General features: G+C 40.4%; 3 protein-coding genes across 4 annotated transcripts; 1 reads left to right on the top strand and 2 right to left on the bottom strand.

The window, feature by feature from the left end:
• Window positions 1–39,345: 39,345 nt before the first annotated feature.
• Window positions 39,346–56,098, bottom strand: LOC137601593 (transmembrane protein 26). The gene is made up of 5 exons (XM_068323854.1): window positions 56,017–56,098; window positions 49,143–49,350; window positions 47,026–47,170; window positions 45,932–46,470; window positions 39,346–39,511 (listed from the first exon to the last, which is right to left on the bottom strand). Exons 2-5 carry the CDS (start codon window positions 49,334–49,336, stop codon window positions 39,346–39,348), a joined length of 1,044 nt encoding a protein of 347 aa, XP_068179955.1. The 5' UTR covers window positions 49,337–49,350; window positions 56,017–56,098.
• gabrd (gamma-aminobutyric acid type A receptor subunit delta) lies at window positions 56,082–79,425 on the bottom strand. Of its 2 annotated transcripts, XM_068306437.1 has the most exons (9): window positions 79,235–79,425; window positions 64,775–64,890; window positions 63,249–63,316; window positions 61,624–61,844; window positions 60,433–60,515; window positions 60,103–60,240; window positions 59,587–59,742; window positions 58,124–58,335; window positions 56,082–57,098 (listed from the first exon to the last, which is right to left on the bottom strand). In XM_068306437.1, the coding sequence occupies exons 1-9, from the start codon at window positions 79,300–79,302 to the stop codon at window positions 56,775–56,777; spliced, it is 1,386 nt and encodes a 461-aa protein (XP_068162538.1). In that variant the 5' UTR covers window positions 79,303–79,425; the 3' UTR covers window positions 56,082–56,774. The 2 variants fall into 2 exon arrangements, with proteins under 2 accessions (XP_068162538.1, XP_068162549.1); XM_068306448.1 differs by lacking the exon at window positions 64,775–64,890 and having other exon boundaries at window positions 56,085–57,098; window positions 79,235–79,332.
• A 2,396-nt stretch (window positions 79,426–81,821) lies between these two features.
• cfap74 (cilia and flagella associated protein 74) lies at window positions 81,822–141,165 on the top strand. The gene is made up of 39 exons (XM_068340011.1): window positions 81,822–81,906; window positions 87,683–87,775; window positions 87,941–88,019; window positions 88,295–88,471; window positions 90,889–90,987; window positions 91,101–91,205; window positions 95,805–95,978; window positions 96,165–96,275; window positions 96,747–96,849; window positions 98,194–98,351; window positions 98,921–99,134; window positions 99,226–99,378; window positions 105,519–105,680; window positions 105,877–105,995; window positions 112,580–112,646; window positions 112,963–113,052; window positions 113,413–113,598; window positions 113,778–113,901; window positions 114,672–114,769; window positions 115,907–116,029; window positions 116,172–116,293; window positions 120,526–120,654; window positions 126,491–126,578; window positions 128,347–128,520; window positions 129,406–129,539; window positions 129,722–129,998; window positions 130,896–131,030; window positions 131,209–131,342; window positions 131,665–131,799; window positions 134,236–134,345; window positions 135,976–136,031; window positions 136,346–136,465; window positions 136,660–136,815; window positions 136,996–137,134; window positions 138,130–138,284; window positions 138,507–138,639; window positions 139,666–139,802; window positions 140,231–140,365; window positions 140,492–141,165. The coding sequence occupies exons 2-39, from the start codon at window positions 87,694–87,696 to the stop codon at window positions 140,594–140,596; spliced, it is 4,998 nt and encodes a 1,665-aa protein (XP_068196112.1). The 5' UTR covers window positions 81,822–81,906; window positions 87,683–87,693; the 3' UTR covers window positions 140,597–141,165.
• The last annotated feature ends 3,014 nt before the right edge of the window (window positions 141,166–144,179 follow it).

The following is a 144,179-nucleotide window of genomic DNA, read 5'->3' as shown; positions in this document are numbered from 1 at the left end:
GGGCTGCTCCAGATGTAGCAGTGCCTGATGTTGCCTGCTGTTGTTTTGCCATTGCCTTGCCATCGTCCTTCACAGAGCCGTGCCAGGGTGATGTTATAGTGGCTGAGCTCTTGGGACAGCAGAATGGCAACTCCAGGGCGAAGGAGTGTCTGGACGTTTCATGTGGCGACATAGGTCCTACGATGAAGGTTGATCCGTTATCTTGTTGGTCAGTCCAGCTTATTTTTTCTGGTCAGTCCAGCTTCTTTTTCTGGTTAGTCCAGTTTCTTTTCCTGGTTGGTGGGGGCAGGCTGGGGTCAGTAATCGTGTTGGTCAGTCCAGCTTCTTTTTCTGGACCTTCACAAAAGTCCAGTCAGGATATCTACAAGTCTTCAGTACCCCTTTCAGGTGTTGGTGTACTTTTACCTGGTCTTGGGTACTGGTTGTCAGCTTGTCATCCCTGTTTTGCAGGGTCCTGATGATGCCAGGCGTGTGCTCCAGTGGGTGGTGAGAGTCAAAAAGCAGGTACTGGTCTGTGTGTGTTGGTCTCCTGTATACCCAACATTCAGACTCATATTTTATGCAGACCTCACAATCCAAAAAGGGAAGACAGTTGTCCTTTACATCCTCACTGGTGAACTTGATGTTGCTGTCCACCGAGTTGATGTGTTCAGTGAAAGGTTGCACTTCGTGGATTTTGATCTTGACCCATGTGTCGTCCACATACTTGAACCAGTGGCTTGGTGTTGTTTCGATGAACGAGGTCAGGGCCCTGTGTTCCACTTCTTCCATGTACAAATTGGCCACAATAGGACAATAAGCTGGGACAAGACCAGCCACTTCAGAACTGAAGAAGCCTCTTGGATGAGAGGCAAAACGTCTTCAAGAAACTTTCTTAAAGTCAAGTGGTTTGACTTAAACAGCTTTGGATAACCATGACCTGGATAACTGAGAACCTACACAGACATTTTGTTTCACAACTAACATGTTTTGTCACAATCAGAAACTCACTGAGGTGCAAAAGAATTTTTAAAAACTAAATATCTGCATTTTATTTAGCTGCTTTAGTGTCAGGAATCAGTTAGTTTTATGTTGTCATTGTTACAGCATAGTGGGACACCTAAACGGAGAAAAGTCATTATTGATGAGACTAGGACGATGTGATTTTCCTTCTACAGCTACAACAAACTGTTTTATTGGGATGCCACTGTTTTCAGCTCATTAAAACTACAGTATTTTCCACACTATAAGGTGCACTGGACTATAAAGCGCACCCATAATAATTTGTTTGTTTTATAATGTATTTCATATATAAGGTGCACCGGATTATAAGGCTCACACAATAAAAATAAATAATATTTATTTGATAAACTGCAGCGGCTGTAGTTGTGCAATCCGTCCACTAGATAGAGCCGCGCTGCTCAGGCAGTCATGATTGCATTCATGACTTCCTGACTACCGCCCAGAGCTATCAACTACATTTGTAAATCAATTACAGCACACCCATTGGCACGTTTGTCTAGCAGTGACTCTGCTCTTGAAATTTCAGAAAAGGCTGGAAGTTCAGCTATGAAGGTCTTTCATTCACCTTTATACCAGTTTCTCCGTGTGTTTCCACAGACTAATAGAATTGATCATCACTAGATTCCAGATGACAGCACAATGGCATTTTTAAGACCAATTAAGTTTAAAGTGGGTTATTTCCGATGCCAAATAGTTAGGAAATACTGAGATCAGTCAGTCAGTCAAACTTTATTAATAGAACTGTTGAAAGTTCCTTATGTTTTGCTACGTAATCACTGGTGCTCCTACAGTCTGCTCTACCGTCTGAGAGCAGCTCAGTCAGAGCTGGGACTTCGGTGATGCCCCTTGACTACCGTTGTTAGGGGACGTAGGCCCGAGTGCCTTGTGAGGGTGCTCCTCTGGTGGCGGAGTGCGGCATGACTGGCGGTCAGACTGCTGGCTTTTGTTCAACGATCATGTTTTTAACCAATATTGATATGAATATTAATCCGTATATAAAACTCACTAGATTATAAGGCACACTACGGGTTTATGAGAAAATTTTAGGCTTTTAGGTGCGCCTTATAGTGCGGAAAATACTGTACTCACTAAATTGAACCATCTTACAATTGAATGTTGAAAATGTTGAAAAATTAAATGCATCCCCCGTTAATCAGCATAAATATTCATTTGTCAAAGTCACTCTGCCCTCATCATTGAACCTCTCTCTGGTAGAAGATTCAATCATCCAACACCCATAATGACGCAGTTGCTAAGGTACACCAAACATTGAAGATAACCAATAAATCAATGTTTTTGAAAGTCTAGCCTTGTAGCCCAATTATCTGTTTGGCATTACTTAATGACAACAAATTCATCTGTTCATTTTTTTCAAAGAACTGCTGACTAGTTTCTCAACCTGAAAAAGAAGAAAATCTAAAAGAAAGTGTCATACATTTATACTATACCATGTGATCTTGTTCTGATTGCTATCGTCATATCTTTCCAGATTCTGCCAGCCACTATGAGACAACGTTCAATAAACCAATGCAGACGTTGGTCATCTGGAGGACGGATTGCTGGTTACATGTGAAAAGCAGGATACAGCCCAGCTTATTGCACATGGAAGATATATAACCATTCACGCTTACACTCACACTAACAGGCAATTTAAAGTAACCAATTTTACCTAAATTGCATATTTGTTTGTTTTTTGGTGGTGATTTTAAAATGATTGGCGGCTCATTGTAAGCTGGTGGAGTTGTTCATGTTTAAGGACAAACATCGCAACCAAGAGAAATATCCTTTAGTGGATAGTAGAAGGTACTAAGAGCCTGAGGAAATATTGTTTCAAAGTTTGAAACAGAATAAAGCCTATCTTTGGGTCTCACCCGTGCCATCCTTTTTCTGTTCAAACCCTCTCCGTTTTTTATCAACAGAACTTCCGGCTTTCAACAAGAGTAGATGTCTTTCTTCTGTCTCTTGTTGTAACTATCTCTCGCTATCTCTCTCTAGCTCATACTCAGACTGAATCTCACTGATTCTCTGCAAAATGACGAGAGGAAGAGAGAAATTGGAGGAGTATGACAATAAAAATATGAAAGAAACTAGACCGGGTGGTCTCTTCTGTGGATGAGTTAAGGAGCGACTTTAAAGGGACAGTAAAGTTAATTTTAAGTGAAATATACAGTATGTTATTCATCATTAAGAAAAATAGAAGAAAAAATACATTTTATATATGTAGCATCATCCCTTTGGTCAGAAAACCTTAAAATCTGTGCCGCAGCAGCTTCCGCATTCAGTGGTCACATGGGTGTCATACTGGTGCCCAACATAGCTTGGCAGCCATAAGAAACAATGCAATCCACGTCGCGATTAACTCCAAAAATATCATGGTTACCTGCGAGGTGAACGGTTGCGTCAACAGAACATCAAAAAAACACAAACACAAGGGCCTATCCTTCCTTAGAATATTAATTCCACGCAGTCCAACAGTAACGAATGGCGGCTAGCTCAATGCTAACATAATATGGAAAATCCCATTGAGGGGCTAGCGCGTTAGCATCGGTACCACAATTAACTTTTCCATACACACATTAAACCATCAGGTGTCTTCATCTGAATCACATTCTGACAGAGATATCCAACTAGTTATAATGTCCTGTATTGGTTTACTCTGTGTATGGAAAAGTTAATCGCGTTACCGATGCTAACACACTAGCCTGTCAATGGGATTTTCTCATGGCAAAAATGTCTACTGATGTGAATGGATTTGATATGAAACTAATCAAGGACAAACTGGAAGTAACACTAGCCCCACTGACACACATACGTAATCTGTCTTTTCAAACTGGGGAGTTTCCTAACATAATGAAAATTGCCAAAGTTATACAAATATTTAAGAACAGTGATTCGAAAGATTTTACAAATTATATACATGTTTCAATACTACCATAGTTTTCAAAAATTCTAGAGAAGTTGTTTAATAACAGACCGGGTAAATTCATAACAAAGCATAATCTTCTTAATAGCAGTCAGTATGGCTTCAGGGAGAATCATTCCACTGTGTAGCACTAACAGAAACAACTGAAGTCATCACTGATGCCATAGATCAAAAGATGTACTCTATGGCAGCAGTCTCCAACGTTTTTTGCCCCACGGACCGGTTTCATCTAAGACACTATTTTCACGGTCTTCATTTGCTCAATAATCGTTAATGACGCTAGGACAGCTGTAGTCTAATAATAAATCGTCTGCAGTGGTTTTATGTAAAATGTAGACATCAACAGACAATTAACAAACTTTTTTTCATAAATTGATAATCAACATCTCTATTTCGTCTCTGTAAATGAAATAATTATAAGAAATAATTACATTAAAAACTCGATTCAAGTGACTGCACTGATGAGGTCTTTTTTTTAATTTTGCGACTTACAATCAGTGCGTTCAATGCAGGAGAAATACTGATCATTTCCAATAGAAAGGTGAACAAGTCAATCAAATAATAGTATTTACAATAATGATAATTAGTGGATGGGGACCGTTGATCTAGGTGTAACGGGAGACAATGACACCTGAAGTGTGTACCATATGTCTGGTCTACTCCGCAGTTCGGTTTGGTTTTCGGTCACAGCAGAAAATCGCTTCACAAAGACAGGAGGTTGGAAATGGAAGCAGAGTTTTCAATACTTTTTCGATACTTACTTTATCTCAGGATAATCTGCCTTGACTTTAATCCAGAACACAATGGGCGCTTCATTGTGTGTGTGTTGATAACCTGTCACGTGACCGAGACCTGTCAAGCGGGACAGACACATGAATTTGTCAGTGCATCATTCCACACAGACATCACTTTTCAAATTTAATGTCTTTCAGACTCTGAAATAAATAAAATGGAAGTAATGTAAATAAGTTCTTCTTTCTGAGCGGCCCGGTACCAAATGACCCACAGACCGGTACCGGTCCGCGCCCTGGGGGTTGGGGACCACTGCTCTATGGGAATCTTTATTGATTTCAAAAGAGTTTATATACACAAGCTAGCTATTATACACAATTGACCATGAAATTCTAGTTGAGAAATTGGAACGATTTGGATTTAGGGGTACATTACTACATTGGATAAAAAGCTACTTACATAAGAGATCAAAATATGTCATATTAGGAGGGAGGATATCATGAACACTGAACATCGTTTGTTGGGTACCACAAGTGTCATGTCAGTATTAGGTCCAAAATTGCTTATACTTTACATAAATGACTTGTGTAAAGTTTCAAAAGTCCTCAAAATTATACTTTTCACAGATGATATAACTATCCTATACGAAAGAGAATATATACATAAATTTGCCCAGACAGTAAATGAGGAATTGGCCAAATTGCAATTATGGTTTGATATAAAAAAATTATCAATGACTCCTCCGAGAGCTGCCACCTTATCGTGGTGGGGGCATTTGAGTGCCTGAATGGTCCCAGGAGCTATATTGCCAGGGGCTTTATGCTCCTGTTAGGGTCTCCCTTGGCAAACAGGTCCTGAGTGACGGGCCGGATGAAGAGCAGCACAAAAACCCTATGATGACAAAAAATCAAGGACCGTGACGTTGCCCAGTATGGTGCAACCGGGGCCCCACCCTGGAGCCAGGCCCAGGGTTGGGGCTCGTATGCGATTGTCTGGTGGCCGGGCCTCTGCCCACGGGGTCCGGCCGGGCTCAGCTCGAAAGGACGACGTGGGCCCAACCTCTGGAGTCCCTGGGAGGAGTACTGAAAAGTGCTCCGACTGGGGACTCCATTGTTCTCCTTGGGGACTTCAACGCTCACATGGGCAATGACAGTCAGACCTGGAAAGGGGTGATTGGGATGAACTGCCTCCCTGATCTGAACATGATGTTCTGTTATTGGACTTCTGTGCTTGTCACAGTTTGTCCTTAACGAACAGCTTGTTCAACCACAGGGATGTCCATACAGTGCACATGGCACCAGGACACCCTAGGCCAGAGGTCGATGATCAACTTTGTTGTCATGTCATCAGACCTCCGACCGCGTGTGTTGGAGACTCAGGTGAAGAGAGGGGCAGAGCTGTCAACCGATCACCACCTGGTGGTGTGTTAGATCCGTTTGCAGAGCAGGGAGGTTGAGGACATTGAGTCAGATTGGACCATGTTCTCCGCCTCCATTGTCGAAGCGGCTGCTCGGAGCTGTGCTCGCAAGGTCTCTGGTGCCTGTCGCGGTGGTAACCCCGAACCTGGTGGTGGACACAGGAAGTAAGGGATGCCATTAAGCTGAAGAAGTCCTATCAAATCTTGTTGAAATGTAGGACCCCGGAGGCAGCTGACAGGTACAGGCAGGCCAGGCGTACTGCAAGCTCGAGTACTTGCAGAGGCAAAAACTCTGGTCTGGGAAGAGTTCAGGGAGGCCATGGAGGAAACTTATCAGTCAGCCTCGAAGAAATTCTGGCAAACAATTCGGCGCCTCAGGAGGGGAAATCGGTGCACAGCCAACACTGTTTACAGTAGAGGCGAAGAGCTGCTGACCTCAACTGAGGATATTGTCGGGAGGTGGAAAGAATACTTTGAGGATCCCCTCAATCCCGCTGCCATGTCTTACACAGAGGAAGTAGAGGTTGAGGTCTCAGAGGTGGAGTCGTCCATCACCGAAGCTGAAGTCACCGAGGTCGTTGCCAAACTCCTCAGTGGCAAAGCACCGGGGGTGGATGAGATTTGCCCTGAGTACCTCAAGTCTATGGATTTGCAGGGACTGTCATGGTTGACACGTCTCTAACATCGCATGGCAGTCAGGGGCAGTACCTCTGGATTGCAGACCGGGGCGGTGGTCCCTCTTTTCAAAAGGGGGACCGGAGGGTGTGTTCCAACTATAGGGGGATCACACTCCTCAGCCTCCCGGGGAAAGTCTATTCCAGGGTATTGGAGAGGAGGATTAGACCTATAGTCGAACCACGGATTCAGGAGGAAAAATGCTGTTTTTTTCCCGGTCGTGAAACACTGGACCAGTTCTACACTCTCCATCGAGTGCTCAAGGGTTCATGGGTCTGGCGAAGGCATTCAGTCTCGTCCCTCGTGGTATCTTGTGGGGAGTGCTTTGGGAGTATGGGGTCCAGGGCCCTTTATTGAGGGCTGTCCGGTCCCTGTATGTCCGAAGCCAGAGCTTGGTTCGCATTGCCGGCAGTAAGTCAGACCTGTTGCAGGTGCATGTTGGACTCCGACAGGTCTGCCGTCTATCACCGGTTCTGTTCATAATCTTTATGGACAGAATTTCTTGGCGCAGCCAGGATCCGGAGGGAGTCCGGTTTGGGGACCAAAGGATTTCATCTCTGCTTTTTGCAGACGATGTTGTCCTGTTGATCTCATCAAACCTGGACCTTCAGCGTGCACTGGGATGGTGCAGCTTCTGCAGTGATGCAGTTGCTGTATAGGTCTGTCCTGGTGAAGAAGGAGCTGAGTCGCAAGACAAAGCTCTCGACTTACCGGTCTCTCACCTATGGTAATGAGCTTTGGGTCATGACCGAAAGGACAAGATCTCGGATACAAGCCGCTGAATTGAGTTTCCTCCTCGATGCCTCCCTGGGGAGCTGTTCCGGGCATGTCCTACTGGGAGAAGACCTCGAGGAAGACCTAGGACACGCTGGAGAGACTATGTCTCTCGGATGGCCTGGGAATGCCTCGGGCTCCCCCTAGGGGAGCTGGAGGAGGTGTCTGGGGAGAGGGAAGTATGGGCATCCCTCCTGAGACTGTTTCCCCCCGCGACCCGGCCCCAGATAAGCGGTAGATGATGGATGGATGGATGGATGGATGGATGGATGGATGGATGGATGGATGGATGGATGGATGGATGGATGGATGGATGGACGGATGGAAATTATCACTGAATCTAACAAAAACTAAATATATGTTATTTGGGAAAAAAAGTTGCAAACACAATATTAATATCACAGTGAATGTAGTAAATATTGAGCAGGTTGCTGAATACAAAATTCAAGGGGTGATCATAGATGAGAAGCTAAATTGGAAATCTCATGTAAGACAATTGCAAAAGAAACTAGCCAGAAATGGGTCCATACTGTGGAAAACTCAAAAACTATTAAATCAGAAGGTGCTTTATATAATTTATTGTGCACCAGCTCTGCCCTATCTGAACTACTGTGCTGTGGGGAAACACATATAAAAGTAGTTTACAACCTCTCTTTTTGACCCAGAAAAGAGCCATAAGAATGATCCACAATGCTCATTACAGAGCTCACACAAATTAATTATCATTAAATTTAAACTGCTGATAATACATGACGTCATAAGCTATAGAACTGTTCAACTCATGTATAAAGCAACCAGTAATTGTTTACCACAAAATATATTAGCACAAATTCAGAGTAATGAATCAAGTTATCAACTGAGAGGAAACACAGCATTTTAACAGAAGAAAGCAAGAACTACATTAAAAACATTTCATTATCTTTTACTGGTGTCAAACTTTGGAAAAAACTGGCCAACAAAGTTAGGAGTCTACAAACTCTGCCTTTAAAAAAGCTTTTAAAAACTTGACTTTGCAAGGTTATACTTCTGAAGTAAATGTTGGTTAATATCTCAGATTGTAATGGTTTATTAAACTACATGTGCTATACCTGTGAAAAATGTGACTGTGAAATGTGACATTTAATGTATGAATTTGCTTGATAACGTGTTGTAATGAGAGAGACGTTGTTGATTTTGGGGACGGCAATTTTAAAAGCCAAATGCCTTCTCCCCATCGACCCTTTTTTTACTTTTTTGGATGTTGTTAATGTTGTAAAAGTGATGAAGGTGAAGTCTGCTGTAATAACATGTCTCGAAAGAAAGATATAAACTGAATAAATAAAAAAATTAAAAGATCAAGATCGAATCATATTATGTGTAGTTGTGCACAGCTCTAACAAGGCTATAAAGGCATGCAGGTGACTTGATTGTAATAATATCACTGCAAATTATGATTAAACCAGCAGTATTAATACAGTTGTGAGCAGTTCACAAAGTCTATTTAATCCCCGAATTAATATTAAAGTATAATGCATAGATATATTCCATTTTATAAATTTGTGCTTGTCCCAAATCTGAACCTGGTATAACAAGAATCCTCTTTGACATCTTAAAGGGTAGCGTTCGATTTTCTCAAATGTATATTAAGACATTCATCATGCCATATTGTAAGATCTGCATCCATCAAGGTTGAAATCACACTGCAATAACAAGGACAAGGGTGACAGTAGACCCCAACGGGTTCCCTAAAGGAGGATACACCAGCATTAAAACAGCAACACTATGTGCCAAAATCAATTCACTCTAAAAGAATTGCAATGAGTTTGTGCCATTGACCAACAGACAGTGGTAGTGTTGACCTCTAAGGGAATGGAGAGTCCAAAATAGAGGAGGATGTCGTTCCCTATTAGCTGTGTTGCACTATTCTCTTTTACATGACCCCCTGTGTTATGGAATCAGCTGCTGGAGATGACAGCTGTGAGGCAGGATTTGATGGCACAAATACATCTTGTATAAAGTCTGAGCTCCTGTGACGATGGAGATGTTTGTTTCATTTTTTTAATTAAAGTGAAATAAATCTAATTAAATAAAGCCGTTTGCAAAGGGCTGAGCAATACAAAGGACAAAATGTAAGAATGTAGGAAAACTAGGACTACTGGCGAGGATCAGCATGTTCCAGATGGACAGGCATTCCCAGGACCACCTCAACATCAGGAGAGGTTCTCCATCTAACCTGCTGTTACTCCAGCAGGCTTCTAGAAATAAACATATTGTGAGCATTACATATTCATTTCAGTTCCAAATTGTAGGGCAAGGCTCCCCTCTGTTTTGTTGCTGATGCTAAGTTGATATTGTAACACCTCCATCACCCTGATGGATAACATATTTTTATAGCTAAAAAAGGCCTTTGTAAGAAATATGAAACAACCATTATTTCACTGATGGTTAAAATCTGTACTGTACTGTACTGTACTGTACTGTATTGTTTTGGATACAGCTGCAGGAGGTTGGTTTGACACATCCAGTGTGAAGCCTTGACATATTACCATCACAGCACAAGCAGGTCTGGCCTCCTACCGTACCTGATGCCATCAGAAAAGTCTGGGGTGTCTCAAGTTTTAGGAAGGCTGAAGTATCCTGAACTGATTGCTGCAGGGCTCAGTGTTGCTCAGCCGATGGTAGCGAGGGACATCATAATTCTCTCACTGTTGGATGACTCAGTTCATCCCTCTAAATGTGTTTGAGTCATAAAAAATAATGGATATAACATACAGTCTTCGGTGGTGTTCAATTTCATTTGCTCGAGGGCACAATATGTTGTAGAATTGCTGACTTCTCCCTGCACCGTTTTGTTTTGTTCATCCTCAGAGCAATCACAGTAGTTCCATAATTTCACCACATCTGTTCCTTGTGCTGCAAAACAACATGAAGGAGCTCTGGAAGGAGATCACTGTGGTGTGAAGTCTTAAAGGATTCCAGAAGTATTAGAAGCCCATTGACAAAATGACCCTGCAAAGATAAAGGTTGTTCTATCACAATGTGTTTGCTGGAGATTATAGAAAAGTATGCTTTCAAAAAACAGAAAAATATAATGCCAGGAGTGACACAACTTTTTCCGTCATGGAGGAATTGGCTATTAGACAAATATGGGCTGAAATACATACTCCTTTTCTGACAGAGGGCATGCAGATGATGAGTTCATATTAAATGACGGTCGTGTCCCTCGGCCACAAAAAAAAAATCATTTGAATTGCAAACAAAAGTAGTACAACAACAGTTGTTTCATCAAGAGGAGGAATCTACTTACAATCTCCTGAATGACAAAAAAAATAGATATCTGAAATTCACGAAAACAGCAATCCCAGACTTTTTAGGCATAGTCATATCAAGATCAAGAAAGTCACATTAGTATTCAAACTTTCATAAAGGTTAGTGTTTAAATATAAAAATTAATTAACAAATAAGTTTGATATTCAAAGTTATACAGCGGCTGAACTTTTGAACTGGAAAAAGAACAAGTAGACAATTTATTTATTTTGGTTTATAGTGAACAAATCCACCCCTATAATTACTTCTACAATGTCTTTGGATTAAAAGAAGAGCTGAACAGTGTTTAGCAAATAATATCAAATAACATACATAGTGTGTATTTATAGACAAAATTATAAAACAGTAATACTAACTAAAACTAAAACCAAAACCACTAAAGGATGAAGAATAAAACAGAGCCCAGCAATTATTCTTTTGAGAAGTATCTATAAAAAAATTGACATTTCCAAAATGAATGACGGTTTAGACATTTACTCATTTTAACACTTTGTCTTCAAAATTTACCTGTCCACTTTTGCCTGGCAGGACATTACAAGTGATGTGTGGGGCCCATTAAAGGCCCCAAGGTCCCTGACATACCAACTATTAACTGAGTGTCTTGGTTGTAGAGATGACCACCGAGTACAACGGCCTTTCATTCCAGAGGATAATGGTTTGTCACTCCTGCTTTCATAATTTGGGTTTAAAGTTATATGTTACAGAATGTTTTGGGGGTGTCATCTCCCAAGCGAAATGATAGCGTCCTCCTCTCTGACTTGCCTTTCCATCCCTGAAAGAGTAGGGGCCCATGACGAGTTGAATGTGTTGGTCTTGTCTACCTGAGTCATTGATCGTCCATCTGACTGATGTCTGTGTAATGTAGAATCTATGGACCTGGCCATATGGCTGACATATCAGTAGACAAACTGGGCTGCATATTGATAAATCCATGGCGCCGTCTTTCATCCTGAAGTAATAGGAACACTTGTCACTGTGCCTTTCTCTCTCAGTCTGTCAGTTTCTTCTTGGATCTATACTGTACTCTAAACTATGTGTTATAAATGCTAAATTCTTTCCTACTGTATATTGCATCCTGTTCTCTGTAGGGTAATGTCACCATCATGATCAAAGTGACAAGTAGCAGTTTGCATTTCTAGAATATTTCTATGACAACTCAGGAGCATGTGTGCTGCTAAAAATACATCCCCAGACCAAGCCACCTCTAAAAAAGAATGTTTTTAAGCAAGACAAATCAACATCATGTACAGTAGTTGCTAGAGACTACCAGCACACCGCCAACACATGTTAACATTTATAAACTAATTACATGTAATTATATGACTCATAATCGGCCACAAAGACATTTTATTAATTTGAATGACTACTCATTTATGTTAATTAAGGCAATCACCAGACATTGTATAGGGCTCTAAGCCGGCTTAAGAACACATTGATGAATCAAACTAATAACAATGGAGGAGCAGATGAAAAGTATAATAACATGTAAGGTATTCATGTTTAACTATTAAGGAGTCATTCATAAGGATGGAATTAAAGTGATTAAACCTCATTACCGTTAAAAGTAATCACTGAGGGTCTGACGAATTCCGTTGCAATTAATCATCCGTGTTGCTACTATCTCCGCGTCACAATCGTCATGTGAACTGAGCAGAAACTCACGCATCAGCTGCTAGGAGACCACAGCCTACAAATTAAAGGATGGGAAGCACACCATGCAGCAAAACCGTCACAGAAATTAAATAGATTATTATTTCATATATATGGAAGGAAGATTCTCATTAAAAAAAAAAAAAAATTAAAGAGCGGAACGGTGCTGTGGTTTGGTTTCTCTGTTGCCAGGCAACTACAGAATAGCTGACGGTCTACTGACAGCCACAAGGCCAGCTGCTGTTTATTGTGCTCAGTTGGTGCAATTTGGCCACAATAGTCTATAAAATTGGAGAATGGTTGCAAAACAGCTTTTATTTACTTCCAAGCTGCTGTGGTTTCCCCAGAAGTCCCATATCTTGATTAATACAACCGGTGAACAGGGACAAGAAAAACAAAAACAATGAGCTGAATTAATTTCAAGTTGGGCTGCTCAAGGCAAATGTTCAAACGCAAGCTACGTAAAGCAGTGAAGTGCATGAATCCCAGCTAGGAGCCTTCGATGGGTTTATAATGCCTAATGCAAATATATATGACACCCTCACCCCGATGCCCTCCTGCACCTCACCACACACACGTGTCGATTGGAAGTTTTAACAAACCTCTACTCTGCTGCAAAGTTTCTATATGAAAATATATATTTATTAATTTGTTTATTATAGACATATACACTGTCATGATCTGCATCTGGTGTACAGCATGTTTACCTTTAACAATACAATTTGACTGACTCATCACAGTTGAAAAAGGATTTTCTATCATTTTCCATATCCAAAAGCACTAATATAGCTTCACTACAAGAACATTGGTCTTAACCATTGATGTAAAACAATGTTAACTTTTATCACTGCCGGAACTGAAAACTTAATAAGATGAACTTTGTGAAATCAAGCAGCATGCACAAGTAGCATTCAGGTCTTGTTTCAAACTTATTTTGCCTTTGAAAACCTCAAATAAGATATTCTAACCATTTTTTGTAGATCTGGACTTAGTTTATTGACTGATAAGTATAAAACAACTTTGCCAAAGTGAGAATGCCTTACTTTATCCTATTCATTCATCACACATTGAGGACACAATTCTGTTTATGTGTGCTTCAACAAGGGTTCTGATAAGATTTAATAAATAGATGCGGTAGATTTTGCTTTTATTATTTGCTTTTATTATGTTTTTTGCAGAACATAAGAAAAAGTCTGGGGGGAAAGGGTTGGTGTGAGGCAAAGGGCTGAAAGCAGGAATTCGACATGAAGTCTCCCTACATTGGAGTTTGTATCTTTTTACAATATGCTATTTTTTAGAGTGAGCTTAAAATGAGCTCAATCTGACCAACACACTCGTTGGTTTACATCTCCAGTTTTAATTGTTTGCCTACTTAATATGATCAATTCTGTTTATTCAAGAGAAATAATAAGGACTCAAGCTGCAGTCATCTCACTTATTAGCTGTGGTTTTAGGATCTTTACATTTAATTTACAAAATAAACTCACCGTGAAAAAAGAATTAACAAGCTGATTTTGAGTTTAACTGAAGTATTTAGAAGGCTGCTTAAAGTTCATATCTGAAAGATAAATTCAAATATCTGAAGACTGCATTTTCTCAAAGAAATAACATTTATGTCTTATACTTAAATTGCAGTACTTCTTCATTTTATACCAATGTGCTTCTTCTACATTGATAGCCTTGTTGTTGTCAGTCAGAATAGTTGGTCTTTCCACAAACACTCTTCCAGAGCAGCTGTTTCAACGTCTGGACTGATATGAGCCGCTGTGTTAATATTCACTTTTCAGAAGACTGCACTGAGGTTGATGACCCTCCTGTTTGATCAACACAAAAGCCTGAACAGAAACGTTTCGGTCATATATTCTCATGTTTGAATAACTGCAGCAGTATCTGATGTTACTGACTTCCATTAAATATTCAATTGATAAGAAAGTGTCACTTGTAGGGATCAATCAATAGAGCACCCTTCAAATCTGTAGCACATTTATACATCAGCTCGTTTTGATTTGTTTTAGGGCCATTACTGGTTTGGTTCCCTTTTCATCAGCAGCAGAAAGATTTTCACAGAACAAACTTCTGATTAATCAATTATAACTATTATACCCAGCCTCAGCAGACAGACTAAACTAATAAAACTGATCTTTACTCAAGGAGAAGGAGAACAAAACGCACTTAAAGAAAAGCAAATATTGGAGTTACATTGATCAATGCTCAAACATTTGACTCCAACTGAATGCTAATGCACCTCTGTGTCTGCTGGCTGTGTAAATAGGAAACATTCACAGCTATGTTAATACGCCTAAAGTTGACCAACAAAAATCTACTAGATAGGGAAGCGTCTGATGACACTGCAGTTTGAATGCTAATGTTGGAGAAAATGAATGAGAATGTAATTTAGTCACAGTCTCATTCCCAAGGCGTAGAAAAAGTCGGTCCTTATCCAGACAAACACTGTGAGGATGTTTTTACAGCAATAGTTCTTTTAAAAGTTTAAAGTTTTCTCTGTGCTCAAGTTCAAATGTGATTTTCTGGGGCAGGCCTTTGAGCATGATTTGTGACATTAGAGGTTGTTTGGAACAGAATTCATTCATTTTCCTGAGCGCTTCATCTGCCTGCGCATGTCACGAGGAGCTGGAGCCTATCCCAGCTGGCATAGGGCGTGACGCGGGGCAAACTCTGGGCGCGACACCAGTGCGTAACGGAGCTACACAGAACAAACATACACACACACACACACACTCACTCCTGCGGGCAATTTGGAACAGCCAATTAACCTGAACTGCATGTTTTTGGAGGGGGGAGGAAGCCGGAGAACCCAGAGAGAACCCACGCAGACACGGGGAGAACATGCAAACTCTGCACAGAGCAAGACTGAAACCTGAAACCGCTTTGCTGTGCGGCGACAGCGCTACACATTGCGCCACCGTGCCGCCCTGGAACAGAATTGTGGCCTAGTATTCAAATTTGACATCACTTTGCAGTTACTGAGAACTGACTTACGAGTGAACTGGAGTGTCTTCTACTGAAAGGAAAAAATATTTCCCATATTGTTATATGTAAGTATTTTAATGAGACAGATGGAAGAGGTGCACTTTTAAAGATTTAAATATGGTTATTACCTCTGCTGAGTTTTGTTCACAGCAATGCAAACTGGTTGGCTGGTTTGTCAGCAGGATTACACAGAAACTAGAGCAAGGATTCCCACGAAACTTGGTAGAAAGCTGGGGCCTGGGCCAGTAAAGGACCCATTAAATTATGGTAATGATCTGAATAAACAGATGGGAACAGACTTTTTTTCTTTTCTTTGACATTGCTACATAGACAGCTTTGGACATTTTTCATAATTCTGCAAAAAACTAAACGATTCCTAAGCTTTTCAGACTTCCGTTTTATTTACACATCTTTACTTGATAAAACAGTTAATATATGCTTTAATACATGTGTGTGGAGCATCCAAGTCTTCTTTTACCTCAGTTATGTAATCACCACAAAACAATTCAGTAAATACATATTATGAACTGACCCTGAAAATATCAACCTGGTCGTCTGAATTACATTTTTTACAGAGCCTTTTATGTGAGCTCCAGTAAATTACCCTTTTATTTTGCCTGTGAGTCATTCACATGATAAACCAAAGCAAGGTACATTTCACTTTTTTGCAGCTTGTGTCCCATACTATCCAAGCTGATGAACTGCACGCACATATGAAGTGATTTCAGTAAATTAAAAGGCTCTGGACTGTTAGCAACCAAAAAGGGATTAGTGTCATGGTACAGTTGTCTATATGTAACTCAGCCTGGGGAGACGTTGACCTTAGTTCCCAAATTCAGCTATAATGCACCACACTGTACGCTTTCACATTAAGCCATTAAAGTGATTATGAAAATGCACAGGGGCTATGGAGGCGTATGTTTGCTGCGTCTCATATGAAACAAGCTTATCACCCACAAACTTGTGAAAAGATTGCTGTATTTTGGATGTTCTATTAGCCAAAGTGAGTTTATCTGGAGGAAAAATGATTTATTCCACCATGTCAAAGTGAGCTCAAAATCATGATAAATGAAAGAGGCTCCTGAAATGATATTACTACCCTGTAGGAGTTGTTTTCTCGCTCAAATTGTTCTCCATTTTACTCTGGTTTAAGCCAAGGTTGTCAGCAGAAAACTGCTGGAATATATCTGCTTTAGATATTGGCAAATGAATAATTAAAAACAGGAGCTTCACAAGTCAAGAGAGGCTGGTGTGTGCATCACTTTGAACGAGCTGTGGAGGAAATGAATAAATACATAAATTCTATGTGTGTGTGTGTGTGTGTGTGTGTGTGTGTGTGTGTGTGTGTGTGTGTGTGTGTGTGTGTGTGTGTGTGTGTGTGTGTGTGTGTGTGTGTGTGTGTGTGTGTCTGCAAACATGTAGACCAACAATCCACAAAATTGAGATAAGATATTGGAGATGCCAGGAAGCAGTAATTTTAACATAAAGCGCAAACTGACGACGATGCTTTTGAACAGTTTAACAGTGGCAGTCTGCTGGGGAGGAGTGTTTGTGACAAGTCAGATCCATCTTAACAGAGAAAATCACACAAATCATTTCTTAAGTTGGCTCATTTGTTTTGACAGCTTCACAGCATTTCACTTACAACACCTCACTTGCGTTTGATGGCATGTTAAGACCCAGAATAACATTAAAAATTGTTCACTTCGGCAGAGGTGAGCACATGTGATTGATTTGACATGATTTTTGTTTCATAGAAACACCGTCACACTCTAGAGGGTAATTAGGAGGCAGAGGAGTCAGGTGTTGAAACTCTGGACCTACATTAACCTTTTTCATCAACATGATGTAAATGAAATATGTTCAGCGACAGTAGTGTAGTTCACACATACTGATGGTACTGCACTGTATTTAGCTAGAGGTAAATGTGGTTTAACGAATGAAGCTGTTGGGCATCTTCCTTCCTCTTTTTCTTGTTTTTCTTATGTTTTCACCCTCGTGTCTCATTTGGGACACGAGGGTGACATAAATGGGAGAAGAAGAGTTTTGCTGTCTGATTTTTCAATGCTGGTTGTTTCTTTTGACTTTGGTCTCTTGAGTCCCAGCATTCAGCTTCATCCTGTTTCCACCTCTGTCCACTTGATTGGAGCTATAAGAATCTGCTGCCTTGTCCCGTCTGGGTCTGATCCATGTGCTTTCTCCAGCTGCCTGTCTTTCACTTTTCGTTTTTTCCCCAGCTACAGTATATACTGTATTGTTCTGAGTTGTCCCTTGTTGCTTGTTTTGACAGAGACATTACAGATATTACCTTATTTGAATTATTTCTGTTTTTTCTTAGTTTTGCTTTAAATTAAAATTCAGTCAGCTGAACAGAGGCAGCTCTTGTAAAAACAAGCTGAAGTCATTTAATTTTTCATCGATAATTGGTCTTGTGTTTATTTTTGTATTGAAGACAATCTGTTCTCTCTGTGTGCAGGTCAGCATTTACTGTGTAATAACACTTGTTTGTTTGTTTTAGGAACAAAAAGACATTTAACTGTTGTGGATTCCCCTCTGAATTTCCATAAACTTAATCAGAAAAATGACAACACTATTAATCCAAAGCAGCGGCAAGGGGATTATTATGCTCTATGATTGTTTTAATTATACCATTTATTAAGTCAAATTCACTTTATTCAACACACATCCATAGCAATTTGACTCTTTATCCATGAAAACTTCCTCCTTGGTTTTGGAATTATTTTGGTATAATTATGATCACTAATGATGTTTTCCATCAGGATCTACTGTAGATCAGATTCAGGATACCTTTAAGTCATTTCGTTAGTACACAAACAAAAAGTAAAGATTGCAGTATAGTTAAAAAAAAGACAGATATATAAATAAAAATTTATTAATTACAACACGGAATTTAGACCCAAAAACAACAACATTCAAACACAAACAATCAATCACAAGAAAGGAGCTGAACATTCAGACACACCTCTGGCAGCTAAGCTCACAGTCGAGCAGTGTACAAGCACTGCATTCAGTCCTGAAGAGGTTTCACTTTAACAGATGAGCGTGTGTGTGTGTGTGTGTGTGTGTGTGTGTGTGTGTGTGTGTGTGTGTGTGTGTGTGTGTGTGTCTGTGTAGTGAACCGTGGACCTGCCCTCCTTCAAAATTGCAGTCAGGTCGTCAGCCAGGTGAACCCCCAGACACTGCTGGCCCACTCCGCGGCAGTTCCATCAATACATAGCAGTGTTTTCACCAGTCCTCCTGAAGTCACCATCTACCTTCTCTTGTCAACACTGAAGGCAGCTTTGTGCAATCTGCACCACATTGTCATCAGCTCCACCTCCAACGGTAAATGCCCATATATGGCATATAAATTCAGTATCTGCTTTTGGTGGCTGAAATTGACGATTTAACATTTGCTGATTGTCTATTCAAGCTACGTCATATTAATGGTTGGAAAATAAATAATTTTCCAATCAACTTCTCTTTTGTGTAACCATTTAATTTCGGTTTTTGAAAAACACAGTTTTTTATATCAAACACTGAAAGTCAGACTGTTTAGTAGCTAAATGCTTTATACCACATATTGGCTGCTAGTCGCTGTCTGTGTGGATTACAGCAAGCTTTTAGAGCTTTAATAAGAATGTAATTGATAGCCATGTTTCATTAAAGGTAATGAACATGGAAATCCTTCCATCCCACATAACATAAATACAGTATCACTAGTTACAAGAAGTGCTTGAGGCTCAACCAAAATAAAAATGCAAATGACAGAATAAGGGGACTTCAGGGGCCAATCAAATTTCATCGGGGAAGAGTGCCCCTCTTACCCCACCCCTGGATCCGCCCATGACAAAAAAAGTGTTCCGCGCTAAATAGACTAAGAATTAAGTGTGATATAAATGAAGAGAGCTTCAGATAACAATAGAGTTGTATCAGTATGAACTCCTTTCATCATGATGCATTGCTATTACATAATACTGCTTACAAGTCCTATAAAATAGTACAGTTTAAAATGTTTCTGTCCCCCAAGATCAGGTTAGGATGGATGCTACACAGGTTTATCTCGGCTCTTTTACAACTCCCTTTAGATTTGTTTCATGTAATCTACTGTTTGACCCACTTTTAGTAATCTTAATGCTGACAACAAAAAAGAGGAACATGACACCTCGTATACAGCAGTTCTATCCAACAAAGAAACTGATACTTGATTCATTCAGATTCTACCTTGTTTGAGCAGACATCTGGTGTACAACAAAGTCAAGGCCGGGGGACTTTCTCTAACAATGGAACAGTCCTGTCACTCACCGCATCTGCAAGGTTTCTCTCCCCAAAGGGCCCAACTTCCTACCATTAAGCTGAATAAATGAGATGTCAATAAGGCAATTGAGGTCTTGACTCCACACAAAGCACAATAAGTGTCTCTGTCTACTATCTGGTTATGGAAAAAAGACATCGGCAATCACTTCACACCTAATGCATTGTGTAGCAAGCAGAAGAACTCACACTCTTTGCAGATGGAAATTTGGGGGTCTGTTCCAGGGTGAGAGTAACAAATGTGAGAAAGACAGAAACCAGCACAGTAAATTATAATCAGAATTAGTCAACTTTAATTGAATATTAGCTTTCTTGGCAAAACTGATAGATTTTGTATCAGCTGACTGTAATAACAGTAACAGCTTAATAGCTCAGTACAACAGGTAGTACATATATTAGGTCAAAATATATCACAAAATGTTAGTTTTACTGACTACAGTAACTACAGTTTCAGAATGATTTAAACCCTTCATGACAAACATCTCTGGTATGTTGTATGTCAAAATTAATTGAATGGATTTTTTAGCTGCTACATCTTGCTACAAATGATGATGATGCCAAGACAGACCCCACCTTCCGGCAGTGGCGGTTACTGAGGTATCTTAGCCCACTCTTGATAGAAAAGGTCTCCAGCTGTGGAACATTGAGCGAGTATACTGTACTCCAGCAAATACCTTCTTCACCCCAGATTCTCTATGGAATGCAAGTGAATCCCTTGTGTTGGACTTCCACGGCAATCAAGCCTCAGTGGACTTTGAAGTCTGCCTAGGCTTATTGTAACTCTTGAAACAGCCAATGATTCACAGGCTTAGTCATCCAAACATGGTGAGATGTTCTCCTGTAGGATTTTCCAATGTTTGATGGAAGCTGTGTTACCCTCTATGGGCTGCAGGTTTTGAGTGATCAAGGAAGCAAAGAAGCTTCAGAGCTTCACTGAGCCACCACCATGCTTCCCTGTAGGTAGGATGGTCTTTGTAGAATCAGCTTTTTCCTTCCTCCTCCAAGCATACCGCTGTTCCACAAGAACCAAGACTTACTTGGTATCACTGTTCCACAGAACAGCATTGTAAAACTTCTGTCTCCTGGAGTGCATTTGGTTCAGTAGGGTGAATGTTAGGAGCCCTTATTTAAATTTAGCTTAGGCGTTATAAAAAAGTGTCTCTCTGTATAGTCTATGAATGCTGGCACAGAGTTTTAATAACATTTGATTTACAAGAGTTTGCTTTTATGAGGGATGGTAATTAGGAAAGTGAAACTTTAAGACTGCAGTAGTCAGTAAAACATTCTGTATTGAGCTATTTAAATTGTTCTGGTATGATCTGGTTGGTGTAAACAATGAACTATGAACTATATTTTCATCTACACTGATGGTTGAATAATATTCAAAATGTTAACCTCCATCACAAAGTTGACATCGGTGCTCAATATTGAGCACGAATGATGACTTTGTGTTTCACTCTGGTTATCTTTTCCATCTAAAAGGACATGAGAATTAAACTATTCTTTTTTTGTGTGTGTGTGTGGTTTACTTAAGAAAGAAATGTAATGTTTAGGATTGTGCCGGCAGTGAACCAGATGGCATCTGCACCACTTCACATATGCAGCTTTTTTGTCTGCAACTTCTCCGTGAGGTCACACTGAAGTGCAGAATTCTTGAAAGACTAATTCCATGTCTTTTGGTTTTATTTTGTTCTGACTAATAAAGCAAAGGTTCCACCTTGTCTAATAACTTGAATTTCACTTTTTTTTTTAACAAACTGAATATGCACATGGCAAAGTTTAAACTCCCTAAAGTGACAGATAATACAATAATGAAGCTTAAAAAAAGAAGAGCAACAAAATGCTAAAGTGCATGGATTCCTCTCAAAAGATGACAGGAACCCAAACATAGAATATGGCTTCAGTTTGACTCCTCTCTTTGTTATAAAAACATTGAATCCCAGTAAAAATTCCTGCAAGTAGACTAATGACCTAAATTCAGAGGGCACATATCATGAGGAATGGTAAGATAATGTCCTTGTCATACCTGCAAGACAGACCTTCATATCAACGTGACAGGGGGAAATCATCCAAGGAAGTTTGATACCCTGTCATCTGGCCTCTGGTCTGCTTGGGTCTTATTTCATGAAAAGCCCTGCTGAGCTCTTCCCTTCTACAAGTGCCTGAGAGTGCACGCCGAGTTACAAGAGCAACAATGATTAATGTGGTTATAAAACCAGTCGGCCGACTTTCAAGTGTTACACTAGATCTAGTGCGGGAGCTCCACCATGTGCACTGAAGCGACACAAAAGTTGGAGCTGAGAGAAGTGCATTGGAAACAAATCTCTCATCAAACTTTGATGTACTTCCACTTGACACAAGAAAAACCTTCCTCTGTAATCTTACCCAGCACTGAAATCCTTATTGCTTATGAAGTGTCAAGCTACTGAGGTAATATTTGCTGTTCATTATACAGTGACTCTGTTCTTCTACTACTTTCATATGAGACAATTAATTGGGATGTTCTTTTTAGAGCAGCCACAAGCTTGAATTTTACTGTCTCATGACGCCAGATATCTCTAATATATTTGTGTCAAATATATAAAGTTTTGGCTCATTGTCTCCCAATGGTGCTGAGAGCCACTCTTTCTCTATCACATACTTAGTGCGCATGCGCAAGCAGGCTGCAGCGTTCCTCTGCCCTGAGTAAGTTTTTTGTGCTTAGCTTTGCGTTATTTTGTCTTTATATGTGTGTTATTTTAACTTAACTTTAATAAAGACAATGGATAGCACTAGTCTACTGTACTCCAGGGAGGAATTGATGTCTATGAGGGTCAAAGGAGATCCAGCAACACACGACCTTATCCCTGCTGAGCTCCAACGGCAATATGGCGTCTGCTAGGCTAACAGCTAGAGTCACTAGCCGGAGGCGAGTTAAGCCCTCCGTCATCAAGGGGAACGTGAACTTGCTACCAAACAAGTTGGATGAACCGACGGCGCTGTGCAGGACTGAATACCGGGAGACCAACTTGTTTGTTTTCTCCAAGACGTGGCTAACTGGCAACGTGCCAGACACTAACATCGGACTGACCGGCTTCTCCTCCGTACAAGCGGACTGAGACACAAACACCGCCGGTCAGAAGAATGGAGGCGGATTAATTATCTATACCAACGATAGATGGTGCCATCCGGGACATGTGACGGTGAAATCCTCGCTGTGTAACCGCGATCTGGAGCTAACAGCTGTTACCATCAAGCCCTACTGCCTGGCGTGTAAATTTTCACACGTCTTTGTCCTTGCCGTCTACGACCTTCCATGTGTGGACCCAGAGATTGCGGGTGAGACCATCTGTGCGGCCACCTCTGCTCTTCGGACCTGGCACCAGGAGGCACTCGTCATTATTACCGGTGACTTTAACCACGTCACCTTGGACTCATCTCTCCCCACAATGGTCCAGTGTGTAGACTGTCCCACACGGAAGAACAGAAACAATCGATCTGTTTTACAGTAATGCCAAGGAGGCATACACAGCCACCCCCTCCCCCCACTAGGTAAATCTGACCATAAACTAGAGCACCAAACAGCCCACCTACATCCCGCTGGTGAAACGGCTGCCAGCAACAACACGGCAGGTCAGGAGGTGGTCCCCGGAAGCGGAAGAGAAGCTGAAGGACTGTTTCCAGACCACCTACTGGGATGCTATTATGGGCTCACACGGGGAGAACATTCAGGGGGCAGATCAGTGTTTTACAGATTACATGAACTTCCGCGTAGACACCGTGGCCCCTGTCAGGTGTTACCCCAACAAGAAACAATGGGTAACCAAGGAAGTCAAGGTTGTCCTGAACAGGAAGAATCTGAGAATAAACGATGACACTTCAATGAACCGGACATCCCTCCGGTCTGGCCGGACGGACGAGAGGACTGGTCCTGACAGGCCTGACATGGCTAAAATGAAATGTGAGGTGGACTCGCATAGACCTTAGGAGCTTCAGCTGGACTGTGACCAAATTAACGACTTTGGCGATGGGAAATGGACTGACGAACCTGGGAGCGAGTTTCCTGGAGTCCATCCTAAGAGGTAAGTTCTTCGTAGATAACCAGACCTTCTGGCCATGTCTGTTTCGTCATCAGGATGGGCGACATGAAAATCCCGGATGAGGGAGGGGTCCATGATGAACCGGGACGGGATCCAGGAGCGTTCCTCAGGACCATAGCCCTCCAAATTGACCAAGTACTGAACCCCCCAGCCCCGACGGCGAGCAGACAGGAGTCGACGTATGGTGAACACTGGATCGCCATCAATGACTCTTCATCCTCATCAATGCCCTCCTCACTTCATCCTGACTGATCTTTGCTACTTCCTGGTCCACAACAGCCACCTCTTCTAGTCTTTTTTGTCTCTCATTTTCCTCGTCTGTTTATTCTTTTTTGTCAGCTCTTCAAAGTACTCTTTCCGTCTTCCCATCACACTACTGGCACCTGTTAGTAGACTTCCATCCCTATCCTTAATCACCATAACCTGCTGCACGTCCTTCCTATCTCTGTCTCTCTGTCTTGCCAACCTGTATAGATCAGTGTCTCCCCCCTTACTGTCCAACAATGCTGACCCTTACTGGATGGGACAATTTGGCTTCACCCAACAGGGTTAGGGATATAAGGTTAACATTTTGGTTTCCATAATCAGTCCTTCCGCATTCTTTAGCTGTGCAGTTTGTCTTTCCTCTAGCTTCAACCTTGTGCTTGATGTGACTATACAGTATATCTATAGTCTATATCCCCTGGTGTTAAATGCTGCTGTCTACACAGTATAAGTTACCGTGATAAGTATTTATAGAGTGGCAGTGTTACAAAAGTCAGGAAAACTCTGACAATGTGAAAGTGCCAAGCTCGTAATGAATTATCTGACTTTTCACTACCTCTAAAAGTAATATTCACTTGATATGTTAACATGTATTATATAACTGCTCCACAATTTGTCATTTTCCAAATGAATTAACATCTTGACTCATAGCTTATAGATGCGAAAATGAGGATATCATCTTCATTATGGCAGTATGGTGTTTTCTTTGTATTTTGCTGCCACCAAGCGACAAATAAGTTCTAAGCTAAGACATTCAAACATCAGCCACAATTTAGCCCATATTTGTCCCTTACTGGGGAAAATTTACAAAAACAATTAAGCTCACAATAATTTATTTCCATGTACATATTAGTATCTATCTAACCTAAGAGCAGTACATATTCTTGGGCAGTCCAGGAGGTAGGTAGTAATCAGCTGGACACGGTTCCCTGCAAATACACGGTTTTACTGTAATACAGATTCTGTATATGTCTACGTAATTTCAAGAACCCCTGAACCCCTAAAAAATTACTCCCGGGGCAACATTACATGGTTGCCCATCACTCCATCAATCGATTGCATGTGTATAGGCCCTCTGTGTGTATTCGGGCCCAAATGTGAGAAAAACGAATTATATTTGTGAGAATGTGTGTGCTGAAATTGTAAGAACTTACTGATTCACAGAAATGTTCTTCTTCTTCCAAAATATATACCTTAGTATATATCTTGTTTATTACCAGACTGAGCTTCGTTCTGCTTCGTAGCATACAGACCTTGAGAACTGGGAAAAAACTGTCTTAGTTTTTTTTCCAGCAAACTAGATACTTAATACTGTAGTACTCTAACCATGAAGTAAAACCACTGACTTCCTGCTTTTATTTATGGGTGTTTATATCCACATATGATGAAATGCATTGAAGCTATTGCTTTATAACAAAGGAGGCCTACAACGTATACTCATCAGATGTAAAGTCCTTACAGTGAAGGTCCCAACTTTAAATCAATGTCATTGTTTCACTTTAAATCTAATGCGCTGAGCTACAACAACGAAAGACGTAATGTATCACCATCCACATGGCCTGCACTCTGGAAATAGATGGTTCGAAGTGGTCTCACATAACAACAGGGTTTCTGGTTAGATGGTAATTTAATTAATGAAAATGTTACCACTTGTCCCTATTAGTCTGCTTTTGCTGCAGGAAAAAGTAGCATTGATGCATATGCCATATTGTTTTATAACAACAGTTATATTAATGAAGTCCTCCCACCCTCTATCCTCATCTTTCTTTCTTACCTCTATCTCTGATGAATGCATAGACAACTAAAATAATTTGTTCAAAAACAAAGGGTCAGCATAAAGGCTTCTGTTATGGATTAAGCAATTTTTCAGTTCTAGTTATCTGTGATTCAGATATAACAGTATGGTATATGAGGAAACAATTCACTTTGTAAGCAAAACTCTGATACTGCTTTCCTGCTTCTCATTCATGCTGTTTGTATTCTCCTGAATTCATTACACTGTGCAGCTTTATTGTCTGTCTAAAGAAGCAGTAACACAATGGCGGCGTAAACATGAACACAGAGCCTCCTGCTTGTTATCCAATGCCAACAAATCTGTTTGGACAAAGTCTGTCATTGCTGTACATATTGGATTCACAGAGGCCAGTCTTGACAGTGACATATGAGGCATGGCTGTGTGTGTGTGTGTGTGTGTGTGTGTGTGTGTGTGTGTGCGTGCGTGCGTGCGTGCGTGCGTGCGTGCGTGCGTGTGTGTGTGTTGAATGGGGATGAATGGGAGGTGAGCCACATTAGACTATACTTGATGCCATTCCATTCCTGGCAAGAACACTGAGGGGATGTTAGAGAACCAGTCTTCAAAGTGATTTTTTTTATTTGCATGTACCTACTCCTCAAAATCGTAATTTAAGAAACAGATATTTATGTTTATTAGCTAGTACAAAAGATTACACCTCCAGTCAGCAAGCATTGGATCTGTGTACAACTTCTACTAATGTCATGTCAAAGAAATATGGGCTTCCAACATGAGCCCCCCACCTCCATTCCTTTGTCAAATAGTTTTTTACTGGCTATGTTTTTGCTTTTATCCTTGTGTGTCGCACAGTAAAAGTAAGCTGAGGCTGTTATCGTGCAGTGGAAATGGAAATCAGTTCTTCGCCCACAGTGCAACTGCATATGAGGCTGTTTGAGTAGGGCATAAAAAAGAACACTCTTTATCAATAGTAAGTGGGTTTCAAGGACAAATCCAATAACACTTGAGCAGCACATTAAGAATGCTATGACTAATTAATGCAGACGGGTTTTTATCACTTTTCTATTTAAACTCACTTCAAGTAATTTTTACTGGCATATTCTGAAATAATTTTGTGCTATCAGGTATCAGGCAATTATCAGGTAAAGCATAACTGTACAGTTTTTATTTGAATATGAGGAATGCACTGGAGTTTGGACATATTTGGTATAATGTAGGTTCAACTGTCACCCTGTTACTGAACATTGCATCAAGGTTGGGAATATCTTCAATTGAATTAAGGGAATCTGGAATTCTTCAGCACCACAGATCTTGATTATGTAGATCTCAAGGACTTCTCACAGCGTTGGCATCTACCTACCACTGAGTGATTATTCAGTCATTATGGTCATTTCCTGTTTTATTGTGGAAGCGGATTACTCCATTTTATGTTTAGTATTTTTCACTTCCTGTAGTCTTTTCTTGCCATTTGTTTTGTCCCTTTGGTTCCTCTGTTTCTGTTTTAGTTTATGCTTTCAGTTCTGATGGATCAAGCTCCTTCTGTGCTCTTTTATTTCTTGACAGTTATTTTGTCATCTTTCTTGTATCATCCTCTAAATGCTTTCCATCTCCATTCTTGCCTCTACTGCGAGTGTTTGATTATTTCCACCTGCCTCCCATTGTCTCCTCTTCTCTAAATCACCTGCTGGTCATTGTCTTATCACTTTGTTCAGACTAGTTGCCTATATCTGATTTTTAGCCCATCCGCCTATCTTATTTGTAGTCTGAACAGTCCCATACCACATGAAATCTGATTTTTGCGGGATGGATTGAAATTACATTCGGGAAGAAGTTCCGTGTGGGACTGGAACAGAGGCGTCTTCAGTCTAAACAGCTCCAAACACTCCGATCACATATGACAGACCGTGACATCATATCCACGACGCAAGATCAAGGCGCAAGAAGGAAGAACGTCGTGCATTATGGAGTAGTAAAGAACAGAAGAAGAAATTGCAAATGTCTGGTGTGTATGATTTTCTCCACCTCTACCAGACAGTGATACCGCCAACGTTCAACTTTTTTTTAATCAGTGGTTTTAGTTTAAATATTTTATTCTCCTGTTTAATTGACTTTTTCATTTAATTGCTCTTTACTGATATTTTATTGTCTTGTTTTAATCCCCTTTTATCTTTACAGTGTTTTTGTGTTTTGTTGCCTTTGTAAAGCACTTTAAATTGCCTGTGTATGAATTGTGCTATACAAATAAACTTGCCTTGCCTTGCCTTCACGGGCGGCCACAGCGAATTAGTTGCATCCATCTAACCCTGTCCTCTGCATCCTCTTCTCTCACACCAACTCCTTTCATGTCTTCTTTCACTACATCCATATACCACCTCTTTTGTCTTCCTCTAGGAATCCTGCCTGGCAGTTCAAAACTCAGCATCCTACAAATATATTCACTATCTCTACTCTGGACATGTGTAAACCATCTCAGTCTGGCCTCTCTGACTTTATCTCCAAAACCTCTAATACGTGCTGTACTTCTGATGTACTCATTCCTGATCCTATCCATCCTGGTCACTCCCAAAGAGAACCTCAGCCTCTTCACCTCTGCTACCTCCAGCTCTGTCTCCTGTCTTTTCTCAGTGACACTGTCTCTAGACCAAACAACATCGCTTGTCTCACCACAGTTTCGTACACCTTTCCTTTCATTTTGGCTGAAACTCTTCTATCACACATCACACCTGACACTTTTCTCCACCCGTTCCATCCTGCCTGTACACGCATCTCCACCTCTTTTCCACACTCTCCATTGCTCTGGACTGTTGACCCTAAATACTTAAAATCCTCCACCTTCTTGATCTCTTCTCCCTGTAACCTCACTCTTCCACTTGGGTCCTTCTCATTCACACACATGTACTTTGTCTTACTGCGGCTAACCTTCATTTCTCTCCTTTCCAGGACAAACCTCCACCTCTTTAGCTTCTCCTCCACCTGTTCCCTGCTCTCACTGCAGATCACAATGTTATCTGCAAACATCATAGTCCATGGAGATTCCTGTCTAACCTCGTCTGTCAGCCTGTCCATCACCATAGCAAACAAGAAGGGGCTCAGAGCTGATCCCTGATGCAGTCCCACCTCCACCTTGAACTCCTCTGTCACACCCACAGCACACCTCACCACTGTCGTACAGTCCTCATACTTGTCCTGCACCGTTCTAACATACTTCTCTGTCACTCCAGACTTTCTCATACAATACCACAGTTCCTCTCTGGGCACCCTGTCATAAGCTTTCTCCAGATCTACAAAAACACAATGCAGCTCCGTCTGGCCTTCTCTGTACTTCTCTATCAACATCCTCAAAGCAAATACTGCATCTGTAGTACTCTTTTTTGGCATGAAACCATACTGCTGCTCACAAATGCTCACTTCTGCCCTTAGTCTAGCAGGGCTCAAAATTGCGCCCATTTTGGCCGCATATGCGCCCAAATTTTTATCAGGGCAACTATTAAATATATTTGGGAGCACCGGTGCGGCTAGGGGAAAAAATCTGGTGCGCCTTTTTTGTGAGACCGCTCTCCTGCGGTCCTGCCAGGAAACAATGAGAGCACAACTGCAGCTGCTCTCCTGGGTGAGGGAGAGAGGCGCGCGGAACGGAGATGGACGGAGCGGTCTCTATCACTCCGTCACTACCTTGCTTTTGGGTAGGTGCTCCTAAAGTCTTTGTTGGTGCTACTAACTGCTAAATTTGGGAGCACCAGTGCTACAAAGAAAAAGATTTAATTTCGAGCCCTGTCTAGTTTCAACTACTCTTTCCCATAACTTCATTGTATGGCTTATCAGCTTTATTCCTCTGTAGTTGCCACAACTCTGCATATCTGCCTTGTTCTTAAAATTGGGCACCAGCACACTTCTCCTCCATTCCTCAGGCATCTTCTAACTATCTAAGATCCTTTTGAACAACCCAGTCAGAAACTCTACTGGCAACCAACTCCCTATCTTTTCCTGTCATAGTTACAACATTCAACATCCCTACTGTAAGTCCTATACTCTTGGCGTTCCTCTTCTCTCTCTTCCTACAAACACACTCTCCTTCTCTCCTTCTTCGACCAACAGTAGTCCAATTTCCACCAGCACCCAGTAGGTGAACAGCACCGATGGCGGTCATTGTCAGGGGTGGACAGTAATGGAGTAAATTTACTTAAGTACTGTACTTAAGTACAGATTCTGAGCATTTTTACTTTACTTACTAGAATTCTTTCATACTTATTACTCTTACTCGAATACATTTCCAAGGCAAAGATTTTTACTCTTACTCGAGTTAATTTCTGAGGAGGCTCATGAATACTCGTTACTTTTAGGTTTGCCTGTTGTTGTTGTTTTTGTCCCCCCCCGCCCTCCTTAAAATGCAATTGGCCACACGCAGTGTTCGTCAAAGAAGAAAACCTATCACATTACACATTCTCAACTGGGATTTACGTAAAAGCGGAAATATGTCACCCCCTACCCAATCAGCTCAAAACAAGACCGCAGTGGCAATGGCGACTGCCGAAGAATCTGATGAACATAATGAGCCGGAGTTTTATGAGGCGGAGGAAGAAAACCCATGGCCTCATCTGAAAGATATGTTCGAGTTTGTAGAAGTGAAAAAGGACAACGCAGATTCAGACAAGAAAAAGTACATTTTCAAATGCTTATTGTGTTTGCCAAAGAAAAACTGACTAAAGTCACACTTAGAGACCTCTTGTCACTTAATTTTACAGTACTACAGTCTGACAGAGACTGGCAGACACAGGGCCATAGAGACACACAGACTGGGGGGCAGGGGGAGACACACAGATTGGGGGGGGGGGGCAGACAGACAAACAGGTGGGGGGAGACAGACAGTCTAGGGGAGACAAATATTGTGGTACTGGGATATGTCCTTCCTGTAAACATTGAATTGTTGAAAGCAGAGATTTAGTTTGTTGTAAAGCAGTGGTTCTCAACCAGTAGTCCACCAGTGTGTCCTTTAGAGGTTCCAGTTGGTCCCCAGTTAAACGAGTTGAATGGGCCTGTATGGCTCCATTTGGTCTTGTGTGTGTATGGAAGGGGGGAATTGTTTAATAAAATGTGAAAATGACATAATTGTCCTCTTTGATGATTCCATTAATTTTATTTCCATTTTTATAGATGTTGGGGAAGGCTTGGTACAGTATAACAATGGTTCTACAGGCAAGCACATCAGTGCAGGTGGTTTCAAAGAGTTTTATCTGAAACAAGAGATACGAGGCACTGTATATAAAATTGTAAAATGATACTAATTCAGTCAGGTCCATTCTCATCAAAGATTTAAAAAAATAGGAATTTACTCTTATTCTTACTTTTACTTTAAGTACATTTAAAAGCATTTACTCTTAAACACTTAAGTACATTTAAAAGCAAGTACTTTTTTACTCTTACTCAAGTAATGTATGGACTGGGCTACTCTTAATTGTAGTGGAGTAAATTTTGACCAGAAGTATTTGTACTCTTACTCAAGTACTGGGGTCAAGTACTCTGTCCATCTCTGGTCATTGTTAACTTGGGCCTCGACCGATCCCTTATGGAAGTCATAGGTTTGAGTCGCATGTTTGATTTGGCAAAAGTTTGAATTCGGATGCCCTTCCTGACACAACCCTCTGTATTTATCCGGGCTTGGGACCGGCAAACTAAGACACTGGCTTGTGTCCTCTTGTGGCTACATTTTCTATTACCTTGGTTGATCAGCTTAATTATAAACTTTGACCATTTTTATTCATGGATAATGTTAAATTGAACCCATTTTTAAATTACTGAACTATACATCCCTTCGCTTATCTGTCATCCGAAGCTGTTTAAATCAATCCACTGGGCTTGAAGAAAGTTTCTTGAAGACGTTTCACCTCTCATCCAAGAGACTTCTTCAGTTCTTAAAGCCTCTTGGGTGAGAGGCAAAACGTCTTCAAGAAACTTTCTCAAAGTCCAGTGGATTGATTTAAACAGCTTTGGATAATCATGATCTGGATAACTGAGAACCTACACAGACTTCTCTTATCCGTGTCTGATGATTAGTAATCCTAGATCTTGACATGAGGGAGTCATTTTTTCAAGATCCTTGCCATGATACTGAAATTCTTCCTCTCAGTTCTCAGCAGGGATGTTAGCCCAAACTGTTTTTCTCCTCCTCTTTTGGATACTGCTCTCCATTTGATTGCTCCCATTGCTTGGACCATTTCCCTCTGTTGAAGCATACCCTGAGGATTCCATGCAGTTATTGGAGAAGAAGTTAAGCCAGGTCTTGTAGAACATTCTAGAAAAGTGTCTGTCTGTGGTTGAGGGTCTGTGTTGGTTCTGTGAAGGCAAAATAAGGGCATCATATTGCTCAAGTTCAATTTCTCTGTTTGGGTCGCTGAAGGTGTTTTGAAGCTGTTGGTTATTGATTGTCTATTCTTTTGTGTAGGATACCTCACAATTAATTTTCTTACAAAGCTGCTGTCTGCAGCTGAACTGAAAGGGATTGCCGATTCGCACCAAGAAGGAGCTGCCTGCCACTCTGCCTGCCACTCTCAGTAGCTAGAGTGTGCGTTCTTAATTGCCCTTCGGGGATCAAACCAGTATATAAAATTAAAAATTAAAATAAAGATAACTGTTTTTTTCACACAGCTCTTCCTTTCTCGACCTCCTACATTGCTCCACTCCCCCCAGGGTGATGAGTCTTTTGGTCAGTATCACATGCTGCTCCTCCAACAGAGCCTCAAACTACTGTTTGCCTATTTGTGCTGTGGCTTGAAGCACTCGTTTCCTTTCTGAATATATAGATTTTCTTTGCCCTACCGCGTTTGACAGCTGTTTGGCCTGTTTCCCTCTCACAGTGAAAAACTATTAGTGCAGCCAAAGTCATGGTCACTGTTGTCTGGTCTCCTCACATCAACTTTGACCGCTGAAGTTGTTAGTCCTCAACAAACCTTTGTCACTCTGTTGTCCAACTGGCTTCGGCCATCTATTCTGTTCAGTCTGAGATGGGGTGCTAGTACGCACAGCTTTCATCACACACACACTCTGGGCCTCTGCCTCACCAGAATGATAATCGGCACTTTGGGGTGGTCTCTATTACAATTTACATTTCATCCTCGACTGTTGGATTTTCAAGCTTTGCTGATCTTTGCACATTTTACAGCAGATGCACTTTGTACTCATTATTTGACCATCTGACTGAGCTGATGGCCTAATGTCCATCTGTCTGGGACATAAAGCTAAAGCTGAAGTTTGCTCAGATTGACTTTTTAAAATATATCTAATACCACAGCAACACATCTGAATTGTTAGAAAATTACTTTCTGCTGTCTTATATCTGTATTTAGAGCACTCAAGCCGTTAGGTACACTTGTCCACTTCCCCATCACTGCCCCAGTCTCACTGGCTTTTCAAGTCATCAGCCAGATATTTTCAATCGTCATGGGCCACCACCGCCACCTGTGAACTTCATGACAGATGGATCATGCCACGATAAAAAAAAATCTTCTGAGGAGACTTGGCTTCAGTATTTTTATCAAAATTTAAATTTAAATGTACTTCAGTCACTCTTGATTAATTCAGCTTAATTTCAATCAGGTAGCAATATTGAAATGCAATAATACATCAGGATATATAATCTATAATGTAATGTGTCAGTAATGTGGCATCACTTTTCAATAATTATTTGTTTTTGTTCTTTTCTTTGTCTTCACAATTCAACATATTGTTTTATTGTGTATGTGTGTGTGGCTGAGAGAGAAATAGAGAGAAAAATATGATGAGTATATTTTTATTCTAGCTTTATTTTCTATTCAAATAATCTGATGCTGTAAAGCTAGTTGGGTGATTTATGAAGAGAAAAAGTAGCATTGTAGTCATGTTTTCCCATGACACATGAAGAAATTTTACTGGACTACAGGTAGTGAGGTGTCAAACCACTAGAAGAAAACCAAGTGACTTCAAGCTATTATTTTTAACTGTACCATCAAAGTTCTCCAAGTAATTGTGGAGGAAAGAAATTCTCCAAACTGCTGTACAAGACCAATGAAAGAACAGCATTTGGTGTACAGGAAGAGAAATGAACAGGTAATGTGTGTGTGTGTGTGTGTGTGTGTGTGTGTGTGTGTGTGTGTGTGTGTGTGTGTGTGTGTGTGTGTGTGTGTGTGTGTGTGTGTGTGTGTGTGTGTGTGTGTGTGTGTGTGTGTGTGTGTGTGTGTGTGTGTGTGTGTTTTGATAGGACACAAAGTATTCTCCACACAGCGCCCGCCTTCTATCCCAGAATGATGCTGGCCATCAGAGGATTTTCCTTCATCTTGAGTTGGCACACTTTCCTCTGTTGATACAGTATTTGTGCTCGTTAAAAGTTCATTATCTGCGCTGGATACTCGTCTCAACTGAAGCATCTACTGGTGCTGGCAATGGGGTAACCTATTTTTCTCGTGTTTTATGCAAATACTCTTTGTTTTGATAAACAGAAGAAAAATGTGTACCATACAATAAAAAATCATACCATGCATCTATGTAAAAATGTTTGAAGGTATGTTTTAAAGAAAAAATTAAAAGCTATAGTTTGTCTGTGTGAGCAGGATTTGAAGTGAATTCCTCACAGTGCTTGGATTGGCATCTCGGTCATCTGTATTGAGCTGAGACTGCTCTAACTGCAGCCACACAGGACATTCAACTCAAAATGCATGACTCAGAATGCACAGATCTTAAAAACGTGATCTTTATGAGCCAGAAACAGGATTGGTACACAGGGGAGTAAGGTATATAGCAGAATACAAAACTAAGCAATAGAACCAAGACACTAACAACCTGGCAGAGAAGGGGAAGAAATGAATATTTTAGGAGGAGGTGAAATGGAGGGGGGGGGGGTCATATAGAAGTCTGAAAGAGAAAGCAGGTGAGTGACAAAATCAAACAAAAGAAATGAAGAATAAATTTAGCACTAATTTAGGAAGGTTGACATGATGAATCACAGCCAAGATGGCAGAGTAGATCTTCCTGCCTTATCTGGTTCATTGAATCAAAATAATAGAGCTAATATTAGAGAAAACAAGTAAACCAGAAAATCGTATCTCTCTATGCTCCCAAACTATCCTCCGTGAGTCTCCGTTTGATCCATGTCATTTAAATTACAGAAACATACAGAGCATTCATGTAAAAACTTCTTAGTTGTGACTGGTTTATTGCTCCGTCTACAGGGGCACCAGAGGCTCCGTGGGGCAATAACAAATATCCTGATTTGTAAAGTATATGTTCATTCTCTGAATCAAGCTTCTTCCCCTCACCACTAACCCACTTCCTGAAATAGATCTGCTCCATTCATTCTCTGAAGTCTTCCAATGAGAAAAAGCGCTTCTGGCTGCCCATGTCCTACATAATGTAATTATGTAAACCAAACCAACAGAAAGGACTCGCACGCCACATAATCTACTACACAATCAATGTCAGATAATCATTGAGAGAGCTATATATGCATTGGAATGTATCAAAGCGTGCCACAGCCACAACTAAATATGATGCCTCTGCACTCATCCCAACTATGCATATTCTCTGGAAAGAAATTACCAAGAGTTTTATTAACATTTTAAATGTTTTTATTTTGTAATGCATTCAAGAGAACTATAAGTACCTGGAGCAGCATATAGAGCCCTTCAGTGTGTCTTCTCTGATACACGACTGCTTTCTTGAAACCAAAATGAAGATGACTGTTTTCTACCCATTCAACAGACAATTTGGTGTTTCAATCTTCACAAAATAGTCCCTGAAAACTCTGCTCATCCCTCTGTGATAGGCAATACGCTGCTGCCATGGGACTCTCTGTCACACATTCACACACACAGTCAATCACAATCTTCATGCATTCCCCTGATATTTAGTTGAACATTTTTCACCATGTTTCATATAATAAAGGTGCCAGAGGATCTGAAAAGGAGAGACCTCAGGTAGGAAATGAGAAGCCATAACAGTGGTTTATGGTGAAAGCGGAGTTCTGTATGTCTCTTCTGTATTGCAGCATGTCTGTAACACAGCTCATTGCTTGAGCTATTAAAAGGAGCAGTCTATCGTCTCTCATAACTGTGATGCTTCCATTGATTATATTTCCTTACTTGTAGGGCTGCTTGTGCCATTACTGCAACCAATCTTAATTTGCTTTCCTTGTTTCTCCTTTTTTAAATATTGTGTTAGACACAAACACACACTTAGAACCCCAACATCATCAATGCCATCACAGCCAGGAGCATTTTTCTCTCCCTAACTTGTTGGGTCACTGAACCGACAGGTTAAATCGACATGCTACTAGTGAGCTCAGACATAAATGATTGTGTCTGAGCATCATCACCTTTACAATTACACTGTGCAATTGCTTTTTGGATATGTTATGTGTTTTTATGCCAGTGTGAAGAAGGGATCCAAATTAAATAACATACTGTATATATGCTCTTTTACATGTAGTGATGCTCAATCAGTGCTTTGTCCAAGAAAACTGATTGAATCTACAAAGAATGCTCCCTATGTCTCTCTTTAAACTATGAATTACGAGTCTGAGTAAGAAGAACTTAAATCCTTGTGCATCGACTTTTAGAGGATTCTTTCTTTTCAGGTCGCCAGTTATCCAGCTATATTCATGAATCACACTATTGCTCAGGGCTGTTCTCAATAGGAAAAACAGTTAACCAAAAGCTGGTATGACCCTGAACCTTACAGCCTTGAGCAATAGATGGATATGGTTAAGAAAATATTTGAAATGGAAATGATTACTTTCTCAATGAGATCTCTTGGAACAGGAAAATGGACTGTCTGCAATACAGAGGAAGAGAATGTTACCTTCCTGGAAGTTTCTTTGGATGATAATGAACGTCTGATGTAATCTACTCTCGTTCTACTTGTTTTTCGGTTGGCCAATTCTTTTTGTTCTCTTCTTGTTTATAATTTAAATATTTTAAAGTTGAAATAAAAAGTTTTTGAAGAATTGCAGAAAAACAAGTAGTAATTCACATGGAGGCTTGCAAAGATTGCTTTCCATGAGATTTTTTGTCAGTTCTGAATCTTAGCTCATCAATTTCAGAAGTAATTCCCAATCTAAAATCAATTCAGTCATGAGCAAGCAGTGTACCTTGTTCCAAAACATTCACTCATGTTTATAGTCTGTAGAAATGGGAGTATTTATCACAACTAAAGGCTTTATGGCACGTTATGCCCACATAAGTGATGGAATTTATTCTGTGCAATTGTCTTCTCGGGGTTTGGGTTGTATTTGAACTGTTTGACTGACATCCCACCACTATCTACTGTTCACTCTACAATCAACAGAGTAAATCTACAGATGTGTAATAAGCCACAAAAACTGAAAATGAAAGTACCTCAAAACAAGTGCTCAAGAAACAGAGTTATCTTTAACCTAATCAGAATATTTTCACTCTGAATTTATTAATAAATTGCACCCATCAATGACAACCTAATGCAAAGGTCATCTATTAAAGGACTGTGGGCCAAACCCCGACAGTAAGTGGTTTCTATCTGGAGTGTGAAACCTTTTGGTGTAAACTAAAGATAATAATAATGTATTTTTAGACACAAGGGCTGAAGTATTTGCACAGGATGCACAGTCACTGCTTGATGCTGCCGCAGCTCAATACCTGGCCATAAAAGTCCTGCTATCACAGAGAGGAAAAATGTTGTTTTCATCACTCCTGATGCTGTGACCCCTTGATCGAAAAAGGAGCACTGACTTGAATGAAAGAAGACAACCTAGACCTCTCCTCATACCACAGTGTGATCCTTCACTGGTCTACGCTCCAACCTTGCTGAAGCATATCCTGAGCTTAAACTGCAATGAAGCTTATCAGCTTCCTCAGGACAGCCTCATCCCATCAGCGTCACTAACTGGAGCCTTTTTCCCACTGAATTTTGTAAAAAGAGACACTTCGTGTAGTTGACCATTTGGTGATATTCTACTCTTAAGTGGGTTGTGCTGCTCTCTTAAAGCGATTGTTAATCTCTGTGTAGCCTAAAAAGCAGCTTATGTCTTATGTCTTTCTTTCTTTTTTGAGGATGTTCTGTTTTGATGAAATGAAAAGAATGTTTTTACGGTGCAAAATTCAAGATTTTTAATGTACAGTAGTTATTTTCATGTGCTTTTTTCCACTAAATATAGGAGGCAAATTAAGCTTTTTCAGTCCAGTCGGTATCTAACAGCATGGGACCAGGATTCACTTACCAGACCTCCTGCAAGTCTAAATAAATACTGAATAGCCTGATCTATGGTATGCATGCTGTTCACTGAGTGGCTCCTGCACTGTGTTGTTTTTGGTTTCCATTATTTTCATTCCATCAATGCAGCTTTAACAACAATCCAAAACAAATATTTTCATGGAATCTGTTTTCATGTACATTACAGAATTCAGTACATTTGCCACACTCCACATAATAACAAGAAAACTTTTCACATAAGGGCTTAAGAGTCTTTGACCAACAGGTCTCTCAGTCATTCATGTTTTATTTCCTCTTTGTACACAAATTGTATGTATTCTTTATAAATTAACCAGAATCCTACAGAAACCATCAAAAGTACCACATATTTAAAATACATTTTACTTGTTTCACTTGTCCCTTTCTTACTTTTTTCCTTACATTTTTAGTAAATGGCAGTGGCAGGATTTCAACTTATATGTTGTTGTTCTGTATTCCTCCATTAACCTTTTAACCTTTTCAACATCATCTCAGCCACACCAAACACAAAACAAGAAATTCAATCAGCACTGAAACCACAAAATTGCCCAGAAACATCACTCGCAAGGCACTACAAAAAGAACATTAACAAAATTGGACTCTTGTCAAGAACTGACAAAGACGTGTGCAAAGATACACGCCTATTGGACTGAATGGACGATTTAAAACAACAATGCACCAAAATAAAATAATTAAAATGTGACATGCAATGTATGAATTTGGTTGACAATGTGTTGCAATGAGAGAGATGTTGTTGATTTAGGGGACGGGAACTTTACAAGCCAATGGTTTCTACCTGTCAATCTTTTTTTTTTTTTTTTTCAGATGTTGTTGTTGATGTTCAACCACTGATGAAAGTCAAGTCTGCTGTAATAACATCTCTGGAAAGAAAAAATAAATAAACTGAATAAATAAATCTCACATATAGCCACAGCTTTGTGTTATGCTCTTTGGATTTGGCATGCACAATTAATTTTAAATGGTGGTACTAGTCTCTCACCAGTAAAAATGACTTGGTAAAAGACAGTGAAAATTAGTCTAGAGTAGCCATTACTCTTTTATAGAGGACAGAATTGGGGCATCAACATCATACTGTGTGGACATCAAAAGGCGTATGGCTAAAACAAAAAAAAAATTTTCATCGAGTGCATTCATCCATCCTAATTATGTCATCCACTCAGACAGTGGACTGTACTTCCTCATTAGAACTGCTGTCCTGACGTGGCCTTGGCCTCAATGACTAGAGGCCATGTTGTAGATTGAAAGTGGGTGAAATGGCTTTACTCCCAGTTAAGAAAAACTGGGTGATGGCAACGGATGCAACAATTAATATTTTAACAGCATATCCTCTGTGGCCTGAGATTGACTGACTAAACTGTGAATTGTCAGAGCTGTTCTCTCCAAAACTGCCATATGGGTAGAAATTCATAATGCTCTTTTCATAATAGGATTTTATTTAATTGCTCACTTTTTTATTCTCTGTAACATGTTGGTAGATGACAGTGGACAATAACAAACTAAAAATAAGTGAGAAAGTTATCAAATTCTTTATCAGGTAACAAGCTGATTCAGATAACAACTTATCTTTCACTTTAGACTCAATGCCATATTACCTCTTAATTTTTTACAAGTTGCCACCTAATAAAGTTGAAGAAAAAAGATAAGATTCATCTTAACTTACAGACTGTACTATGGCCCCCAAAAAGCCCATTGAAGCATCTTAAAGTAGAATTCAATGTTGAGCAAAGCATAACCACTGATTGACAACTGTCAATTCTCATGTTCTCAAGCAAGCAGCCTTAGTTACCTAGGTTTCATACTGTAATTAGACTGAAAATAGTCTTAACTAATCATGGACAATGGTGATGTACTGTATACATAACGCAACCTTAAACAATTTTATCCTTTGGTTTGGGCGATTGGATGTAACTAACAACTCTTTACCTAACAAAAGTTTTGAATTCTCGACAGTCTCAACATTTGCACATAAATATATTTTGTGTTTGTTCACATCTCAGAAGTTTGCAGAGGTGATGATGAAAGAAGGACAGATGCAGGTGATACAACAGAAGGAAAGAAGAAAGGGCCACATGAAGTCATCATCAGAGCAAACTGTTTATATAGCAAAAATTATAGACTGTTGTTTCTTTCTTTCTTTCTTTTAGCAAATGGCACCCTAAATATGATTATTGCATTGCCAAATTATGCAGGACTCCAAGTACAATACATGAAGCTCCAAGATGTTGTTGCTCCTGTTTATTCACATCCTAACCTCTGTATTAGAGCCACTGCCCCTGCAGATGAGTGTGATGACATTGGTATGAAGTCCAAACCCTGTCAAATAGTTGGGGAACCAAAGATGTTTAGTTAATAGTGTGCTTAAAACCATGGTACCTCCACATTTCCAGTTTTCTGGTGAAAAATCCCATTATTTTGAGGAAGCAAATACACCAAACACACCCTCTATGCAGGGTATCTAAGTTTACAGGACACATCAGGAGTTCACAGACCTTTAAGATCAGCTATCTGGGAGCAGGGGGGGTAATAAGTTGTCAGAGGGGAAAGTGAGCGTTTGTCATATGGGGAAGAAGAAATCACAATATTCATGCCTTCATTTTCTTGAGGACGAGACAATCGTAATCATCTTATCCAAAGCACGAGTCACAGGTTTGACTGGAATCTATCCCAGCTGGCTATGGGCGAGAGGCGAGGTTCTCCCTGGATGAGACAGACAACCATTCACATTGATACTCATACCTCTGCATAATTTACAGCAAGCAATTCACCTAAATTGCATGTTTTCGGTGGTGGCAGGAAGCCAGAGAGCACGACAAGAACCCACACAGACAACTTACAAACTGCATAGAAATACTCCAAGTGGAATCAAACTTAGGACCTTATTGATGTGAGGCAACAGTGCTATCAACTGCGGCACCCACAACATTATATTGTCATGACAGACTAAATAATTCTCACAATAGTGGTATTAATGGCACCCGTGTATTGACACTTTTGTCTCTATCATAAAAGCCAGGAGATGACAGCCGTATAAGATTGTTGATTCACAAGCAGCAAAGTAATGCTCATTATTTTGCCATCCAAGATGTTCCATGAGGCAGTGTGTTGGACCTGGATACTGTCAGAAAGTTGTGGGGCTCATTTCAAGTTTGCCTTTGTTTTCACTCTTCTTGTCTTGTGCTAACACTCCAATGGCATGCTGACGTTTTATCTGTTGAGGCTGATGAGGCACACCTCCATGCTTTTAGACTTCCTGATTAGTTGACACAAAATAGGAAGCTTGTGGCATGTTGGGAAAACACTACATACTGTGATGAAAAATGCACCTGCACAGGAAAGGTTTGAACAATCATTTGTGCAGTCCTTGTCAGCATTTGACTTTTTGTCATGTTTTGTGAAATGATGCATTTTCTGTATACAGTAATCCCTCACTTATTCGCACGTCAAGATGCCCGGCTTCACTACATCATTGATTTTAGTAGTTAGTCACGTGATACCGTACGCGCATGCTATTGGCTGACAGCATCCATGTACACACTGCGAGACTCAAAGTTCCTCCTGCAACTTTTCTCTAATACAAAAGTGTTTTAAACAGTCTATAAGAGTGTGGGAAAAGGTAAAGACATAAGATGGTTTAATATCAGTATTGAAAGGGTTCATAAATGTTTAAATTACCATAAATAACAAAATAATTATTTGGTCGCTATGCTACGGAATTTCTTTTTTTGTGGTTGGTCTTGGAACGCATTAACCACAATTAATAAGGAATTACTGCACCACATTCAACAAATACTAAATTTCAAAACTGGTTTTCATTTGTTTATTTTTCATTTTATTATAGTTGGTCCATAAAATGTGAATACATCCAAAATAAATTTGTTTTGTCTTTCTTCTAATTTCTTTTGTTTTCTTGTTGGCCACATCATAAGTGCACAAAAGCAAACCTGGTTGAGGTCTTACTCGAGCTGTTTAACCCAAAATGTATGACCACAAAAAAATCAAAGAGATTTAAATTTTTACTTTGTTGTTATTCAGTACCATCTATCCATCCATCCATCATCAACCACATATCCGGGGCCGGGTCGCGGGGGAACAGTCTCAGCAGGGATGCCCATACTTTCCTCTCCCCAGACACCTCCAGCTCCTCCAGGGGGAGCGCGAGGCGTTCCCAGGCCAGCCGAGAGACATAGTCTCTCCAGCGTGTCCTAGGTCTTCCTCGAGGTCTCCTCCCGGTAGGACATGCCCAGAACACCTCTCCAGGGAGGCGTCCAGGAGGCATCCTGAACAGATGCCTGAGCCACCTCAGCTGGCTCCACTCGAGGCAGAGGAGCAGCGGCTCTACTCTGAGCTCCTCCCTGGTGACTGAGCTCCTCACCCTATCTCTAAGGGTGCGCCCAGCCACTCTACGGAGGAAACTCATTTCAGCCGCTTGTATCCGGGATCTTGTCCTTTCGGTCATTACTCAAAGCTCATGACCATAGGTGGGAGTAGGAACGTAGAATGACCGGTAAATCAAGAGCTTCATCTTACGACTCAGCTCCTTCTTCACCACGGCAGACCTATACAGCGACTGCATCACTGCAGGAGCTGCACCGATCCATCTGTCAATCTCACGTTCCATCCTTCCCTCACTCGTGAACAAGACCCCAAGATACTTAAACTCCTCCACTTCGGGCAAAGACTCTCCACCAACCTGAAGAGGGCACACCACCCTTTTCCGGTCGAGAACCATGGCCTCGGATTTAGTAGTGTTGTTCCTCATCCCACTCATGTCACACTCGGCTGCAAACCGTCCCAGTGCACGCTGAAGGTCCAGGTTTGATGAGGCCAACAGGACAACATCGTGTGCAAAAAGCAGAGATGAAATCCTTTGGTCCCCAAACCGGACTCCCTCCGGACCCTGGCTGCGCCTAGAAATTATGTCCATAAATATTATGAACAGAACCGGTGATAGAGAACAGCCCTGCCGGAGTCCAACGTGCACCTGGTACAGGTCTGACTTACTGCCGGCAATGCGAACCAAGCTCTGGCTTCGGTCATACTGGGACTGGACAGCCCTCAGCAAAGGGCCCCGGACCCCATACTCCCGAAGCACTCCCCACAAGATATCACATGGGACACGATCGAATGCCTTCTCCATGTCCACAAAACACATGTGGACTGGTTGGGCAAACTCATGAACCCTCGAGCACTCGAAGGAGAGTGTAGAGCTGGTCCAGTGTTTCACGAGTGGGACAATATTCACTAGCAAATACTGTATATTTAAATGTGCAACAACTTGCTTCTTTGACGTCCACGTGTCTGGCAGGGTGTGACTCACACAATTATCGATTGAGGGAGTCCAGCCACCAGACTGTAACCAAGAACAGTTTCTTAGTACCACTGCGATGACTAATAGTCATATTAGTCCAAGCACTCCAAGTCATTGATCAGTCATACTCAGCAAAACAATATCAACAGCAGTAGCACTCCTTTCATTGCGAACAGATATTTTTTTATTGGAGGATATCATTGCACTGTATGAGTAGCAGGCTTTGAGTTTCCATGTTCTCTTCCTTTCTCTATCTATGTAGGGCAGCCAGTGGATCAGCTGACATCCCCATCCTCCCACATGCCCACACAATCTTGTTAAAGCATGCAGTTAATCTTTAGAGAAAAATGACTCTCTTCACAAGCAAGCAGCTCTTTCATCACCTATTGTATTGCCCACATCACATTGTCACACTAATATAGGATTCTACCAAAACTCAGGTGCTTAGAAGTTGCTCCCTGTTATTCCCTCCACGCGGTGTCGTTTGCCTCGGAGTCACTTTGTAAATTTATTATATTATCTAGCACTAAAGGAGCACAGACAGCATTATGTTTCTGGAAAAATGAACCTTTCAGTGGGAATTCTCCATTAAATGTTCTCCTCTTTCTTTTAAAAGTTGGTTTCACCATCAATAATTTACTGTGAAGTGCCGCCACAAGATGAAACAGGAGAAACAAAACAGTTCTCTCCAACAAATCCTCTGGAGGTCGTCAATTTAGGAAATCTTGGCTCATATTCTATGCATTTTTATAATCAAGCACGCAAAACACAGGCAGGAAAACACTCAACTGGTCTGTTTCTCTCTTCTCTGGCTCTTTATGATTTTCTCTCTCTTTCATTGAGTGCTTATTGAAAACAAAGAGTTACCCCCTCCTTCTTCATTCACAGCTTCGCCTGCTATTTTCATCTTGCAGGCCAGTCAGAGTGCAGCTATTTGATGGACACAGATACAGCGCAGCGGGAGAGGGGTTTTTGATTCAATTGCCACTTGCTGCTGTTGCAGATCTTCATCCCACTCTGCCCAATGGTGAGAGAGACACAGAGTGAGAAGGTCAGCCACAAGAGCAGGGGGGTGACATCCCAGCATTTGTTTGACAAGTGAGATATTGTCTGGGCTGAAGGATGGAGGATGCTTCAGCTGTTTATCTCCACTGAGAAGCAGCTTGAAATCCTGGGTTTCAGCTAAAGCTTTTTTGTCCTCACTGGTTCTCAAACACTGTCTTACTTTTATAGATGGTGAAGGAATGTATTTCAAAAACCTTCATCTTTAAAAATAGAGAAAGATAGAGCAAATCATGCCGAACTTGAACGACTCCCACATAATCACGAGTGTGCATTTTCAGACATAATAAAAATGCACTGAGCTCTCAAACAGGCATCCATGGGCTGATTGTTCTCAAGAGGAAAATGCACTTTGAAAAATGAAGCAAACCTCTTCACTCCCCTCCTACTTGTTCTGCTTTATGAGGTGTCTCTGGATTGACTACATCAGACTCAACCAACACATAGGCACTGGCTGAAGCTCACTACATCTCTCATGCATCACATGCCTGATCTTCCTCATTGTATCGTCGAATCACACAAAAACACTAGCACAGGAGATTTCCTTAGCAAATACCAATAAATATTTAACTTTGACTCGACACTACAAGTGCGATACTGTGTCACTGTCTCACAGTACTTTCTCTTTTCTATGTACATAATAGGTCGACATATTTAAGTCAAGTAAACACTCAACAGTGCATTAGTGTGACGTTTTAGTGGACTTGGCAACGCTGCCATCTCATGGTGATCAGAGAAAAAAACTTCATTGTTTTTCTGAAGTGTCTTTATTAGAAGAGGTTCCGTAATTATGCAAAGCATCCATTTTCTCAGCCATGCTAATTCAATTCACACTAATCATCATTATCAGCATCATTTTATTCAAAATGCACATGCATATCAATCGTGACCATGCTGTTGATGTGATTCTCGTTCATCTTGATCTTGTTAATTCTGTTACATAATGAAGAGGCTGACCACAGGTTAAAATGTGTTAAGCTGATTTTCTGATCAGAAACCTTCATCTGATGGAAGCACATTGTTTTTTTAAGTAGCATGAAAGAGCTGCATACATTAATCTCTGTTCTTTTCAGTGGGGTCTCATTCTCTATGGCTGTGGTCTATTTCTAGTCGCTGAACCTCAAGAGAGCCGAGACTGTCTGTGCGAGGTTGAGATGCAAGAGATGGCAGATGGTTTTGACTTTTCTCTCGGTGTGTGAAAGCCATTCCTCCCCTTGAGGGAAAAAATCGTGCCACACACTATTGTAAGCTTTCTTATACCTGGACAGGTCTACGATCTTGCTCCCTTTCTATGTCCCTTTCTCTGTCTGTATGAAGATTCTACTCTTCAATATCTTCTCTACTAGTTTCCTCCCCTTCCTCTCCATTACTCTTGATTTTACACACAAACCACAAAGCAGCACACTCTCCTGATTCGCCTCCATGCTCCTTGCACTGCACCACAAATATTCGATAAAGCTCTAAGAGGACAATGAGAATGTTTTTGCAGGTGAAGAAGATCATCAGCTGGTTGAGTACCTGCTCTTGGACCATGAGGTAGAGCCGGTAAAGTAGGAAAGGGCCATCTTGAAGTCCCACTGTGAGCAACAAGCTCCACACTTCACTGAAGCAGCAGGAGGTGAATGCTGATGAAGCACCTGAGCAGCAGGAGAATCCATTTATGCCCCTCTTTGGAAACTCACCCTTTCTGGGCTGTGTCTGAGTAAGCACCAGAGGAAACTGCATGAGTGCCCAGGAGAAGAGAGAGAGGCCAACAATGACAATTGTTCGGTTGGTTTTGACCTCAGGTTCCTTGAAGGTGTCAAAGATGTCCAGGATGTCAGCACCCAGTCCCACATAGACCATGAGGAGCTGGGAGAGCTGGTCGCGAGACATGTCCCCCTTGGGCATAAGCCATCGACCCAGAACCAGCACTATGAGCATAGTCTGCTCCAGGCCAGCCACCCAATTCTCTGGGTCCAGCTCCATGATGCCCTGGATGATGGAAAGAGCACAATCTAGTTACATCAGAACGGTTTGACAAATTTGACTGTGAATTTTCAGTCAATAATTTAATTTTCTTTCATTTAATTTCTCTTGGGCTTACCCTGATGTTTCAATCAGTTAAATCATGGAGATACTATATTGCAAAGTTTCACCATGGTACATGACAACATTAAATGCTCTCAAGTTCTGAGACTTGTGACTTCTTTGACTTTATCCTGACAACACCCATTGACACCGCACAACAGCAACACAAAGTGTTTAAGTTTTTAAAGCTGCCACCCAGCCTCAAGCATAGCTCAGGGGCAAAAAAGCTCCCAAATCCTGCATGAAAAAAGCCAGAGTAAAACCACCCCAAGATGGAGAGATTTGAAAACTTTTCAAGCAATCCAAGAGCCTATTTGGACTGCATCTCAAGTTGTAATTATTCTACAACTAATAGCTTAACCACTCTCTTCCTAGATTTAAAGCCAATCTGGTTTCAGGAGTGGCTTTAATGCTTTGCTTGTTACGAAGGGTGAGGCAGTTTTGAGTTGGGACACCTACCGCTGTGATCGGGATGTGAACCAGCAAATGAATCTCAGGGCCTGAGGAATTGTTGACAAGCAGTTTGGACTGCAGCAGGCTCAGCTCTAGAAACCAAATGGAAGGGATGACAGTACTGAGGTAGAGGAAAACCATGGGAGAGAACCTAAAAGAAGGCCACCAAAGGAGAGGGAGAGAGGGGGTAAGTTATTTTTAGTGAAATGCTTACTTAGTCACTCGTTAAAGAAGAAAGAGTCCCTTTTTTCCAAAAGGAGCATCAAATTTCAGATAGGCAGTTACTCTCATCATATATGCAAATCCCACTTGACAGTGCAAAGCCTGCTCTATAAGGAGAAAACTTCAAAGCCTCAGTGAAAAAGAGAGGGACCTGCAGAAAGCTTGCAAATATAACACACTGCATTTTGAATGACATGGAACTCTTTGTTGAAGAAGGTGTGACACAATAGCTCATTGTCTTTGGTGAGCAACAATAAAGGTTGATGTCCGTTTGCTCAAGTAAAAAAATGGATTTCACCAGACCATGACTAGATCAGTTAGCTTGTGACATAGACATAATAGCAAGCTCTGGACATCATCTCAAAGAAAGACAAAGCAATAACATAGCAGACATACAGCTTTTTTCTTGATCAACAGTGAAAGAGAGAAACAGCTGCAGAGGATATCAGAGAATATGATCACAAAGAGTATTACAGGTCTTATACAAGTTGTCTGTCTCGGCCCTTAGCAGATGGCTTGTAAAGACTTGAGGCAGTTACAAGTTTGCAAATTATTTACCCTCCACAAAAAGCATATTCACTGAGACTGGCTACAACACATCTACCCTTGTGTCACCCCTAAAGCACAGGTGGTTTGTACATGCAAATTGATGTACATTTGTGTATCAGTACTGATAACCCCATCTACTAAATTAAGGTCGTTATTGGTGTCTAAATGTTTAAAACTCACTGCCACAATTTCATATCTCGATCATGAATGAATTCTAGTGCGGGACCAGAGGGGCACTGACCTCATCTGTAATCTGTTTGGACCCTGAATTGCCATGTTCCATATCTTTTGTTTTTTTGTTTTTGTTTTTGTCTTTTCCAAAGTGATTCATTTGTCAGGTGTTCAAGTGTTCTAGCTTGACACAGCATTATATATTTTATGTAAGGATTTGGAAATAAAGTCATAAGCAGGATTGTTCCTTGTTAATAAATACAAGCTACGCCAACTGTTCTTTACAGATGTTGTTCTTTAGAAATCTACTTACTGTAGCCCCTCTGTGTGAAATGTGGCCCCTTTGTGGCCCCTGAATTTAAAAAAGTTAGAAATCTGCCTGGGGATTTGACAACTACCACTTTAGGGAAAAGCAATATCAAACGCCTCATCAATATGGCTATACTATAGCTTTAGTCAGGAGGAAGAGAAAGTATGATTCTGAGGATCATTCCTACAACTACGGTAAAAAAAAAAACAAAGGTCTGTCTGTCTTCCTGTCTGTCTGTCAGACAAAAAACAATACAGACAGGATCTGATGGTCAAGGAGGGAAGAAAGTCAAGCTGCTATGAGACAATTACTTTTATGTATAATGAAATAACAGAGAAACTAAGCTGTCTTCACAAAGGCTTGAAATTCGGGGGTTTTCCATATTTTGACAAATAATTTATTTTTGGAGATTGTAATGATTTTACAATTTTTTAGTTTCTTGTTATTTTTGAAATGTTCACTTATCATTTAGAGATCCCAATTTAATAGTTGGGGAAAGTTTGTCGTTAATTTTGAAATAGTAAGTCATTGTTTGTTTTGTTGAATGCTAACACAAAGACTCATTATAGTGTACAGTATTATGCTAGTTTTTATTGGGCTTTGTTTTGTCAGTATGTCAGTCGGTGGGTCCATTTTTACTTCACATTGAAATGTCTCAACAACAGCTGGACGAGTGTCCGTTACATTTGTACAGAAATTTCTACTCATAGTGTGAAGCCTTATTGTTTTTCTAGCTATTTAATGTCAAACTAATGTGCTCCATACTTAACTTAAGATCCCTTCTATAAACTTAGCATCAAAAAATCCAGTTCTCCTGTTATTAACTACTGTAAATGTAAATGTTTAACATGGTGAATATGTGTTATGTTACCATTTCCACTCAGCATTTCGGGTACACTTCAGAGTGACAGACATTTCCACGCCCAGTAGAGCCACACCTGTCAGGAGCAGCCAATAGAGTGGCTCCTCCTTGACAGCCACCACACGCCACACTGTCACTACGCCGTGGACTGCAAACAGGAAGCGGCTCAGCAAGGCCAGCAGGACATTCAGAAGTCGACACATGATGCCCCAAGGATCTGCGTAGACAATAACTTCATTATGTACCATAAGATTTGAGTAGACTTAATGTATATTACTGTAAATGATGGAAACTTTTTGTAGACGGGTTGAGCAACCAGGATGTCTCTGGACCATCAGCTTTCCCTCACATACTGTAGAAAATCATTGCTAGATATTTCTGTTTTGTTGTAAAGTCACTGATCCAATTCTTTATGATTTATAGTCTAACAGACTATAATATAATAATGATAATAAATAATAATAATAATGTGATATTCAATGCCTATGAGCAAAATCTTATCTGCCTGCTGTGTTTGTTTTTCAGCAGATTCTTCTGCCACAGCTGATGAAAGTCAAGGCTGATTCAGCAAAACAAAACAAAAAGAATGTCTACAAAGGAATGGCAAAGAAAGATTGTTAAAAAGAAAAAAGATGAGTGACACTGATCATAAAAATGAAAGTCATCATGACATTTTCAGGAAAGAACAAGAGACCTATTTATAAAAGAGTTAGTTTAAATGTCTGTAGTGTTGAACTTTATTTTTTAAGTATGTTTGTTAGTGTATCACAGCAGTAAACCACAGGGCTAGCAGTGAAGACTAGCAGTGAATTGAATGTATTAAAGACCTGCTCAGTTTTATTGTATTTGCAATAAATTTAAGGAATAAATATCTAAAATGGTCAGATTGTCAGATATGCAGCCAGGCTTGGCAAATTACTGAAATTAAGCTGCACTGAGTCATTACATATCAAACTAATCGTTCAGCTTTCCTTATCAATAACTACAGCACATTCATAATTCTGCAGAAATTCCTCACAGTCAATTAATCAGTAGGATAAACACTTTAAGGGAATTCAAAGCAGTGATTAAAAAGAATTACAGAAACTGCCTCAAACTCAGTTTCACATTATGTCTGGAGGCCTTGAATGAGTTGGTGTGAATCTGGTCTCTGTGTATATTCGATCTGATGATCATCGGATAACTTAAAGACATCCTGGTTGTCTGTTGCTTAAGATGTTGCCACAAAATCTCACTCAATTGGAGAGAGGGACTTGCATTGATATATCCCTCTCTCTTTCCCATGATCCTGTTTGTATCTAAAATTTCACTTTGAAAGAAAGACCAATATTGAGCACCATAATCTAAGGTGCCCAATATTAAATTACATTTAATTTAATATTGGGCACCTTAGAATATTAAATTATTATGTACATATAATAACAATCCAAGGTTTCTCACATTGTAATCTACTGAAATCAGAAAGTAATCATCAACAGAGTTTTACAAGACTCTATCAGGCATGCAGTTGTAGATCTGTCTAATAAAATTGTTTGTGAGTTTAAAGAGCTAAAATTAAATACATGTTACCCTTCAAATAACCGTCTTCTTATTTTACTCAAACTCAAGTCTCATCTTCTGCTATTTTATGTTTCAAGAATGATGAGAATGTTGTTTTCAGTTAATGCGAAGCCTTTGTGAACTGAATTCATGTAATGTGTATGGTGTGATGGTGTGCGGTACAAACCTCCAGAGAGTATTTGAGACCAATGTCTTCAATGTATTTCCCAAAAATTCTCTGATGTGCAGCAGACAATGACCTAAACAGTCACAGCGATGGGTTTGAATCTGTCTAACTTTAACTTTTAAGTGATAGACATCCACCAGACTCTGGAATGTTAGGTGTGTATTTTCCTGCTTCTATATAGGGGAGTGACTGTTGTTCAAGTCCAATGATGTAGCATATCAGTGAAAGGTAGTGTGTCCCACAAGTGTTTACGTGTGTCTCAATCCCCTCGGTGCCACTGCAGGAGATAATGTTTCCTGCCCTTTACACCCACATCTTCATCACCATCTGTCATGATGTCATCTCTCCTGGCCCAGAACAAAGTTATCTCCTTGGGAGAAGCCAATCTACTGTGCTCCCTCTTCGCTGAGCGACAAGCATTGCCCTGCTAACACCCATGGCTGCTCTGCCTCTACACTGCTTGCCCTGATAACAGCCTCACTATCTGGCTTCTGCACAAAACAACAAGAATGCAACAAGAGGGAAGGGAGATGCTGGACTGACTGAGTTACGACCAAAGTTGTGTTGAGGATATTTCATGGATTGATTCTACTCAGGAATGTCTATACACTAAACAACAGAGGAACAAAGACGAGTCATGTTTCACATTGTTTTATCTGTGCGCAAGCAATGCTTTATCTGTGCTTGTAAGCAATGATCTAAAATCCAATAGAAATTGTAGCTGACAATCAATGAGGCATTAAACATAAAGAAGCATGTTTTTGTTTCACTTGGGACTCACTCAGCTTTTAAGTGAGCTGACAGTGGGAGGTGGCAGCTGCCCACTACTCTACCTCCCCCTGCATGCCTACAGGCCCCCTTGTGTGTGTTTGTGTGTGGTATATATTACCATATATGCATGTGTTTGTTCAAAACTAGAGTGTGCTCTTAATTTCCCTTCGGGGATTACTAAAGTATACAAAATTTGAAAAAAGAAGAAAAACAAGTGCACTCATGTAAGATCAATCAGCGTCCAGCAGAGATGAAGTAGCATTAGCATGTTTAAATGTGTTTCTGACCAATGGTCAACCTCTTGGTAGCTATATAAGTGTCACAATGTAAACCCTTAGAATAATAGCAAATAATATCTCATAATATTGCTAATAATGTATCAATACCTGCTAAGTGTGCAGTCCTCTTAGGCAGGTATTTTACAGGATTCATCAGGCTCCTGTGTGCTGAGAAGGCAGAGAAGCCTTGCTGGAACTTGCTGAGACAGTTATGAGGATGAACCAAAAATGAACTTGTGACCAAAAATACTCCTTCAGAAAAGCCAAACCAGAAAAATATTTGTGGCCTCAAAATCAATTGTCACATCAGATTTAAACAGGGCTTTGAACCAGAATTTTTTGCAAATCGGAAACGGAATTATAACGTTTCCGGTTTTGTGTTCCACCCATAAACTGACGTTCCTGAACCGGTTAGAACGAAAAAATAAAGTTCCTGAACCGGTTAATAATGTTCCTTGTAAATATAACTATGTAGGTGCCATATTTTGCGCACCATAAGACACGCTAATACGTCTTAGAAGCCTTAAAATTTCTCAAAAATCAACGCTGCACCTTTTAATATTAAGCGTCTTATGTGTACACCGAGTTCCAAAATCTGTAAAAATGTTTTTGTGTGATTTTAGTCAGCGATCCACCAGATGGGCCATTGTCCACCGACAAAGGACGTATTACGTCAGTACGTACACCAGCAGCGATGAACCAATTAGAGAACATGATGCGAGGCTACGTCCGGCACACCTCCGGTAGGTACCGGTACAGGGTGTATGCTGGCACTGTACCACAGGTATGCTGTTAACCACATGTGTTTGGCTAAAGACCCCCGACAATGACGTCAGCGAAGAGACACGCTCACGACGCAACATGTAAACTCCAGGCTATCAGTTCCGGTTGTTCTGGTTCACGTAAAGAGACCGGGGGGTTTTTTTCACGCTTCGCCATCTCTCTTGATCTGTGACTCCATGCACCCCCACACCACCGCTTCTGTCAAAAAACACATCAAGCGGCTGAATTCGGAGCTTGTCTTCATCCTGGAGGATTAACGAAAGAACTCCAACCGCTGGACACCGGTGTAAACAGAGACTTTGAAGTTAAGCTGGGGCGTCGTAAAGAGATGGATGAGACGGTTAACACACGTTTACCAGGTCGAGGCAGTGCCGAGCGAGTTACACCACAATATATGCATGGATTGTGGATCCTGGACTAACATGTCTGCTTCGACTTTTGTCCGATGTTTCTCTAAAGCCGGCATCATTACAGGACAGCCATTTGGAAATGTGACGGTCAGCGACAGTGAAACTACCGAGCCATTCAATGCAGACCGAACATGAGGACTTCGAAGGATTTAGCACAGATTTATCAAAAAATAAAGAAATAAAAACATACCGTATTTATTCGAGTATAACGCGCACACGTGTATAACGCGCATCCCTAATTTTCGATTAAAAATCGGTATAAAATTTTGTTTCACTTTTTCTCGGCTCAGACAAAGCATTGTAAGTGCCAAACATTGTTAAACACGTGCATCCATGATAAAAATCATTTATTGACAACGTAAACTATGAACACAATACCGAAATAAAATTAACAATATTTACCGGTATTTAAAATCCTTCAAAGTCCGATTCATCATCAGATACACCAGCAATGCTTACCGGTAACTCACGTTTCAGTGTGGCCGAGGCGAGGAAAGGAAATGAAGAGACAAGGCGTAGCTAATAAAATGCTAATCAATAATCAAATATCATACGTCACAGCGGATAATAAGAATTCTCGGAAATGACACCATCCGACAAGGTCTGCTGATGAGGCATTTGATTATTGAATACTGTTTCCTTAGATGCGCCTCGCCTCTGCAGGAGTGATGCGCATGAGCCATCATGAATTACCGGTATTTATTTTAGATCGCCCACGCAAATCATTTGGATACTGTTACTAAAAATCGACCATGGACGTTTTGTGGGTCGAGAGATGTGGTTGCATTCAATGTTTTGCGATTGTGGTCAGCGATATCTTCGACAAATAAGTCATTGCGCAAATAATACTGTATACTAATACATCTAAGCGTGTCACCCCAGTCCTCGTTTATAACGCGCACCCAAACTTTGAGTTCTTTTTTAGGTAGAAAATTTTGCGCATTATACTCGAATAAATACGGTATCTAAAAAATAATATCGGTGTATTTTTTGAAATTTAAATATGTAGTACAACACAGTTCAACCACAGTCACTTTTTTGCTTCCGTTAGCAACCATGCACCGATAATGTCCGTTATTTAGACTGCGCCTCTTTGTACAATGAGCTGAATGGTGCGCAATATACGGTAACTTAAGGACTTTTAAATTGGCAACTAAGGCAATTAGTTTATATACTATAGACTATATAGATATGCCCTACCCCACAGTAAACAGTACTACACCACTGCTTTATGACAGTTATATCACTGTGGTTAAGGCTTATGCCTCCTACTTAGACACTACATGAAATAAGACAAGAATAACTTCCACCATGTCATTTATTGCTGAACAACAGATCTTCATTGTTCTTCTCCCGTAGCTCAATATTGCTACAAAGCGCTGGCAGATGACTGCAGCCAATGAGTTAATGTCTAAATCATACATTTTTAAGATTGACACACTGCAGTGTTTACCTGTTATGATTAGATTGTGACTAGGAGTCCTCCCTTTTCTTAACTGCTGCTGATCGCCGCTACTTCTCTCTGCTCTTATCCCGCGTTCAGTGAATGACAGGAAGTGAAACATGAGGTCTTTTTTTTTTTTCAAGAACAAAAAAAAAACCCGGTATTAACCGGTTTACAATTATTTTCTGTTCCGATTCTGTTCCGGAACATTAAAAAATATAAAGTTTTCGGTTTCGTTTTCGTTCCTGCCAAAATACCAAAAGTTTCCGGTTTTCGTTTTTGTTCCATGAACTGGTTCAAAGCCCTGGTTTTAAAACCCCATGAATGCAAAATGCTGTGTACCTTCATGATCACAAAGACTTTTATTGGGGCCCCTTCCGGCTATACTGAAAATAGGAATAGTTATGAAATCAGTTTTAAATGCCAATTTCCATTTTTATCTTGATTCATTCAGTTAACTATAATATAAGATGCTCACCTCATAAGCAAAATCGGGAACAAAGTTTCATCGACATTTTAATTTCCCAAAGACCAAAGGCTTTCCATACACTTTATTCAAGAAAGAGTGATGTGTATGTTTAAAAGATCTCACTCAAAATGAACAATAAGATCTTTTGAAGGGAAGATTCCTAACCTTATTTAGAATCAATTTATAAAATATTTCCACATTTATTTATTTAATTGAAGTATAATTTTTTTTAAAAATCATCCTTTTCTTAATGATACAATTGTTTTTTTTGTGGAAAAAGTCACCTAGTGATGAGACAGAGTGGGGATGATGGATGTGAAGATTGTGTGTTCGAATCAGGACCTGTTCATATAGAAAATATTTTTTTTTGTTTGGAGCAAATAGGCAGGGATTGCTAAAAGAGTTACTCTCTTTTAGGCATTATGAATATTCATGGTAAGTGTAAATCCCATTTAAACAGAACAGATTATATTCAAATTAAGAATGCCATGAAAGTTCCAATCATGGTCCTCAGAGGATGAATTCTCTAGATTGTGAATGGTATTAGACTTCCTCTGGTGCCGTGTTATGTTAGCCATATTTGTTGTGAAGTTGCTAAAATTACAAAACACTATTTTTGTTGTCTTAAATTTTCAGACTTGAAGAAAAATATTGCACCTGTAATGCTTCATTATATTCTGATCGAGATCTGGATCACAGAAGACACCAGAGAATGCAGATACTTGAGAGACAATGTTGTAATGATGAATATAATCTGAAAATTGTAATTTTGGCAGCTCAATTTTTGCTTTTTCATCTCTCTCTTCCCTGAAATCAATTTTCATGTTCAGACAAAGGACACATAAGTGTCTGTCAGTTATTGACAATCTCTCGCATGAGAGCCTTTTGAAGTTGTTCTGTTGACTCTTATTTAAATAATATTCATTTAACTTCAAATTTTTTTGTGGAGATGTCATTGCATCTGCCAAAAAAGATCTCAGCATTATTTACTCTTAATCTCACCCAGCAACCTCTTGGATTCTTTATCTTTATCAGCCAGAGAGAGAAAACACTGGTAGTGGAAGAAGTCCTTTAATGGTGAGGAAACAGACAGATGTGGCAGAAATAGATAAGACACACCAGCCGGTGTCCTAAGTGAAACAAGAAAGAGAAGAGAAAAAAAAAGTGTTTAGGACCAAAGGGGAGTGGAACAGGAAGGGTGGCAACAGCAGGGAGGAGGGTGAGTGACTTATCAGCCATGCAGAACAGCAGTACTCCACATCCAGTTCTCTGTTTTCGGTAGTGCTTTTTCTCGGTGATAACAGTTCACTCCAGACCGCTTTCAGACTGTTTACTTCTGGTTGCAAGTTGTGAGCATGTGGTCAGTTCTGCAGATATGGAAGCATGATGTTTTGTAAGGGTCCTGTGTCGAACTCGTGTGAAAGGATGGCATGTTGATTAAGCCATAACCAGTGTCTAATTGATCCTCCAACAGTCAAAATACACTTATGTCTTTACACAATACATTTCTGTATTTGTATGTAAGAAGACATGTAAGCACTTTTTCACATTTGAGACTCATAACTGCTTCCTTTAATACCGTATTTTCATATTAACAAGCTGTAACACTTTCTTGGGAAGTTTCCTCTGATTTTTTTTAACCGAGGTTTGCTGTATAATTCAGCTGCACCAGTCTCCCAGCATTAACGTGGCCCAGTTCCAGCAGTTTCTTATATACAGTCCTGGATGGAAGCCATGAGCACAGACTAGCTGCCTCTTTCTCACATGGTGTATGCCACCCAATAAATCACGTTCACAACAGCAAAGGTGAAAGGAAACACTGCCCGAGCATAGATATCGATGGTATCTGCATCGATGGGTTTGCAGACACATTTGGAACAGCACTTCTTCTCCTCCTTGGTTTCCTCCACCTGCCTGGACCTTCTTCTCCTCAGCTCCACCTCCTCATTGCCACCTTCTCCAGGGATTTCGCTGCTGGTGTGCTGGGCACGCTCATGGCGGTTTGAAATCATCACGCTCTGATTCATGCCGGTAACAGAGAGGGAAAATAGAACCATGGCCTGTTTGCCATTCTTCACAATGGACTGAAATGAGACAAAGAGATGAGGTTAAGCACTTTCTTAAGGTTAACCTGTCATTTCAAATCACACAGTCAACTAATCAAAACAAAGTGAGAGCTAACCCATCTGCCACGTACTTGTGTAGAAAACAAAAATAAAATACCCAACTACATTGATTGTATCACAGATAAGTGGCTATAAAAGTCCGGCCGCAGTGATCATTTGCTTTGTGGATTACAGTTTCGGGCTTGTTGCTGTTGCCATATTGTCTTATGAAGCAACAAGTGACCGTAATCGGACAAACTGTAGGGCTGAGGAGATGCACGTCCATTCTGATGGAATCAAAGAAGCCACACCCCAAAGCATGCTAAGTTTTATCACCTACAGTATTTACCTCAACGTATCATATTTTACAAAATGAACATAATGATGTTTAAATATGATTTAATATTTTATATTGAGGAAATAAATGCAGAATTGTTTGCATTTTCTCTGTTTTTAAAGAGGGCTGGCTTGTTCTTTGTCCTTTTCTTTTACAGTCAATACATTTAACTGTGGTCACATTGGCACAGTTATTTAGGATATTTTAATATAATTTTAAAATTATATTTAAATATCATATTATTTAACATATCTTGGCTTTCAGTTAATATTTTTAAATACTGAAACATTACAGTCCAGTGCAGCATTAGAGCTAGGCCCTAAAACACAGCAGATTATTAAATCCTCATGTCATTTTTTTAATTTGTAATTTTAAAATCTGGAGCTGCATCGACTCAGCATATGGGCATATATTTTATGATTCAGTTACATCTAAAGAAAACAGACAGTATGATAAGAATCACAAATACTGACAGAACATGTCCTAGTTGCTGTCTTTCTATGTTGGAGATTCATCCTTTTGCTGAAGGTCAGTGAAGGGATGCTTGTTAACACCAGGGTTTGAAGTCTGGTCCGTTTGTGAAAGGTGGGCTCATTACTCACACACTCCCCACAGCTCTATATTGTTGTCTACTGATGTGAAAACATGATGGAAATGCTTTCCTCACCTCTGAGTTAAGCTTGTTAGCCTTCACCTTGGCCTTCTCTTTCAGTCTGTAGTCAGCATTGTAGTGAGCAAAGGCGTATTCGATTAGTGCTGCAAACACAAACACGTAGCAGATCCAGAAGTAGACGTCTAACGCCTTGATGGCTGATGCCCGAGGCAGAGAGGAGCGGGCACTAACCATCAACGTTGTCATGGTTAGAACAGTTGTGATCCCTGGTGAAGGCACACAAACATACAGTATGGATCATTATGTTATATATATATATATATTCTTGTAAAACTACAAATGGCAATGTCAGTCTGTCAGTGTATTTCTAAACAGCTGGTGATGCGTTTCAAGACAAGTACAACGAGGTCAAAGCTGTCACTTATGTTGTGAAGTATTTCAACATCTCCTATATGAATTCCAATGTACAGATATTCATGCTTCCCAAAGGATGAATCATAACGACCAGCTGATGATTGAATTTTCCTTCAGCACCACCATGAGGATCACAGTGAGAGTAAAAGGTCTCTCAAACTTTACAAAGAACTTTGCTGGACATTGATCTGTCCCTCAGGGTCAAATGTAAGCACTAATAAGAAAATTTCTTTTGCTGGAACACCGTCATCATTTTAGCTAATGGTTCTTTTTGTAGGGACATGTTTGTAATAGATGTCATCAACACGACCAAACGTCAAACCCAAACTTCTACTTCTAAACCTTAAATATAAATGTCTGCTGGGCGTGCAGGAATCTGAATCAGGTTTATTGTCACTTCTATAACACTTCTATAACATACTATAATATATTATATTCCATAATATACTCCAGCTTACAGGGAGATAAATGTCAGAGATCAAGACAAAACAGACACATCTATTTAAACCTTTCAAATACAGTGCGTATCTAGAGGAACAGATTAACACAGCTTAAAAAGGTCCTGGTGCTTTTATGTACACTGTATTGTTAACTCACTGGTATAAAATTGACAGGTGAATAAGTAAAGAAAAGTACTCATTGTGCATACTGTAAGACGATCTACTGTGATAGGTGGAGAGGGTTGTATTCAGAGTCTGATACTGTAATAGTGCTCATAAAATTCCATCAGCATCTAGAATGAATAGAAACTCTGGTGGTGTTGCTCAGCAATACCAACACTTTTCCATTTTGAACAATAATGAGCTTTCTTCTAGTGCCAACCTTTAGGACAAATTTTTCACCTTGGTAGACATTTCATTAGGTAATTGCCCTGAAATCCAAAACTATAAGCTCTTAGACTTTGTCTCTCCTTGGGTTGCACTGTCAGCAACTTTACTTTGCAGCACCAATAGTACTTTCTAACTATATCACTTACAAAATTGTCACCGTGGTTTGGAATGCGTAATTTTGACTTGTCCCACTAATTTCACTTTCATTGATCCCTTGCTGTTTAAAACTATTACTCTGAAACTTAAAACAGACCTCGCCATATTAATACTTGCCTAAGGACACACGAGCAGGGACTGCTGATTGGCTGATCCAAAAGGACACCCACGACATGGCAACCAGTAAAATTGAAGGCATGTATGATTGGATGATGTAGACGCCTCGATTACGTCTCAGCTGGAAGCGGAGACTGAGCCGTGGAAATCGTCCCGCTAGGAAGCAGAAAAAAGAGACTGTGTTTAATTGCTTTGCAAAAGAAGCTAATTATCCATTGTGAAAATAGCTCAGAGACACTGATATCATTGTATGTCTTTCTGCTCATATAGTAACTAGTCTTTCACTAGTAAGACACAAAACAGGATTGCAGGGTACAATCTCCCTGGAGCACATCTTATCATCTTCAAAACCTCCTGGCTCATGAGCTGGCATGAGTTGATATATTCCTTCAGTTCATAAAATAATACCCCGAAGAAAAAAGAATCCAACCAATCCCGAAAATCAACATAATGCATGATACACTATAAATATGGGAGGGGTTTTCGAGCTGGCTAAGAATCAAGACAGATACTCACCAGATTTGAAGTTCATCATCTCAGTGACAAAGCGATAGTCTGTGATGGTGAACTGGGAGAGCTCCAGTTTATCAAGGCCGTGGATGTGTCTCTGGCTGTCGGACCAATGATAAACAATATCCTCCGAGGAGTAGCCATCTAAATTAAGATGCGTTTTATCAGACCATCATGGAGTATCAAGGTTACACATGTGCTAAGATTTTATTCTTAACACAGAAATGAAGGATCGTCAAATCATCTCCTTCCAGAAATGTAATTGTAACTCAGAATGAGCAAACAGAAATCAAAATGTATTTTGTGTAAAAAAAATTTAAAAAAATCCTGACTCACAGCTTTCCAGGTCCAGCATACATTCCTGTTCATCCATGGGATACTTGGTCAGATCCATGTCACATGCCACGGTTGATGTGATTCTGGGAACGAAAGAATAAATCAAAAGTACAGTAGTGTACACCTATTGTGCTTTTTTTTCTTTTCTGTTATTTATTCTTGTAAACTGCTAACATCCACAGCATATTTCCAGACAGACATCAGCATTTGCTACCTACAATTTTATCACCTGACGAACGAGAGGAGTACAAGACTTTAATAGAAGCAGATGTGAAAAGACCTTAAACTGTTGACTTGCATCATTCATCTGCATGAAATAGAAAAATAAACCATGTACATACTAAAATTTTACCTCATTAAGTTAAAATCCAACATTTTTATCCATATTTCTACACGTCCGGTAGAAACATTGTGTTAGTCAACTGACTGTCTACCTGCTAATTTCCACTCTTTCCTCATCTCATTATTTGTCCTCCACCAACCCTGATCCAGACTACGTTACAGGTAGAAGGTTGAGTTTGGATGGAATGTACTCATCTTTGTTCACACAGACCACTGTGACCATATCACTGTTCCATTCTCTAAGGATGGCCAACCCACTCATTATGTTATTTGGTTTTGACCCAGACTGTTAGTAGTAGTAGTTTGTTTCATTGCCTAAATTCAATCCCACCTTCATCCTTACAGGCTGACTAAAAAATGCATTCTCATACATTTTTGCAACAGTTTGGGAAGGCACAGATAAATTATTCTGTCCTGCCCACAGAGGCAACAAATAAATAACACCTTATAGATTGTCAGGAGAGACAAACAAGAAACATTACTTGTCATATAGCTTCTTTTTTTTTTTCCAATATCATGGTTATACCTAGTCGGCTTTCCATACTAGTCCCTTATCTCTTTGCCCCAATCAGATACAAGTGTATCAGACCATGCGATTACTTCAAAAGCAGTTAACTTCAAATCGTGGTGTAGATCTAGAGGGATTTTCGCAAAGAAAAGATATCTTTTTGAGATTTCTCAAGGCACATGTTATTTTCTGTTTTTTCTAAAAAAACAGACAATAAAAAAGTAGCCAAAACTTTTTCATATAGAAGTAAAAGGCCAACATGAGAGTACTCAGATTCAAACTATAGAGGAGTCTGACTGTCTTACTCTGACAAGTGAATGCAATAATCTTTTTTCTCATACCGACTGCTGTAAAGAATAACTCCATTGGGCTGCAGGCGAATCAACTTATTCTCCACTGTGACATCGTGGAACCAAGCAGATTTGGCATTGACTATGAAAGTGTCAGGCAACCACAGCTTGTCCACAAACCGACTGTCCAACCCCAGCGTCTTGTTGGTGTGATTGTAGGACAGGCGGTCATCATGCCAGCTCTGTCGCAGGAACACCGTCATGGTGTATTCCTGGCAGGAAGCACACACACAGTCACAAGCAAGATGACTGAGTCACTGGTAGTCATGACAAAACAAACTTCACTGAGAAAAAACAAACAGCACCTCGTTTTACTAAGAGGAAAAATGTTTTTCTCACTAAAACACACTTTATGTAAATTTGTGTGGTTTGAGATCAAATAGACTGCACCTCAGAAATACTGCTCATCCTGTGAAAACATTTGAAAACAGTTGAATAATGCATTGTGGCTCTTGAGGGAATGTCTTTGTGTGTGTAAATAATCTGACCTTGCCTTGCTATTAGTTGAAAGAGTGCAAAACCAAATTACTGGAGCATTACTGAGGAATATAGTGCAATGTGTACTGTGTGTTGTTATGTTGGTTATATGTTCCCCTGAATGCCCAAGACAAAGTTGAAAAGGGAGACAATAAAGACATACCTGCTTCTTTCATTTTTCTTTCTCAACTCATGTATTTATTCTCATCTTGTCTCATGTTATTTCATCTATCTTTTTTCATGTTTTTTTTCATCTAGGTTATCTCATATATCTTTTCTCAATTCATTTCATCTCATCTACTTTATCTCATCTCATCAATCATATCCTTTATTTCATTTCAACGCATTTCATCTCATCATATCTATCCAATCTCATCCATCTTGCCTTATCTCATTTACCTTATCGTGTGTGATCTCATCTTATCTTACTTTGTCTAATCTTACCGTCTACAATTAGTATAACTGTACTTAATGTATTATGTATTATAGATGTCTGTTATACATACTTTTGAGTGGATTCACGGAAAATTATTAAAGCTTGAAAAAGGGTGATGTTTTATTCAGTCATGTATTCATTATGCAATTTTTTATTTTGCTTTTTTTATGTAATTATTTTATCTCATGAAAGGGCGAAGAGCCACTGCTACATGTGGAACTGCAGAAGATTTTTGATCACTAAAATCTCAAATCAATCAGATATTCTTTAGATGAGGACAAATAACAAAATGTTGCTCCAAAAGGAAGGCTTTATTATCAGTATGATTCATAAATACTGAATCTGGCAATGCATCCGTATATTTGTAACCATTCTGATTTCCTGTTTGTGACATAACTGTTTTTCAGCTTTATAACATGCTTTATGTCAATGCTTCTTTGTAGATATTGTGAAAAAAATAGTCATTTTTGTTAGGAAAAGAATTTACATACATAATGTAAATCTACTTACAGCACTAAATCCATGAAAAATTATCTAACAACTTAGCCAGTATGTCACATGTATTCATACTGAGAACATTCAAACCCTCGAGTGGGATAAATCAGGATTAGGCAAATAGCAAATCTTTGATCTTTGTCATAATAGTGAAGTTTAGGGGTTGATAAAGAATGTCACTATATGAAGGAGAAAATATTTACTTTACCATGTTGGCTTCGGAGATGTGATCAATGCTGGCGACTTCAATTGCCATGGCCACGTTCACTGGAGGACCTGTGGGCAGAGAAATAAGAAAAGAAAGCAAAAGTACCCCTTCCCACTTTAAACATACGCACACACACACCTACTCATTCAGAATCCATCAAGCCCTCCCATCCTCAGTCCATCATCCATCTGTTTCCCTCCCCACCCGCCATCCTCCCACATCTCAAACACTCCTACAGTGCATAAAGATTAAGTATCATCCACTTTAACCATGCTAAGTGGCACATCATACTGTAGGAATTCACAAACAGCACTAAGCTTTTACAAAGTGAGCTTTTGCCAACATTCTCACACACACACACATACACTCATACACTTAACATTTTCACTCAATGGCTTGCCATATGATTATTATGGAGTGTGCCTCTGTGATGAGATGCTGGAAGGCAGAAACTGCAGGGGAGCTCACTGATGCAGAACAGAGAGGTTATTCAAAATGAACATTAAGGAATCATATTTTGACATTCCCCACCATTCAACACCTTCCCCTCATAGTTTATACAAAATCATACTTAAATGGCCACACACTGGATGTGAGGTGATTTACAATGGCCTGTGTTTTGTATGGCAAGGTCAGCGAGAGAAAGTTTTGAGAACGTCATCTGATGCAATAACAAGCATCGTCCAGCGGTGGTTCACAGATTAATGGTATATACTGAAGAGATATAAGACAAATATACAGTATATGAGAAATATATATGCCTTCTGTACTGTTGGAAAATATTCTGTACTTTCAAAATCACTTTCTACCATACACTGCAGCTGATGTGGAATTCCTTGGATTCACAGTAAGATTGTCTTACTTTTTTAAGTTCTTATCAGCCTGTTTTCAACTTATTCCATTTGTAAATTTATTTGACACTTAATGACACAGACGTAAGTCCATACTAAATTAAATGAATGTTGAATGAAGGGAATGGCTCCAAATGGCAGATTCCTCAGCGGTCATTCTAGCGTTACATCAAAAAGGAATGTCTTCACCACAGGATGCTCTTATTATGATGATCTGTGTTGGCATGTCCTGCACAAGGCAGTGTGAGTGTATGTGGTGAGTTATTCCTGCTCCACATTTTCACCTTTGCTTAGCTGAGTTAAGCTGTGAGATTGAGAAATCTATCGCTGTGGTCATTGGATGATTCACATCTTGCAGCCATTCTTAGCAAAGTCTCCAGAGTTGTGTTCATTGTTTGCTCTGCCTGCGTTCCACTTGTTCAGGGTGGGTAAAGTCCTTGGTAATACTTTCAGCAAAGCTACTCTCCATCTACATGTTTTTGCTTCGCTTCACTGAAAAGTCAAATCGGTTGTGGTACAGCTTTGTGGACAATGAAAACATCCCTCAGGATAATTGGCAAAGGAAATCCAAACATCCATGTCGCTGCAACATTGAGTGGGTGATGCTAAGGATGGCTGTAAATGTGAGGGGGTGAAATGCAACCCAACACCACGAGCAGTAGATCTCATACTCACCTCCTATCCCAGGGCGAAAATTTCTGGCATAGCCTTTCATTAAATCATCCAGATTAGGTAACCAGGATATTTCAATGTCTGTACCTACATAGTCCCCAATGTCACTCAGCATGGCCCTAAAAGAGACAAACAGCAAACACAGCAGCCTTCAGCGGTCATCCAGCTAAGCCATGTGTCCACAGAGCAGCCTGGCAGTGTCTCAAATACAGCAAGTAATTTAAATAGTGAGGTAAGCTGGCTGTAAGGTCTGCAGTAATGCTGGGTGACAGGGAACAAGCAGAAAAAGCAGGCATTTTTAGGTAGGAAAAATGTCAAAAATCTAAATTCATTTCAAGCTGCATTATTGTATTATCATAGTTTTCTTTTTTTTCCCACAATGAACAGAAGAAGCAGCTATTCACCCAACGGCATTGCAGCAATTTTGCCTTTTAAAGTTGTTATGGCAACAAGTTCATCACTACCAACAGATGCAAAACAACATGAGTCTTCATTTGAAGTCAAGTCTAAATTTTTCACAAGTCCTGGATTATTTCTCCTTTTGGTTTGAGGGAATCCAACCAACTCCTGAAAATGTCTTCAGTCGCTGCAGCTGTTCACTACCTAATAGTGAACAATGGATTTCTCACAGATGTTTCACTGAGGACAGCTGCTGTTACTGCTAGTGAAGAGGCTGGTGGTGTTTATGAGCTAATAGACACCAAAATACTGCAGAACCGACGGAGCCTTGACGCTGGTGACATTTCTCAACGGTTTTATGACTTTCAGCAACCAATCATTAACATTACAGATTCATTTAAACTATTGTTAAGATGGTGTTTTAGATTACAAGCTCATTAAATTTTAGTGTGGCATAATTTGTGCAGTTAGTCCTAAAAAAAATAGCAAAAAATTGCAATGCAATTAAATTGTGTTGTGATTTGTAGATGTGCAGAACAGTCCTGAACTTCACTGTGAACCCAGAAGTGCCATATAATTATAAATAATAGAATGAAGCCAGTGAAAGCTTTCATAATAGCTGTGAATGTTATCTTAAGTTTACCAAAATGATAACAGTAAAATACATTTTATATGTTTTACTGTTATTATATAATTTTATATTGCTGCATTGTGTTTTTATTAATGTAATGACTTATGTCAGGCTCATATTTTTAAATTTTGGGTTTAAATATGATTATATGTTATCATTAACAGCCATTTCATTTATAGGGACACATTCTAAGGCGCTGCATGTTAAGAGGAAGCATCATCCATCCATCCGCTGCAGCCTGTCACTTATCTGACTGATATTTGCATATGAAAGCCACACTGGTTAAAGGCTGGTTGACATTTCTTCAGCTGTGTCATCACTCTGAGCACCATGACAGCAGATTCAAATCTGCCTTCAGATGTCACAAATATCAGGCTAAGCATCACACTGTGACTCAATCCCAAAGCCTCCGGACCTTTTTATTCAGGTGGAGATTGGTTCTTGTTAAGCTGCATGTCCCCATTTAATCAGGCTTTTAATCAGAACAAGTTATTTTACTGTCCCCAGTTCAGGATGGTGACACCTCCACTGAAGTAGCTTGTAACTACTCCTCTAACCTCTCCGCAGGAGAAATTAAAACTATCATTCATGAAAGAGGACTCCTGTTAGCCCTCAGGACAGCCAGACGGCCCAGAGCTGGTCGGTGACAGCTCAGGATGAAACAACAGCAGTACGGCTCAAACACCAGCAGGGGGCAGGTTTGCATTCTGAAACAGAGAGGTAGTAAACAAACTGGGCAGATACACAAATAACACACAGAACACACAGACACAGCATGGCAGGGGTTAATATGGTTAATCAACACACGTTGTCTATAAAAGAATAAATTAATACAAGTGTGTGTGTGTGTGTGTGTGTGTGTGTGTGTGTGTGTGTGTGTGTGCGCGCGTGTGTGTGTGTGTGTGTGTGTGTGTGTGTGTGTGTGTGTGTGTGTGTGTGTGTGTGTGTGTGTGTGTGTGTGTGTTCAGATGCAGTCTTCGTTTGGAAAATAAATGTGTAATGAACGCTGGTCTGCTTTACACCCACAGGGAAAACCGACCTATACATTAAAAAATGTCAATATGACAAAATGGATCTTCCGTGTTTCAAACATTTTCTCAGTGAATCGGTTCCGTAGCGGCAGAAGTATTTTTAGTTTGGCAATCACTGTGCCTGAAATAAATGGAACACTGAGAAATATAATTATTCTCCATGTAAGAACTGCATTTCTCCTCTAATTGGCAGTTTCTAAATCTGGGAATAAAAAGCATTTCAATCACCTTTAACATCCTTTAACACTTCAAGGTCAAACAAAATCAGGGGATGAGACAACAAACGTCTGCTGGGAGAACCCTGCTGTAAGAGTCAAAATACTGTAACTCAAAAATAGTTCAGCAGAGTCTACATTTATAATTACAGATTACTTTCATTGCAGCACTAGAGTCATCTTTTCTCTTTGAAAATCTTACTAATGAATGCTGATGGCTGCTGCTACTTCTTTCACTTATTGTGAACACCAAAACATTTTCGATGCTAAACACACCGTCTTCACTGAAAACGTGAAAGCTTTTACTAACTAATTCCATCTTGTATCTATTCTGTTGTTTTTTCTAATCCCTAATTGCTCCAAGCAAGCAAGATAGACTTATATTTAAATGTCAGTCTATTTCATTTTTTTCTCAAGATTGTATTTTAGATCCTCCATCTCCACCTGATGTAGTTGGCTAAAAGCTTTACATTAAGTATTAATCATCTGTTTCCAACAATCATGTCAAAAAAGAATGATTTAAGGAGCTCAATGCAAAAAATATGTCTTTTACCCAAATGCCAAACAAAATGTTTACTGAAAACTAATACAACACCTTAATGACGAGCGTCTCCGGGACTTTGTATATCATTCTTTGGCTGTTATAACACTTCGTTATTTAATTCAGTTCAATTCAATTTTAAAAATGTCATGTGTTGATGTCTTTATTAGGATTCTTCTTCTGCAGTACACCTGAAGGTTGGCACACTGTTTTAAAGACATCTGATTTGATAATGTGTGCCATCATGAGGGAATTGTTATCAAAAGTATCATTTTCTGTTGTGAAAGTGGGGAAAGACAGTTCTGTGAACCTTCTATTTGAACAATTACTGTGTGATTTAATCATTAATAATAATAACATATTTTGCCAATAAACTTAATAGACATTTTGGGTTAAAGAGTTTATCATCCAACTGCATAAACAGTTGAATAGTACAGTATCTCTCAATAAATGTATGCACACCTCTATTTCTATATCCCTCTATCCACAAGAAACACTTGTGCTTCCCTTTCTTCTGCCTTTTATTGAACGTCTCTCCGGAGGGTGAATTTGCACCTGTCTGTTTATGAGGTGACATTAAACAGATGGGAAGACGAGACGGAGAAGAGGACAGACGAAGAGCAGCCACCTCTTTCAAATTCATGACGTCTCTTGTGAGCGTAATGTGCAGCGCAGACTAACAGGCGCAATTAGTTTTATGTGCTTACACTGCAAGCTACCTGAACAGGAGCAGAATGCCAGGCCTGTGATCCTCACCGTGACTCGTCGTTTCATTTGTTTTACTGGCATCAGTCTGGTATGAGCAGTGGTGATATCCATTTGGATAAATCATAATTAAACATTAAAAAGTAGTGCATGTCAATGGGCAGCTGTTCAAACTGACAGGGAGATAATTAACAAAGAGTAAATAATCGGTAGATAATGGGTTGTTTTTCAATCGTATTAATATGGATCTGATTTGGACGCCAGGGAAAAATAACACGCAGTCTGTTGGCATACTAAAGACGTGATTCTTGGTCTTACTTCAAGGCAGGATTTGTTTGTGATGAGGACACCAATAGATTCTGGCTGGTTTTGGACATGTTTGTAAAAACGTAATCATTACATCCTGGAGAGATATGTTCTCAGCAGCAATGTAGATGTTTGCCATTACATCCAGAGTGTGGATTCACAATGACTCAATGAGAATCTCATTACCATATCTGACATCAGGACAACTTTGGCCCACAACCTTCTTGACAAACAAGATATCTTAAAGGATTTGCCGATCGCTGACGCTCAGCTGAGCTGCAACTGAATTCCAGCTGTTTTTGTGAAATGCATCATCCTCTTTTCTTTAGCTTTTGGCAGTCTGTGAAAAGAGATTTCTGACTTCGTATACAGTCTGTTTGGAAAGCCGGCTGCACAGAAGCTCCTTCACATTTCAGATGTGTGTTTTGTTTTTGTTCAAGCTGCCGCTCAGACACTAACCCGACCCTGAGATCAGGACAGTGGAGCCTTGCTTGGACTTAATTATTATAGAATTTAGATTACACCACTGAGTATGATTCTAGGGTCTCTGTTGAGAATATTCCTACTTATTTTTGCCTCTTTGTTTGTTGAAAATTTTTTCACAGGTGGGGTGAGGGTTTAGTTCAGTTTTAGAATCAATATTCCAAAATTTTCTGTCTGAGCGTTAGCCCTGTCCACCTCCATTGCGGTTCCAAAAGAGCCAAGCAGAAACTATGAGGTCAAAAATATGAGAGCCACTGATTGTTCAATGCCTCGCACTCATGTAATATCTTGTATATTACAAATCAATGGCCACAATACTCAAATAACTGAGCAACTTTAGCAATCCTATTATAATGTTCCTGCTACACTGAGGCCTTGTAAACATTCCTGTGCTGAACAGCTAGTAAGATGCTCACAAGAGGTGTGTGTGTTGTTGAAGACTATGCCTTGGTAATTTCATGCAAGAGATACTATCATACAATGGAAATAGAGCTACAAAAAACCACAAGATGTACCTAAGGGAGGCGAGTCAGATAGAGCCTGTATACTCTGTGACAGTGACCCTATTTATCTTTGTTTGGATTTAGTCTACAAACGTGATTATTGATAGACTGACAGGTTTGGGTATCTATCAGGTGAGAATGTTCCCACTTCATCTCACTTTAAAATGATACCCCACCAGAGCATGGTGTCTGCATCCACACTGTGGAGCACTGAGACCTATCTCCCACTCATTAATTTTAATTTAATACACTGTTTTAATCCCCGAAGGGCAATTAAGAACACACACACTAGTTTTTGCTAGTCAATCAATCACACGCATGCGTATTAGTATGTACAGGCCCCTGTAATACACACAACCACACACAAGGGGGCCTGAAGGCATGCAAGGGAGGTACAGTGGCAGGCAGCTCCTTCTTGGTGCGCCTCAAATGAGCAATTTGTAAAGGGGACGGCACCTTGCTCAAGGGTGCCTCGGCAGTGCTCCGGAGGTGAGCTGACACCTCCCACTGTCAGCTCACCTCCGGGTATTTTTTTTGGGGGGCGGGAGCGGGAATTGAACCGCCAATCTTGAATCATAGGACGACCCGCTTTACCGCCCACTTTACCACTGAGCCACTGCTTGTCAAAATAATGAACACTTGAAAATTTATCAGCATGATAGTAACTGGTACAGCAATTATCTGTTGCTGAAAAACCTTTATGAGACAGATGTCCTTTCTGACATGGACGGAGCAGGATTTATGACCATCAATCCAGCTGGCCACAAGGCCAGCTTTTCTGGTACTGATGGTTTTGTCGAATACATCCATATCTCAACATCAGGTTGAGCTTCTGTGTTTGAAGCATAAATCCTTTCTAAGTTTTTAAAATGCTTTCAGAATTTGGTAAGGAATCTATTATTATATACATAAAAATTGTGTTTCTACCATGTGGTGGAGAGTCTGAACATCCTCCTGATATCATGGTCATCCTTAACCTTCTCTTGATTAGTTTATTTTCCATTATGTAGGTTTTTGTATGTTTTTTACTACCCACTAAATCATAAGACAGCAGCTTGTGTCTCGCTGAATGAAACTTGAAGAGAGTGAGCATCACTGATCTTCATTCACATTGTTGTCTTTCTAAGAGAGCTTCTATCCCTTCCTGATGTAAAGGACGGCATCTGCTGCAGAAACATGCTGTGCAGGACGTAGCTGTTTGTCGAAAGAAGTTACAGCACAGCAGGTTTCTCTTTATCAGAGTGCAAAATGCTGCAGGGTTAATGTTCAGATCAGTGAATCATCTGCTTGCTTTAAAAGTTGTGTTTGTCCTTAAATAGCTTTCCCCACTGTTTGTACAGTATGAACATCATGTTACTACCAAAGGAATCTTGACTGCACTTGGATTTAAATTTTCAATTTTTTTAGGTGACTTTCGTGCCCAGTATGTGTAATCATCATGGAAATAACATGACAGGTAGATGCCATGTCTGTTGTCCATGGATACCACACTGCTTAAGCATCTCATCCAGATGCAAAGGGCACTCATTCGTATCTGTGTGTATCACATATGTAAAGTTATGGCGCATAAAACTACTGTCTGTGTGTGTGTGTGTGTGTGTGTGTGTGTGTGTGTGTGTGTGTGTGTGTGTGTATGTGCGTGCGTGCGCGCGTGTGTGTGTGTACACCATATATTAAAGAATTTAATCATATAAAGTGCAGCATTTACAGACAAAGCTTTAAATACCGCATAAGGACTTTATCCATATTTACAGGAATTAAAATGAAATTCCTGCATAGCAAAATAAGTCAGATTTTAATAAAGTGAAGCGTAGATTATCAATCAGTCATTTTCTGTCAAAAGGTTTTATTTTGATTCTGAAAACCTTTCCCTGTCATATCAATGCATACAAATGTATGTGAGCAAATTCAGCTGATTGAACTACAGCATTATGGGTATAAGCCTATTGCTGTTTGCATGTGCATCACCTTAAAACGACAGGGAGGCTTTTAGTGGAAACACTAAATTGTCCCCTGCATCACCTCATCCTGCTGCCAGAGGACTCAGACTTTAGTTCCTGCAGCCAAGAAAGGTGATCGCATCACTATGTTATTGTTAAATGTGCTCTCTGGACAGTTGGAGGGATTAGTCGCTGACTCAGCCTCTTACACAGATTAGCTGGGAGCACTGTGTCACTTTAGTGCAGGTTTGAGGACAACTGTGTCAGACCAGACAGACAACAAACTATTGGGTTTAAAGCCGACTGCATCAACTGTCACTAAACTATACATCTCATATGTGTATGAAAAATATGACATGTCCCACCGCCTCTCCTTAACTTTCCCAGAAGCTCTAACAAACCCTCAGATCGCCTGTCCAAATTGTGAGATGAAATAGTATCTCCTGTTAGATATTATACATTTTAATTAATATCTTTTTTACGTTTTACTGTTAACCTCTGCTTCTGATCATTTTTTATTTTTTAAAAAAAATTTGAATTAAAAATATACATCATGTGAGCACAATATTACGAATAATAATGATTAATACACTACTACATAAGACTGGACCGCAAGATGGCGCAGTGGGTAGCACTGTTGCCTCACAGCAAGTAGGTTCCTGGTTTGATTCCGTGCAAAGTTTGTATGATCTATCACCTATTGTCCATAGTGGACGTGCATTGATATATCCTGTAAAAACAATCTGCTTGAAAAATAAGGTGTAATGCTCAAAGGGGTACACTTATTTCCTAAGCTATTAAAATGTGTTTTTGTCATTAACATAAATAAAACCCAACATCCACATCCATCCGTCTTCTGTCACCACTTATCCTGTGTAGGGTTACAGGGTGGCTGGAACATATCCCAGCAGACATCGGCAGAGAGGACGGGTACACTTCATTTGGGTCACAATGAAAGACGAACAACTAATTACACTCACATTGACACCAACAATACATTTAAAGTCGCTACTTCACCTCTACTCTGTGTTTTTGGGGTTTGGGGGTAGAAAGCTGGGGAACTTGAAGGGGAACCCATACAGACATGGGGGAGACCAGGCAGGTCCTCAGAGGATTTAAACCCAGGACCTTCTTACTCTGCCACCCACCTGCTCACCTACATGCAGTGCGTTGCTATTAAAGCAGAGTTTGCCATCTTCATTTGGAACCTTGGTCAGGAAACCCTCTGCCTCTGTTTTCCAATCCTCTGAGCAGAACTTTTAGCTGATGAGGAGTGCTGGTTTGCATTGTATGTACAATAGGTCTAATGTTGTGCCCAGATAACAGATTGGAAAGACAGGTCGTAAAAATGATCATTGTGATTGACAGAGAATGGGATCTGGGTGGTTGGCACACCATTAACGAGGAAAATGTGAAATGGTTACCAACAATGATGCACCAAGAACAGAAATGTGCATGGCTGACATTTTAGCCATTTTCCCTGAGCAGCAGTGGCTTAAACAACCTAATTATTTAAATATCCTAACATGCCAACAGGATCTAATGTTAAGTGATGATCTTCTACACATCCAAATAGATAGCTCACAAGTAGACGAACAGGCAATTTCCAGATCTGACACAATATGAGTATTACTGAAACTCACCAAAAAATTTAAATTTAAAAAAATTTCAAGGATGCCTCCTGTCTTGTGTTCAAAATTTTGAAATTTTTTTGAAAGTTTATCACTTCATGCAAGAACAAGATAAATATGCACTGGCCAAATCAGACTCATTGTATGGCAGCTAGACTCATGAGATTATGTGACATTTACAAAAGCACGTAAAAACCCAGTCCCGATTTTCTAGCCTCCCCCCAAATTTATCACACAGAGATGTTTGGATATCTGTTGCCATATGTGTTCCATCTACGCATCTACATCTTTGCTTTACTGTGGAAACAAGCACTGCGACTAGGGATATGGGCACTGACATGAGAGGGTAGGGAGACAATGAGCTCTTATTCTCTCAACAATTCAGGCTACAGTACTGCCCATGACTAACCCTCTGCTAACTGTCACACCTTACAACGTGTTGTTTTCTAGATCATGTTGTTACAACGTCAGTGTCTGACATCACAGTTTAATGTTCAGGAGACAATACACTTTGGAGGTAAGTAGATGGGAATGACACTTTCTGTACTTCCTTAACTCCCAGCTATGTTTTTGGATTTGACCTCCAAGCAAAGGTGTGGGTTTGGTCATTTTAAGAGTTTTGTTTTCAGTTAAAATGATTAAAAGTCTGTACTGTACTGTACAGCACCATTTCCTGATATATTTTTTTTCATATTACAAGACACATTTAGTTATAAACACTGATTTTAAAACATCCTCTGAGGCTATGTGCTTTTGCACAATATGTTAGTTCATTCCAGTGACGTGCTGTCAGGGTAGGCAGGCGAGGCACGCACTCACCTGCCATCATGAAAGAAAAAAATGTAAAAAAGGAAGAAATAAATTAAATGGTTATATGTATCTAGTGATGCGTATAATAAAGTTATTTTTCATTTAAAATCACCAATTTTACGTTATTTTCACTCACAATCGCTGAATTTTCACATCTACCGCTGAAATACCGAGAAGAAACTTGCGGTGAGACACCAGCCAGCTGAGACTCGCCATGAATTGCGCAATGACTCGACTAGCTGTGCTGATAGCTAAACAGTGAGACCGTAATGCTATCTCTCTATACGTCGCTATTAAAATGTTCAAACACGTTTGCTCTATGACGTAAATTTCCATTATTTAGATAATGTATATAATGTACAGTGTTTTTTTGTCAACAACTGCATGTGTGTAACGTCTTTCTTGAGATGAGCGGTCCTGAAACGGCTGGGAAAAGGTACTAGGTGAGGCCCGCAGTTCTCGCGCCTCATGGTAGGGGCCGTTGGGGATCCCAGAGATTCGGCCGAGGATTCCTCTTCCTCGGCCGCAGAAGTGACTGCAGACTACAGCAATTCTTTTTTTTTCCGCTCGCTTTGCCTTACTACAAAAACGGAGGATTACATATCTAAACCCAATTTTTTTTTCGCTGCTTTTGTTCAGAAGGAGCGGCGCATGGACTTTATAACATATAAACGTAACAAACGTAAACAAAAATGTAACAACATAACATAACAACAGGTAACAACATAAGGGTTTTTTTTAAATCAAATGTGCTTATTTGTGTGTTAGTTTGTACGTGTAAATAATTCAGCTATAAGACTAAGAACAATCCACTCACTGTTGATTAATAATTGTGAATAAGCTACACTGTAGGTTCATGTGTTTGTAAATCTAATCACAAGGAAATCAGTGCCTCACCAGCCATGAACCTTACCGCACATCACTGGTATGTACTATAGTCCAAACACAGTTATCCTTCCACCCAGCCTTTACAGGCATTGCATTTGGTGAAGTTAAGCATATGGACAATTTAAGAAGGAAATAAATGCCTCATCAAAGATGGCTGTGAAATGCTGTGAAATGGAAAAATGAAGAGCAAAAGAGTTGTTGTTTTTTTTCTTTTCGGAGGAGAGAAGCCACCAAAGGCAAACCAGAACTATGTGTGTACATGGGTGATTGTCTGAGAGATGGAGGGCTGAAACAAAGGAAAATGCCACAAAAAGCCTACACTCTGCATTGTACTGAGAACAAAATAACCGTAGCAGCAGACAATAGAGGCAGGAAAATCCAATTACATTATCTGGTACTCCCTCTGCTGGTGAGTCATACAAATTATTTGTCAAAATTTCCATCAAAGCTTAAGCTTTTTCATACTCAGTCCTTTTCAGTGACTGTATAACAGGAATGGCCACTCTGTTGGTAGCCAAACCTCATGGTTTGGCTACCAGTTTGAAGTTGTGAGGGTTGCATTTTGACCATGGCCATCATGATTTTAAGGAGTCAATAGTGATTGTATTTAGGTGAGAGAGTGAGGCTGCATGAGTGAGAGATAGAGCTGGCAAAGACCTTGGTGACACTATGCACACTTATCTATAAAAGTGACCTAATCGCCCCTGGATCTGACAGAAGGTAGCTGCAGCCTGAATTGTTCATTCACTCCGCTGACTCAAAATGCAGTAAACAACAAATAGAAACTGAATAGAGTACACCCTCGCTCATTTGCACATCAAAGCTCGAGACTTCATCTCATTGCGAATTTTTGGTCGGCAGTCACATGATACCGTACGCGCATTCTATTGGCTGACGGCATCCGGAAGTGCGCTTGGTTCCGTGAGTCTCGGACTTACGTGAGACACAAAACTGTTTTAAATAGTTCTCACATAATTAATAATTTCTCACAACAATGTGGACATCATTCACTGAGAGGTGACTCGCTGGTTTCTCTTGTATGATACAGTTTTATCATTAACAATTCTTGCAATTAATAGTTAATGTTTGTTGTGTCTTGATGGATCGTCATGTTAAAAATGAGAGCGTTTGCTAAACACTGCTCTGCATTACTGAGGCAGACTGATAATCTGCACCTGTCAGTGATGAAAACATGGCCTTCTTGTGGACATTTCCCTCTGCATCCGCTGGTAACTCCCACATGAAACCAAAACCTGATTTAAGAGGCTCTGGACTAACTCACATTGGCAACTTCACAATCCCCTGCTCAATTGTGTACAATTAAAGTTCTTTATGGAAAAGAAAGTCACCCACTGCTTGCCATTAGGAAGAATGTCGGGTAAATGCTATTCTGAATTGGCTTCACTTCCCAGACCCAGAGGCTACATTCACATAATAAGTTCTGACATGACTCAATCCCTATTCCCATCTGTTGTGCCACAAATTAGTTTTTGTTTTAGATGACAATTAAAAAATCCATTCTTTCTGAGTTAGATTTGGGTCCCCTCACATCTGATGGTACACAGATACAGATCCGATGACATGTGAAACTTTATAAATCAGTTTCAAATAGTGTATTTGTGTATATATTCCCACATATTTTCATGTTTCAATATATTCCACAATAAATATTTTCAACATCAACAAAATCGGTAAAATAAGTTGTGGTAATACGTGTGAGAAATTTAACATGGCAAGATGCATGATGCACACAGCTGTAGTCTGAGGTCATTAAAGACATAGTGAAGTATCTATCTATCTATCTATCTATCTATCTATCTATCTATCTATCTATCTATCTATCTATCTATCTAGTGGACATAGAGTTGTTTTCTCTTTCTCACTTCTGACATAGTCTTCACCATTATGTCAGCATAATTCTTTAATGCTGACATTAAAGCGACCCATAATGTTTCTCCAGAGCCAATGTCATACGTGTATTTGGTTTGAATAGAATGAACTACCCCAAAAATGTGACTGTTTTCTGTTGAAGAAGAAAAACAAGTAAAAATGTGTCAGCATGTCTCACTATTTGGAGGACATCATTCACATTATAAATTACTGATGAATCCACAAATTTAATTTATTGACATAAAACTATCTGACAGAGGAATGTAGGTCCTCCAAATCATTTTTTGTGACTTGAATTGTTGATAAATGCCTTCAATAAAGTAACTGTGAGGCCAGACATATCAATCCACTTGACAGCACAATCCTTAATGGTTTTGCCAATGGAATAGCTCTGATATTACAATATCTACATTTATATTCCACAAAAAAAATCTATTTTACATATTTGTTCAATTCAATTTCATAAATGTCTTCAGTTTCCGGGCAACTCCAAGAAAGGTTATCAAGTCCAGTCATGAGTCTTTAACTAACCAATCAGCAATTACTAGCAGAATGCTAGTGGGTTTTATGGGCAAACTGCCTTTCTTAAAGTATAATATATTTTCATTTTGTATTTCACTATCATTAATACTGTTTCTGTACAAATTTAAAACTAAATTACAATTAAATTAAGAAATAGGCGGCATGGTGGCACAGTGGGTAGCGCTGTCACCGCATAGCAAGGCAGTTCCGGGTTTGCGTCCCGTTCTGTACGGAATTTGCATGTCCTCCCCGTGTCTGTGTGGGTTCTCGCTGTGTTCCCTGGCTTCCTCCCATCTCCAAAAACATGGGCTTCAGGTTGATTTGGCGGTCTCAAATTGCCCGTACGTATGAGTGTGTATGCGTGCTTGTCTGTGGCTCTGTGTGGCTCTGCAATGCACTGTCATTGCGCCCAGTAGTTTTCCCCGCCTCACGCCCTCAGCCAGCTGGGATAGGCTCCTGGCCCTCGCCACCTGCCACAGGGGATGAAGCAGTAGACAATGAATGAATGAATGAATTTGGTCTTTTTTTGATGGATAGCCATCCTTCCATTTTCTTCACAGCAACTTATCTACCTTGCGGGCCATGGGTCTGCTGGAGCCTTTCTCAGTTGGCTATGGGTGAGATGTAGTGTCCACCCCGGATGAAATGCCAGCTCATTGCAGGGCCACGCAAAAGTAAAACAACCATGCATGCTCACACCTATGGACAATTGGATGGTGATAAATTAACTTAAGTTGTATCTTTTTGGACGCGGGAGGAAGCCGGAAAACCCACAAAGAACTCACGCGGTTCCAGGTAGAACATATCAACTCCACACATAAAGGACTCAAACCCAGAACATTCTTGCTGTGAGGTAGCAGTGCTACCCACTGGACCACCGTGCCACCCTGTACAACAATATGTAAAATTTAACGCATTAATGGCTGTAATTTACCAAGAGGGCACTTGTTAGTTCTCGATGAGTAAGAGTGAATGGAACTAACATACACAATGGAATCAACAGTGACAGAACAGGCTGTCTGTAGAAGGGATGAGGTAGGAATGGGTCATTTGTCATTATAAATCTGAACCATGAAGATGACCAAAGCCGATCTACACAAAGAAAATTGGAACTAAACTGTGTTACTTGTAAAGTAAATATAGCATAGGCTATGTGTGATAGGGTTCTTTTTTAGAATGCTGAATTTGAGGGTTGAATTAAATTGTATGTGATGACTGTGTAATTGATCTTAAATCCTTCTGTGTTCAGTTTTCTTAGCATCAGGCAAATTCTTTTATCAATTTACTTCAGTTCCACCATTCCACAGTTCAATCTGTTTATTTTTAAGGACTAGAATATGGACATAACTTAAGGGAATTTAACCAAATTCAGCAGCAAAGGCTAAAGATGATGGCAGCTGTTTATAAATCCCTCCGTTTTTCTATCCAAACTGGACATACAGAGGGTTTCCTTGGTCAAAGTTAACAGTTTTCCTCTTGAAAACTGGCCTGCTTTACTCCATGTGCATCATTTCATCATCTGATTGTCAAATAGGCCTGAGGTGGGTTACATCTGCTACACAACAACACGCCCACACGCCTCACTTCGTTTGCATTACCACAAAAAAATACAATCATGTATTTCTATGCATATGCATTATGCAAATAGTGTCATCAGGTCCATGCGCCCAGGGGGTAAAGTAGAGGTGAAAGCAGACTTCTGTTTGTGGGTATGGACAGACTCTTCAGGGGAAAGTCATATTATACTTAGCTTTAACCCTGCTGTGCATTTATATACTGTATATCTTTGCAGATCTTTAAGCTCCAATCTGCCATATTTTACATATTTTACTAGTTTTAGGTGAATGTAGACTAATTGATAACTAATACTTATCACATCCTACTCTTCGCGTTTTTGAACGCTCTGCACAAGCAACACACTGTATGTCAATAGTAATGAGACACCTGCGAGAACTGAGCTGATCTCACCTGGTGAAAATATCCCCTCCAACGAAGAGCAGCGCAAGACTCCACAGCAAGAAAGTTGGGACCTCCATTCCACGCGTTTTATGATCAAGAATGGATGAGAGACGGGGAAAAAAATTGAACAAAAGTTTCCGGCAAGATTATAAGCGACGACAAAGCCAAGGAGTTTTATTTTAGCGCACTGTCGTCGTGATCCGGCGCTGCCGAGGAGAAAGTAAAGTGCGGTGCTGATGCTGCTGAAAAAAATGGTGATGATGACCCCATGATCAGTCCGCAAATTCCTGCGCGTCCAAGAGCGCACAAGATGAGAGCCCACCGAAGAGACGCAAAAGTCCGCGTCAGACCGCAACAACGAGCTGATCCACCGCGGCTGCCACCGCCTGTCCACCCGCAACACGGAGAGAGTGAGGGAGAAAGAGGGAGAGAGAGAGATAGAGGGAGAGATGAAGAGAACGAGACTCACTAATCTGTGGTTCCCTCCGTTGCTTGGAGCCTAAACGTCAGATTCAATCTGGTCATGGAGGGCGGGGGGCGGCAGAAAGCCTTGTCACGAATATAGGACCTCATATACTGTATTATGTAATGTTTGACACATTTGAATCGTCTCCATTAGACAAGTCCTCCCTCAAACAAAGCTGTGTTTCACATTACTGAGGGAAAGTGCTTAATATTAAATTATTCTTTATCTTCATCTTCAGAAAGACGAGGCTGGCACAATGAGGGCGCCACTGGGGCCCAAAGTGGGTCCATTTATCATGTGTTTTTAGCAGGTGAACTATTTTCACGACATCAGCGATAAAATTCGTGTTTGAAAGAGTTTTGTATTCAATTGATGGAGACACCTCATAAATTTAAACAGGTATGGGAAACAGCAGCTGCCCCAGCCTGACCTGAAATTCTCATCCACATTATGAACGTGAAAATGTAATAATGCTCGTGTGTGTGTGTGTGTGTGTGTGTGTGTGTGTGTGTGTGTGCGTGCGTGCGTGCGTGTGTGTGTGTGTGTGTGTGTGTGTGTGTGTGTGTGTGTGTGTGTGTGTGTGTGTGTGTGTGTGTGTGTGTGTGTGTGTGTGACCGATACTGAGAGTTTTGAACTACCAGGCAGGAGGCCTAGAGGAAGACCAAAGAGGAGGTTTATGGATGTAGTGAAAGAGGACATGAAGGTAGTTGGTGTGAGAGAAGAGGATGCAGAAGACAGGGTTAGATGGAGGCAACTGATTCACTGTGGCGACCCCTGAAGGGAAAAGCCAAAAGGAGAAGAAGAAGATTGTAAGACCGCTACTGACTTACAGATGACTAACTAAATGAGACTAGTCATATGCAGATAAATAAATGTAATTTAATCAGCAAACCATTTATACTTTATTTCAAACTTAGATTTAAATTGAAGTTCCAAAGTGTTGATTGACAGAGGAATAAAAACAGCAGCTACATCCACATTAGCTTTAGGTCCTCAAAAGTATCACAACTATTTTTATGTCAGAAGTTAAATTAGAAAGTTTCCAAAATTCATTTTGTTATCTTTGTTATATTATAGAGATATTACTCAGAAGTGTCCTCCAACAAGCATTTTAATCTGTTTGATTGAATCAATTATGCCGAGAAAGTTTGGAGGTTTTCATTTTCGCCTCATTAAACATCATCTCTTCTATTGTGAGAGAGTTGCTCAGTGGAAGCTGCAGCAGTACACCTGCCCTCATTTCTGCTGCTTCGCCCTGGGGAGCAGAAGCAGGTTTAGAGTCAGTGGCTGTGGACTCAAACCTGTCTTTCCCTCCCACCGATCACTGTAAATTCTTTTGGTATGACAATGAGCTACATGTGACAATGCACTGCACAGAAACCAATGTGTCTCAAACAAACTATTACTTATTCCCTTTGCGTTCTCTTTCTCTTCCTGCTCAATCTATTTTCCTTCCGTTGATACATTCTTTGTCAGTCAGGATCATATTATTTATATATATATATATATATTCAGTCTCTCGTGGTGACAGGAAATGTTCCTGTACAACACAGTATCAGTGGGTTATGTTGTGAACCACGCTCTGCATTTCTCTTCTTCATCTTCTTCTGAAAAAGAGCTTTTGTATCTCAAATAAAATAAAAAAATATCCTCCAAAAGAGACCATTGTGGCAATGACATGTAATACTGATCAACTACAAATTAGTATGTCCTCAGGATTAAATCAGACAGTGTGATGCGTATCTTGCCTGCATGACAAAAGATTTTGCACAACTCACGGATTTCAAATCTTCTCTGAACCAGCTGAGACATTTTCTGCTGAGTGGGGCTTGACTGGTACCTACACAGAGAACTAAAAAAGTAGAACGAAAATTTTTTTTTAAAGTGTGTTTTTTTTTTCTTTTTCAAATTTAATTTAAAAAGTAAAAAGAGATCGTTACTATAGGACGGAACGATGTGTCTGCATGCGCTTAATGAACTAGGTTATTTTCACATGAGTCACCTACAGGTGGAACCCCTTGTCACGTTGGTCGTGACGGGGATCTGGTGGTCTGGGATGCTGAGTTCCAGCAGTAGGTTCCGTTCATTGACGCTAAGCCACGCCCTTTGCGTCCCGTCTCCATGGAAACACTGAAATGGCGGAGTAAAGTCCTCCGTAAGAAAGAAATTCAGTAAGTCGGAAGACAGTTTATCGAAGGGAGGTTTAAGAAGTGAGGTAAGGGCTTCATGTGGATGAAATGACGCTTCAGACTGTACCCTTCTGAGCTCACGGCTAACGGATTCAGTGTAGAAACGTGGACAGACGTCCGGTCAGTGTCAGCAGCCTTAAAATACACTGCTTCATATTTACTCCACATTTTAGAGAAAATGTCTTCAACTAGAGGTATATATCATTTATCAAACTGCATTTAGAATTACTTTAATAACTGTTGCGTATTATAAAAGATATTACATGTAGCACAGCGTCCAAACCTGACAAAGTATATACATATAATTTACAGACCTATTTAAAGTAATAAGTCGAATAGGAATGTATTTTAATATATATATATATATATATATATATATATATATATATATATATATATATATATATATATATATATATATATATACATATATTTTATTTTTATTTTTATTTTTTGAAAAGTTAAAATGTTAAGTAATCTTTATAACAGTCATAGCCTTTTCCCCTTTGTAGTCCATGAACCAAATGATGTTTTGTACAGAAGTCTTACACTATCGATACATCATGAATATTCTTACCATGAACATTTTTGCAGCATCATTTGTGATTTTGTCACACTCCCTTCAAGAGGTCAAGACTAATAGTGTATGTCAAACTTTTAAACAACAAAAATAACTTTTTTCACCAGAGATTCATGCAGGATTACAGTTGTTCATAAAATGTGACCGGTAGAGAATGTCCCTCCTGAGCCACCAGAGATTGGCAGCAGTCAGCTTCATTCACCAATCAGCCAGGAATTGGTATGAACTGTCACTATGCTTCTTTGTAGCTCAGGAGCTGATTGCTACGTGTGCTGCTGTACGTTGTGTTCTTTTTATGTGTTAATGTGCCTTACTTTTTTTTGGTGACACATTGGGATTTGTTCTGTGGCTTCCCTCCTGCTCCCACAGGTGGATTCCTCGAAAGCAGGGGTGGCAAACTCATTTTCAACGAGGGCCATGTCAGCATGATGGCTGTCCTCAAAGGGCCAGATGTAACTTATAAATGTAACTAAATGTTATATAAAATAAATGTAACTAATGTTAAATCACTCTAAATTTATTACTTATTGAAGTTACAAACATTACGGTTTGCTTATTGCTCTGTTAACACATAAATCTTTCTATGAATCCTTTTATAACTTTTTTTGCCAATGTTAAAATAGGCTTATTAACTGCATGGTGGGAAATGTAGTTTCTGGTCAAAGCATAATTTTGACCTGTTTATTTTTATACACTCTGACCATTTATGCTCTCGCGGGCCACATAAAATGATGTAGTGGGCCATTTTTGGCCCCCGGGCTTTGAGTTTGACACATGTGCCATAAAGGGTTTTATTCCAGAGGAAGTAAAAGGCAGATTTCTTTTGTATGTACAAATTAGTTTAAGGTATATAGCAGAAGCATCTCTTATTTAGCTTGTTTTCTTTCATTATAGACAGACTGCCACTGTTGTTTGGTTTTCATTGTTCTGTTTCCATTTTGTTTGTTAGGTTAGTTTACTTTTTTGTAGTTTCTATAATTCTGTTCTTTTTATTAAGTTTATTTTATTAAGTTTATTAAGTTTTTATTCTGTTCTTTTTATTAAGTAGTCCTGTATCATTTGTTTCCACCTAAATGGTATTTGTCGGTCATGGCCATTGACTCGGTAGTGTCCAGGGGTGCGGCGCTGCTGTGGGGTTGGGGCAATGTGTGACCGTGTGGCCTGGCCCGAGGGTCGGGCTGCAGGGGCTGGCTCAGGGGTGAGGGGGGGATTGGCTGGTGTGGGGTCATTGCTACGTTCGGGGGTGGGATGGTTGCTGGGCGGCTTGGCTTCACTCCTGCGGACCTTGTCTCTGCTTTAGCTTTGGGTGCTCCACTGCTAATCTGCTGGCCTGTTGAGCTTTGCGGGGCCGGTCGGCTTGCTGGCATGTGTCTGGCCGCCACTGTTGGTCGGAGGTCAGTGGTTGGTGGCCAGTGGTCTGTTTATTTTGCTGTGCGTTGGGGTGTGGGCTAGTGTCAGCGTTGGTATCCCGATGAACCTGGGCTATAGGCGAGGCTCGGCGGGGACGGCTCCTGGGGGCTAGTTGGCTGCAGTGGGCCTCTGATGGGGTCTGGCATGGACTGGCTGGGGTAGCCAGCGGCGTGCCGAGGCTGGCCAGCTCTGGTCAGCTTTCCTTTGTGGGTTCATAGAGCCTTTACACTTTATATTTTTATCCCTTGTATTATTTTTTCCATTTGCTATGTGAGTGTGTGTATCGAGCCTCTTTTGCTCTGGCCTCTTTTAGCTCCCTGACTGTTTTTTGAATCTGGTCATCCTACCGTGCTCATACAGGTAATTGAGACCTGATAAGTCAGATAACATTTGTTTTGTTAATTTCATTGTCCTGTAATAAAGTTTGTAGTCTTGAGGAAAGGTCTTTGTCTCTGACCATTATTTAACCGTTACTTAGACCATTATTTGATATCACTGTCTCACCTAAACTGAACTAGTTAGTTTAGGTGAGACTCACAACTTATTTATTTTATTTATTTATTTAGTTTATTTTTTTAGTTTATTTTTTTCGGACATGTTAATATAGAAGACTACACACCTTCATCATATTTACAACATCAACAACAACATCTGAAACAAAGGGCAGACAGATAGAAGCCAATAGGCTTGTGAAATTCCCGTCCCCCAGAACTGAAGCTACTTAATGATCTCAGACTCCATTCTGAGTCTCAGTATGGCATTGGCCAAAAAAAGTAATATTTCTAGCTTTACAGCCTCTTAGAAAACGTGCAAAACTATGATACACCGTGTCGTTGATGGGTAATCTCATATCATGAGTTACCACTGAAATGATTTTCACACTCATCGTATTATGTCTACTGTATGAAAAATGTAGCGTCACATGACCTATAACTCAGGTTTGTCTGATTTTATCTTGTGTCTTATTAAGGCAGTGTATTAAGGTCATTATATTATTATTATTTGGAAGGTTGCTAAGAACATGGTGCGTTTGGTTGGAAGGGATGGGAGGGGTCACCCCCTCTTGGTTATGCATTTCTACCTCTGCTGATTTAATTTTATCCTCAGATTGTGTAAATTGTGTAATTTAAGTTGAGCCACTGATTTACCGGTATTCCCCCACACTTATGCTCTGATGATGATGTAGCCGCAACAGGGCACAAGCCATTGTCTTATTGTGCCGGTCCCAAGCGCGGATAAATACAGAGGGTTGTGTCAGGAAGGGCATCTGACGTAAAACTTTTGCCAAATCAAACATGCAAATCAAATCTATGACTTCCATACTGAATCCATCGAGCCCCGAGTTAACAAGGACTGCCATGAGTGCTGTTCACCTACAGGGTGCCAGTGGAAATTTGACTACTATTGGTTGAAGAAGGAGATGAAGAAAGTGTGTTCGTAGGAAGAGAAAGAAGAGGAGCGCCAAGAGTATAGGAGTGAGCGTAGGGACATTGACTGTTGGAACTATGACAGGAAAAGGTAGAGAGTTGGTTGACATGATGCAGAGGAGGAAGGTAGACATACTGTGTGTCCAGGAGACCAGGTGGAAGGTAGTAAGGCTAGAAGTTTAGGAGCAGGGTTCAAGTTGTTCTGTCATGTTGTAGATAGGAAGAGAAATGGAGTAGGAGTCATTTTGAAGGAGGAGTTTGTTAGAAGGTAAAAAGAGTGTCAGATAGAGTGATGAGTCTGAAGCTAGAAATCGAAGGTGTGATGTTCAATGTTGTTAGTGGGTATGCTCCACAGGTAAGTTGTGAACTGGAGGATGAAGATGATGAAAAGTGGAAAGGCACTCAGTCCGGATGATATACCTGTAGAGTGTCTAGGAGAGGTGGCAGTAGAGTTTCTGACAGGGTTTGTTCAACAGGATTTTAGATCGTGAGAAGATGCCTGAGGAATGGGAGAAGAAGTGTGCTGGTGTCCATTTTTAAGAACAAGGGAGATGTGCACAGTTGTGTAAACTACAGAGGAATAAAACTGATAAGCAATGCAATGAAGTTATGGGAAAGAGTAGTGGAAGCTAGACTAAGGGCAGAAGTGAGCATTTGTGAGCAGTAGTATGGTTTCATGCCAAAAAAGAGTATTACAGATGCAGTATTTGCTTTGAGGATGTTGATAGAGAAGTACAGCGAAAGCCAGAAGGAGCTGCATTGTGTTTTTGTAGATCTGGAGAAAGCTTACAACAGGGTGCCCAGAGAGGAACTGTGGTATTGTATGAGAAAGTCTGGAGTGACAGAGAAGTATGTTAGAACGGTGCAGGAGAAGTATGAGGACTGTAAGACAGCGGTGAGGTGTGCTGTAGGTGTGACAGAGGAGTTCAAGGTGGAGGTGGGACTGCATCAGGGATCAGCTCTGAGCCCCTTCTTGTTTGCTATGGTGATGGACAGGCTGACAGACGAGGTTAGACAGGAATCTCCATAGACTATGATGTTTGCAGATGACATTGTGATCTGTAGTGAAAGTGGGGAACAGGTGGACTAAAGAGGTGGAGGTTTATCCTGGAAAGGAGAGAAATGAAGGTTACCCCAAGTAGGACAGCGTACGTGTGTGTGAATGAGAGGGACCCAAGTGGAAGAGTGAGGTTACAGGGAGAAAAGATCAAAAAGGTGGAGGATTTTAAGTACTTAGGGTCAACAGTCCAGAGCAATGGAGTGTGTGGAAAAGAGGTGAAGAAGCGTGTACAGGCAGGATGGAACGGGTGGAGAAACGTGTCAAGTGTGATGTGTGATAGAAGAGTTTCGGCTAAAATGAATGGAAAGGTGTACAAAACTGCGGTGAGACCATCGATGTTGTTTGGTCTAGAGACAGTGTCACTGAGGAAAAGACCGGAAACAGAGCTGGAGATAGCAGAGATGAGATGCTGAGGTTCTCTTTGGGAGTGACCAGGATGGATAGGATCAGGAGTGAGTGCATCAGAGGGACAGCACATGTTAGAGGTTTTGGAGATGAAGTCAGAGAAGCCAGACTGAGATGGTTTGGACATGTCCAGAGGAGAGTGTTGAGCCTCATTTTGTAATAACGGTGCATTTTGTAATAAACGTCGAAAATGTCATTATTACATAATGCGGCAAAATTTATTACAAAATGAGTTGGGGCAGTTTATTACAAAATGCGGCTTTATTTCAAAATCAAATGAAAAACTTATTACATTTTGGACTATTTATTACAAAATACACCGTTATTACAAAATGCGGCTCAACAAGAGACAGTGAATATATTTTCGGCAGTCTCACTGCTGGTGGATATCCCAATACACATAAATGCATTGTGTGTTCATTCCCTGTTCTGACGTTAACAGAAATGTGGATAAAAGAAGAACAAAACACTTCAGATGATGCGCTAACAGAAACGCTGAAAAGGCCACATGAAGCCTAACATCAGAGCAAACTGTTCACTTAGTCTGATGTTTGCAGAGTTATTTGGACATGACGTGAAATCTGAATCTATGGGGTGTTAATGTTATGATGTACAGACCGCTTGCATTAGGCTAAATCTTCTTGCTATGTTCACAGGATTAGCCTTTATCCATAGTTCGGAAGCCTGATTAGGACGTCTTTGTCATCTTCATCTTCCACATTGTGGTCGGCACAGAAAATTATATGTTTAATATCTTTTTAAATATGAATGTTCAGCTGTTTGGACTTTAGGCTCATAGGGTCCGCCATTAACCAAAAACAAGAATTAGCCCTGTTGATTGCTTATTTTTTCATGATTTAAAAAAAAAATCTAAACAAAACTATTCTTTGTTTTTTGACAAATTGCATTCTGCTAAGAAGAATACAATAAAATGGACATTGAAGACAGGACAAAGTCATTTGATGTTCCTGGACAGCTGGATGTCCACTTGAGCACTGATGAAGGAGATGAAGGTGAGTGACACTTGTTGCTGTCTTCAAAATATCATTAGTGCTTTTGCAGTTACTGAGGAAGGCTCTTTGATGTATAAGTAGCATACACAGATGACTTCATATATTACCTTGGATCTTGTGAGAGACAGGACAACCCTTCCTTAATGGTTATGTGTATTTCACAAGGTGATCCAAGTCAGGAGACTTTCAGTGATGATAACCCAGCTCTTCCTCCTGGCTTTGAGTGGCTGGAAGAGTTGTATGAGTAAGTAATTATTATTGTTCTGTTTATCAGATCATTTTTAGACTATGTATCAATCCTGCTTCTAAATAGAATATTATGTCACTATTACTCAATGTGATCTTTTTTCTATGAAGTTTAATAGAAAATAATAAAGATTAGATTGTCTATAATGTTTTTGATTGTAAATCCTCAATGCAGACACTTCCAGCCATAATGAATAATCTATGCATATATATAAAAGTTAGATTTTACATGAGACATAAAAGCTTTCCTTAATGTCGTGCATCTTCTCAAAGACAGGACGAAGGTGATTGCAATGATGATGATGACGATGATAGCGACCCCCCAGTTGTGACCCACAGTGGTATGAAAAAGAGTTTTGCCATGACAGCACAAATGTTCAAGCTGAGACGACACCTGGACCAGCTGGACTGCATTCACAAAAGGAAGGAGCAAGACGTTCTGAAAGCCAGGTCAGGATTTGGCAACGATGCGACCCGTAGAGACAGCGCCTCCTCAAGCTACATAATTATGTCTGTGCATTTGCAGTCTTCTTCTTCTTTTCCTTTCGGCTTTTCCCTTCAGGGTTCGCCACAGCGAATTAATTGCCTCCACCTAACCCTGTCGTCTGCATCCTCTTCTCTCACACCAACTACATTCATGTCCTCTTTCACTACATCCATAAACCTCCTCTTTGGTCTTCCCCTAGGCCTCCTGCCTGGCAGTTCAAAACGCGGTATCCTTCTACCAATATATTCACTATGGACATGGTCCTCTGGACATGTCCAAACCATCTCAGTCTGGCCTCTCTTACTTTATCTCCAAAACCTCTAACATGTGCTGTCCCTCTGATGTACTCATTCCTGATCCTATTCTTCGTGGTCACTCCCAAAGACAACCTCAGCATCTTCATCTCTGCTACCTCCAGCTCTGCCTCCGGTCTTTTACTCAGTGACACTGTCTTTAGACCAAACAACATCGCTGGTCTCACCACAGTTTTGTACACCGTTCCTTTCATTTTAGCTGAAACTCTTGTATCACACATCACACCTGACACTTATCTCCAGCCGTTCCATCCTGCCTGTACACGCATCTTCACCTCTTTTCCACACTCTCCATTGCTCTGGACTGTTGACCCTAAGTACTTAAAATCCTCCACCTTCTTGATCTCTTCTCCCTGTAACCTCACTCTTCCACTTGGGTCCTTCTCATTCACACACATGTACTTTGTCTTACTGCGGCTAACCTTCATTCCTCTCCTTTCCAGGACAAACCTCCACCTCTCTAGCTTCTCCTCCACCTGTTCCCTGCTCTCACTACAGATCACAATGTTATCTGCAAACATCATAGTCCATGGAGATTCCTGTCTAACCTCGTCTGTCAGCCTGTCCATCACCATAGCGAACAAAAAGGGGCTCAGAGCTGATCCCCGATGCAGTCCCACCTCCACTTTAACTCCTCTGTCACACCCACAGCACACCTCACCACTGTTGTACAGTCCTCATACGTGTCCTGCCCCGTTCTAACATACTTCTCTGTCACTCCAGACTTTCTCATACAATACCACAGTTCCTCTCTGGGCACCCTGTCATAAGCTTTCTCCAGATCTACAAAAACACAATGCAGCTCCCTCTGGCCTTCTCTGTACTTCTCTATCAACATCCTCAAAGCAAATACTGCATCTGTAGTACTCTTTTTTGGCATGAAACCATACTGCTGCTCACAAATGCTCACTTCTGCCCTTAGTCTAGCTTCCACTACTCTTTCCCATAACTTCATTGTATGGCTCATCAGCTTTATTCCACTGTTGTTGCCACAACTCTGCACGTCTCCCTTGTTCTTAAAAATGGGCACCAGCACACTTCTCCTCCATTCCTCAGGCATCTTCTCACTATCTAAAATCCTGTTGAACAAACCCTGTCAGAAACTCTACTGCCACCTCTCCTAGACACTTCCAAACCTCCACAGGTATATCATCAGGACCGACTACCTTTCCACTCTTCATCTTCTTCAATGCCCTCCTCACTTCATCCTTTACAGTCTATGAGAGTAATGCATTTTCTTCTTTGTCTTTTTGTCATCGTTGATTTTACCAGTCAAAAAAGTTTTTCATGGCTTTCCATTTCGATATTATAACACTTTGTCAGGTTGTCCAACCTTGTCCTCTTCAGACAGTGTGCACTTCTCTTCCAATTGATCCAGCAATTTGCAAAAAGTCCTTTCAACAAGAGCATTTCTAATACTGTCCTCTTTTCACACTTTTATTCCTTTTTTTCTAATTGTCTGCACTGCAAGCCACTAAGCACGTGATGAGCCGTGATCTCTAGTTAAATGGTCGCCATTTTCGTTTAGCACGGAACACCAAAGGTTAGAGTGAAGCTGCAGTGCACTGCACTTTCCTCAAATATGACTGTAATGGTACCCAAGTATGCATGGCTTTTAACCAATCCTCAGGTTAGATTATATTGTGTGCATGAGGATTCCTTCTTCCTCTCAGTCACAGATTGCTGTGTTGCACACCATTAGACGTCAAAAAGAACATTGGGAAATCAAAACTCTTGAGATGTGAGCATCCACTCATAGCTTTTTAGTATTTGATTAATTGATTACTTTGTTTAATGTAGCCGCAAGAGGACACAAGCTAGTGTCTTATTGTGCCGGTCCCAAGCCCGGATAAATACAGAGGGTTGCGTCAGGAAGGGCATCCCCAATGTAATCACCTTCCTATTGTTGAAATGGCTGGGAGGAAAACTATTAGCCTGATGTTCTGGACTTATTTCATTTGAACAGCCCTGAAAGTGTTTTTTGATTATTATTATTATTATTGGTTTGCACCAGGATTTTTTTCTCATTTCAATTTGCATCTTTCATCTTTTGATTTGTTTTTCAGACAGGAGCTTAACCTTTGTAGGCAGAACATTGAGAGTTTGCTGAAGCAGCGAGATGACTTGGAGAAGGAGATTGAGCGACAAAAAGCAGCGGAAAATAGGTGCGTTCAATGTGACAAATAGTGACAAGTCAGTATTAAGGAGCTCATATAAAGGATGTTCCTCATTCTTCCAACCCCTTTCTGTTTCACTGTTCATTTATTTTACTAAGCAGTGTGATGGTGTTCCGTTTGCGAGCCCAGCATAAGCATCTGTGTCAAAAGCTGCAGAGTGACGAAGAGCTCGAGGGCCACATCAACACTGAGCTGAGGCAACAAGAGTGAGTCAGCATGGAAAAAGGTTTGACAGTAAGGTCTTGAAATATTTGCCCACCTCAAAGGAAAAAAGAGCATCCAGCAAAAAAGTTTTGCTTAAACTTTTTTCAATAGCACAGTGTGAATCAGGAACAAAGTGCTGTATTTCCAGTCAGTCTGTATTTAAAAGTATTAATATTATTCATCGTCATCAACTGATTACAATACACATAAAAACAAGACGTATAATAAACTATAATAACGATAATATTTTACTATTAGTTGTATTTTATAAAAACATTTAAAAGCTAATGTCAGACATTATTAACAAAACGTAGCAAGCAATACAGGAAAAGGAAAAAGCAACAGCAATAATAACAGTAACCCAAAAAAACGGACCTTCGGACAAAAATATAAAATATAAAATTTAAATAAACATTCATTGGACTAGTATATCAACGAGATCGAAATAAATTAAAAGTGATCAGATTGTCCAAGTAAACTGCAGATTATTTTACTTGTGTTGTGCTTAATATTTTAAGGTTGGCTTCTAGATGTAAGTATTGACATCATGTTCCAGGAAGGCATAAAATGTGCTCAGGTAGTTTGTGAAAAAGAGCTGAGATGCAAAGAAAGCAGTGCTTACTCTTCTCATAGCCAACAATTGCTCCACAACTTTCTCATATGCTGCAATGTCTGAAGCCATCCTCAGATATGAATTGAGGGGCAGGAAGTTAGACTGCATTTACAAATGTAAGAGAGGACGTAGAAAATGTAAATTGTGAAGAAAGGTTGAATACATAATTTATGTTCTGTGGTTTTGTCTAATAGATACTCTATCTCTATAAAAATCTTTCTTCTGCTTTTAATGTCAGGGCGTCCGTTTGACAAAACACGGTAAACAAACTTTATATAAAACCTGTGGCTCTGGGTTGACTTACCCTGAGCCTCTTGGTTTTATCAACCCAGGGTACGTTCACCCACAATTTCACAGGTGTGACACAACTCTAATAAGCCATTATCAATGGAGCCCCGATTTGACGAGTCACCATGACGACAGACAAGAAGCGTTCTACGTACTTCAAGGCATTCAAAGTACAGATTTTAATCTACGCATAGGAAGACTTAGAGGACATTTTCAGAAGATTGAAGAACAGCGCTGTGGCCACAAAGCAGAGAGAGATGGCATGAGAGGACTTCTGCGTCATCTCATGGGGATACCTCCTTATTTACATTATGTTTGAAATTGTACAGTCAATATTAAGTGGACGTTTGACTGTTCAGTTTTTTTTATTGCGATCATAATGCTCTTTACAGATAAGTAAATGGGCTCTCATCTATATCAATATCTGTTAAATAATAAAACCTATTCAAATTTTTTTTATTTTATTTAAATAAAAGATTAAATTGGCATATGCACATTACAAAAACAGTTCACAAGAACAATATACAAACCCATGCATATACCTATGTTATGCCTATATTATACTGTATATTAAACACTGAAATCAAGAGCTGACGTCTAGCCATTTGCTTTAGTTCGTACATCAATAGCTGTGGCATTATACTGCTTAGAACAGCTTTTAGGTGTTCCAAGTTTTATTACATCCTGCTTCAAAGCGGTGAGATATTGTAATTTTTGGCGTTCGTGTTCATCTGTTCGTCCGTCCGTTCGTTAGTCTACCAAATATCTTCGCAACCTTTGCAAATAGAAAGATGAAACAAAAAGCACATTACTCAGGTGGCAAAAGGGGTGGAAATGAGATGATGACTTGGACCTTAAGAAAGCTGGGTCAAGCTCAAATTTAAACTTTTGTACACTCAGGAACCGGATAAGACAGAAAGATGAGGGAGAAGGCCAGTGTGAAAGTAGGTCAGAGCACTAGCTTTGATCTTTGACCTATGCAAGTAGGTCAGGGTAAATTTTTGAATGTGTGCGGGATGTTGCAGTCTGTGACTGCATTGTTACATCCTGCTTTAAAGCGGTGATGTATTGCGATTGTCAGTGTTCGTGTGTTCGTCCGTTCATTCGTTTGTCCACCAAATATCTTCGCAACCGTTGCAGATAGAAAGATGAAACAAAAAACACATTACCCGGGTGGCAAAGGGGGTGAAAGTGGGATGGTGACCTTGACCTTGAGAAAAGTAGGTCACAGTCAAATTTCGACTTTTGTACACTCAGGAACCGAATGGACAGAAAGAGGAGGCCAGTATGAGTAAGACCCTAGATCAAAGCTAGTACTTTGATGTACCTATGCACTACTTTGATCTACAGTTTTACACTGGCCCTCTCCATATGCACTAGTCTATGCACTAGTGAGGTACTACTTTCAGGGTACCCTGACCTACCCGGAAAATAGGTCAGGGTAAGTCGCGGGATGTTGCAGACTCTGACTGCCTTGGTTCTTGTTTTCTGTTTGTTTTAGTCACATGACACACATGTGTTGTTCACCCCTAGAAGACCCAATACTATGAACAACACAATTACAGTATATCACAGGTCCTCTCAGGAATCATCCTAAGATGATGTAGGCACTAGAAACAGGTATTCAGCAGTCCTATGGTCAACTAAACCTGGGCACATGGTCTGCAGTGAACCAAGTTGAAGTTCTGTTGGGGGCCTGGTTCAGTGTCAGGGGTCAACAGCCTCAGTTGCCATGGGTAACCCCTGTCCTCCAAATAAAAGACATCAAAGTCCCCTGTGATGTATAGTGGATATTTTACAGTGGATTATACGATGGAGAAAAGTGAGTTATAGCAAACCTTTACACTACCTACCACGTTACAGTCTGTTACTCAGGTAAGATTCATCATACATCCATGAGTCACTAACCAACCCAGAACACAGCCTCCACATCAGAAATGTAGTCTGCAGTATCACACATGATCTGGACAGATGTTAGCTTATCTATGATGCAGTTTTTAACGTTGAAACAGTAGTAAGTCTTCATGCACCTGCACATTTAAGCCATGAATGAACTTCCTGTTCACATCATCAGCTTCATTATGTGAGGGAGACTTAATGGAAATGTGGGTACCATCTCTGCAGCCAATTACATTGGGAAATCCTAAAAGAAATTAAAGTTACTAATCAAATTCTGAGGTTGCACAATGTTATCAAGCAAATATTTCAAAATCATTTATCAGATTTCTACATCATTCACCTGCAATCCTGTGGAACTCCTCCCTGATGATTCTGACGGGTTTATCTCCAGGTAAATTGACAAAATAGGGTAAGAACTGTGTCAAGGCGAGGCGCACTGCGCGTCTCCCGCATTGTATAGAAAACTACCATTTGCAAGGAAAACGCATCGCTACACACTTTACCTGATGGGATGTGAGAGTATGACTGATTTGTTATACTGCAGATGTGAGGATGGATTAGGATGTGGATGTGTGTGATGGATTGATGAACTGGTCCCGATCATAAAGATAAACTGCGTGGATATGACAGGACATCTGAATGTGATACAATAATATTTAGTCCTCTGTGAATTAATGCTGAACCTTCATCAGTGGGATCGTTGTCAAACGGACATGCCATGAGTGGCTGTAAAAGGGGGCGGAGTCTAACTGCTACCCTGGTCTGGAGCTAACCTGCTCCCAACCAGGTTATGCACACAAATCTGGGTTAACTTTCCTCTCTTTGTGAAACCGGAAACCCTGTGTTTCCCTGATTTCAGTGTTAACTTTCCCCGGATTTCCACTAAACTTGCTTTGTGAAACAGACCCAGTGTTTGAAGGACACCCTGCATTCAATCAGTAGTCTTTTAGGTATTATTCTTTTAAGCTAAGTTCATTTTACCAATGAACAGCAGGCATTTTGTTTTATTAGAACCATACAACAATTTAATATCTATGAAAATGTGTCATACAGAACCAATATCCACAGCCTGGGAAACATCAGGTGCTGCTGTAAATAAGTTGGTGGGAAGTTTATCTACTGAAAACTGAATAGAAGTGACGATAGAGTAAAGCCGGTGGCACAGCTCCGCTAATACTGACTCCTCAGGTTAAACAATGTAGAGACAAATCTGCTAAACCCTTAAACCAAATTCGTCTTTGTGGGTTACATTTATCTCAGCAACACTCTCACACCAATGCAGCCCCTTTGTTTTATTCTGTTTTTTAGGTGTGTTTTTTTTTTTTAAACTTTTGTAGCTATGAATCGCAGTAATAAAATCCTTCCAATAGAAACAATCGTTGTGAACCGTCATCTTTGTTGTGAATTGTTGATGCTAAGCCAGACATCCTGGTATACCAATATGGCATGAATTTCATAAGTGAGGAGAACTTTTCCTTTAAAAGGTCTGGTGCATTTTTGCTTCTATGCAATACCTAAAAGTAATTCTGTTATTCTGTTTAAAGGAACTGGCAGGATTTCAAAATAAAACTCCTTTTAATGGTTGTTTTAATTGTTGTTGTTTCATAGACTTTTACAACACTCACTTATTTAATGTTTGCCTCATAGCCCAGGTTACCAAATTATTCCTGAATTGGGTTTGACTGAACACAATGAAATTACACTACTTCAGTGGGAGATAATGTGGCGTCAGAAAGCATTTTCAAGCTCATCTTCTATCTACATGCATCTCTTTTTTCCTTTTTCCATCCCTGCTCTTCAGACTGGAGCTGACTGAATTGAAGCTGGAGCTTAACAGGTGTTCCTCAGTTCGGCAGGAGGTTCAGAAGGAGGAGCAATTTTTACGTCACAATAAGATACAGAAGATAGCGACAAGACTGCAGGAGGAGAGGAAAGCCAGCCAAAACCTACAGCTCAAGATGGACCATCTCAGAGAGTAGGGAAAGTTTAAGATGTAGTTTCAAAGTCAAGAAAAAACACATATATGCTCATGTAAAAAAAGAATATTGTTGCAACATATCTCTCATTCATTTTTGAAATGAATTTTTCTTTGTTTTTTTTATGTTAAAACTCGCAAACAAAGACACTGATGCTGTTTGGGTATCTGATTATGTGCTAATAGTACACAGGAAAAACTGCTGATGGAAGATGAGTTTGAAGGTCAGAAGAAAATTGAGGTGGACCAAGTCAACCGGAAGATAGCTGCCATGTACCTAAAAGAGACTACCCAAAGGTAACAAGATGTTTATCTGCTAAATGTCTTAGATTACAAAACAACAGAATCATAACCAAGAGAATTCACTACACATTAGCTGAAATTCATGCAGAGCCATTCAGGCTGAAAATTGTTAAATTGGTCATTTTTATTTGTTATTAGGAATAACCTATACTTTTTTTGTGAGATCTTTACCTGATTACATTTGATTAAGATAATATTTTTGCTTCAAGTAGACAAAGAGTTTTTTTCTACTACTAAAATAGCTGGTGTGAGAGAAGAGGATGCAGAAGACAGGGTTAGATGGAGGCAACTGATTCACTGTGGTAACCCCTGAAGGGAAAAGCCAAAAGCAGAAGACTAAAATAATTAGGGGGATTAACATCATGGCTGCTCTGCTCCTTGCAGGCAGCCATTGTGGATGCATGTTGTTGTCTTCTGTGCACTGTGCAGTATTCACATGTTCGATATTTGTACCATTTCATTTAGGATGCATCAGCAAGAGGCTGAAAAAGAGCAGCAGAACAGGGATTTACTGGAAAAGAGGATACAAGCTGTCGAGTCACTGAAATCAAACATAGCGGTGACCCGAGTAAGTAGCAACCCCTCCCATTCTGGGAGTCACGTTATGGTTTTAGAAGTGGTGTGATACACAAGCTATGGCTTTATGTATTTTTAGCTTTATTCTATTAATACTATCAAGATTATCACAAGTTTCCAAGTGAAAAATATTCGAAGCACAAACTATAATTAGTGATGCATTATATACTCATGAATCTTTAAATACAATGTTGCAGCTTTTGTGCTTAGATTTGAGCTAAATGAAAATGCAAGCAGGTGAGTGCACAGCATGCACACATGCAACTGTGTGCAGATTATTGTCTCAGTACTGGCACCTTTACTGTCCTACAGCCTTTGGACATTATTTGTCATCATTTTGTCTTAATATGTGTCGGGAAAAGTACCACCAGTATTAGAACTGTAGAGGTTCTTAAAAAATTTTCATCATAAATAGACAGAATTAATAATATCCATTGTGACCAGCTCTACTATCAGAGGTAGTATTATTATTTTTTGCAGAAGTATGATAAGTCAAAATTCTGTTTAAATATTACATTTTGATTAATCACAGACCATTTTACTGAAATAATGTCCACTGTAGTAAGAAAAATGCACAAACAAGAGTCTTGGTCAGACAATAACGCACATTAGAGTCTGAATACACTGATATAAAGGAATGTAAGTGGAATTTGGTTGCTTGCATCATGCTGCTGTTGGTGTGGATGCTCCAACAGGTACTGTTCTAATATAACATTTTAAAGCATATATACTCAGTGAATGCAATTTGTGGGACCTGCTGGCCTCTGTTGTTTATTTATGTACAAATACAGCAATTTTACATTCACGCTGGACAAGAAACTGGAAAGGGTTGATAAAAGGTGAACATACTTAATCTATCCTTGCTGATTCAGTTGTCCTCAAAGCCAGGAAAGATGTAAGGCATAAACCACAACTTAATTTTATTGTCATTTGGGGTGGCAGTGGCTCAGCAGTAGAGCATGCGCCCTTGGATCAGAGATCAGTAGATCGATTCCCACTCCTGCCAAGCCACACGGAGTGTGAGCTGACAATAGGAGGTGTCGGCTCACCTCCCAGCCACTGCCGAGTCGCCCTTACAAGCTGGGGGGTCTGTACACACACACACTGTAATTAACACAATATACATCTGAGTGGAAAAGTAACCCCAACTGGGGATCAATAAAGTATACTTTCTTTCTTACTACAGTACTTCCATCTGGTGAATTATGCTATTATCACATTTTTCAATTTGACACAAAGTTGGTAGATTTCATAGTATAAAAAGACTCATCTTTTCTGGTTCAATTCAGTGCTTCATGTGGTCAGAAATAACTACATTAATACATGATTGCTGTAGGAAAATTTACAGGTGAAACAGAGACAAGCCAAAGCACTTGCCCAGAGGAAGAAACAAGAAGAGAGACAGCTGAAAGAATCCCTGCAGGCCCAAGGAATCAACAGTGTCAGACACATGTACCAACAGAAACAACTGGATGAGATGAAACGCAAAGAAGAGTATGTCCTCTCCTCTCCTCTCCTCTCCTCAAAAGACCTGAATAACTTTAGGAACATCTGGTGTTACAAAAATGTCCTCTGCACTTTAATTGATGACCACCTAACTTTTGCAAACTTCCTGTTATAATGTACTAATTTTTATATTGTATTTCCCTTTGTTTATTGGTGTTTAGTGTTTTTGAGTGTTTAGTGCTTTTGAAGTTTCGTCTAATGAAAAATTGTAAAATGTTCTAAATGTTCTAAATGTGAGTGAAGATTTTTTGCAAAAAATCTTCTTCTGAAGCACTTTAGTGCTTCATCTAATATAAAATTACAAAATATGTGATTAAAGTGTTTTTGCAAAAATCAAAAATTTCCTCTCCTCTCTTCTCTTCTCTTCTCTTCTCTTCTCTTCTCTTCTCTTCTCTTCTCTTCTCTTCTCTTCTCTTCTCTTCTCTTCTCTTCTCTTCTCTCCTCTCCCACAAGCGTGTCCTTTACTCCCACTCCATGTAGCAGGGTGTGGGTGTTGTCTCCCACTATGTGTGACCGCATTTTGGTATAATTCTGTTTTGCTGATTTACCCTCCTCAGGGAATTTGCAGAGAGGCAGAAGTCAAAGAGAGTGGAGATTGTGGCCAAAATCCTTCAGGAGGAAGAGCTAGAAAGGAGCAGAAGGGATCGGAAGGTGCTGCTGTCGAAGCCCTTAAACACTAGCAGATTCCCAGCCCTGGTACAAGCTAGAGAGGATCTCCTGTGCTACCGTGATCCCAGCCCTCCATCAGCGATCGAGAACATACCCACAATTGTGAGTGGTTTTCAACAGCTTAAGAAGACCTATGGGAAATGGTGTATGAATAAATCAAAAGCATTTTTAACAATGCTGTGAATTTCTCCAGCAGTTAAGAGAGTTCAGTGACATCAGCAGTTCATCATCAATATCCTCTGATGTTGAAGACCTGGAGGAAGCCGTTGACCATGAAGACCATCAGAGCAGCACTGAAAACCTGGCTGAGCCTGAATTCTCTGGGCTGTGGGACCAGGATGGCAAGGTGCAGTAAAACAGCAGCTGCTGCTGACTAAAGCAAATTCAATCTAGATGCTAAAATTAAACACTCAGAAATCATATCCCACTCTCAGTAATTCTTTGTCTGGATGTGCAACAGATTAATTTCCCAACCTGTAAAATGAAAGTCATGATTTTTTATAATTTCTTTAAAAAGGCCAAAAAAGCCCATTTCTTTTGTTCTCTTATTTAGTTTTAGAGCTGATTGAAAACAAGGCAGTTGATGTTGCATAAGTGAGGAGACACACAAAATACAGGTTCACATCCCAAAGCTGTGTATCAGGCTTGTTAGTGTGTTCCAATAGAACAGCTGTCAGGTTTTGCTGCAAGGATCACCGTCTGATTGTTAAAAGTCCTAGGTGAGGGAAATACACATCCACATCCACACTGAAGACCATTTCTAGGAAGTAAAACAGGTGCTGCTGAAAAAGTCTGTTTTTTCAAACCATTTCAAACAGTTAACACTTTCCAAATAAAATCTGACCGTGCCTGGACTGCAAGTCAGTCAGAACACTAAATAAAAATTATTATCTACAATGTAAATATGTCAGCTCTGACACCAAACCAGTTCACAAACTAAAAATAGCAGCACATTTAATTTTTCTATGGTCCTTCAACCACCACCATCTTGGCAGTGACTTGCTGCACCTTCATGCTAATGTAAAAATGAGAACGAGATGTAGCATGTTGGACGGAGGCCAAAACATTGTACTGTAGCTCCGCTTATTTATGCATAAATTCAATCAATAATATAAATGAAAAACTGTCACTTGTCATGAACACAGATTTTTTTTCCTTTGGCATGTTTATCATTGGTATAGAATTGGACATTTTGATATGGGGCTCCATGGAGAGAGTCTGTCTTTTGTGGTCAGCTCATTAGAGGAACTTCAGATATTGGCACCGATGCATTGCTTCATGTTTCTGCCTGAAAGGACGCTGCTGGTAAAGAAACTGGTGCACATAACAGAGGCTGGTGCAACTTTCATCCCTCACATGCAAAACAATCCCTTACTAAATTTATACTCCCATTAACTCATCGTTAATTTTAATACTGCTCTAACTACCAGTGATTGCTTTAATGAAAACACTGTCGCCATGGATACAGTATATTGTATGGTCAAATCAAAACAGACAAAGTCATCCGATTAAAATCTGCTTCAGGGTTTGTAGAGTCGTTTATTGTTAATAGAAGTATCATTTGCTAGTTTGTACGTATGGTAATATAAATACATTTGCATAGAACACAAACTGGTATTCTGATAAATCTCAGAAGTGTTTCTTCTTTAAATAAGGAAACACTGGTATAGTTTCTTTCCATTTCTCTCAACATATTAATTCCACCACAGTGACAGCACCACTTTGCCCAGTGACTATTCTTCATTCTGAATCTGAAGTGTGTAAAGCTCGCTACCATGGTGGTGATGTGGCTGTTTCTCTCATTTAGCCCCCTCCCTCCTATGCGGTGACAGGCATCACTTCTCATTGGGCTGGTGCCTTTGAGGCTCCACAGTGAGCGTGGTTCTATAGCTCACAGCTATGAGCGAGGTCCCAGCCGAGTGGAAGTGATCCTTCCGCAGAATATACAGGTCAAACTCATGCCCTCATCAAAGCCTTCTTCTCAACGCAGTAATGGCTTGAGTGCTAGAAGAGCACAGCAATGTAATTAAAGCAAATCAGAGGATTCATGAGGAGAGAATGATGATAAAAAGCACTGTAGTATCCACAAAATATAGGACAGGATAGAAGGACAAAGCCATGACAAGTACAACAGACGTCATTTTCTCACAACAATACATTCAATACATTTTCAGATTCAGGTAAATCTATGATATCTTTTTTTTGAAAACATTCGTATTTTTACATGTAATTTAAACATGTAAATGTTCTATTTTTTTACTGTATGAATTAAATTTAATGCCGATTTTTTCCAGAAATGCTCAGAAATAATGTATCCATCCATCCATCCATCTTCCACCGCTTATCCGCGGTCGGTTCGCGGGGGCAGCAGCTTCAACAGGGAGCCCCAAACTTCCCTTTCCCCGGCCACATCCACCAGCTCTGACTGGGGGATCCCAAGGCGTTCCCAGGCCAGTGTTGAGATATAATCCCTCCACCTGGTCCTGGGTCTGCCCCGAGGTCTCCTCCCAGCTGGACGTGCCAGAAAAACCTCCCTAGGGATGCATCCCTGAGGCATCCGCACCAGATGCCCAAACCACCTCAACTGACTCCTTTCCATGCGAAGGAGCAGCGGCTCTACTCTGAGCCCCTCGTGAACAGCAGTGTTTCTCACTTGTTCTCCAAGGGAGACACCAGCTATCCGCTTGAGAAAGCCCATTTCAGCCACTTGTATCCGCGATCTTGTTCTTTTGGTCATGACCCATCGCTCATGACCACAGGTGAGGGTAGGAACGAAGATTGAACGGTAGATGGAGAGCTTTGCCTCTCGGCTTAGCTACCTCTTTGTGACAACAGTGCAGTAAAGCGACTGCAATACTGCTCCTGCTGCCCCAATTCTCCGTCCAATCTCACGTTCCTTTGTTCCCTCACTCGTGAACAGGACCCCAAGATACTTAAACTCCTTCAATTGTGGAAGGACCTCATTCCCCACTCGGAGAAGGCAATCCACCGGTTTCCTGCTGAGGACTATGGCCTCAGATTTGATCCTCATCCCCGCCGCTTCACAGTCAGCTGCAAAGGGGACCAGTGAGTGCTGCAGGTCACAGGCCGATGACGCAAACAGGACCACATCATCTGCAAAACGCAGCGATGCAATCCTCAGGCCACCAAACTGCAAAGCCTCCTCATCAGGACTACTCCTCGATATTCTGTCCATGAAAATCAGGAACAGAATTGGTGATAATGTGCAGCCCTGGTGAAAGCCAACAGCTACTCGGAACCAGTCCAACTTACTGCCGAGAACCTGAATGCCGCAGAGGAAACCGTAGGGGACGGGTGCAGTGTGGATGGGGTGGCAGTCATCAGCATGGGGCTCCATGACCCAATCCCCAGAGAAAGAGTCTAGCTCTAGGTACATGAAAAGTCACCTCACTGGGGGGAAAGGAGCCAGAGCTTGTGAGGGAGGTTGAGAGGTACCGACTAGATATAGTCGGGCTCACCTCTACTCACAGCTTGGGCTCTGAAATCCAAACCCTTGAGAGGGGCTGGACTCTCCACTTTTCTGGTGTTGTCCAAGATGAGAGGCGGCGGGCTTGTGTGGGCTTGCTTGTGGTCCCACAGCTCAGCCGTCATATATTGGAGTTCACCCCGGTGAACGAGAGGGTCATGTCCCTGTGCCTTCGGTTTGGGGACAGGTGTCTCACTGTCGTTTCGGCCTATGGGCCAAATAGCAGTGCGGAATACCCGGCCTCTCTGGAGTCCCTGGGAGGAGTACTGAATAGTGCTCCGACTGGGGACTCCATTTTTCTCCTTGGGGACTTCAATGCTCACTTGGGCAATGACAGAGAGACCTGGAAAGGTGTGATTGGGATGAACGGCCTCCCCAATCTGAACACGAGTGGTGTCCTGTTATTGGACTTCTGTGCTAATCACAGTTAAGTCCATTACAAACACTTTGTTCAACCACAGGAATGTCCATAAGTGCACATGGCACCACGACACCCTAAGCCGGAGGTCGATGATCGACTTTGTTGTTGTATCATCAGAACTCTGACCGTGTGTGTTGGACACTCGGGTGAAGAGAGTGGCAGAGCTGTCAACCGATCACCACCTGGTGGTGAGTTGGATCCGCTGGCAGAGCAGGGGACCGGACAGACTTGGTAGGTCCAAACGTGTTTTGAGAGTCTGCTGGGAATGTCTGGCAGAACCCTCTGTCACTGAGGTCTTCAACTATCACCTCCGGGAGAGCTTCTCCCAGATCCCGCAGGAGGCTGGGGACATTGAGTCAGAGTGGACCATGTTCTCCACCTCCATTGTCGAAGCAGCTGCTTGGAGCTGTGGTCGTAAGGTCTCTGATGCCTGTTGCGACGGTAACCCCCGAACCCGGTGGTGGACACTAGAAGTAAGGAATGCCATCAAGCTGAAGAAGGAGTCCTATCAAATCTTGTGGAATTGTAGGACTCTGGAGGCAGTCCTACAGGCAGGCCAGGCAGACTGCAGCTTGAGTAGTCGCGGAGGCAAAAGCTCGGGTCTGGGCGTTCGGGGAGGCCATGGAGGAAGACTATTGGTCAGCCTCGAAGAAATTCTGGCAAACCATTCGGCGCCTCAGGGGGGGAAAGTGGTGCACAGCCAACACTGTTTACAGTCGAGGCGGAGAGCTGCTGACCTCGACTGAGGATATTGTCAGGCGGTGAAACGAATACTTCGAGGATCTCCTCAATCCCGCTGCCATGCCTTACACAGAGGAAACAGAGGCTGAGGTCTCAGAGGTAGAATCGTCCATCACCCAAGCTAAAGTCACCGAGGTGGTTGCCAAACTCCTTGGTGGCAAATCACCAGCGGTGATCCGTCTGAGATTCCTTCTGAGTACCTCAAGTCTCTGGATGTGCAGGGACTGTCATGGTTGACATGTCTCTGTAACATTGCATGGCAGTTGGGGACAGTATCTCTGGATAGGCAAACTGGGGCGGTGGTCCATCCTTTCAAAAAGGGGGACCGGAGGGTGTGTTCCAACTAGAGGGGGATCACACTCTTCAGCCGCTCGGGGAAAGTCTATTCCAGGTTATTGGAGAGGAGGATTAGACCTATAGTCGAACCGCGGATTCAGGAGGAACAATGCGGTTTTCGTCCCGGTCATGGAACACTGGACCAGCTTTACACTCTCCATCGAGTGCTTGAGGGTTCATGGGAGTTTGCCCATCCAGTTCACATGTGTTTCGTGGATCTGGAGAGGGCATTCGATCGTGTCCCTCGTGGTGTCTTGTGGGGAGTGTTTCGGGAGTATGGGGTCCTGGGCCCTTTGCTGAGGGCTGTCCGGTCCCTGTATGACTGAAGCCAGAGCTTCGTTCTCATTGCCGGCAGGAAGTCAGACCTGTTCCAGGTGCATGTTTGACTCTGGCAGGCCTGCCCTCTATCACTAGTTCTGTTCACAATCTTTATGGACAGAATTACTAGGCGGAGCCAGGGTCCGGAGGGAGTCCGGTTTGGGGACCAAAGGATTTCATCTCTGCTTTTTGCTGACGATGTTATCCTGTTGGCCTCATCAAACCTGGACCTTCAGCGTGCACTCGGACGGTTTGCAGCTGAGTGTGACGCGAGTGGGATAAGGATCAGCACCTCTAAATCTGAGGCCATGGGTCTTGACCGGAAAAGGGTGGTGTGCCCTCTACAGGTCGGTGGAGAGTCCTTACCCCAAGTAGAGGAGTTTAAGTACCTTGGGGTCTTGTTCACGAGTGAGGGAAGGATGGAATGTGAGATTGACAGACGGATCGGTGCAGCTTCTGCAGTGATGCAGTCACTGTATGGGTCTGTCGTGGTGAAGAAGGAACTGAGTCGCAAGGCGAGGCTTTCAATTTATCGGTCAATCTACGTTCCTACTCTCATCTATCGTCATGAGCTTTGGGTCATGACCAAAAGAACAAGATCCCGGATACAAGCGGCTGAAATGAGTTTCCTCTGTAGAGTGGCTGGGCGCACCCTTAGAGATAGGGTGAGGAGCTCAGTCACCAGGCAGGAGCTCAGAGTAGAGCCGCTGCTCCTCCGCCTTGAGCGGATCCAGCTGAGGTGGCTTGGGCATCTATTCAGGATGCCTCCTGGACGCCTCCCTGGGGAGGTGTTCCGGGCATGTGCTACTGGGAGGAGACCTCGAGGACGACCTAGGACACGCTGGAAGGACTATGTCTCTCTGCTGGCCTGGGAATGCTCCCCCCGGAGGAGCTGGAGGAGGTGTCTGGGGAGAGGGAAGTATTGGGCATCCCTGCTGAGACTGTTGCCCCCGCGACCCGGCCCCGGATAAGCGGTAGATGATGGATGGATGGATGGATGGATGGATGGATGGATGGACATTTTTCGGTACACAACTCTGAAACCTCATGACAAATAGAATCCACGTGTTACATGTTGGATCATGGGTCTTTTATTAAAATTTTGAATGGGGTGTTGCAGGATGTTGCAGTCTCTGACTGCCTAGTTTCTAATGTCTTTACCTGATGTGTCTTACTTGTACAGTTGCAGATGTCTCTGAGTAAGGACACAACTTTGACTCAGACTGACATAAAACAGGAAGTACCTGCCGGGGACATTGGGAAGCTCAAGACACCTGTTAAAGTTCATGGAAAAAATCTGAAAGGGCCTCCATTCATCAGTAAACCAGAAGTAATTCACTTCAAGGTACCGCATGGCTAGTGCTATGAAAATCACTCCTGAAAACACTTCATGATAAGTATGTTAGTGGAACAAACACAAAGTAATTAGCATGATTCCTTTTTAAAACCAAGTATGTTTGGCTGTTGCTGTTTATTATTCATTTCCTGTTGATGGATGCTAATAGCTGCAGTCTGATGTTACACAAAACGATGTGTTTTAGGACTTTGAAGTGGGGAAAACATATAAGAAGAAAGTCATCCTGACTAACATCAGCTACATCATTAACTACTGCAAGCTTCTCGGGGTCTCCACCCATCTGAAGGAGGTTCTGTCAGTTAAGTAAGTCTGTATATAAATGATGGTTGTTGTGGTGGAGCAGCACACACAGGAAAGAGGCCTGAAATGAATTTGAATTATTTTATCAAATAAAAATTAGTGATAGCTAATATTAGTTTTACAATTTTCCTGCAAAAATGGTTCAAATCATAATGCAAAACACTGCAAGACTTAACTACTGAAGCAGGCAAATAAGCTGGAGGGGACAAATGATTGTTCAATTAAAAGAAGACCAACATGCAGTTTAAAGAAACAATAAGAAAAAAAAAACATAAACAAGAAAATCTGAAATGCTTATGGGCAGGGAACCCAAAGATTTAGAACAATACAGATGAGAAGAGTTATTATGCAATATCATTCATTGGAGATGCTTACAGCCGCGGATTTTGAAGATGTGGGTGCAGACGGCATCGGGGAGTATTGTGTGGGACCTTTGTGGTCTAAATAGATGACAGAACTTGATGAGTACCATTCATTTGCATTGAAGACATTGATGATCGCAGAGGAAGAGAGCTTATATCAGAAATGTGCTGTTTCACACTGCTGCTAGTGCTTGCAGTTAGCTAGGTGACACATAACTAGTAGGTCTTGGAACCAACTCCCTACTAGTCCGGGATTAAAGTCATTGTTTCCAAAAGGTGAAATGGATTAATTTATCAATTGTGCCTTTAATGATCGATCTGAGAAATATGTGGACATATTCATCTTACAGAGATGAGAGACACAATGATGCTCAGTGAAGCACAATTGTTGTTAAGTTGTGATGCTTCATATATTGTATTTCATGTGTCAGAGTATGGGTCTTTTTCTTTTCCTTTTGGCTTTTCCCATCAGGTGTCACCACAGAGAATCAATTGCTTCCATCTAACCCTGTCTTCTGCATCCTCTTCTCTCACACCAACTACCTTCATTTCCTCTTTCACTACATCCATAAACCTCGATCAGAGTATGGTTCATGTTTTGAAAATATAAATTTCTGGTTCCAGGACAGAATTGTGGTATTGTGACAACAACAGGGCAGGAGATGTTTATAACAACAACTGTTGCAGCTTTTCTGAACTCATCTCATATTGAACGGCTTCTATTTCCATATGGAAACAGCTGCCTCTGCATCACCTCTCAGGAATTTAATACAACCACTTCTTGTCATTTTAAAAGACAATGAAGTGGACAGGAAAGCAAAGCCTGTCCTCCCACATATGGATCACCACCCTCACAGCTCCTTTTCTGAGATTCCGCTCAGTGAGTCAGTCTACGTTTCTGCTATCTCCCTTCTCTCAGCCCACAGACTGAACAGAGATATATTGTTCCCCAGGTCACTCACTGCGTTTCACTAACCCGTCAGCTCCTCCATAACTTGATGTGGATTCTTCAACTCTCTGCTTTTTTTGCTTGACTGAGTGAGTAGTTTCCCAGGCTGCACGCAGGGTCAGCTAGAAGCTACTGATGCTGGGCTTAAATCTCCATGCTAGAACTCTTCCCTGAATAATTCACCTTCTAGTTCACTGGTCTTAGCTTCATTACCAATAGATATTATACCCCTCAACTTAGATTCTCCCTCACATGTTACAGAACCACAGCAATGCACTTTTATGATTATACGTATTTTGAATGGATTCACATTTTTTAAAATAACATTCAATCAATTTAACTCATTGGTACCACATAAATGGAAGGTTATGGAATGTGACTGTAAGCTTCCAGTATTTAGAAAGACAGCTGTCAATTTCACTGAATCCCCACCATTATATTGGGTCTATCATACAGTCTGAGCCCATTAGTCAAGTTTATTGCGTGTCCTGGATGAACTGATAAAAGCACTGGAACTAGTCGTGACTGTTTGCATGACTCATTAAGCTGGTAAATAGGACATGTTTGTCTTGAGAAACCCTCTCTTGGAAAATCCTTTATAAGAATTGACCAAACACTGCATTGACCTACGCTGAGTACATTTTTAACAAAAAGATTTTTTTTGTGAGTTCTTTTGCATTTTCCATGAAACAGAATGGAAAAAAAGGTGATTTCCTTACCTTTGTAACTGTAACCTCCACTATACTTGCAAAAATGATAATTAATAATAGCATAAAAATGTCATTATTAGTTTCATGTCTGCTGTAACCACGAAACTAATGCCAAAAAAATTGTGTGTTGAACATATGATGCTGCTACTGTGTACGTAATTCCCCCTCTTTCTACTATCATCTCCAGTGTCTGAAACCAGCTGAAACCATTAACACAGCAGGACAGAGAGAAACAAAGCAAGAACACACTCTGCTTTTCTAAACCAGTCTGTGGTTCCATGTAAGCCCCCTCAGTTTCTAAAAATGGCTTTGCATCCCCCAACGCCCCCTCACCCAACATACTTACATTGTGAATGTTTGCCAAAGTGGGCTGGGTGTGTCTTCACACTATTGAAAAAAGAAAGAAAAAAAACACAATCCAGGATCACAGTTAGTGAAAAGCCTTTGGAGATGAACTATGTTTTTATCACCTCCTTGCATCATGTTTGGCTGAAAGGAAGAACCCCTGCTGTCATCAATGGAGAGACGGAGAGGCTAACTGTTGCAGAAATGTTTTTACTCTACATAATCCCAGGGTGTGATCACAGATCCAATTAATTAATTTAGTCCAAATTTTCAAATTGTGTTAGGATTAGATAGAGTTATTCATTTTGGATACCAGTAAGGAATCCTCTTTGCAAAGTCAACCACCATCTGCCTTTCCTTTCCTTGATACCAAACCTGCCCATCACCTCCTCATCACCTCTGTTTCCTGCACCAACATGTCCATTGTAGTCTGCACCAATGACAACTCTCTCACTTCTTGGTATGCTCTGCCTCACTTCGTCAAAGTCCAACCAGAATTTCTCCTTCTCCTCCAACTCACATCCTACCTGTGGAGCATACCCACTAACAACATTGAACATCACACCTTCGATTTCTAGCTTCAGACTCATCACTCTATCTGACACTCTTTTTACCCCCAGTAGATTCCTAACAAACTCCTCCTTCAAGATAACTCCTACTCCATTTCTCTTCCTATCTACACCATGATAGAACAACTTGAACCCTGCTCCTAAACTTCTAACCTTGCTACCTTTCCACCTGGTCTCCTGGACACACAGTATGTCTACCTTCCTCCTCTGCATCATGTCAACCAACTCTCTACCTTTTCCTGTCATAGTTCCAACATTCAACGTCCCTACTCTCAGTCTTATACTCTTGGCGTTCTTCTCTCTCTCCCTAACACAAAACACACAAACACGGACAATTACAATATATCCCCCATTGCAGGATGTAATCAACACCACAGCACAGTGGTGCAGCAGATAGCACTTTAGCTTTGATGCGAGTCGGTTTTGGGATTTTTCCAAGTGGAATTTGCTCATTCTTCCCATATCCACAAATGTTCTGTCCAGGTTCTCCACCTTCCTCTCGCCACCAAACAACATGTAACATATGCAAACTGGTGATTCTAAATCAGCTATAGGCATGAATTGAGTGTCAGCTGGGATAGACCCCAGCATACGGAAAATGAATGAATTAGTGAAAACATATTGGCCCTCCTCGAAGTGAAATGCATTATTAGCAGCTTTCACAAGCTATGCTTGGTATTTGCCTTTAAGAAAAACAGCAGCATACTAATAACGAAAAGGTTAACATGCTGCTGTTAAACAAGCAACATTACTATATTTACCATTAGATGTCTTACCTGTGACCTATAAAGTCATTTGTATGGATCGAGTAAACTATAGATAAATTACCAGTCTTGGGATCTAGTTCCCCGAATCTGACACTGATTAGTTTGCCAAGTTTTATATTATTTACTCTAAATGTCAAGCCTGATGCAAATGGGAATGTCATATTATGTTGATGTTTTAGTCATAATCCAAACTACTGAACACCTAATGAAAAGTCAGAGAATTTCTGTCTCAGATCACTCTGAAGGGAACCTGAAAATCTGCACCAACTTTTATCCAAACATTGCCGTTTGGAATATTTCACCCGAAATAGATACCAAAGGAAAAAAGATGAGCATCTCAGAAGAATCTTTTACGAAACCAAATGTTGATCCGTTCACATAATGACGTAGATCAGATCACGACTGCTGACATGCACACAGTTTGGCTGTAGAAATGTCTTGACTTGCTGTGGCTTCTGACGTGGTACCACGTACAGTATACTTTAGTACAGTTGTATGTCATCTCCAGCTGTGTTCATCAGAATGTTCACACACATCAAAGCTTTGATGCTTCACTGATTGCTGGTAGCATTGAATGTCAGTATATGTTAGTTCTGTTTAACTGCATAATGATCTGAGTCCGGATTGATTTACTGCAATAACCAATAGGAAGTATCTAGAATGTTGAACAGATGTCACAGCATGGTGCAATTCGACAGCCACAGTCTCCGTTTACTGCAGTATACAGTACAGAATGACCTTCTTTGCAGCTGTTTATATAGGGCTCTAGCAGCCTTTTTCAAACACTGCCTCTCTCAGCATTTAGTCCCAAGTGAATTGTTCTATTTTTTCTTTACGTGTCATTCTATAACACCTGTGCTGAAATGATACAAGCAGGATGGAACGAATACAGAAGGAAAAATAGCCACAGAAATAAATTCTGACAAAAGTGCAAAATGCTATTCATAATTACCACCGGGCTTATCAAACCACTCGGAATTATTTCATATATTTTCAGGCCAGGTTGGTGAGTTAGAAGTTACGGCCTGCCTGCTGCAAGTTTTCTTTTGACATCTGAGAAATTCAAACTCCGACACGCTCACACTGTGAGTGTGAGCGTGTTTGGTTGTCTGTTTCCGTGCGGCTCCTTGGCGCACTGGCGTCGTGCCCAGAGTTTCCCCCGCCTCACGCCCTAAGCCAGCTAAGATAGGCTCCAGCTCCCAGTGACCCGGGACATCGGATAAAGCGGTAAAGGGAAATGGATGGATGGATGGATGGATGGATGGATGGATGGATGGATGGATGGATGGATGGATGGATGGATGGATGGATGGATGGATGGATGGATGGGTGGGTGGGTGGGTGGGTGGGTGGGTGGGTGGGTGGATGGATGGATGGATGGGTGGGTGGGTGGGTGGGTGGGTGGGTGGGTGGATGGATGGATGGATGGATGGATGGATGGAAATTTAAACTCAAAATTCAAATTTAAACCCAATATGCTGCCAATGGTATTGATGATTGTATGCATGCATTGTCTTCCATTTTCTTGTTGGTAAAATCTTTTCAAACCAGGTTTTAGAAGACCTATTTTATTTTTTTGCTCTATTAAACTATTGACTATTTGGACAATTTCCATCAAAATCAGTAGTGGCAGAACTGATACCATCCCCTAGACACTTGATCATTCATTCTCAGACTATGCAGCCAAATGAAGTCGCCATTACAGGAGGGGATGATGTCACTCCATCTCAATAGAGATGTCTGTCTATTGAGCCAATCAAATTACAATAGTGACATTGTCCTTTGGAGCCAAATACTGATAATGTTTCCCGTCTTCTTTCTAATTTGTTTCTGCAATGCCCTTCGGAATTAATAGAATGTATTAATAAAAGGAATCTCATTTTACTCAGTTAGTATGAATACAAAATAAAACATTTAAATGAGTCCCCTCTAGTTTGAACACTCCCCTTTAATTTTTTACCACATACATGCAAAAATGTTAGCTGAGCACAAAGGGCATCTCATAAGCAACACGTTTTAACAACGGTCGAGACCATTCACTGCACCCAATAAAAAAATGAATTATTTTCAGTAGCTGTTGCTGCTTCCTAATTATGCTGATAGTTGAATACTGCTAACTTTTTAACTATTGACTTTTCAGAATCTTCTCTACATTTCTGGCCAGCTGCCTGCTATATTCATATCGATCTGACCTTGTTTTGCATCCCTGGGAAAGCAGCAGGTTATGGAGCTCCTCCAGGCAGCATCAGTGTTGGTGTAAACATGTGCAGTGCGATGCACATGTTGCTGTAGCTTCCAGTCTTAACGTTTGTTTTTTTGTCTATAAACAAACTTATTTTCAGCTAGCAGCTCAGATAGTATTTGATGAAGAAATCATTCCTGATGGCTGTGTTCCCTACTGTAATATTTTTATACGAAAAAGACCTCTTCTTTTTGCTGTTATCTGCACAAACTGAGCACCAGGTTTACATTTGACCTCAGCCATTCTATCCGTTTAGCTGCTCCACTTTCAGAAGATTCATCACTCAGTATTCCGTTTTTCCTCTGAAGCAGCTTATTCAGTTAGTGCATTATATTTGGAAGTGCAGAGGCATAAGCATTGAGTTGATTTTAAACCTAAATGCTGCCTGTAAGCCTACTTTCTTGTTGCTGCTTATGCCATGAAAATTCTTGATGAGCCCAGTCTAAAAATAAAGTTGACATTTAAGTTTTATTAAGTACTGAAAGAAAGAAATGTTTTTGGTGTCTTTGATGTAGTTTTGTAACATTCAGAAAAATAACTACAGGAACAACTTTCTGTATTTTTATTTGCTGCAAAGCAACGCATTTTAAACCTTATTAAAATAATCATTATTATTTGAAATAAACTGTGATTTGTCTTTCAGCTTTGTGCCACCTGGATCTTTATCCCCTGGGATGTCCTGCGACATGCAGGCAGTTTTTCAACCTGGGGTTAGTAACAGAAACTCTGGCATTTACTGTTCATGTTACACCGAATGGATGGCAGGCAAAAATGGTTTTAGTTTATCTGAGTCTCGTGAATGTAATGACCAAAACAAAAAAATCCAATTTGTAAGAATTGTCAGTGGTTGTAGACCTGATTGTGTAACATGTCTATCCAGTGTGGCCATGTTACTGTTTGTCATTCTGACCTATTAAAGTTCAAGTCATATGGCTTAGAGTGTAAGATGTTCATTATTGTTTCAATGCCCTGTTGCCTACATTTTGATGAAGCGGCATAATATTTCATTACATCTGATCCCTGCAGATAAATGAGGAAATGGAAGGAGAGATCCAGTTCGTATCAGCAGCGGGTCCCTTTTCTGTGCCATTCAGATGCAGCATAAAGAAATGTGATGTGAGTCATGTGCTGTGGCCAACACTGTGTGTCCTTTACAAATGTATTTTAAATTAACCTGTTGACCAGTCTTGATTGTTTCCTTTTTGCTTTCATACATATGCATACATGTCACTGTTTGGTGATGTATTACTATGTAAAACAGAGGTTTTAAATGTGACTTTAGGTCACTAGTTCTGTAATGAAGGGATAACAATTATCAATGGGTTAATATCACCATGTAGATATCTCAATGCAACGTAATGTCTATATTAATCATTCAATTAATTAAAATGCATATTAATGTATGTAAAGATATGTACTAAATCTGGCATCTTCTCACCGCTGATGCTAATTTCTGTTTCTGGATGTTTCCACCAGCTGGAAGTTGACAGTCAGTTCATTGACTTTGGTTCACACGTAGTGGGACAGACTATTTCCCGGACATTCACCTTGACCAACAGGGGAGCCCTGGCCACGTTCTTCAGCATGGACACCTCCGCATGTCTCAGTCCAGACACTGGCCATGCTAGACTGCCATTCCATGTCTCTGCCAACGCAAACCAGGTCTCACTGTAGAGCTGAATCTCAACTACCACTGCTGCTATGACAACCTGATCAGATCATCTATGAATGAGAATGTTACCATTTAAAAATAGAATCATTACAGTGTACACAATGAAATGATGACATGAGGAAGCTGTCAAGAGGAAAATCAAACCAATGTGTGGGTGTGTTTCTAACAGGAGATAAGCAGCCAAAGCATAATATCTGATGAGCAGAGGAGCACTTTTTCCACAAGCTCCCAAGAACTCCAACCACAGCAAGCCTGTCAGGATGTGACTGAGGTGTCACAGGAAGAGCAAGCAGGTAAAGATATCACACACATGACTGTCAAAACATCATTCACTTGACAGTTATCTCTGAGATGGTGTTTGGCCTGGGCGTAAAGGTTGACCTCTTTTCCCACGAAGGATTCTGAATGTGTTTCTAATGAGAAACTGGCACACACACCCACATACTCGCACACACATACACACATACACACACACACACACACAAACACACACACACACAAACAAGTGTGGGGTTCACCTTGCTCTCACAGCTCAGGAGAAGAAGACATCTTCTCTTCAATGTTCTCTCAGATCTGAAATCTTCATCACAGCACTCAGCACTTTCCTCCACTGATGTTTTGATAAGCTGTTCAGTCTTTTGTCTGTGTTTTGCTGGCTGTGGAAAAGACTGTCTATTTTTTATTTATTTACCCTTGCAAGCAAATAGCGTCTGATCTTGGATACATAATTCTCTATTCAGCTCATAATCTGATTGCACATTAGAATCAGATTTAGTATCGACCAGTATTGGACTGATATTGTATTAGATTGTTCTAGATCAAAGTCCCACAATCTACTTTATCTGTTTTTCCTGCTTTCTTACTGCTGTTAGGAAGAATTTGTGTGACTCAGTTTTCTATTAATGCCACCATGAGGAGTTAATTTGTTTTTTATTATCAAGTTCAATGTGTTTTCAAAAAGTATTTAATGGTTCGAATGAATATGTGTGTGTGTGTGTGTGTGCGTGCGTGCGTGCGTGCGTGCGTGCGTGCGTGTGCGTGTGCGTGTGTGTGTGAGTTTCAGAAGCTTCTGCTACATGTCCAAAGTCTACGTCTGATGTGCATGTGATGGACCAGGTGGACCAGTGCTCCTCGGACTTCAGTGACATACATTTAGGAAATGTAAGTATTGTATTTAATACTCAACTAAAAGTGATGAAAGTAATGTCATTACTTTTAATCTGCCGTCATCATCATAAGCTCAAAATTATTCTTGTGTTTTTACTCTGACTGAATTTAAAGACATTTTCATCAGCCCCAGCCTCAGTTTTACTTTGTATCAATAATAGGAAATGTTAGTGTTCTAGTATGATAAAGGAACCAAGTAAAATGGTGCTCATGAAAACAGTGTTTCTGTGAGCACCCACATCCAAACGCTGTCACGTTAGCATGCGGGTGTTCTTATTCAGTTCATAACAGCACAGTTGACTAAATGTGACTAATAAATATTTAACATTTTGTCCCGACTCACACGAACACCATTAAGATCAGCATCCATGCTGTTAACTCCTAGCATGGAAATAGTCAGATTTGGAAAAAAATATGGATGCAATGAATTCCTTTTTAACACCCAGAAATATGAATACTAGCCTGAACTAGATGAGCAGAGAGACATTTGCTCCTCTTCAGAAACAACAGATGAGTAGTTGTGTCTGTTGAAGACACTCTGTCTTGTTTTTAGCTCAGGCTGTGTGTGCCTTGCAGTGCATATGAAGTCCTGGATTTGTTCAGGGTCCATTATGTCTCCTTGGCAGGGGGCTAATGGTGCACTGTCTCTCCCTCTGTTCTGGTTATGTTTGTGTTTGCACGTGGCTGCATGCCTGTGGCTCCATCAGTGACATTTTGACTGATAGTTTACATTGTGTGGTTGAAGGCTGGTGTCTTGAATGGCAAAGTATCTATCAAGCTATCATGGTCCTAAAACATTAAATGAGTTGCTGCATTTATGGATTTCTCCTCTCTTCTGGTCATTATTTTTACTTTCACCACCTCAGTGCTTCAGTCCACATAGGAGATGCTGTAGTTTGATTGGATATCATTTGAAGGTGCAGGTCCCTGACATGAATCGAAGTGCAGTAAAAAGATTAGATTTATGAACCTCAATCAATTTCTATGGAAGATTTTGAATTAAGTGGTGATGTGTGGGGCTCATTGTTCATGTTATCCGTTGATGCTACATTTGTTTTGAATTTATTCTCCTTAAATTTTGTTATTTAAGAGTCGAATGTTTACTCTTCTGTTTGACGAACCCTCCCTCAGGTCAGAGAGGGTGAGATTGGACCATTTAAAAGCATCAAACTGGACGTTATTTTCACTCCAACCGTTGTAGGAGAGGTCAAACTGAACTTCCACATCAAGTTCTCTGATGTAACCAGCAAACCAGTAAGATACAACATGTTTATTGTCTTCTTAATTCAGTAGATAAGAAAGTTAATATAAGCAAAGAGCCTTGGATGTCAGTTTATTGCATTCAGTGTAATTTAACGTGAACCATCTGCAACTAAATGCCTCTTGGTACAAACAGATACCCATCCATGTGAGGGGTTTAGCAGTCAGTGTCCCTGTTTTCGTGGTTCGGCCCAGCATTGACCTGAAGATCTGCATGTTTGACTTCTTGTATCAAGACACTATCACGGTCCAAAGCAGGTGGGTCCCTCAGTTTAGATATGCATGCACACCTTCTGTAAGAAATAACAGATACTTTCTCACAAATTATTTCAGTGTCAGTCACAATCAAATATCTAATTAGTGTTTGAAAGATAAGCTTTGTTAGCCTGCATGAATAATGACAATCTAAAAGTGAAAGCTATACTATGCCTTCAAAACTGCATAATAGTAAATGCAGTTCATGTGGAAATGTGTGACCATATATGCCAAACAATTTGTTCTGGGAAAGGAGAGCAGGAGGCACAAATCCAAGCACATTTAGAGGGGATAAAGAGGCAAAAATAGCTGCGGAATGTTTTGTCTTTTTCTTTTTTTTTAAATAATTTGTGAACCAAACTTCAGGGTGGAAATTGCAAATTATGAGAGGTGAGATTCATAATGTGTATCTAATAGTTTTTAGTCAGCAAACATCCACATAGCAACAAAACCTGTGTGTAAAGTAAAGATGTGTTAGAGGACCTCACGATCACACAATCCTATTCTGTGTAACACTCCGTGGAAACCAATCCCACACTCAATTGTACAATGTGTGAAGAAAATCTGCATATATGTAGAGGGACATTATTATAGAATGTGTTATACTTCCTTCTGTTGGTATGTTCAGAACCACCGACATGGACTGCTGCAGTACCATGTGGGCTTATCTCTAGGATACAATCCTTGAATTTCCTCACATTCATTCAGCTGCAACCAGAACAGCATTGTCATTAAAAAAAAACTCTCTTGGAAATAAATTTAAACCCTCCACCCTTCCTGTGCCCAGAGTCAGGCTAGAGTATAAATAATAGAGATGTATTAGCCGATAAATGTTCCTAGACAAAGGATGAGGAAAGGGACCATGCGTTAAGCGCATATTCCCACAATCCTCTTTGTGTCATACAATAGCATGGATAAAAAGTAAATCCTTCATTATGGATTATGGTGTGATACATTGTGATGCACACACAAGGTTATGAAGAAAACACCGTGGGCAGTAACATTTACAGGCATGTGGTCCACCACCTAGGCAGTCATTGTACAGCATCATGTGGGGGAGGGACTGCATGTGTGGGGGATTTGTGAAAAATGCCATCTGGTGTGCCGGCACACCAGCGCATGTGACAACATGATGATGACAGCATCAATGTGAACAGCAGTAAGAAAATATTCATGCATGCAGCAGCTAACCATGCAATATGTCAGTCTGCCTCTAAGACAGTAATTTGAACACAGAATAAGTTGGCAGGTTTTCTGGTGAAACAATACGAGAGCTGCTACTTTCATCATTCATATTACTTTTCCTTTTAGTAGATGATGCGATATCCCACAACTCCTCCTGAGCTTGTGACAGATTTTAAAGAGAGCAGCAGAAAAACATAATTCAAAGTTTCTTTTCACTGTGGACCAGTGATTTGAACACTGCTCCTGATTATGCTATTTTTAAGAGGCTTTAAAAAGTGCAATGTGCTTGTGCTGGTGATTGAAATATCTTGGCAAAGATGTTTTTTAACCCCCTTCTCGTTGCCACCTGCTGGGAATTTCAGCATTGCTGCCCAAACTCAGTCCAAACGAAACACAAGGGCATTGCCTTCTTTCTTTGTCAAAGCATTCTTCAATCTCTCTCCATGAATTCCATCTCCTCTGTTTCTATTGTACCTTAGTTCAATCTGTGCCCTCGTATATTTGGCATGAGGAGTTTGTTGTTGATGTTATTTATAACATAAAAACCTGTTCTTCCAGCCAGGTACTTTGTAAAAGATTACACTGTTTAGAGCAGATGCTGCTGCAATATTAGGAATGTATCCAAGAACCTTTTGGATCTCAAGAGGCTTTGGAATACATGTAGAAAAAGCAAAGTCTAGCCACCTGGCCATTTGAGCATTTGGAGGGCAGTGGTTCTGTTGTAGCTTTTGTGTACTCAGAGTCCAAACTTATACACAGAGTGCTGCATACAGACCCATCATAAGTGTTTCTCTGCAGCATTACCTGAAACAGTTGTCAACTGTAACCTTAATGAATTGTATGAGCACCATTATCCGTATTGTTCATTGAATCCTTTGCCTTTAGAGTTAGTCATTTGCTGCATTTTTCATTTGAAATGCAATTTGTCCAGAACTGTGGCTGTGACTGTTATATTTTTTAGGCAAGTAGCTAAAATAATGCGGACACCAATCGAATTATGTCATTGTGAAGCATCCCATTTCCAATCAACGAGTACTCTTCAGTTCAGTGGTCTGCCTCAAGTGTACTGGTATTTTAATGGATTTTTTTATGTGCACCAACTGATTGTCCAGCCAATTATCCAATCGATTTACAGCTCGTCATCATCATGTATAATCAGCAGTGGGGAAATTGTTTTCACTGTGAATGCAGAATCAAGGTTTGAGATTGTAACACTAGCCAGACCAAATTGTTTTCACTGAGCAACAACCTTGACTTGTGACCAATTAACTCTAAGGGTGTCCAGCCGTACTCATGCACATCGCATCCAGACAGACTTTTTGCTGTTTTATTTCCCCATTGGTGAACTGTGTGAAGTTGAGTGTGTAACACAAAACAACACAACATCTGCTATCTCAGTAAACATGCCTGGATTGTAAAGATATCCCTGGTCGAGTTCATTCCAGACACCCTGTAGCAAGACAGTGTTATTGTTAAATAACTAACTCAAAATAAATGGATTTATTAATTCCCATTAAAGAAAAGTTTCAGAATATATTATTATTCTGCTGGTGGTGGCTTTCAAAAACAAACAGCCAAAATAATTTTTGAAAGTCAGATTTTGTAGGAATATGTCATTTTAAAAGATCAAGAAAATTACAATCGGCGCACCTCAAGTATTTTTGGCCATATTAATGTTCGCTTGACTTAATAAATTCTCCGAAGGAAATGATATATCAAATATATTGGCATATTGTGCTGTAGAGATTCACACAAAAGTTAGCAAGCTAACCTTCTATCTCTGACCCTTCTTTTCTTATAATAACACTGGTGGTTTCAGCCACACCTTATTTATGATTATAGATCCACTAAGGTCCAGGTTAAAAAAGTGATGGGGGCACCCAGGGAGCTCTGGAGACCGCAGAAGCTTCCGAGGTTCAATTCCAAGCTGAGTCTTTTTCTGTACAACACCCGACCTCAGCCACCCACCATTCTCTTTTCTTCTTCTGCCTCCCCTTGAGGTCTCTCATTTTCCTCTAATTACAGAAATCATTATTGTTTTATGTCTAAACCTAGGAACAAAGGAAACTAAAATATTGGTATAATTCAGGTTGAGGAGGTGAAGGTTAGGCTTTCAGTATCATAATATTCTTTGCCCTTAGGAAGCATATTGTTGTCTGTGAATTTCATTAAAGTCACCATTAAATCATTAAACATTTTTGAAAAATAATTGTTCACACTCAGCCAGTAAAAAAGCACGGATCAGCTAAATACTCCAGTTAATTAAAAGGCATAATTAGGCTGATTACATATCCATTAATATTCCTTCCAGAGCAATTTGAAGGTTACATTTTGACACAATTAAATAGGGACTTCATATGGCCACAGTGTTCCTGAGAGAGCACCCTTGCCTCCGGGAAATAACCATCTGGTAAACCTTTCTGTTAAAAGTGGGTCACTTCATTTTAGGGGGAATTGAGAAAAGAATGGTCCCTCGGTCAATCTTGCCACGGTTCATTAGTTTTGAGGATAGAAAAATAAAATCACTGTATACGCATGTGACCTGCAGAATTTTTCTGCCTGTTTGTATAGTCATCTCTTATGAAGATGTGAGAGTATTGGCTGTAGTTAGATGTGTTGAGAATTCCCAAGGTAAAAAGCTGTTTATATCACAAGTTATTACTGAGGCTTGTAGCCACAGGCACAACCATCTGTTGGATCTCCTGAAAACTGAAACAGCTAAAAGATACAGGCGTGGCAGACATCGCTCCATACACAACTATTTTTGTAGGTGTCGGTCAACAATAACATTTTACTTGTCTGAGGTCTCTGATGTCCCCTGGGCACAGTTGACATCAATGTTGTATTGTAGTCCAGCTAGAAGCCATGTCATAAATGTGGTGCTGAATTCCAGCTGTCTGTGCCTTTACAGGAGGACTTGCCATTAAGGGTTCCTAGTCTAATAAACCCCCTGTGTTATTTCTTAAGCTCTTTTTTTCAGTTATACAGAATGTTCCATTCTTTAAAAAATACACCTGGTATGCTAATGAAACATTGTCTTGGGCTGACAGTGCCAGCATTGCCTTAAAGCTGATCTTTGAGGTGTGCCCAGAGCTGAGGAAACATGTGGAGATCCTACCAAAGATGGGCTTCATCCAACCTCAGTCAACCTTTAACGCTCAACTCAAGTTCTTACCCAGGTAAGAAAGGACACTAAATGTGTGATATCAATGGAGTATTTAATGATCTGATTTCATTTATAAGCCTGGAGTCCACATATTTTCTATGAAGGTGATTCACTGTAAAAGAGAAAGGTTGGATCTGCTGTTCTGTGACATTCTAGCCTCTGTTTCTTAAATAAAAGCTGCTAAATGTTCCATACATAAAAGTAGAAATTGGAATGTGGATTAATGGGAAAGACAGATTATAAACTAATACATCTTAGCTAATCACAAAATGCACAGAATTGCAACTCTACCTCTCCAGGTGACTTCTAGGAGGACATTATTGGTTTTACATGGGTAAAATGACAGATCTTTAATCTTACATTACTAAGAGACCCTTTAATACCCAGTGATTGTGAAGGTGTTGCTTCTATCTACCTGCAACCTGAGCAGAATTAGTAAATATATTTAGAGGATGTGCTAATTCCTTCGACAATAATGTGGAGTCTATATTTAGATGGAGAGGCAGGAGTTGAACCACAGCTTGAGTACCAGGGGAGTGGACAAGGAGACCCCAGGGCAAATATGAGAGGCATGAAGTATGTAAAACCTCAGCGTGGGCAGTAGTATTCTTCTATCCGCCCACCTGGTTTCCCTTCACAGTCCAGCAGCTTTGTCTAGCGATAGCTTAGAGGTTACTAACGGGAAAAGAAGACAACACTAGGAGGAGATCTTCTTCACACATGTTTGCAGCATCATTGTTCATCCAAAGGAAAGAAGGGGAAAGTGGGAAAATGTTAGTAATCTGTCTCAGTGAATCGGCAGAGTTTTAATGAGAGGATTAGCGTGCAGCATTCCTCGTGCTGCTATGCTAACGCAGCTACAGCTGCCAGCACCTCCTTTCCTCCCTGCATATCAGACTTTTCTCTCCCTCTCCCTCTCTCGTGTCATTTTGTCTAACTCATGCAGGCTTCTCTTTTTGGCCTCTCACCTCTGTGCTGCACTAAAGTTATCGTCCTTTTTTCTGGCTCTCTGTATCTCTGCTGTCCAACTCTGTGCTCCTTGTCTATCTTTATATCCATTCTGCCTGTTAGTCTCAAACTCCTCTCATCCATCCAAGCATATAAAGTCCACCAGCGTTTATATGCTGGCTTTGATTCATCTTACATAACCCTAAACACCAGATCCATATCATTAATGAAGAAGCAAATCTATCTGTACCTTTTGACTTGATTGTTTAGTCTCTATATATACCAGTAAAGCAAGGAATGACCAATAAAATTTCAAAGAATAATCCAACTTTTAAGTCAATTATGATTGAAGAATTTTTGTCCGCAGTGGCTGTAATGTTTTCTGACAGGGTCTCATTCCTGCTTCTCTTTCCACTTTATTGGATCTTTTGTGTTTTATGTGACATTTATAAATACTTGCATTAGCGACAGCTGTCCTCTAAAGCACTCGTCGATCTGTCTTTTTTAGAGCCATGCACTCCTTATACTCTGGGGTCTGATTGTGTTACAAGTGTTTGCACAAATTGTTTGTGCTACCTTTGTTTAGGCGTTCCCTGTAATCTTTACGTTTGCTTCGCTGCTTTAGTTTGGTACTGGATCAGACAAAGTTTTCCTCAAAATGATAAAAATTAGCATTGAGTACTTCTTCATTTTCCAGCCATGCAGCCACATTTTTTTCTTCTTCTTTACTTTCTCAGGAAGAAAATGTCAGCATCAAAAGGATGCCATTTCCAGCTCTATGTAAAAGCCATAACTTAAAAAATGGTGGAATAGCATTTTGTAATATTTCTTTTAGTGGCTAATAATGATCCATCGATAAAGACAATGTTAACTGATTTTATGGCAGCTCTGTCTTGGAAAGTAACAGTATGACATCCACACGACAAGTATCAGATCTAAGCCAAAAACTTCACCACCACACAGAAAGGAAATCTGATCCCCAATGTGTTGGAATGCCTGTGTCATCATAAAGGGTTTTCTGATTGCTTCAATGATTGCACAAGAGATACATTATTTCATCATCAGATGGATAGAAGAACCTCTGAGGAATGTGAAATACTGGAAATAGTAATACTCTTGGGTTACTACATCAACTTTTGTTTTGCATTGCTTCCCCCCTAATAATCTTCATACCTAATATAAAATTACAAATGCAAAAGGAGATGAAACCAAAGAATAAGTGAATGTGTTCATTTGTCATGGTTGAATGTCATCTTCAGGTGTGGTAGTCTCTCTCTTTTTAAACAAATGGTCTCTCTCTTTTAAAATGGTGTTTAATTTTAAAATGAGTCTTCCTACCCAGCACCTGAGATTGGATTTCTAAATCCTTATAAATCTTTATTAGTTCTCTCTCTCTCTCTCTCTCTCTCTCTCTCTCTCTCTCTCTCTCTCTCTCTCTCTCTCTCTCTCTCTCTCACACACACACACACACACACACACACACACACACACACAACACCTGCCTCACCCGCAAAGCCAACAGCATTGCAGGTGATCCCACCCACCCCTCTCACAGCCTTTTCAGCCTGCTGCCACCAGGTAGGAGACTGCAGAGTCTGTGGGCCAAAACCAGCAGGCTCAAGGACAGTTTCTTTCACCAGGCGGTCAGGAGGCTCAACTCCCTCCCTGCTCTGCCCCCTGCCATAGCCTTGAACTCTACCCTCACAATGCCCTGCCCTCCCCCCAGCACCTGACTACCTATCTCTCCCTCCCCCCGTCAACTCAGGGTCTGCGCACACGTCACTTCCCCTATGGGATTAAAGAGTGTACAGAGATGCTTACCATCCCTTGTGTTTCGTCTAATAGTTCGTGTTGTACTGCCTGTGTTGAACTACCTGTGCTGTACTACCTGTGTTGTACTGCCTGTTGTACTGCCTGTGTTAAACTACCTGTGCTGTACTATCTGTGTTGTACTGCCTGTTGTACTGTCTGTGTTGTACTGCCTGTTGTACTGCCTGTTTACCGTGGGTCCAAGAGGACTGCAATTTCATCTGTGCTGTACACACACACACACACACACACACACACACACACACACACACACACACACACACACACACACACACACACACACACACACACACACACACACACACACACACACACACACACACACACACACACACACACACACACACACACACACACTGTTAAATCTGGATTCTAAAGTGACTCATTACTTTTATTTTTTGCACAGGTGTTTGCTGTTTGCCTTCTTATGAGAATGACTTATGAGAACACTTTTTCCTTCCTGCAAGGAATGTGCTCAACCTGCCCACATCCTCCACCATCTTTCCCTTGCTTCATCTCTCTCTGCCTGTCTTCCTCCACTTTCATTTGTCACCATTCAACCCACATGTTTCTCTCTCATATCCAGAGGATTGTTCCATGCACTATGCAGTCCCCTCTCCACTCTATCAAAGCCAGAGGTTCATGTGTTTATGATCCTGTATAGCCCAGAGGAAGGCTTCTTACTTGTATTCAGATGGACAAATAGTCTAAATGAAATGACTAGACATTAGTTTGCCTACTTTCATTTAGCCTGATATCATGTCCTTGTCATACAAGTATCTCATTTTATCACGTTCAGCCAAAATAATGATAAATAAATATCCTGAAGTTACAATTTCTTTTGGTTAATAACCTCTATAATATCCCCACATTTTTTACTGTAATTGTCCGTGGTTGCAGTCAGGTAACCCACCTGTGAAGAAGGCTGAAAAAACAGCTGTATAGATCAGCTGTGTAAGAAAGTCATTGCTACCCAAACTGACTGTATTTTGGTTTGGGATCAGTCATTATTGGCATTTAAGATTCAATAGCAACCTTTTAGTCATTTAGTTATACGAAGCTGTTTTTATATGTTGAGCACAGCAACTGCTTTCTCTTTCAAAGATAACCATCTCCTGAACTTTTAATTTTACATAATTTTTTCCTCCAAAAGAAAGACATGCTTTCATTTTGAAAAACTGTGGTGCAGCTTCCACAGTCCAACAGTTCTGCTTTTTATGCATGGTCATTTAATTCACTTTGAAAAGATGGGTACAGGATGTAAACCTGATAACAAGATCATTGGGATTGGATGAGTTGAATGGTTGGTTTTAAATCTAATCTCTGACAATAAAGGAAACTTGACCCACTCGGAATTTTCAGCTGATAAAAGGGAGATTACAAGACAGATTTGCTACAGATTACACAAAACAGTTGTACCAATATGTCTACCACTGTTTCATTGTCCATACCAGCATCAGAAAATACCGTATAATGATGTGAAACAAACAAAAAAATAGTTACCCATTTGGTGTATATCATCTGGAAAATCAGTTACCCATATTTTTTTTGCTCATCCATTTCCCCATAGTGAGAAATCCCTAAGCCTCTTAATCCGTTTGGTAATCCTTTTCATGATCACTTTTTAATGGTGAAGTGAAATCCAAGCAGGACTCCATATTGGAGAGGAATAAATGTGTTTCACATACATCATAGTTGTTCCCATCAACTAAAACGAAGCAGCAACTGCTGGATTAAATTAATCCTAAAATTGCACAGTTTCCTGAAGTCCTCCGAGTTTATTCAGCCTTGCTGTTAGAGACTCAGACAAAACCGCTGATTTTTGGTCCGGCTCTTTCAGTAAGTTTGAGTGACATCCTTTGCCCACTACAGCGCCCTCAGTAATACCACAGAGTCAGACAAACGATTTCAGTGCTTCACTAATCTCAGATGTGTCATCAAAGACTATAGGAAAGAATTAGTTTTTGATGAGGCTGTGAATAATCTGTCTGCAGAGAAGTAAAACAACCAAGTAAATCTGTGCAGGACACTGACGAATTTGAAGCCCCATCCATCCGCAAACATATGGGCCTGGTGACGTCCCACCATGGTTTTCCACTCTGCCTTGCCAAGCTAATTCAAGAGTAACTCTCCAGCAGTGAATCTATTTGCACAACAAAAAAAACACACACACAAGTGTTTCTTTAAATAAATTTTGCACTCATTGGTTGAGCAATAGATGACTTTTTCGTGACTATTTTGCAAATGCTGAAATTAAATTTTGTGGAAGTGACCTTTCCAGCTTTGAGTCATGCAGAGTGCTGTAGACGAACAGCGTTCTCACAGCAGTGGTGTGCAGCAACAAAGCCTGGGAAGTATGAAACATAAACCTGTCCTTGAACCTGAAGCTGATAGATATGTTAAAGCCTTGGTTTCAACGCTTTGGGGGAAAAAAATGCTGACATCTGGAGAGCCGTAAACCACTGACATTTACAGCATTAGCTCCCAAGCCTTCAACCAGTATTAAGAGCATAAAGAGGGAAAGAAGTCAGTTGAAAACTGAAGGGAAAAGCTAGTAATGGAGGGGAAAACAGGAGGATGCAGGGAGAAGGAGAGAAAGTGAGAGATGGGAGTGGACCTGAGCCACAAGCTGCATTTGACATTTGACCACTGTTAACATGATAATAAAGAGTGCGCACACGTGCTCATATAGTACGTATATACAGTATGTGTTATATTGAAGCACTGGAGTTTTTACATAAGCCTGTGCATGAATACTGGACCTATTTGAATCTTACATCTCCCATCACCATGGCTACAACCTACAGTAGTGTGGAGGCGCACTCTGTTTCTCCCTCCTGCTTTCCTCTGGCAAGCCAATGCCTACAGTCGTGGGTTAAAACAAAGTAATGGGTCTTCAGGGTCTGAATCTTAATGTTTCTTTGAAAAGCTCAACTGTGGTTTGTGTTTATTGGTATTTGATATACTAAAAATAGATGAACATTTAATGCAGTTTTGGTGTCATTATCAGTAGTGATAATTGGTGCTCTGTTTCCTTTTCATTTGTATTAATTTGTAATTTTGTCTCATAGATGCTCCTTATCCAAAGATGCAGAAACATTTTTTGACAGCGATACAGGAGTCCTGGAAGTCCCGATGGCAGTACAAGTATCAGGCCAGGTCATTATTTTATATAAATATGTGTGTGTGTGTGTGTGTGTGTGTGTGTGTGTGTGTGTGTGTGTGTGTGTGTGTGCGTGCGTGCGTGTGTGTGTATTTATATATATATATATATATATATATATATATATATATATATATATATATATATATATATATATATATATATATATACACACACTGTATATGTATATATGTATAAACGTATATATACCTGTATATATATTTTTTTTTTTTCAATTCTGTGCTTGTGTCCTACTTTACACCCAACAGGAAAAGAGCTACAGAAGGTTGTAACCCATTTTGTCTATAACACGCTAAAATTATCCTGGGCCCCCAAGGCCCAGTTACTTCACGGACACTAATAAGCTGAGCATAAAGGTTATTCTATGTTACTGAATGTATCTGCAGAAGCTGAATGTTTTCTCATTCCAGGGGCTACCATTATATGCTATACGTATTTATTTAACAGAATGTATATTCAACACTAATATGCACATATATCATTGTCTTCACATACGTCATGGATCACAGATTTCACACGTGTCCTCATTTTTGACACGAGGATTCATATAAACCATGAAACATGGATGGACTTTAAGGTTAATATATTAACGTGTTGTTCAAGTAAATGTGTCCAAAAATGATTTGTAATAAAATAGCACTCACTTCAAGTTGAGTGTCAGCACCTGCTTGATGCACTGATGTACTTCAAGTGACCATCAACATGAACTGTTGTTGGAGATTGAGATCAGTTTCATTTTTCTATTAGCAGTATTATATATCATATAAAACACAAATGGACCCACCGCACACAAAGCAGGAAAATGACATAATGTTGTCAGCTTGACTAAATTCAGTACAACAGTTATCCATAACAGCCTCCAAATCTTTTCAAAAGGTGGTGCTTGCATCATTATCAGATAACTAGATTTTTCAGTGAAACAAAACATAGTTCCATATCCAAATACTTCAAAATCACTAAACCTGCATAGCAGAATTCTGTAAACAAAAAGTTCAGAAAACCCATGAAGTGGAAAATTCCTTTATCTACAGCAGTCTTTTTAAATACCACAGAGCAGCTGCTTAGACATTCGTGTTGTATGGACGCCAGTTCTCCCTCTCATAAAAATCTAAATCTAGGATGATTTTTTGCCAAATCATCATCTTCCTCTCCCTCCACATCCAGCCCAGGACAAGGAGGGTGAGCGGGGTCCAGGCCAGGATGCTCCTGTGGAGCACCAAAGCTGTTGCCCTGAGCACCGAGCTCTGAGCTCCTGGCATTAAACCATGTGGCATCCACACACACTCAAACCCAGTCATACAATCACAAACAAACACGCACTCTTTTTGTCACCACATGTCACAGCAGACACGGAAGCAATGGTGCAGAGACCAATAAACAAGGTCATTGACTGACATGAATTGTGAAAACACCACTCCCAGCATCACAAGGTGGCTTTCTCTTCATCTGGGACTAGACACACACAAAAACCTTGTTCCTTAGTAAAAACCACTCGACAAGTATTGTCTTTGTAGCCAAGAGTGAGTTAGGTAAAGCATAGGCCAGCCAAATTGCTATTACATACTGTATAATATATAATTTCATCTGATGTTATGCAGACATGTTATTGAAAGAAAAACACAAGTGAAATTATTTTAAAAAGAAAAAATCGAAAGCAAGGAAAGAGATTTTTTTTCATTGTTGGAAATTAAAATATTCTGTTCGAAGAAAAAAACTGAAAATTGTTTGTCGTTGTGATTTTAGGTGAAGCCGTTTGATTTTGTGCTTCATGCGATTGTGACGTCAACAGACCTGCAGTTTGACCGGACTGAGGTGGACTTTGGTTTCTGTTCCGTCTACCAGTCGGTCAGGATCAGCGTTCGTCTTTCCAACCTCTCCCTGCTGCCTCAGGAATTTGGTTTTGTGGATGTTCCCGAGGTAACAAGAACATTTAGGGTTTTATTATCTGTGTTGTTAATACCTTAAGAATAACTAGCTCATTGTTTAATTCCTCTAATTTGGATGAATGTTTAATCCCACACTAAACAACATTCTCTTATGAGATGATCCTGTTATAACCACATAATAAAACACCAATCCCAACACATTTTGATCAGTCCCTGTTATAACAGTGAGATGACCATCTGATCCCTGCGCTGTGGGGGCGAGAGGGAGAATTTAACTGCAAGACTATGTAAATATTGCTCAGTTCTCGTCAGGCTGCTGTAGAACAGAGCCTCTTCTCCTTCAAGCTGAAAAAGTTCTTCTGCTTTATTTAAGAAACATATTTGATCAAATGTAGCTTCAATCTTCGCTGGTGTTAACAAAAAAAATAACTTTACATGTTGGGTAAACTGAAAGATTGTTTCACCAATGTGAGGTGACAGGAGCTCAGTCCACTGGGTTTTGGGCTGGAGACCAGAAGGTGGCCGGTTTGAGACCCACGTAGACCAAACAGGTTTGGAGTGTGACTGGCAGTCAGAGAAGTACCAGTTCACCTCCTGAGCACTGCCAAGGTGCGCTTGAGCCAGGCACCAAAGCCCTCATGCTGCTCTTTGGTGCACAACACAATGTAGCTTATGATGTATTAATAATTTTGAAAGTGGGTTTTCATTAAAATTTTAAGGATGTATGTGCATGGTTGTATGTCTTTGTGTGTGGCTCCGTGGTGCACTGGCGTCGTGCCCGGAGTGTCCCCTGCCTCATGCCCTATGCCGCCGAGATAGGCTCCGGCTCCCCGTGACCCGCTGCGGCGGATACAGCGGTAATATGAAGATGACTGACTGACTGACAATTATACAGTTTGTGTTGTTTGCATTGCAGTTTCTTGAGGTCCAGCCTAATGATGGATTTGGCACCGTCCTTCCACAAGAAACCCTGCAAATGGATCTAATTTTCAGTGCCAATAAGGCAAAAGAGTACAATTTCCAACTCTGCTGCAAGTCTGGAATTAACAGGTTGATTAATCTTGTTTATTGTGTAAATGAGATGTCATGACTTTTTTGAATTATGACTCATCTTCTCTTTAATGATATCTAATTTAAGAAGCATCATCATGTTTAATATGATAGATATTATTCACTTTAATTAATGCCATGTGTATTCATCTATAACTAAACAGTTTCTTTGTCTCTGTCAGAGATTTTCTTCTGTCCTGCCGAGCAGTGGGTGTCCGTCCTCCTTTAGAACTCTCTCATTCTCTGGTCCAGTTTGGGGCCACGGCGTTAGGAGACTGCTCCACTGCCATACTTCACCTGATCAACCATGAAACCAACCAAAATCAGTCCAAACAGCCAACCTCAACACTGGATAAAGATACCACAGCGCCTGTAGGCCCCAGACTGTTCTCCTTCATCCCACCTGAGAAGTCAGACGTCAGCATCACTCCTTCTGCTGGCAGCTTGCTGCCTGGAGAGGTGGTTAATGGAAGAGATTTACAATTATATAACTTCTAACAGAAAGGACTTGTTTCCATTTGAGGGTGTGGAATTTGAAAGATATTGTCAATTGATGTTAAAAAGGTTTTCCTTTTTAACACATTTCATGCAATACCCCAGTTTAAAAGTGCTTATTAGTGCCCTTTAATATAGTCTGGAGGAGTGGTTTTAAACCAGATGTGGTGTCACAAATGGGAGAGCCCCAATCAGTTGGTGTTTCTTATTATGGACACAAAATGTGATTTTGTCATAAAAGAATATACATAACCCTTTTGGCTTTTTGTGCAAACTCTATTGTACTCTACTCTAGTTAGAAACCTGAATCACCAGTAAGTGTGTTTCTATTTCTCTGTTTGAAAAAGGCACAGAAAACACAGAGTTATAGACATGGGGAAAAAAACTGAGTCTTGGTTGAACTCATTCCAGTCATACACAGTAGAATTTAACAGCCATCATAACTATCTTTGTAGTGAATGTAGTGTAATAATGCCCTCTAGTGGACACTAGTTGGAAGTGAAAATGTTGCTAATTTTGTAGCTTACATGCTACAATATCAGTGAGTATCAATTTTAATCTAAAATAAAAATTTATTTTAATGTTAAATTCAGTGTCTATCAAATAATAGGCTATTTGAAATTCACGGCAGTTTATAGTTTCAGGTTGTTACAGATGAATTTGAAGTTGACTGGAGCAAACTTTCCTCCAGACTCCATGGAAACAACCCATGGCTCATTTTTCAGCTATCAAACTAGATAATGCTGCATCAGTCCACGCTTTAAAGCATCCTTTAAATCTGTAAAATGCCATAGAATAAAAACCAGTGATCTTGTTGGATCCTTTAAATCTGAGTAACGTGTGGCTTCTCTCCTCTGACAGAGATGTTTGATCCAGGTGACATTCAGACCCAGACTTTCAAACCAGGTGATTGAAGAGGAGGCGCTGCGTCTCTTCCATTGTTCCAAGTTGCTCCGTGAGCAAGAGTTGGAAAGGAACAGACTCACCGAACAGGAGGTACAACGAAACACCCACCAACCCCAGTCCCCTGCTGCTATTGTGATGCCAAATGGGTTTAAATCTGGGATTACTTTTATAAACAGGAGTTTTCAGAATGAAGAAGCTACAAACCTGAGAGTGAACTGGCAGAGTGAGAGAGAGAGTGAGAGTTGTTTTTGTTTGTGTGTGTTGTTAGACTAACAGTGCTGTCCCAGCGGAACCCAGTAAAAAAAGGAAGGGCTCTGTGATTCCAAAAAATAGCAAGATATCTGACAGCCCAAAGATGGAGCAACCAACTGAATCACCAGATCCTGCAGACGAACAGCCAGGGTGGGAGGATTTCATTTTTCTAAGACTTGAATCTCTCATTGAGGTCATCACTCTTACTGCTTTCTTTGTAACACAAATACATTGGCTGGTGAGCAAAAATTGAAATATGAGTGAGCAATATTCAGTAATATTTAACATATAAATATCGGAGAATAGTACTGCATTCTACCTGAGAGGTTGCTTGTGTTTCTAAAAACCAAATATTGAGTTTCAATTGAGTTTCAACACAAGGCTTTACTTGTATCTTGTATCAGCTTCCATTATGTGAATGTGAAGAGAGTTTCCTGCTTTTTATAACAGTGATTAATATTTTATCTTCTAGGTCAGAGCACTATGAACAGCTCAGGAGTTCTCTGCTGTACTCTTTCACCCGGCGTTACAGAGAATTCACTGTTCCCTGCTTTGTGTCTGACGGAGAACCTCCACAGGTAGACAGACAGCTGCAGCCAGCATGGAGGTAACACTGAATATGCTTCTACACAGCTTTAAAATAACATGTAGTCCTGTCAGCTTCTGTCTTTATTCCCAATTTGCAAAGTATACACTCCATCAACATTGCATTATTTGTCTCATATTGTGTGTGTGTGTGGTGTTTGCACGTTCTCCAATGTCCACATGGGTTCTGTCCGTGAACCACCAAAAACAAGTAATAGAGGTAAAGTGGTAACTAAATTGATCACACCGAATGTCAGCAGGGCTCCGCTCCAGCCTTCTGTGTCCCTGAACAGGGTAAGAAAATGAATGAATGAATGAATGAATAATTCCATGGTTTTCTGTAGAGGCCTCAGATGTTTGTGAAATGTCTAGTAAAAATCAAAAATAATTCAAAACAAGCCAGTCAGAGACTGCAACATCCTGTGACACCCGTGGCTCTGGCTTCCTGAAAGTGTTGCTTTTTTTGTGATTATATCTCATCAGGTTTCAGAGATGACACTTTTGTCTCACTGAAGTCCAACACTCAGAGAACGTAACTTCCGGATGCCGTTAGCCAATAGAATGCACGAACAATATTAAGTGACTGCCTTCCAAAAATCCGCGATGAGTACAAAATTTGACATTTGACCTTGAACTAGTTTTCTCAAGGTCATCATCACATTTTCATCCCCTTTGCCGCCTGAGTAATGTGGTTTTTCTTTCATCTTTCTATCTGCAACTGTTGTGAAGATATTTGGTGGACGGACGGGCGGACAAACACACAAACACTGACAATTACAATACATCGCTGCTTCGCGGGACGTAACTAGAGCAGAACTTGAGGTTCCTCATTTCAACCTTGTGTTTGATTGATGCCTCTATGCTCTGGTTGTAACTCAAGGCTTACAAACGTTTCAAGCCGTGTAACAGTTTCTACATCAGTTTCAGTTTAACATTCAGAAGTCAGACAGGTCACAGCCAGCAGGCGTTAAACAATCTGTTTCTTTAAAGCAGTTCAGTTTTCAGCGTTTTGAAATAAATTTAGATATTAGACTAGCGCAAACCCATGGAAATTCCATGAAAAAACAATAATATCAGACTTCATACCAAACATATGAAAAGAATAAATAGCTACCTTGTTCTATGGAGCTAACACTACACTGCTAACATGGAGAGCTCCAGCTAAACCAATAGCCAACTAATGCTAGCCGAGCTTTTGCTGCAACACAAGAGACATGGTGATGTCATGTATGCCAGCGCATATTCCTTCTAGATTACTTTACTACCTGAACAGTAATTTCTACATTTTACGTGAATGAATGAATGAATGAATAAATAAATAAATATATTAACTTTATGACTCATAAAGAAAGAAACAGACCAACAAATATCCAACTGTCAAGCATGTTTATCAACGCGTCTTTGACGTTGAGCTGTTATATGTCAGAAAACAGCCAGTTTTACCTTCGTCCTTGCTATGTGTACATGTAGACACAGGTCACACACACTAACATCACAGCGGTTTTCGTCGCAGGGAGACCCCCCTGGAGAGAAAAAGTTTTGGTTACGTCGTCCACACGACAACGCAAACCCGGCGATTTTTAAAAAAATCACTTTAGCCAGCGTTTTCGTCCCGGATGTCTGCGTTGTCGAGTGGATGAAAGGCGTAAATGTAACAAAAAGCCTCGCTGCCTGATGCCATACCCCATATTGTTCATGTGATTCCTTCTGGCAGATGCATTGGTTGGGCGCCGTGATTTGTTGGGCACTTGATTGACAGGTAGTGGGTAGAGTTATAAAGTGTGACAGCGTGAGAATTTCAAATGAGTTTATTAAAATACAAGCAAACCTTGGTTTTCGAACGCTTTAGACATCGAACAAATCGGAATTCAACCCAAAAATTTTGAATTTTTTGTCTTAGAAGTCGAACAAAATTTGGAAGTCGAATGCGAAACAAACGCCTTTTTCTCGCCGCTAAGCGCGAGAAAAGGCGAGAAAAGTCAGGAGAAAACGTGACGGTAATGTGCTTTTTATTTTAGTTTACTGTATTCAATAATTTTTCACTTAATTTGTGTTCCATTGCCTATGGTACGAGTTATGGTACCAAAGGCAATGAAAATTAAATGCCTATGGTACCGTAAACTTGTGTCCAAAAGACGACGGTAACTCATACCTTAGGCTAACCTGATTACGTTGATGGTTTTTTTCTTTCTTTCTTTCTCATGTTTGCTTCTTTCTTTTACATTTCATCTTGGAACGGATTTAGACCATTTATGTTATTTGTAATGGGAAAAATGTATTTGGAATTCGAACAAATCGGTATTCAAACAACCTTCCAGAACGAATTGTACAGGTACAGGTTTGCCTGTACTGTATATAGGTGGGGAGATTATCTCAGTTATTTGTGTGACGCTGCATTTGTTGACAGTCTCGGCAGACATACTCCTCAGTTGATCTGTGATCCTGTCGATGTCTCTAGACCCTGGAACACGCTCCACCTGAAGCTGCAGTGTCCTGTTGTGCAGCCCCCTCTAGTGGTGATATCCGGCAATGGACAGAGTGTCCTAGACTTTGGTCAGGTGGCAGTGGGTGAGTCATTCTGAATGTTTGATGTCTGATGGTTCCTCTCATGTCTGACATAAAATATCAGTTTGTTTGTTTGTCGGTTTACAGAATAAAACATAGATTTATGCTTCCAACTTCATGGATAATACTTTACTAAAAATTACACCATGACATCCCCATAAAGTCTACCATACACCACAGTCTGGATCCTAGTACATTTAAATATTGACATTTATTGGGCTCATTAAAAATTGACAACTGTGAAATAAATAATTACACTAGAGAGGTAAACAGATATCAAACTGTAGCTGAAGCCGTATTGATACAGTTTTGTGTCAAAATTGACATTTGACTGAGTTAGCCTCTAAAATTATTCACCATTTGGAAAAAAATTCTTTGAGTATCTTTTAAAATGATATCAATGGGTTCCAAATTCTTGGAGCAGGTTTTCAAGGTTGGAGGAATGAAATGATGACGGTCGAACTATCGGAGTGTTGCTTTTAGGTGTAATAATATAAGGTCAGCCGCCATGGAGAATTGTGCTCACTGAGGGACGTGTAGTTCTGTGCTTCAATCAGTCACTGTCAAACATATGAAGGATTAAAATGCAAACATATATTTAACTGTTTCAAATACAACATATTTAGTGAAACTCAAGCTTTCATCAAACATCCAGAATGATTCAAACTGATAAGAATCCTGAAGAATGACATAAATCTGAGATGGTATTCATTGCAAATGTAGGCACTGGTATTTACCTAATCAGTGGCTGTAATTCAAAATGAATTCTTTTGTGCTATGAGCAGAACCTTGATTTCGATCGGTTGATCTCCAGCAGCAGCTGCATCTTCATCACTGGAAGGTGTGACCAAAACACCAACAGATGACACTGTGCTGGGAACGTCATCATGGAAGTCTCATGGTTCAAGTTTTAAGATGAACACCCAAGTTCAGACTAAATGCAGAGACATCAAGAAAGTAGTTCAAAGATTTATTGAACAAAAGCTACAAACTAACAAACAACCAAGTCCATGGAGAGAGGAATGTCGCAAAGCAGAGAAAATACAACCAAACCCAAAAATGTTCAGAACCACAATTCAAGACAAAGTGGGGAACACAGAGAGTAAAGAGAGATGAGGTGACTCACAGAGAAGACAACATGGTCCAGTGAAGACAATGAACAAATCCATACACACAGACACAACAGGTTTCAGTCTGCAAACACACTCCACTTGTTTGTATACGGTATATTTACATTTATGAGGTGACCTACTTCCTGATCTGTGGGAACCCCATGAGAACCACAGAAAAAATATCCTTAAGCAGGACTTGTCTGTTTCTTTGTTTGTTTGTTTGTTTGTTTGTTTGTTTGTTTGTTTGTTTGTTTGTTTGTTTGTTTGTTTGTTTTACCATGGAACTGTGTAGAAGTTGTGATTCTTGTTCCAAAAAAGCAGCCGCCGTAATTTGGAAAGAAGCTGGATAATAGAGAAAAACCACTGTCTTTAACGTGATTATAATTTTTTTTAATGTTAGATTAATAATTGTAATTTGGATTAGGACTTAATCTGATGAAAAGCGGCTGCTGGGCCTTGGTGTAAAAAATTGGTCTTTTGGGTGCTCATCTAGTTTTTTTTTTTGTGTCATCTCTTTCCAGGAGAAAGCATGATCAAGAGGATGACACTTCAGAACATTTCAAAGGAAGCTTTAGACGTATCCTTTGTCCAGCAATTACTGATTAAACTGTCACTGAGACTTAAATTATAACTAATGGAATCTCAAAACTGGAACAGATACATTCACTTTTCATGATGTCATGGTTTTCTTCACTGACCTTGATTAGAGACCTTGATTAATGTGGGCTCTCATTGTATTCTCATTGTTAGGGTCCTGTTCAGACATTGAATATGGCCAACATGTCAAGAATGTATTAATGCTAATCTGACATTGTGCTTGTTGTAAAGGGAGACTGCCACTCGTACAAACAACAGTGAGTTCTGCTGTTTACTGCTTTAACTGTTTCCCAGCTGAGCTCATCACTTTTGGATCCACTTGGTACTTTTTCCCTCCTGAATACTCTGAGGTGTTTAAAACCTGGAGAAAAGCAAAGTCTGGTCCTGGACTTCAGTCCGTCTGGCCAGAAAAAAGTAAGTTACCGGCTTAGTATCAGTATTGTCCACTCATTAAAATGACCTGTAACGCTCAGATTGAATTTGCATTATGGGAAATTATTGAATTTTCCTATTATTCTCCACCCTTATTAACCTTTCAATTAACAAAAAACATGATTTTAACACCACAGTGAAGAATTATTTAGTACCCCCCCTCCACTCTCCTCTAGTACTGTGAGACCCTGGAGGTGCGGAGCCAGATGATGACCCTGGAGGTGGCATTACTTGGGGAAGGCGTGGTCCCTGTTGTCACTCTATCCCCCCCTGGAGATGTCCTTGACTTTGGTTATGTTTTGGAGAAGGAAAGCACGTCTCAGGTTCTTCAGGTCGGTTAACAGTGATGGTAAAACAGCAACACTGAGACGTCTTGTAGGTGTTGAGAACATTTTCCGTAATCCGCATTTACAAAGTGGACTGAAATGTTTGGGTTGAATGTTGCACTGATTACCCTGATGCTTAAGGAGATTGCAGCTTTTGATCTGACATGAAACCTGTTTTGCTGGTAGTTAAAAAACAGCTCAGCAATGGAGGTGACTTTCAGGGTGGAGATGGAAAGCCTCTCTCCTTCCAGGCCTCACGATGGATCTGACGAGGTGTCCATCCTGCTGGGCAATTACACAGACCCCAAGCTCCATCCTGTTGTTGGTAAGATCAGAAATAAATATGTAGTTTAAATAAAATGATGCAAATGTATCCCAGACACGACTGCTGACTGAAAGGTGTGATGGTGTCTAAAGGTCTGGAATCATTCACCAATCTTGAATCCAACAAAGACACTCATACATGGTTTCATCTTGGGTCAGTTCCAGACTCCATGACAAAGACCTCTTAACCTCCTCTAGGTGGCGAAGGGATGGTTCTGATTATTTTTTCTCTATCAATGTCCATGCACCGTATATTAGGACATGAGACATCAGAAGCATACAAACCGCTTAAAGCTTTTTTTTAGCATTCTTCAGAAGACATAGGAAAAAATGGTACAAACATCAGATATTTTTAATGAACGAATTGACAGAAACAGCCATCCAGTAAGTCCAGCTCACCTGAAGTTATTCCTCATATCCATTAATATCTGATAATCTGTCGTGTACAGTCATAATGTGAATTCAGGTCTGTAAAACTGAGCCATGTTCCATTATTTAATTATCTATACATAAAATATATAATATAGATGTGATATACTGCATTAGCATTTGTTGTACAGCCCAGTGAGCATTAAGGGTTACTGCATCAAAGTTCCTGAGATGTTGTCTGTGTAGGAAGCAAGTCTACGAAGTGAACAAAAAAGAACATAAGTCGTTGTGTTATCAATTACTTTAAACTGATGAGGCAAAAAGAAACTTTATTTTGTTTCTGTTGTTTTCAATGACATCATTTCCTGTTTAACTAATACACTATTGACTTATTTTTTGATGTACACATGAAATAATTCTGTCTGGACAAATACACCACCTGATATTATGTTATATGTCAGATATTTTACCTGCATGTGTCACATTGTGTGCCTATCTGCTGTGTATTGCTCTCAGGTCATATTTGATCACATTTACTAATATATAATATCAGAGCAGAGTCAAGTTAGGTGGTTGTGTTGTATTCTCAGTGAAATAAATGCATCCCGTGTTTCCAAACCTGTCCAGGAACCCAGAACTACAGTGGGCTGAGTGTTTTCAGTGCGCTGCCAGCAGAGGGCAGCATTGATCCGGGACAGAGCCAGGACATCACTGTCACCTTTCAGCCTGACCACGCCTCTGTCAACTATTTTGACAGACTAACCATAGAGCTCACAAACAAGGTGATCAGAGCAGAAACACGAGAATCACACCTCACTCAGACAAACCCTAAACTTAAAGGTACCATCAAAAATAGTTCCTGCATGAAACTTCTAATAGCAAGGGCCTTTCAGTGATTCTTTAACCCATCTAAAATGCATCCTTGTTATCCACATCTACGTCATAAATCCTCTCTGGTCTGTGTGATATATCAACCTTAACCCTGTGTCGTGTCTGTGTCTCAGAGGAGAGTGTGTGTGATGGATCTGGCGGGTGCAGCATCTTCTAATAACATGTATCTGTATGGAGGAGACCGGCTGGCTGTGCCCATTGACTCCCTCCTCCCTCCACAGATAACCAGTCAGGCTCAGCTGTCAGGTATGAAAACCTCTGTCTTCATCTCCTCATCATGTCTTCCACCTCTCATGTTAGTTAATGGAATAAACAGTTTCAGTGTGGAACAGATCAATAATACGCTGATTAGCCATGGGAAATTTCCTCAGGGATTACTCAAGTAAAGTTTTTTTTCCAAGATACTGGAGGCTTCAACAACTCAGGAAACTCAAACAAATACTCTGACTCAAGTAAAGACTCCACTAAAAATCCACACATTGTATTGTTAATTTGAGAAAATTCTTAAGGTTCTATGAAGCATCCTATGTGCTTCTCGTCCATATTCAGATTGTCATTCCAGTGTGATAAAATAAGGACACTGTCAGGACAAGACCGCTGTGAAATATAATCCATGAGGTGAGTTAAAAATAATATCAGTGTGATAGGAGCTAGAATTCTGATAAAAGAAGTGAAAAATTCACTTGAATGTGAAAGCCTCCCATTAACTTCAGAGTCTTCAGAAAAGAAGTTAATGAACCCTAAAGGTGTAATTAAGAAGAACTCTGGTGCCACAGTCTTCATGTATTTTCCACTCCTTCTCTCTGCCATTGGTTTTCCTTCGTTTCCATAGCGTATCAGAAACATTGAGCAGACTGCTGAAGCACTGTTTTGTTTGCTCACAGCTGTTTGAGTCCAGACCAGAATGACAACCACATGGGCCAAATGTGCCGGGAACCTTTTATTTCAAATACATCTTAAATCTCTCCAGTACAAACAAACTGTACGCATCTGAAAACAGTCAGATGAGGTCCAGATGGAAATTTTGACACAAATTAATGAATGAATTGTAAATTTGGAAGGCACTATGTGGGACATAAGCTCTTTAAAGATGTCAGTGAACTATTTTAATAAAATATACTAAGTGTGGGACTTACAACACTTGAAATACTTTGGTCTGGACCGAAGGACCAGTTGGCAAAGCCACCATTCCTCCCCAAAGCCGTGCTACGGGCGCTGCTAAAATGTTTTCAGTTTCTAGATCGTTGATTTCTGAATCCCGTTCATTTTCAGCAGAGCCACAGGAGATGGAGAAGGCCAGCATTCCTGTACTGGTGACCCTGAAGGCCATCTGCAGTGGAGGAGCCATCACACCTGCAGTGAGGGAGCTGCAGGTGGGGTGCATCCGCTCCACCAGCTCCAGCAAGAAGGTACTGTGAGATCTCCAGGCACCCGAGAAGAACACAAAAGACACGGTGTGTCTGCTCCAGTACGCAGCGGAATGTTTCACACTGGACTTAATGATGTCATCAGCAAATTCATCACATAATTGGTCTCACACATACAGCACTGCGTAAGGGGTTTAAACCATTGTGTTTGCCTATATGATCACCAATCTGTGTATTTTTAGGGCGGGGGGGGTTGTAAAAAATTACCCATTATTATAAAATATGCTTTTTTAAAAGTGTTATGACATCAGTTTCCATTGTTTCTTTTCAACTTGCTTCTAGAATTTCTGCTCAGTCCTTTCTACCAGCAAATTAAAATACAGTATATATTCCTCTTATAGAACCAAATGAAGTGTCTTTGTGTTTCAAGGTTGGTGTCGATGATTCTGTCTTGTCTTGCTGTTTTTCAGAATGGAGAGTTTGTCTGTGAAGACGTGGAATCTCTGCAGCCGCAGGGCTTCAGTGTGGAGCCCACCAAAGGCAGCGTGGAGCCAGACCAACGACGCACCATCACCGTTACGTGGACACCCCCGACCGGATACAAGGTGAGGAAGAGGAGTTTAGTCTTTAATCTGATTCATATTTTCATGATCACTTGTTTAATCTGTAGTGTGTGTGTGTGTGTGTGTGTGTGCACGTGTTATGCGTGTGTGCGTGTGTGTCTGTTGCAGCCCAATGAGGTGGTGCAGACATGTGTTCCTGTTACCTTGAAGGGAGAGGAGACGGATATTTACAGAGTCACCCTGATGGCGTTGGTGTCCAACACTGCTGACTGACCTCAGCAATACCTGGAAGTCAGCCAGAGGGACACACACTGTCACACAAACTGTCTCACACACACACTACAGTTGAATTGTGTATTTATGTCACAAACCTAACTAATAATAATAATAATAATAATAATAATAATAATAATAATAATAATAATAATTGCTATTATTATTATTATTATTATATTGATAATAATAATGGATTAGATTTATGTAGCGATTTTCTGGACACTCAAACACGCTTTACAGTGGATCCATAATTCATTTACTCCTCATTCGTGGTGATGGTAAACTACATACTGTATGTAGCCACAGCTGCCCTGGGATAACCATCAGAGGTGTGGCAGCCAATCTGTGCCAACAACCTCTCCAACCACCATCGAAACAATCACACACATTCACACACCAGCGAATGCCTCACTGGAGGCAAGGAGGGTTACGTGTCTTGCCCAAGGACACAATGACAGAGGAGTAGGGGAGCGGAAGCGAGAATCGAACCGCCAATCCTACAATCATTGGACCACTTGCTCTACCACTGAGCCACTGCTGCCCCGTAAATATTAAATTTTGCATTAATAAAGCACGGTTCAAGAATCTGAGTTTGGTTGTTTCATTCTACAGCTACATTGTTTGTTTCCTGATCCCTTCTATTTATTTATTGGGCTTAAACTCTAAATGACTCAAATACAAACCCGATCCACCCACCAAATGCCTTCCATAACATAAAAAGCATTTCTTATTTGTCTTTTTCCCTCGTTAAAGAGCCTCTGAAACACATCCATTTATTTTCCTGACCGCTTCATCCGCTTGCACTGGTCACGGGGAGCTGGAGCCTATCCCAGCTGGCTTAGGGTGTGAGGCGGGGCAAAGGACACCAGTGCACCGCGGAGCCACACATAATTAAGACAGCCATACACACTCACGCTCACGCTGTGGGCAATTTGGAACCGCCAATTAACCTGAAGCGCATGTTTTTGGAGGTGGGAGGAAGCCAGACAACCCGGACAGAACCCACGCAGACACGGGGAGAACATGCAAACTCCGCACAGAGTGGGACTCGAACCAGGAACTGCCTTAATGCGTGGTGAAATCGCTACCCACTGCGCCACCATGCTACCCTCAGAAACTCAGACAAATAAAATCTTCCTCTGTCTTTAAGACTTCAAGACCATTAATCATGTGTGTGACTGCTCCATAATCCAACGTGTATTTTTTTTTTAGCCTGTCCCAACTAGTTTATGTTTTAACATGCCAAATTTGTTGGTATGTTAAAATTCAAAATCAGCACTTTTTTTTTTTGAAAAAACAAGTTTAGTAGACAAAAGGCTTTAGATATTTTATATGTGAACTGTTTTCATTTGACTATAAATCAGAAAATATTTGCAAATGATAATATTGTGTTTTAATGATGTTAAAAGTGTCTGTAGGTTTAAACTGTTAGTCACCATCATAACCCTGCACTGCAATCCATTAAAACACTGTATAGAACAATATTTTACATTCAATTTGTCTCACCCCTGATATTATTTCAAATATGTGCCACCATAGAATTCTATCAAAATGTTTTTGGCTCAAAATCTCATAAACAAAAAGACATGAGGTCACACTTGTCACATCGAAAATCACACACGTCAGATATAAATTGACAGATAAATAAAAGCATAAACACTGGACACAACCTGTCAGACAGACATGATGAATGACTGCACCCATAAATGTAAGGTAGACTTGTAGGGTAGTATAGGAAAAACACATAGTGCTACATACTTTCATGATGTGTCATAACAGAATGACATGCTTCTCATCCATGAGTCTGAATTGTTTTAGTCATTTAACTTAAATGTCTTCATTATACACAGAACACCTCCTGCTGTGTGCAGCCCAGACAGCGTTCGCCCTTCTGCAGCAGCTAATGCTGCCAGCAGGGGTTGGTCAGGTATGCTGCTGTCAGTCAGTCAGTCAGTCATCTTCAGATTACCACCGCTATATCCGCCGCAGCGGGTCACAGGGAGCCGGAGCCTATCTTGGCGGCATAGGGCGTGAGGCGGGGGACACTCCGGGCACGACGCCAGTGCACCGCGGAGGTATGCTGCTGTTGTATGATAAATGGTGTGTGAGCTGACGTCAGCCAGCAGACTGCACACACTGGAATTTAACTGGTGCTGTAAAGACCAAGAAAGTCCCCTTCAGTCCATCCTTGACTCAGTCCCAGAAATACCAAGATAGCATATTAATGTAAATATTAAAAGTAAGTATAAATTCATTTGATGCATTATTCTGAAATATTAGTATTTATATATGTACTAATCAGGACCAAATGAACAGTTTAAACTAATGCAAACATATAATATTCCTCAAATATAATACACAATCCTAATTTCACTGACTACTGCAGTATTTAAGTTGTTCAAACCCAGGAGGACAAACATTGTAGCTCTTTGCAGAGACCTTTTAGCTGCTACAGATATGATGCATATCCAAACATCAGCCTGAGGAATCCATCTCAACACCTACACACTCCAGGTTTATGTATATATATATATATATATACTGTAAATATATATATGTCTTTTGTCTTTTGCTTAATTTCCTTGTAATATTTTTCTAGGGATTGTCATCGTCAAACGTTATTGTGCAATTACAAAATCCGTTAAAAGATAGTCTAAAAACTGATGCATGAGTTGGTACTCATGAAAACATTTGATTCATATCATGTGATGGTCTCACATACATTTACGTGCTGCACTGCGTGAGGAAAATCTTCAATCTGGTTGACTGTATCAGACTTAAAATGATTTCATGCAAAAAAACAACAACAGCACCAGGGAAAAGTGTATAGTTTATATTATTTAGGGGATTACTCTGTCACAGTAAATAGCTGAAGTCCATTAAAATGAGCCTGAGAGACTCCTAATGGTGTCCAACTTCATGTGTGCTAAGCTCTGTGCATATGAACAGCAGATGTCAGTGATGACACGGTGCCAACCAATAGGATCTGAACCCTCTCAGAGATGCATGCTGTAAGCATTTATCAGAGATTGTAGGAGATTATGCTAAATCAGATTACAGCACCCCAACCTGCCTATAAAAAGCAAGGTCATTATGAGCTTAGCCTCATGTAATGTCACTGGTTTTATGAAATATATGAGATAATATTAGGCAATATTTATGTTGCCATTTTGCCTCTTTTTCTAATCTGATTTATCTTGATCTGTTGCTAATGCTGTAAGATAGTGCTACTTATGACCCTGCTCTGCTGATAGGAGGTGAATGTGCATTGTTTTTGTCCATATGTCTGTGAAAACGACTGATGGAGATAGTGAAAGTTATCTTTATGGAATAGAGAAGGAGCATGCTACACAACTATGAAGGGCATACAAATGTGAAATATTATATTTTGATGTATTTATAACAAGAAAACATACAGAAGGCTGTTCTACCATTGTCGTACGGTATGTATTGTTTGTGAAGATGAAAAACTCCTATTTCTTATCAAGAAAAGAGAATGTTTGATATTTTTCCTCACTTCAGTGGTTTCCCACACAACGATCATCCCTCTCATCACCACAATCTGTCAGAGTTTGATGAC

Source organism: Antennarius striatus, chromosome 2 (assembly GCF_040054535.1).
Source record: "Antennarius striatus isolate MH-2024 chromosome 2, ASM4005453v1, whole genome shotgun sequence".
Classification (NCBI taxonomy): Eukaryota; Metazoa; Chordata; class Actinopteri; order Lophiiformes; family Antennariidae; genus Antennarius; species Antennarius striatus.
This window is presented reverse-complemented; position numbering and strand designations above follow the sequence as displayed.

Excerpts from the sequence above, each read along its gene's own strand:
- LOC137601593 (XM_068323854.1), bottom strand. The coding sequence starts at position 49,336 with ATGTGTCGACTTCTGAATGTCCTGCTGGCCTTGCTGAGCCGCTTCCTG. Across the intron at positions 47,171-49,142 it reads CGAAATGCTGAGTGGAAATG|GTTCTCTCCCATGGTTTTCC; the intron begins GTAACATAACAC and ends GCCTTCTTTTAG. Across the intron at positions 46,471-47,025 it reads TTCACATCCCGATCACAGCG|GGCATCATGGAGCTGGACCC; the intron begins GTAGGTGTCCCA and ends TCCATCATCCAG.
- gabrd (XM_068306437.1), bottom strand. The coding sequence starts at position 79,302 with ATGGAGGTCCCAACTTTCTTGCTGTGGAGTCTTGCGCTGCTCTTCGTT. Across the intron at positions 64,891-79,234 it reads GGAGGGGATATTTTCACCAG|GGCCATGCTGAGTGACATTG; the intron begins GTGAGATCAGCT and ends TGTCTCTTTTAG. Across the intron at positions 63,317-64,774 it reads TTTTCGCCCTGGGATAGGAG|GTCCTCCAGTGAACGTGGCC; the intron begins GTGAGTATGAGA and ends CTCTGCCCACAG.
- cfap74 (XM_068340011.1), top strand. The coding sequence starts at position 87,694 with ATGGACATTGAAGACAGGACAAAGTCATTTGATGTTCCTGGACAGCTG. Across the intron at positions 105,996-112,579 it reads AAGGAGGTTCTGTCAGTTAA|CTTTGTGCCACCTGGATCTT; the intron begins GTAAGTCTGTAT and ends TTTGTCTTTCAG. Across the intron at positions 113,599-113,777 it reads TCTCTGCCAACGCAAACCAG|GAGATAAGCAGCCAAAGCAT; the intron begins GTCTCACTGTAG and ends TGTTTCTAACAG.